This window comes from Phalacrocorax aristotelis, chromosome 1 (genome assembly GCF_949628215.1).
Source record: "Phalacrocorax aristotelis chromosome 1, bGulAri2.1, whole genome shotgun sequence".
NCBI lineage: Eukaryota > Metazoa > Chordata > Aves > Suliformes > Phalacrocoracidae > Phalacrocorax > Phalacrocorax aristotelis.
This window is the reverse complement of record NC_134276.1, coordinates 124,065,111-124,204,998: the sequence shown is the minus strand read 5'-3', so window position 1 is coordinate 124,204,998 and position 139,888 is coordinate 124,065,111. Positions and strand designations below refer to the sequence as shown.

Genomic DNA, 139,888 nt, shown 5'->3' with positions numbered 1-139,888 from the left:
GGGCATGACACGAAGCTGTCTGGCAAAGGCCAGGGAGCCTTTGACTTTCACACCACCAGTGATTCATGCTGCCGAGAGGAAAAAGGCAGTGTGGGCAGAAAGCATGCTCCTGTTGACTGCATGGCTGAGCTTTAGAAAAGTGAATGGACCTTATGTGACAAGGAGAACTGGAAAATGCTTGCACTAAATTGTATGTTCCACAGTTAATATCAGAGCTTTGTAGTATTCAGGCAGGCATGACCCCTTAGTAGCATCAAACCTGAGATTAAAAAGTGGATTTAGCTGTCCTGTGCTTCTGCACATGTAGTGATTAATAACAGGTTTTATGCTGGCTGACTCATAGCTCCTAAATGACCAGTATATTGTGGACTTGGTTATTTTTTCTAGTATCTTACCCATGCCTAGGATCTCCAAGCAGTAGTGTGGGAGCACAGCTGGCCTCTCAGTATTATGCTTCTTCGGGCAGTTTTCTTGCAATTGGGATTTCTTATGGGCTAGAAAAAAAAAAATGTCATATTTGTAATGATTTTAGGCCTCGGTGTTTGGCAGGGTTATATACCCTTTCTCATTCATGTCCATGTTCAGCTCTGGACTTTGTCAGTGATGAGTGTGTATCCCACAATGCTGTCATCATCCAGTACTTCTAACACCAACACACACACACAAACACACATATTAGCAGTTGAGCTTCTAAAACTTTGAGACTTATTTGAAAATAGATGTTTTTACACAGTCAGGTTTCACTTGCCTTTGATTTTGATTCTTAAAAGATACCTGCTTTGAAGCTCTTCTGAGCTCCAGGAACTTAATTTTGTTTTAATGGGAGTCCAGATTGTCTTAATTGCATGATACTTGGCAGTGTTAAGAAAAATATAAAAATCATGAGACCTTTGATACTTGCCAGAGGTGTACCAGAACCTGTGGGTAATTTTGTATGTCTTATTCTCCAGCCCAGTTTTCAGGTGTGGCTGACTGTTAATGCTTTCCAGTTAGTGGACATGAGCTTTAGTGATGAGTACTTTGTTTTCTACATCTGATATGACACACAGTGCCTGAAATCTCTGTTTACTTTTTAAGGAAGATATGAAAAACTGCTTTGTCATAGCTGATTGCCGTGGTATTTATCATTATGATGCTAAGCCCTGTCAGTTCATTTAATGGGTGTGCTTGAGCACGTGAGTTTGTGGGTACACATCACTGCTAGCAGATTTCTCCTTCCCAAGCCACACTAACTACTCTGACTATTAATTCAAAGCCCCTGTGATGGGAGAAGGCAGAAATGATAGTTAATCATGGACTGGAGAGCTTGTACTGTTTAGATTATAACAGTATGTGTTAAGAAACATGCTAATTTTTGGTTATACTCCCTTGGAGCTAGATTCTGTTGTCCACTGGAGTCAAGAAGCTTGGTTTTGTTGATGCCAGCAAAACAGGATACAGCTTGTGGAGGCTGACCCACCTCCAGCTCAGACAAAACAGCACCATCTTTAATAGCATGAGATTTTTCTGGAGGACTAAGTCTTTCCAGGCTCTTATTCCACTGTTATTCCCATTTGCTAGCAAGTCATCAGTAAACCTTGCTGCTTCTTTAAATGAAGTGGGGGAAATGATGCCAAGTGGACCAGCTGGGATTCATTGGAAGGGGGTGGTAGCAGTGGGACTGAGGAGGAGGGATAAGCTTGTGGGTATTTGCATGAATGTGCTGCAGAAGGGAGAATCACCTGTAAGGAAGAGCTAAGGGGGCTCTGACATGCTTCATTTGGCGTATAAAAGGCCTGGAAAGCCTTGTCTCATTTTTTGCTTTTTGTGTCTTGAAGGGTAGAACAGAGGCAGAAAGCTGTGATGGAACCTGTTGGCTCTGGCCTAGAGGGTGTTTATATGTTGATTCTCTCCTTGGCTCTGAAAGTAGATGGTAACAAAAGCAATGAAACCAAAAGGTATGGTTATTCCTTGGTTTTACAAGTGTTCTTCAGGAAGTAAGTGCATTTTCTTGAGCTGATGCTGTGTTTGCTGATGTGTGCAATGATTTGGTGAGATTTTGTTTCATTTTTTTCCTGTGTTTTTGTGAATCATTTGAGTCAACTGTGATTTCTTTAATGCCCTTGTTTTTTTTTTTGAAGCCATCCCTGCAGAGGTAAATGAATTTATATTACTGTGGTTTCTAAAGGAATATTTGTTAATTAATTTGAGCTGTCTCAATTGTTTGCCTGTATCCATTGAACTGGTAGTAGCTATGGGTAGAGATTACTGCTGTCACTGGGAAGTTATGGTTTTATTTCCTTCTGACAAAAAGTCCTGCTTTAAGAGCTGTTTAGAGCCCAGGCCCTGTTTTGCTACAAAAAAAAGATACTCCTGATATGACTTAGCTAACACTTGGTAGGAGCCTAGGGAAGATAAAGCTTCAATACAGTGAGGTGACCGATCTTGAGTGAGTTGATCCTGTTAACTTACGGAGAGAAACATGAATGGGACTGACCCCCCAAATGCCTTTGATTTGAGGCTTATTAGGTCCACAGATCTGTAAATAAATATTTCAGGTCGAGGCACTGAATATCTGTGTAAGATAAGCATGTTTGCTGAGTGCTGCTTGGCTACAGTTAGGAAGAAATTCTACGCCTCTCTTGTGAGGGGAAGAGGATTGATTTGCCTTTGTATTACCCTGTCTCTCATCAAATGCATGTAACCCTAGTATGCAGGACTTGCGTAGCTTAAGAGAACAATTTTTTGGTGTCTGTGCTTGCAAAGGTGACTGTTCTTTCCTGTCTCCCAGGTGTTCTTCCTCCCTTCTCTAGTATAAACTCTCCTGCTGCTGTTTTTTTGCCTGAGGCTTTCTACATTATCCTATGAATATGATCTCAGCCTAAAATCCAAACAAAGATATAAACACAACAGCTAGCAGCAGAGCTGCTGGGTTTTTTTTTGCCTGTGTTGTCTGTTTCTGGAGAAATCACCCTTGTGTTTAGCATCTTGTTTAACTTGCTGAGGTGTTTCCATGCTTTTGAAGGGTTACTCTGTGCTTGCCTGTGGTGTGCTCCTCCTAATCACCTCCATTTATTGCTGATGCGTACTTGGCTCACTTTACCTGTCTGTGATCTGGAGATGGGGCAGAAGGAGGAAACATCTTACTTAACCTGGGACTGCAGATAGCAGTGCAGAGCCCTGGCCATGTCAGGCACTGACCTGCCAGGGTGGGGTAGCACTGTGACAGAGGGGAAGAATAGGGTTGCTAACCATAGCTCTCCTGTTAAAGCCCCTCTTGGGAGTAACTGTGTACTGGCAGAAGGGTCTGGATATGTACGTATGCTGCTACTGCTCAGCAGTGGGGACAGGATGCTTTAAAGCAAGGTGTGTTGGTGCCCTGAGCCAGCGCTGGAAGGAAGGTTTCCCCTGTGTCTGGTGCCTGATGTTGGTGCCAGTATGAGTGCAGTGGCTGTGCTCCTCTGGGAGCCCCTTGGTCCCCTTTTGTTCCTGTCAGCCCTCCCTCCTCTCCTTTTCATGGAGCCCAAGCTGGACTTTGGTTGTACCACCCACTGACCGATACTAGCGAAAGAGTTGCCATGGTGTGTACAGGAGCTGCTTGGGAGCGAGGGCAAGCCTGGGGCATTGAAATGAGTATGCTTGTTGTTGCAACGCCTCCTGTGTGGCTGTGGTTTCAGTTCTTGCACTCCTCCCCTCTCTGATGAATGTTATAGGAATGCACCAAGCTGAAGTCTCTGGGTTTCTGTTTAAACTTTTGCTTGTCTTGACTCTTTGAATAAAAGAAGCTAAAGAGAGGCACAACATTCTGGGCTCCAAAATAAGGTGCTGCTGTGCTGCTGGAGCATTTTCAAAACAGACCCATGGGCTTTTAGGTCTTCCCAAGAGTCCAGTTAGAGGGAGCTCCTTCTTAGAAAGCAGGTACTTGCCTCCTACAACTTGTGTCCCTCTAAGATAGATTCAGGAGAGCAGATAAATCACTAGCTGCTCCCAAAACCTTAGCCTAAAAATTTAAGATATGCTGTCCTAGAGGATATGAAAATTGAAAATACAACTATATTGTGGTTCCTGATGAGGTCCACTAGGCAGAACAGCAATACAACAACATATATTAGTGGAAGCTCACTTAAAAACACAGGTGCAATTTACCTGGTATGCTCATCTTTCTGGTGATATCTTCCAAAATTATTCCAGTGTTAGCCTTACTTGTTACTAAGTTTTCAAAGTAGTAACATGAAATGCTACTGTGGGTTTTCTTCCTGCCTTACAACTGGCTGATCAGTGATTTAAAGTCCAGTGAAGGCTGGGATTTTGAAATCTGAAAGGTATTTTTGTGCTTGGGAATGTCTTCAGCCATCCCTTTTAACTTAAATATTTGTATTCTATAACTTAGCTTGTAATGTTTTCTTGACTCAGTCAACAGCATCATTGAAGTAATGGCGTTAAATTAGTCATAATCCTGTAATTTGCAGCAGGCTTTGTTCCCAAATGGGATGCTGTGTCAGCACAGAACGCTGTGTGTTGTAGGTAGCAGGGTTGGAGTCTCCACACTCACTTTCTTTTTACTTCTTAAAACTAAATAGCAAAAGTTGGGATGCTTTCTAAAACTAACAAAAATAGAGAAAGCAAACTTGATTATTTTTAGGGTTCCAGCTCAATGGGGTGAAGGTCAAAATCCTGCGACTGAGCAAAGTTATTAATTAACAACTAGTTACCGGATTCTTCCTAACTTATGACTTCATGTATCACAACTCTTTCAGTAAAACATCCTTGCTGGTTATAAACATGCCCATTGAGTAATCACATAGTATGTACAGACAAAAAAAAAAAGCAAGAACTCAGCAGCTACAAATTAGTAGAGCCTGTTCCTGACTGGAGCAGGTCAGAAAAGTTACTCAGCAAAAGAGTTTATTGAAATAAAGGCTTCTCAGTAGTTTCAATAAAATAGAGAGGAAGCCTCCTCTGTGCTGGAAAGGAGCCAGCTCTGCTAGAGTGTGCTGCCCATTCTGGGAGCAGGGGCTGGTTGCAGTGCTGGGGGCTGAAGGCCAGCCCTGCAGTTAGGTCAGAACTGCATCTTTAGGGACACTTCTTGCCTGTCACTGAAAAGCAGTGCCCTCTGTGACTAAGCTCCAGGTTTTGGTGAGGGTTGTGGTGCCATAGCTGTGCTGAAACAACTATGAAATACTCTGGAGGGTCCAGAGGCTGCTGGGCAAGGTGGGGACCTTCATGAAAGACCCCCAAGAGACTTGTAACAAAAGAGCCGCTTCTCTGTTTTTTGGTGTTTTCTTTTTTGTTTTGTTTTTTTTGTTTGTTTTTTTTTTAAACAATGCTGTGCAGTTTGAGCAGAAGATTAAACCTGAAAATGGCTTGGAGAACATCTGCTTCCCTACTAGCTTTCAGATTTTAATGTTTAACCACTCTTTATAATCAGGACATCATGGATGTTTGCCTTCATTCTAGCAGGAAGGCAAATGAAGAGAGGCAGGTGTACAAAACGAGTGTGGAGTCAGGAAGGTGAAGACCAAAGAGCTGGACAAGGCCTTTTCTCTCCCTGGCAGCTGGAGAACTTTTTTTGTGTAGGGAGGAACCTACCGTCCATCATATTCTGATTTAACCATATTCCAATAATAAATGCAATTTCAGTGTGAGGGGCTGAAACATCACTAGAAATCAGTGCTAATTGGACAGTGACCATTTTACTTAGGGGTGGTTTGATCTCAGACAAAATCCCCATGGGATCAGGATCCTGCAGAAGGCGGATATCCCTATCTCCCTGATCACCTGTCTGCCTCCCATCATCCTGGCTATTTGCAGTCACTAATAACCTCCTAATTTGCCTGTAAGGCATTGTCTTTGCCTTATGGATTAGAAGCTGAAGTGCAGCACAGACTAAAAGACTTGCCCAAGGTTATGCAGGAAATCAGTGTCTGAGCCAAGAACTTCAAAACCAGTATTTCTGAATCATGACTGACATCTTTCTACCAGCTTTGATTTGGTTAGGATGAGTCCCTGGGCAGAAGGAAAGAGTTAAAAAAACCCTACCCCCAGAACTGCATGTTGACCTTCTTTAGTGAGAAACAGTGCCTCCAATTCAAGTGTTTATCTCATGATCTGACCCTTCATATCTCCCAGCTGTCAATTATGCTAAGAAGACTTTCCCAGTGTTTACTTTGTCACACTCCGTATGAGTGGACCGTCAGGGTCACAAAGTTGTCTTGCTTTCTGCCTCTTGGGTTTTTCTTTTTTTCCTTTCAGTCATGTTTTTTCCTTTTTGTGTTGGAGGGCAGGCGAAGGGAGGAACCTCAGAGGCAGCCAGCCAAGGGTGTGAGTGGTGCAGAGTTAAGTAATGGTGTTGCTGACATGGATTCCCATAACTGCTGCCTACTCCTGCCCTGCCAGGAACAGCCCATCAGATGGCAAGTTTTGAAAGTCAAAACAGTCCAGGACAGTAATCTATTGACCTGTACAGGGCTGCAGGAGAAAGCTTGTGCATATGTGTGTGTTTCCTCAGAAAACTTATTTATGTAGTAATATTTAATTATTTAAGTGGCTGGGAGCTACAGGAGTCTGATGAAGCGCATGTGAGAGGCTGAGGAGGCTGGTGTGCTCAGGGTGCAGGAAGCAGAGAGGACCCTGCAGGATGAGCTCTGTGGGGCTGCAAGGGAGCTGCTGCCAGGGATGCCTGGCCCTGAGGGCAGGATGCTGGTGATTACTGTTAAGCACTGCCTCAATCCTGTCATATCTGCTCAGTAAAATTTCTGCCCTTATCTTTTGTCTACATCCCCTTTTATTTATTCCAGGTCCAGCAGAGATGGGCTACAGGGGTTGAGTTATAGGTTGCTGTAATGACCAAGCAAATCCTCTGTATTTGTTGGAGCTCTAAAGCAATCTGAACAGACTGAATACAATCCTTTCTAATGTTCATGGGCTCACTTTCTCTGATTTTTTTCAGTAATAGCTTAAAAAATGGATGTAACTCTCTAAATTTGTTTCACCAAACCCTGCCAGGTCTACCTCTGTAACCAACCAATGAAGCAAACCATGAGACTTGATTTCTCCACTGGTTATTTTCTGCCCACCTTGGGTTCATGAATTTATCCATGCCTCCTTGTCACAATGTCAGAGAAGCAATTCAAAGCCTACTGCTCTGAAGGTGACTGTTCAAAGCAACAGCTTGATGGACGAACTGATGTTTAGATATGTTTTGAAATCTTCTACCAAAAAAACCACATTAGGCTGTCAAGAATGCTCTCTTCATCGGAGGAAGCATTGCTTTATCTCAAGTGTGTTATTGCTGTGTGTTGCTTCATCTTGTTCAAAAGGAGCTGTTGTCCTGGAAATCTGCTAACAAGAGGTGACAGAGATATGAAACATCAGCAGAGAGGGGCTGAGGGATGATGTGAGAGGGAAGTGCAGGTTATCCAGAATCACAGCACAGTGAAGGTCTGCCTGACCTGTGTCATATTGCCTGTCTTCTGCAACCAGGCAATAAAACTATAACTTTTATCAGCTCTTCAGAAGGTAGAAACCATTTAACCTCTTTCTTTGAACAAAGCTTAAAGCTGTCTTGACTCTACTTGTTGACTGGAATCCAAATGCTTTCCTTCTCCCACTTTTCATTAAACAGACTATGACCTATTTATTCATGTTGTTTAACTCTTCTTTGACCCAAGACACTATACAGGTATAGTACTATTGCTTTTCCTGTGGTGTGGGTATGGGAACTGTAGCCTAAATGTGCTCTTTCCTCAACAGCATATTTTCAAAAACAAAACTAACACCCTTCTGTCTCCTCTTTATTACTTAAAAGATCTGGATACCAAGGTATCATTACAGAAAGATTTTGGAGAAAAGTAAAATCTTGCCCATGGACTTATTTTTGAATCATCAGATCTGTTGCAATTTGTAGCATTTGTATTTGTGACAGAGTTGTAGTGATTGTTTTCCCTGACTAGGTTTGTTGGGTTTTCTGGTTTTTTTGGGGGGGGGATTTTTTTTCTTCTTCAGAGAATTTAGCAGGCAGTGTGTCTGTGTGCATTTTTGCATGCTGTTGCTTTGCTTTAGGAAACTTGTGCTTTCAGCTTTTGGGCTGTAAAATGTGGCCACTTTCATAGGGCTGATGTGAAGAGTGGGTGATGGCTTGTGAAGTGCTCTTGACCTATCCTTTGCTAGAGCATGGGCCTTTGTGCATAATGTGGAGCAGGGCTGGGAGAAAGAGGGGACAGAGTGGAGGTGCTCAGGGAGGCTCTTGGAGCTCCTTCCTCTGCTGAGGCAGACATGAACCGCTGTGTCTCTACTGAAGAGGAGGGGTTCATCTGGGTACTTGGTGTTTCACGTAGTTATACTGTTGACACATGGGTGAAGGAGCTTTGCTTGATTGTTCTATTTGAGGTGACACTTCACCTTGTAGGGAATGTCTCTGAAATGACACCATGGTTTTAAACATCTGTTTTGCCTTTATGTGGGCTGTGTGCATAGGCATATTTTTCCATTCCTCCTTCATATGAAAGAATACAAGTTTGCCAGAATCCATCCTTCTACAGATACTAAACACATTGCTATGTAACACTTGTAGAGAGTATCACAGACCTTCATTTTTGCAGACTGATGTCAACCAACTGGTACCAATAACACCAGCAAGAATGATTGCCATTCTTGAGAACTGTTTTTTACTTAATCCATTTTAAAAAGTTAAATTTTCTCTAATTAAGATTTTGATATTTCTCAGAGCAGGTAATAGAAAGGGGAGGGGCAAAATAAATACTTGGCACAAAAGATAAATGAGTTATACTCTTGGTTCAAACACCAGCTGGAGCTTTAGTTATGTAGAAAGAGCTCCACTCAATGGCAGAGCAAATTCCTAGACTATTATTTGTGATGCCTTGCTCTTGGGCTAAAAAGAAGTCAACAGGAGCAGCTGTTACAAAAGACAATGTGACCACCCTAGTGGAAATTTTGTGTTCAGTTCAGAACCACTTATTTACTAAAACTCAAATATTTAATGGCTTACTAATTTCATGCATGGAAGCTAGTGTATATATTGTGTTAGAAAAAGTGTATTTTGATGGATGTGAATGGAGTAGGTTTAGAAGTTCTTCAGAAGAGCTCACTAAACACGTGTGGCTGATATGGCTGACACACATAGCGGGAACAAAGCATGCTGTGCTATGATTAAAAAAAATTATGTCTTTGACTAAGCAGTGACCAACATATATATATTTTTTTTTCTTTTCCTGACCAAGTCATTGCTTCTACTTCCTCCTTTGGTGTCCACAAGGAGCAGGCTCCTCTGCAAATGTCATAGAACCATAAAACGGTTTGGAAGGGACATTAAAGATCACCTAGTTCCAACCCTCCTGCCATGGGCAGGGACACCTTCCAGTAGACCAGGTTGCACAAAGCCCCATCCAACCTGGCTTTGCATCCACAACATCTCTGGGCAACCTGTGCCAGTGCCTTGCCACTCTTACAGTAAATAATTTATTCCTAATATCTAATCTAAATCTACCCTCTTCTAGTTTAAAACCATTACCCCTTATCCTATTGCTACACTCCCTGATAGACACCCTCCCTGTCTTTTCTGTAGGCCCCCTTTAAGTACTGGAAGGCTGCTGTAAGGTTTCCCTGTAGCCTTCTCCAGGCTAAACAACCCCAACTCTCTGACTGTCCTCACAGGGAAGGTGCTCAAGCCCTCTGATCATCATCATGGTCTTCCTTTGGACCTGATCAAGCAGGTCCATATCTTTGTTATGCTGTGGGCCCCAGATCTGAACACAGTACTCCAGGTGCGGTCTCATGAGGGTGAAGTAGGGGGGGTGAATGACCTCCCTCAACCTGCTGGCCACACTTTTAATGCAGCCCAGGATATGATTGGCTTTCTGGGCTGCAAATGCACATTGCTGGCTCATGTGAACACCTGGTGGTGTGCTGTGTAGCTGGCTACATAATGGGGAGCTCTTGGGAGTTTGCTGTTCCAATAGGCACCAACTAACCTTTTAACAAAAGGTTTAACAATGTTTAGGAAGCTCTCCTAACAGTTAAATATTGTAGACTTATCCTTGACCACGTCCTTCAGAGAGAGATCACAATTCATGAATTGCTGTGTCTTACATCTATTGCAGAACAAGGCGTGCCTAGTTACAGGCATAAAGGGGCTACATGTGCAACAAGTCTTGGCTGGATTTGCATGACCATCCTTGGCCTGGAGGCACTATTGTTGCATCAGCAAGACACTGCTCGGGTGTGGGTCTATACACATGAGGCTGGATGGCTTTCAGATCCCAGCCAGGCATGAGCTGCATGGATACCTGGGGCTGTCTTGGCTCAGGGGTCTCTTTGTGCTCCTCCTAACCAAGCAGTGTCAGGCCTATTTCTAGAAACAGGAGAAGTTTGTGCTCGCATAAAATGGTTACAGCTTGATGTGTTATCCTTGTTACATCACCAGGGCTACTCCCCTGCCATTGATGAACAAAGTCCTTGGTTGTCTCAGTCTCTGAGTCTCTGCCTGCTGCCTGGTTAGTGGGTTGGAGGGTGTACAAGCATGTAATGTGCATATATGTGGCAGTATGGCCCCAGGGTATCTTCGTCCTTTTTGGGGCACTTGGGACAGCAACTCTGGCTAGGTGGTGTTGTGGTTTAACCCAGCAGGCAGCTAAACACCACACAGCAGTTTGCTCACTCCCCACAGTGGGATGGGAGAGAGAATTGGAAGAAAGGTAAAACTCATGGGTTAACAGAAAGACAATTTAATAGGACAGAAAAGGAAGCAAACATAATAATAAAATACATTAAAAAGTGATGCCCAGTGCAATTGCTGCCTGATGCCCAGCCAGTTCCTGAGCAGAGGCTGTGCCCCGCTGGCCAACTCCCCTCAGTTCTTTTGTTCAGCACGATGTCATATGGTATGGAATATCCCTTTGGCCAGTTTGGGTCAGCTGTCCTGGCTGTGTCTCCTCCCAGCTTCTTCTGTACCTCCAGCCTCCTCATTGGCAGGGCAGTATGAGAAGCTGAAAAGTCCTTCACTTAGTGTAAACACTGCTTAGCAACAACTAAAATATCACTGTGTTATCAACATCATTCTCATCCTAAATCCAAAACACAGCACTACAGGAAGAAAGTAAACTTTATCCAAGCTAAGACCAGGACAATATCCACCCTTTATTCAATACCACCTATATCATGCCTGGGTCCCACACTTTCCAATACATCTTAATTAATCACAGAACCACAAAGAATCAGAGAGATTTGGTTGGAGGGACCTCTGGAGCTCATCTAGGCCTATGTCTTCCTCAAAGATTGCCAGCACTAAACCAGGCCAGCCTTGGCTTTGATTCATCATGGTCTAGAGGCCTGAAAGGATGAAGATTCTACAATCTCTGAGCAACCTGTTCCAGTGCTGTGCTAGTCTCCTAGGGTGTTTCCGGAAAGTTTAAAGTAGTCAACATATTTGAAGTTGTAGAAGCTCAGTTCACCACCAGCTTTCCTGTTTTTTGGTGTATTCACACAGATATCACTCCCTAAGTCTAAGGGCTATCCTTCTAAAATGTCTGAGCTCATTTAGTCCATGACTTTGGGATCTATCTGTCATAACAGTGCTTCAGGGCAGGAAAGACGTGTGTGGTGTTCAATTGTTGCATGCTGAAGCCAATTCTGGTTCTATCACTGGTGCACTTGTCTGGTTCTATCATTGTACTTTGCTTGGTTTCATCAAAATTCATTTTTCATTAATTTGGGTGAGTCAATCTAATATTGTTGATATGGCGTACAGCAACTATACTAGTGATGACATACAGTATTGTATAGCAATTAACACAGTACAATTCAAAACATTGGCTCTTCTCACCCAAAATCAAATCCCCTTGAGGTACACACTGGAATTCCCCATCTTTCTGCATCGTCCACCAAGTGCACCCAGGCTCTTGAGCAAAAGCAGTCCCAGTGATGGGTTTACCTTTGCCTGAGGCAGGAATAGCCCCAGACTGTCTTCCCCAGCATATTTTTTGCATGCACTACAGGAACTTTATCCCCTTCCACAGTGCATAAGTTTTGACTGGGAAGGGCCAGCTTGATTGGCAGATCCCCTAGTGTTGACTAAAAAGGTGGCTTTTGTTAAATGTGTATGACAGTGTTTGAATGTCCCAGGCATCTATGAGGTTGTTTTGGAAATGAGCCTTGTTGTCTGACTCAATTCTTTCTGGGGTGCCCAGTTGCCATAATAGCGGTCTGGGTGGTGGCATGGGGGATGGGATATGTTTCCAGCCACCTGGTGGTCGCTTCCTCTATGGTGAGCACATGGTGCTTGCCTTTGCAGATTTGTGGGAGTGTGATATAATCAATCTGCTGGGCCTCTGCATACTTATATTTCAGCCATTGTGTCTCATACCAGAAAGGCTTTACCTGCTTGGCTTGCTTGATTGCAGCATGTTTCACATTCATGGATAACCTGTGCAATTATGTCCATGGTCAAGCCCACCCCTTGATCATGAGCCCATCTATATGTTGCATCTCTTCCTTGGTGGGCCCATGACACTTCAGGCCATTCAGCTGTACGTAATTCACCCTTATGCTGCCAGTCCAGATCCAACTGAGCCACTTCAGTCTCAGCAGCCTGATCCACCTCCTGGTTGTTCTGATGGTCTTCAGTGGCCCGACTCTTGGGTACGTGAACATCTACATGATGTACTTTCACAACCAGGTTCTCAGGCATCAACATCTTGCCACAATGTGGCAGCCCAATGGCTTTGCCTCTGCTCTGCCAGTTGCTCTGCTTTTACTGCTGTAACCACCCCCACAGGGCATTTGCCACCATCCAGGGGTCAGTATAGAGATAGAGTACTAGCCTTTTTTTTCAGTCAGCAATGTCTAAAGCGAGCTGGATGGCTTTTACCTCTGCAAACTGACTTGATTCACCTTCTCCCTCAGGAAGCTCTGTGGCTTGTATGGGTCTCTACACAGCAGCCTTCCACCTCTGATTCTTTCCCACAAGGCGACAGGACCCATCAGTGAACAGGGCATACTGCTTCTCATTTACTGGAAGCTAGTTATACGTTTGGGCCTCTTCAGCGTGTGTCATCACCTCCTCTGGTGATATTCTGAAGTCTTTGCCTTCTGGCCAGTCCATGATCACTTCCAAGATTCCTGGGCGACTGGGGTTTCCTATTCGAGCCTGTTGGGTGATCAGTGTGGCCCACTTACTCCAGGTAGCATCAGTTGCATGATGAGTAGAGGGGACCCTCCCTTTGAACATTCAGCCCAGCACCGGCAGTTGCAGTGCCAGAGGCAGCTGTGTTTCAGTACCAACCACATCTGAAGCAGCTTGAACCTCTTCATGTGCTTCCAATATCTCTGTTTCAGTTGGAGTATAGCAGGCCTTGGACCCTCTGTATCCCTGCCTCCAAAACCCTAGGGGTCAACCTTGAGTTCTCCCCTGGTGCTTTCTGCCAGAGGCTGCAGGTAGGGCCATTCTCCCTGGCTGAGGTGTAGAGCACATTTTTTACATCTTGCCCTGCCTGAACTGGCCCAAGGGCTGTCGCATGAACTCTCCTGTTTAATTTGTTCAAAGGCTTATTGTTGCTCAGGGCCCCATTTGAAAGCATTCTTCTGGGTCACTTGATAGAGAGGGCTTACAATCAGATTGTAATTTGGTATATGCATTCTCCAAAACCCCACAGTGCCTAAGAAAGCTTGTGTGTCCTTCTTGCTAGTTGTTTTGTTGTTCATGTCCATTGGGATCTGATGATGTCCATATTGTCATTTTATTCCTAAAAGCTAGATCTCCTATGCAGGTCCCTTAACCTTACTTTGTCTTATGGCAAAGTCAACTTTCAGCAGGACTTGGACTATTTTCTTCCCTTTCTCAAATAACCTCTTTGAATAATGTAGTGTTTCCCACTTCCCTTCTCCCTCACTTTTGTGACCCCCAACCCTTAGAGCTGGGCTGGCTGTGGCAGAGGAGGTTCAGATCCTGGCTCTGATACAGGGTGGTCAGCAGCCTCACAAGTGGCTCAGTCAAGCCTCCTGTTGCTTTACAAATGGTGTGCAGTGCAACCAGATGGGCTTTGGGCAGGATAAAGTGGAAACCTCTACTCTTAGACCCTGCTACTACTCTGCACTATGGATCTGGGACCTCACTCTGCTAAGTGATGTACGAATAAAACATGGTCCCAGCTTTTGGCATCCTGTAAGCTAAATGAATGCTGACATTAACTCTCACAGGAATCCAAATGGACATATCTACATTCCTCTGGCCTTACTAGCATAGATTCGCCAAGTCGCTGAAGCAAGCAAGGTAGTTTCCAGAGACTCTGCAAAGCTGCTTTGGCAGATGATATTTTATCAGGTATGTTTGCCAGGAAACTGAAGCAATCCATGATATGGTAAGGGATACTTAACTCTCTTCCAGTGCCAATGTAGTCATGTTTTATGAACAAATAGCCAGCTGACACAAAGCTGTATGAAAACATACACATTAATAAATGCTTGTGTGTAACAGATGACACATACTTGCCATAACCTTAAGGATAACAATGTGTAGCTATCTGGACCAGAATAATTGTTAGAAAAACACTTCAATTTCAAGTGTTGTCCATTTCAAGACATAGTGTAGCCAAGATACAAATATTTGAAATAATTAAGTTCTATAGATGAGAAATCTGTTTTAAACTGAGACTTCTGTTATTTTTCTCCAATTTCTTCTTGAAGTAAGAATGAACTGCTTAGTACTGAAGATCATCATTTCTTCAGTTTGTGCAGTCTTATCCAGCAGCCAGTGAAGACGGAAATTCTGCATTTAGCTCCCTTTTCAAGGAATAGATTGGTGAACTAAGAAAAAAGAGGTGCAGAGCTATATCTGCTTTGACACTTGAGGTTAAGTATGTTGAACAAAAAAATTACCTGAAATTTCTTGCACTACTTTGCTTTCTGGGGTTCTTGGAGTAATCAAATATTCATCATAAGGTATAACTGAATTTCAGTTCCTGCAAAGAATGGGAGTGTTATGTACTCTTTTGTGTTGTGACTTTTAATAAAGATTTTGTCATAAAAAAGTACATGACTTCTCAAAGACTTTCACATTAAGATAGCTTCTCTGTTCTCTTCATTGCACGAATAAAAGGCAGACACTGACACTTGTGTATCATAGAATCATTATGGTTGGAAAAGGCCTCTAGGATCATCAGGTCTCCTGAACCATGCCCTGAAGTGCCACATCTACAGGTTTTTTTGAATACCTCCAGGGATGGTGACTCTACCACCTCTCTGGGCAGCCTGTTCCAGTGCCTGACCACTCTTGCAGTAAAGACATTTTTCCTAATATCCAATCTACACCTCCCCTGATGCAGCATGAAGCTCTTTTCTCCTAAGTTACTAGCAATAGAATGTGAGGAAAGATCAACACTCGCCTTGCTACAGCCTCCTTTCAGGTAGTTCTGGAGAGCGATAAGGTCTCCCCTCAGCCTCTTCTTCTCCAGGCCAAACAACCCCAGCTCCCTCAACCTCTCCTCAGAAGACCCGCTCTCCAGACCTTTCACCAGCTTCATTGCCCTTCTCTGGACGCTCTCTAGCACCTCAGTGTCCCTCTTGTAGTGAGGGGCCCAAATTTGCATACAGTATTCAAGGTGCGGCCTCACCAGTGTCGAGTACAGGGGCACGATCACTTCCCTACTCCTGCTGGCCATGCTATTCCTGATTACAAGCCAGGGTGCCATTGGCCTTCTTGGCCACCTGGGCACACTGCTGGCTCATGTTCAGCTGGCTGTCAACCAGCACCCCCAGGTCCTTCTCAGCTGGGCAGCTCTCCAGCCACTCTTCCCCAAGCCTGTAGTGTTGCATCGGGTTGTTGTGATGATCTATACACTGGTGCAACTTCTGATGCAAAGCCCCTTTCTTTCCCTACTTAACGGCAACTTTCTTCATGTAGTACTGAGTGCTAGACAATGAGCTCCAAGTGACTGTAATATTCTTCAGACACTTCAATTTTGTCCTGTTTTTCATATTTCTTATGTGGAACAGGATCATCTAGCCTGCTTGAACACCCCTCCTCTTCCCTTTGACAACACTTTAAAAGTTTTCTTAAAAGATTAAGTTGTTTCAGATCCTCTAAATCTTGAACGAAGGATGTCCGGGTAAATCGAATAGCAGAGATACTTTATTTGTAGTGGACTGAAAAAAGTTGTGATGGATTCTTGTATTGTGAACAAACTGATGGTCTTCCCATAATTGCCTGGAAGTGCCCTGATTTCACACATACACTTCTGGGACAGAAGTCATTTAGCATGTTAAAGCTGAGTTTTCAATTAAAAAAAAATTAAAAGAGGTAATGTGTGTACTTTAGTATGAAGGGATGATGAACAGAAACCAAGGAACATGGAGGTGCTTTGGCTTCGGTGCTTGGTTCTTTGGCATAATTTTATATTGGGGCTCTCCTGGAGATGTGGGATCTGCCTCCAGGACAGATACAGCTCATCTATAGGAAAGCATACTTGCCTGTTGCAGCACTGTGGAAATTAGGCATGCTTGCTTGGTTTTTTGTTTTTGGGTTTGTTGAGGGATGGTGGGGCTGGAGAGAAATAATGAGCTGAAGTCAACAGGTAGTCTGGCACTTTGGCAACCAGGACCTCCAAGGACTGTGACTCAGCCCCTGCTGCAAGCTGGAGCCTGTGGGGTGATGGTCAGGGCATTGACATCACTCTTGCTCTCATCAGTCTGGCTGATGAGGTAGGGGTAGGAGCAGCTGTGATGTCATACGCCACCAATGGCAGTGGGATGGCTAGGGAAGGGCCCTGGTGGTGAGCAGTACCCAGGCTTGGCCCTCTCCTGCCTCATGTCACTTAACTTAGCTCTTCCACTTTGTTATATGCTTAACTTGTGGAATGGACTCTACCCAAAGAGCTCTGACCATCTGCATGGCAAGGTTTGGCAGTAGGGAGGTTATAAGGGTGACTTCTGTAAGAAGTTGCTAGAAGCTTCTCCATGTTCAACAGAGCCGGTGCCAGCTGGCTCCAATACGGACCTACTGGTCAAGGCTGAGCCCATCAGTGATGGTGGTAGTATCTCTGGGATAACATATTTAAGAAGGGAGAAAAACTGCTGCACAACAGTAGCTGGAAGAGAAGAGTGAGAATGCAGGGTTGTGCCTCTCAGACATCAAGGTCCGTGAAGGAGGGGGAGGAGGTGCTTCAGGCATCTGAGCAGAGATTCCCCTGCAGCCTGTGGTGAAGACCATGGTGAGGCAAGCTGTGCCCCTGCAGCCCATGGGGGTTACTGCTGGAGCACAGATCCACCTGCAGCCTGTAGAGGACCCCATGCTGGAGCAGGTGGATGCACCCAGAGGAGGCTGTGACCCCATGGGAAGCTCATGCTGGAGCCGGGTCCAGGCTCCTGGCAGGACCTGTGGCCCTATGGAGAGAGGAACCCACACTGGAGCAGGTTTTCTGTCAGGACTTGTGACCCTGTGGAGGACCCATGCTGGAGCAGTCTGTCCTGAAGGATTACACTCCATGGAAGAGACCCATGCTGGAGCAGTGTTTGAAGAACCACATGTTTCTTCACAAGTAGCTCTTCCCATGGAAGAGAATTTCAGAAACCACATGCAGCCCATGGGAAGGACTTTTGTTGGAGAATCTTATGGAGGACTGTACCCTGTGGGATGGACCCTATGCTGGAGCAGGGGAAGAGTGTTGAGGAGTCCTTCCCTCTGAGGAGGAAGGAGTGGCAGATGCAAAATGCGATGAAATGACCACAACCCCCATTGCCCATCCCTCGGCACCACTGGAGGGGAGGAGGTAGAGAAAATCAGGAGTAAAGTTGAGCTTGCGAAGAAGGGAGGGATGGGGGGAAGGTGTTTTAAGATTTTATTTTATTTCTCATTATCCTACTCTGATATGACTGGTAATAAAATAATTTCTGCAAGTTGAGTCTGTTTTGCCTGTGATGGTAATTGGTGAACGATCTCTTCCTGTCCTGATCTTGTCCCATGAGCCTTTTATATTTTCTCTCTCCTGTCCAGCTGAGGAGGGGGAGTAATAGAGTGGCTTTGGGGAACACCTGGTGTCCAGCGAGGGTCAACCCACCACACCATCTGCAGAGGTCCTATCTGAATTCATATTGGTAATGTCCTAATATGGGCTTATCCCACTGTGTAGAAAGAATAGGTTTTTTAATTCAGGAAATTAAAAATAATGTGCTGCTTGCATTTTCAAAGGTGTAGTAAACATGGGTTGTGATATTATGGCCATCAGTGTTGCAGCTGGTCATTATTGGTGGCAACACTGAACGAGAATCAGCTGCCTTGAGGATCTGCCTCTTTTACCAAGGCAGGTGCCTTTTGCACTTGCCTGATGAGCTAACAGATTGGGAGCGTTAGAGCAGGCCAACAGCAGTCTCCATCTAGCATCTTCCTCTTTGAAACAGCCTCTTCTGTAATGGCACTAGGGCATATACTGAGGAAATGAAGCAGAAGTAAATATACCTCATGTAGCTGTACGCTCATCCTCCTGTTGCTGTGATGGGAATTCAAATGCATGTTTGAAATCTACATTGACGCAATTACCCAGAGTTTTAAGCCACAGGAATCAACTTCTGTTATGCCAGGCTGTGAGGCATGAGATCAGCATGGCTGTAAGCAATTGAAAATATTTTGCTTGATACAAGGAGATGAACACTGGGGTTATATGGCAGGTCCAACTGAATGAGCACTCCAGCTAATCTCTGCCGAAGATTTTCAGAGGGAAATATTTCTCCTTGTGCAAGATGGCTGGTACTTGATATGTCAGACCTCAGTGTTGTATATTTATCCTCTTAAAAAATGTGACATTTGAAATGTTGCTGTTCTTTGATTACAGATTTACCAGTGTTTCTTCCTGGAAAGAGCAGGTGTTGATGGACTGCTGCTCTGTTTCAGCATGCCACGGTCAGAAGTGAAGGTAGGTGAAGCAAGACTGTGTTGGGGGATGAAGAAGGGAAGACAAGTGTGGTTCTGTCTGGAGTTCAAATGACAGCTCAGATCCTGGAGGGAGGTTTTATTTGAAAAGGGCAAGCTGGTCTGCCAATCAACAGGTATCTAAAATGCAGTTATACAAAAACATAAGATAGAACTCTTCTACCTGGAAAATAGTATGTATAAAAGTGTGGGCATATGCACATACAAATACAATGCTTTTGGGGGGAAAAAAGTCTTTCTTAACTGCTGGGTATAACTGTAAAAGACAGGTAAGTTTTCTTTTTCATTTTTATAAAAGAAAAAAGACCTTAAGTAAGTTTAACAACCCTTCCTGAATTCTTCAGTACACAGTCTCAGAACAGGGAGACTAAAATGCTGGTGCTGAAAGACTGAGCTTTGCTAGAAGCTGAGACTGTGGTGGCCCAGCCAGTGAGCTAGTTAAGCAGAACATCGTGCTGATTGTTATGCAGGCAGCCCACTGATTCCTCAAAAAACCTTCTGCATATGCAATTGCATCTGTTGAGTTGTGAATTGAAGGCCTGTAGACCACATTTTCCACCTGGTTTTTCTAAATGCTTTGAGCATGGTTGGAGCTTTTCCTAATGTTTTGTCACTACTTCCCTTGCTCTTTCTGAAGTGTTTCAACACTGAAAGGAACAGTATGGAAATGTGTGTACATCTTAAAGATGAATGTATGATCTCATGGAAGGAAGCAAGAATATATCTTGGGTATTCTTGCAAAGATAGTTTTGAAGTGACAAATACAGTGGTGGGGAGTGACTCTGTATTTTGGAAGAATAAACATCCTTATTCTCTCCTGTGATCTAGGTCGAAACTTGTAACGGCCTGCAGTAACGTGCTGAACAATCAATCAGACCTACACTAAAAGCAAACTCAGCAACAAGGTGGCGATGCCACCACTCTGGTCTTTCCTTGTATGTAGAAGCAGAAAGTTTGAGCTGATCCTTTTTTTGTATAGGAGAAACAAGCTGTGGAGTGGGTGGGAGCTGCAATATGGCTAAGCGTAGGCTTGCTGAAATGTGAGGTCTTGCAGTGTAAAACAGGGGCTTCATGCTTTTTATGGGGTGGACTAAGAAGGCTGCAAAAAGCTGTATGAAAAGGTTGCAGCAAAGTGAAAAGTGGGAGGGTGGATGTGTGCGCACTAAAGAAAATATGCAAACGCAAGGCCTTTCAGAATGAAAATAAAACTAATGCACACTCAATTAGCTTGGTACTGGAGTGTTCTATTTCCCAGACAATGCTGGCATCATGTGGCCACTTTATTTAGCTTGTCTTGTACTAAAATATTGCTGAAAAATCTTTGCTCTTTCTCAGCATCTTTCTGATTGGAATCCCCAAAGAAGCTCACAAACACCACTAAACTCAGCTGCTTCACTTGGCTGGATACCCTGGGATACTATCTCCACTTTACAGAAGACATAAGGAGTCTTAAGTGGTGGTTTGGGGTCTCTTACTTTCTGACCAAACATCACTAATAACATTTTTCAAATGATCAGACTGCCTCTTCCACATGCAGAAGTGTTTTTAGCTGTGTGTTGCTTCTGTATCTAAATGAGGAAGAAATTGCCATCGGCATGGCAGGCCGTGGTAAGGAGGGGGAGTAATGTTAGGTGACAGTGGGTTTGCAGGGAGGGAAAAGAAACTCTAAGGCAGCAATTCTTCCTAGAAAGGAAGAGCATGGACTGTAAGAGGAGAGGCGAAGCTCACTTTGGAAAAAGCTGAAGAGGGAAAGATCTTGCTGTGGCCAGGAGATAGGCACCCAGGGAACAGGAGTGGAACAAGGAGGAAAGGGAGCTCTAATGCTTTTCATGTGTACCCTGCAAAGGAGCAGCACCCTGTAGAAGGTCTTAGTAAAGCAGACTTCAGTGACTCCTAAGCTATGGAGAAGTGTATCATTCTGAATTTAGCTGATTAGTTTAATTATCCAGGCTATAGAAAATGAGGGTAACTTCACAGCGATACTACTGGTATTCTGGAAGAATGAAATCCTGTGTAGAGATAGTATCTAACACTAGTTGAATTGGGATCCTGTTAGACCAGACTTATAGAATTTTGCAGAAATGCCCCTGAAGCTCAAGTAAATAAAGCCTAGGTAGTGTAGCTTTAATCAATGACACTAATAGCTTACTAACCTCCATCCAAAATAACCTGCCAAGAACAGAATCTGTTCAGGGGAGTTCTTCTTTGAAGTTCTGTACATCCAGATAAAATGGAAATCTTGGCAAGAAACATAAAACAGTCAAAAAGAGGGTATTTCTCCAAGCTATGTTTCAGATTGTGGAAGAGATGATACAGCATTCTTAAACATTAAGACAGAGCATGTGCATAATTGCACACTTGCACAAATGTACAGAAGAGCTGTGCATAGTTGTATACATTTCTGTACATAAGAACACTCATGTCTATGTAGACGTGTGGCTTTCTGCAAAGGCTCTCTATAGTTTAAGAAACCTCATACAGGTGCAAAAGGCGTGAAAGTATAAAATGGAAAAGGAACGGTAAAACTATTAAACCTTCTTCAGACTTTGTACAAGCCCAGTAAGTCTCAGGTTTCCGGATACCTGGTATCAGCAAGCAGGAAGTAAATTAAAGGGAAACACATGCCTCATTCTAAAGTATACAGTGCTAGCTGTATAAATGCAGACATGTGTCTTGGGTAAATATTGATAATTATGGCTCTGATTTTATAGCTTTTATGTACTTTTTGTTATGTGTTTGGCTGAGGGAACCTTTAATCCAACTGCCTTGCTTAAATTGGTTGCACTTTGTTAAAATTTCTAGCTTGGATCAAAGCTTTGGCAGAGAATAAAATACAAAATACAAAAATTCTGTAATAAAGAGGTATCCGCATTGCATAGTAGAAAATAGATATTTAACTGTTTTTCTATCTAGGTGATAATGCAAAGCAGATAAATAAATCACTTCTCCATTATCACTGAGATTCCAAGTGCAGTGTCCTGCAGATAAGTGAAATACAGGCCCTTTGCCTTCCTATGGTAAACTCTGAAAGAGCTTCTGTCCAAAAAGGAGATACTTTTATTTCTCTGGCTATATATGATTAAATGCAAAGTTTAATATATGCACATACTTACTGTGTGAGGTCTGCTAGACTATTTGTTCCCAAAGACTACTCTTTTCACACTGGTTCTTAGAGGTGCATTGATAAAAGGAAGTGAAAGCACTGTGTGTGCTCTTTATGTTTCTTCCAGTGTAGCTTTAAACAGAAGGCTACCTGCATCATTAAAAGTTGTTGGGCTGGATACACGTTGACCTCGCATTGCCATTATCTAGAGTTCACTGTTGGCATAGGACTTGATAAAAGCTATTAAATAGTTATTTCTTCTCCTGAGTATTTTGGAAGGGGGTGAATGGAAAGGAGTGGAAAAGGAAAATGAGAAAGTGGATAATGTGACTGAGGGGAAGAGAAGAGGTTCTTCTGCTTAACTGAGGAGCTAGGGAAAAGGTGAGACTTTTGGTAGGTTACTCTCTCTCAACTGTAGTTCTGCCTCTCATTTCTCCTGGCTGGAAGAATGAGAAGTTTTAATACATATTCTTAGAGGCTTTTGCATAGCTTTGAGTGAAGGATGGGGCCTGTTATTAGTGATGATATTAGTAATTTTGGGCCATAATGGCAGGTAATCTTCCTGATGCCTATGTACCTTTACCAGAGCCATAGAGAGCAAGCATTTACAGATAGAAATGAAGTACATCTTTACAAGGCAAACATGGTCTACATCTCTTGCTGCCACAGGACAAAACCTACTTGGGATATGAAAGAAAAATAATGAGCTGGTTGAGGTTTTTTTCCTAAACGGTTACTTCAGCCTTTCACTCTGGTTTCTCAATGGAGTCAGTTATAGCAAGTAACAGTTACCACTAAACATCCCTGCAAGGCACGCTTCATGCTCACTGGAACATTGTCTATCAATCTGACGCATTGCAGGAAGGACTGGGATATTAAATGCAATGTAAGAGACATTTAAAATGTGAAGAAATAAGCATACGCTGGAAGTTGAAGATACTGAAGTGTTTATTGTAGTCCAGCTCAGACCTAAATCTCTTCTCAAGGAAAGAATAAAACATGTTAAATACCCTTTTTTTTAAGGGGGAGGAAGGAGGAGGCCTTTTTAGACAATTCAGATCTTGGTTTCCTACCTAGTTTATTAAAGATTAAAAGCTTTAGAGTGCATGTCTCCAAGTATTTTTGGTGACAGACCTCATATTTAGGGAAGTTTCAGCTCTGTTTTTGGGGATGAGAGACAGAAGTAGAGTACAGACTGAATAATCAGCTCAAATACCCCAGGGAAAAACTTATGACTTAATTGAAAATTATGTCAAATTCCCCTTTCAAATAAACTAGTCTTTCCTTAAACTTTTATAGGGGACAGTATTCTGGTAATGGTAGAAAAGTGAAGTTCCTCTTGCTACAAAAAAAACCCCATACAAACAAAAAACAACAAACAAACCCAAAGAGATCAGGACTGGCAAGACTGCACGGCTACAGGAATTGGTGGGTTTTACTTTATGGGGAAGAATGGTTAAAGTATTAGAGCTTCAAGATCAAAGCACTTTTTAAAGATACCTTTGAAGCTATTAAATTCAGGATGATATCCCTACTTCCCTGGGCTGTACCAGCTGCAACCCTGTTCTAGGATAGACGGGGAGGAATGTAATGTTTGGATCAGGGCTGTTATATTCACACTTAACTAATACATACCAGGATCAACAGGAAGGAGGATTGCACTCAACTCAGGTGGCATTATGCTGGAAGAAGACGGGATATGGTGGGATACTGCCTCAGCTCTTCAATGTGGGGAAGGAAAGGAGCATTGAGGGAACTGTGTGATCTTCAGCAGTCATTTAGACAGGTTGTAGGTTTTATATCTTATATGGGAGATAGAGACTGGCAGAGCCATAGTGCCTGTCCATTCATCGTGTGGGTCCAGAGCAGAAGGACAAGCAGATGTTGGGGCTTGGGTTGGCTGCTTTCTGGTAGTCCCTCTGGCTGCCTTGCTACAGGAGCAATTCTGGCCTCACCAGATGGATCTGGTCTGTGGGACTGGAGACTGAAGGAAAAGCTTGCAGGGCTGCACTGTAAAATGTAAAATATGTACCTGAGGGAAAGACCATGGGAACCATGCCTTGATGGTATGCCTTGAGAATAAGTGAAAACAGGTAATACCACAAAGGGTAACAGGTGTCTTACGGATCCTGGGTTTGGACTGACTTAGTGCTGTTGAAAAGCAGTTGGAGGGAGAGTTTAGTATTTAAAAAAACAAACCAAACCAAAAAACCCTACCTGAAGCCAAACTGGTTTGCTGGTAGAGGCACACAGAATTCTGTCTGCTTAAGACATTCTTTCTGCTCTTTCCCCAACCACTAGCTGCATTTCTAACTCATTCCTACCTGATTTTTTTCTCCTTTATTCTCCTTCAGTAGGCTTTATTCTCCTTTAGTACCATTTCCATGCTAGATGAGAGGCTGTCTTCATGGCAGGCGCTCTCTTGAGAAAATCACCATGAGCTTTGTAAGCAGTGTTCCTTGTTCCTGTCACAATTTCTCTGCTGCAGTATAGCTTGTAAAACTGAATTTGATTTTGCTGCTGTTTTTTCTTTCTTCCAAATATATATCTTAAGGTATATAGAGGCTGTCATGGCTTTTTAAACTTATGAGGTGGAGTGGGTAATTGTATTAAACGAAGGCATGAGACACGAAACTCTTTCAGCATCCCTAAAAGAAATCTGGAAATTTTGCATCTCTAACATTTCCTTGGTGTGCTTGAGTTCTTTATAATTTATAGATTAATCAGTTCAACCCTTCCAACTTTTTTAATGAGAAAACTACCCATAATCTATAGCAATAGCTTCAATATAGTATATCTTACGCTGGCAATAAAAACATGCTACAAGATTTTAATCTAGTATTGTGGAATACTCTTGGGTATTTTTTTAAATTAACATAAGGGCCGACTGCTGGAAGATACTCCATGAAAACAAATTATATTATTAATCAAACGAAAGCACAGAATTCTCCACATAGTGGTTTTAAAATGCCCAAGATGGTCTTTAATTGAAATGTTACAGAAAATAACAGGATGAGAAACTGTGTACTTGGTGCTTAATTAACTTTACAATGTATGTTCAGCAGTTTGTATTAAATGGTGGGACCAAAATGCAACTATGTAAGATGTTGTCAACACACTGAGTCCATCTATCTATTGACTAATAATAAATTTCAACTTAGATTAATAAGCACCTTCTTAATTAAAGAGTGTCATTCCTTGTTGCACGCTGAACTGGCTGATGCTAAATGCCATTTCCATGCATTGTCTTCCATTAACTTCAGCACTTGCCTTTCCTTATGAGGATTATCTGTCACGTAAAGAAACCAGGTTTTAACGACACTTTTTTCTCTCAGCATCTGTCATGTAGTTGATTGTGGCTTTTTTGCATACTTTTATTTAAATACAGGGTGTGTTTTAGCCTTCTGTGGTTGTGAAAAGGATACAGGAGATCTAAAGAACTCTATTTTGTACAGAAGGCCTTGGCTGCTGGTCCTTCATGGGGTTTCTGTTTGCTCCGGGGGCCAGGCATAGAGATGACTGCCCCCCTGAAGGTATGGGCCTTGTCAACTTTGTGCTTTTGCTCTGGAGCCTGCTCAAAATAGCTAGAGGAAGAGACATCTAGATTTCAACAGAAGATCCAGACAGTCTTGCAGCAGTGATGGATAGTGGATGACTGGGGAGGGGTACGAGGACAGGACAAACATATGATCATGCATTCCTGTTATACTCTGCCCAAGCCACACTGCTGTGACTTTGTTCTGTCTGTGGATCTTCATGCTACAAAAAGCTACTTTCAAACCTGGTCAGCGCTGGAGCCCTCAGGATTTTCTCCCTGTACCTGCTGTCCTCTTGGGTTAGCAGATGTGTGCTCCTTTTATACCAGCACAGCAGCTCCAACCCTGCTGAGCCTTAGCTGTGCCCTGACACTGCCGTCTTTGGTCTTGTTCTCACCACCTCAGCGCTGGCTGGTGAAGCCCCTGGTTATGGCTGGTGTGGTGGGCCTACAGGATCAGTCAAATATAAATAGTTTTTCTGTACCTGGCAAGAGACTCATCTCTCCTTTTTTTTTTTTTTTTTTTTTGTAACTTTATAGCAGGTTGTACAGGATGGATTGTAGTACAGTGTGACACCCCTCTTTAAATATCCAAGCAGGACACTGGGCTTGAGCATACTGCCAAAAAAGCAGGGGAAGATGGTAAGCAATAATCTTGGTACTATTAAGTACCTCTTGATGTCTGAAGCAACTGTTCAGGACCTGTTCCCTTCTGCTTTATTGGAGAAGGGCTCTTCTCTGGAAGGAAGGAATGTCACCTACAGGAACCCCTGCTATGGGCAGTGGATGGCTGGGGCTAGGGACAGGATACCTCTGGGGTTTGAGCTGGGGGAAGTGGGATGACATCAGGATGACATGGTAGGCTAGGGCCTGGGGTGGGATGATAGCAGTGAGAGCAAGCAAAGGTTTTCCTCTGTGGTCAGCTGAGCTTTCAGCCACCTGACCCAGGTGAGTGTCAGTGATATCTTGTAATATCCAGAGCTGACTCTGCTTTTTAACTTGTGCTGGTCAATAAATCTTGCCTGTAGTGGGAAGGATCTTGTGTCTCTTGGTGCAAAGGTACCAAGTAAGCTGAGTGTGTCCTCTAGTGGCCTGTTAGTATCAGCTACTGAAGAGTTGGGGCTTGCTGGGCTTTTAATCTGCTGGGATCCTTGATGTTCCTTGTTAATTAAGACCTGCAAATCTGTGAAAGAAAAGAAAATGACCACCAGAGAGCAGGGATATCTACGTTGCTTGCTATCAAGCACCTGCTCAGCACTGCAGGCATCTGTATTGCACTAGAAGGACTGCCATTATAAGACATGTGCAAACTCTTTAAAATGGTGCCACAACTGGATCTCGCTGCCAAAGCATTCGTACTTTTGTTAAATATACAGTAGAAGCTTTCAGTAAACTAAAAGCTCTAATAGATGTGATATTTTGAACAAGGACAAAGTAAATATTAGATCACAGTAGCCTTAATTTATTAATATTTACTTCTGTAATTTGCAATGCTGTGTTGTAGGGTAACACAAAGCTCTGTGTTGTCCCCCTATGCATCTGAGATGTCTCCTATAATCTGGGTTTTGTAGTTTCTTAGCAGCAGGCACCCAGGCTGGGTGTCAGAGGATGCAGTTTCAAAACCTCCAGTCCATCTGACTTGGATTATAGCAGGATCTACTGCCTTCCACAAGCGAACTGCAGAAGCAGAGTTGCTCATCCCAAGCATGTTAGTGTGAAAGCAAGCCCTGGCCCAATAGAGCCTATGTATCCTGAAGAAAGTCCATTCCCTGAAGTACAGACTTAAGTGACAAGCAGTAACAGTACTAACAATCAGTTTATCTATATATCTGCAATCTTTCATTTTTAATCCCAAGCAGTATAAGCATCTAGCAGGTAAGATTGAACAAGTGTCATTTTTGTCTTGTTTTTAGTTTCTGGGGAATGTGTGCATGAGCAACGTTGCTTCTCATCTTCCACAGCATCCTTCCATAGATGTGTTCACATTTGTGCTTTCCTGCAGCTCTGAGGTGCTTATATACCTTGATGTCATTGAAGAAAGTTATTACTAATGGTCACTAAGGGCAAAACATTCTCTGCAATAAGAAACTTTCATAATTTTGTACTTCAGATTTGTGGTGCTAGCTCACAGACATGAGTAAATTGTAAAATTCTGCTGGTGCAGTGTGTGTTTTCCACAGCCTTCCATTGTGCCCCTGACTCAGAGGTTATTTCCCTCTGAGGTATCTGGCCCTGCTTCAGCAGTGACTCAACTGTTTGTGGCGTTGAACACCACGAATGACAGTCTGGCATATTGAGGAAAGCTGAAACTGGCACTGATTATATATTAATATGCTGTAGCTAAGCAGCTACTTTATGAGCATCTGAGTCATGCCTGCAGCTTGCATGAGTCATGAGGTCTGCATGCCTGCAGACCAGGCCCAGAAAAGTCTGAGGTAATTTGGAATAAGGCCTACTGCTTATGCTCTTCCTTTCTCCAACCAGAGCCCTGTGTCATTTAGGTACCTTGGCAGCTAGGGAGAGCTGCTGTTACCCTGGAAGAAAGAGAAACCTGGAAAATAGGACTTAACTCCCCTTCTGTCTCTGCCTAGTGTCTGACATGGAGACAGCCTTGAGCATGCATGAAGCTCCTGGTTTTCTTCTTGTGGTGGTTTCTCTCGTGACTGTGTTCAACAACGTATGCCTGCAAAAGGATCAGTTAGGGCACATTTGGGTTTTCAGAAGTATATGAAACACACTCCACAACACTTGGTGTTTCTAAAAATTGCCTCTTCAGTAGCTGTCTCCCAGGCTTTTTTCTCAGGTCAATTGACTTTTTTCTTCATAAAACAAATGCTTGAATTTTTAATCAGTTTTTTGTCCTTGTCTAATATGGACATGGATGCTTTCTGTGGTGCGGTTAGTCACCCTTGGAGAAAGATGATTTGAGAATGCTCTGAGATAGGAGGGAAGATGAAAAAGCATACCTGTTGCTCTTTTGTTATTCCTTGCTGTTTAAGGGCACAGGAAAGACTTCAACAGCTGCTTTCTCTTTAGACTGAAGCACCCTCATACCTGCTTTTAAAGTTTTGCTGGGATGAGTGCTGAAAAAAAGAAATAAGTCTTTGACTTTTGCCTGTACAGTAGAAACTATTTTAATGTTAACATTTTTTTGTAATGAGACTGGGAAATGGCGATGTCTCAGATATGAGCTACCCTCCCCCCTCACCCTGCCCCAGCCAAAAAAGCTGTGACTAGCAAAAGCTGGCTTGGTTGAAATTACTAAAATGCATTTTAGCCCCAAAAATATTCCCTAGCTGATTCCTAGAGAGTTTAGGATGTTGCCTGGAAAGAAGCAGGCTCTCTTCACCTGTGGAAAAAGCAACAGCTTTTGGAACAAAAAAGTATTCAAATGGCAGACTGAAAAGTGATGGTAACTGGCAAATGGGGAAAACTGCCTCCCGGTCTGGGCTCCTTGAGGGAGCTGCTTTTCCTGGTGAATAGCTAATGTGCTCTCACCACCTTTTGTGTGCAGACCGATGCTCAGGAGAGGCAGGATGGAGACAGCTTTGCTGGTGTAACGTGCGTGATAACGCCTATCAGTCTGGGGCTAGGAAAAGGATCTGTGCTGGGGAAAGGATAGGGGAAATAGGATACAAGATACGAAAGTAGAACCGTGTCTGAACAGTGTTTTCTAGCGTATCTGTTCTTTACAGGCACAAACTCACTATCCAATTTATTTTATAGCAAGAAACTAGTACCTTTGAAGTCCTTTAACTGAACAAAGATTTGTTATATTTGCCTTTTCTCGACTAGCTCTGATCTCTTTGCTCTCATTCGGTGTTCTGATTTCTGTATTAGCTGATGCTTCAGGGAAAGGCAAAGAAACAAAATGAGTGCCTTAAAATGTAGTACACCTATATAAGCTGTGGAGAGCTACGTGTGAGAAATGCTTCCTTGTCTGCAAGGGTGATCTGTCTGTGCAGTGAGGCCTGAAATTTGACTATTATCTTTTTCCAACCTTTATTGTAGCTTGTGGAGCTGAAAACATTATTAATGTAAATAAAATTACTCAAACTTTCCTAGGTAATTTAATCCTCCTCTAATTTTCAGAGGCAGTGAGTCCCTCAGGTTGGTTTGCAGTCCAAGCTGGCAGCTGTTCTTTGCCCCAGAGCTTGTTTTTGCTGGAGCTGTGGGATGAGGAACTAACAAAGTCTTCGCATTCTGACCCAATGCACTGTACAGCTGAGCACTTTGCAAGGACTCAGATTTGTGTTGTGTGCTGGTATATTTTAAAATCAAAATCCCTTGTCAGGTCAGAAACATCCCCGTTACCAAGACAGGTCAGGAGCACATGGTGTGACTGTTGGCATATTTTGGCACATGCCTCAGGTCCAAGCTAGCCCTTATCCTGGGCTGGCCCTGCTGGGTGCCAGGAGGAATGAGTGAAAACAGAGAGCTGCAGCCGAGCCAGGCCCTGCAGATGGCAGCAGAACAGCACTGAAGGCAGAGCCTGGTTCACACGGCACAGCAGCATCCCCAGCTCTGCCTCAGCTGGAAAGCTTCGGACATCTTCCACGGAACCCTTCTCTGAGGCTGAAGGGTGAGGGCAGTGAATTCAGATATCCAAAGCGTGTGCCAAGGTCCCATGTTGGAGTTCAACACCTTGCATTCAGGCACGGCAAAAGAATAATGCTTTGGAAAAAAGTGAACCATAAAGAGGGGAAAATAAAATGCCTCAAACACAGTACATACTATAAGGTGATGTTATCTCTCTGCCCTGTTATAGCCCTACTGTGTAAATACTGGTGAAGGAACTCAAATTAGGGTGGTGTTTCCCACGAGTGGGTCTTAACTACAGTTATGATGAATGCTCTTTGTTCTCGGCCTGAGCCGAGGGATGCTTTCTGCAAAGCAAAACAGGTTCAGTGATACAGACTGGGAGAAACCTGCTCCCAAAGTAGCTCTTAACCGCATGGTTAGCACTTTCTCCCTTGAGACATTGGTTCAGAAGCCTTTGGACAGGAAAGGAGCTGAAGTAACGACGAGTGGTTCTCTGACTATTAAGTAGCAGAGTCTGTTGCTGCTGGGGCTAAAGGATGAATTGCAAGAGCTGTAGGGCTCCCAATGTACCTTGTCCTGATCACTGTCCTCCCACATGGGTTGGTTGTAAGGTGGGAGGCAGGCATCAGCTCTGAATTTCTATCACTTCCAGAGTACTCGGTTTATTCTGAGAAAATCTTCAGCCAGCTGCCGAAGCTGGTTACGAGCCTGTTTTGCACGGTTAGCTTATGTGCCAGGATCTAGCTCTGGGTGTCTGTTATGATTATTTATTATTGTGGGTGAATGTAATCATTACAGCAGGCTGAAGAGGCCATTTACTGTATATAATAACTGCTGATTTTATTTGTTGGTATATTTTACTGTTAGTAAAAGCCCCCGCAGCAATGGATCTGGTGTTCTGATATCAATCAAAATAAGACTGCTATGAGAAAAGGCTATCACCCATGCAAAACAGCTCCTCTTCAGCAGCATTTTTATTATGTATTTTTAATACACATGCAGGTGGTAGTACATAACCTCTGGAAGACATGCAATTAAACAGTGTACCTGCACTCTTTTCAGAACTCATGCCAGTATACCAATTTTATGTCTGCAGTCATGTTTCTGCTAGTGGTTTCTCACAATGGCCATAAAAATTAAACAAAAGGCAGTGTTCTCTATAATGTGGTTTATTAGGCATATTGAGCAGTAATACACAAATCAATGAACCTGTGTGTAGCCAAATGCTTCTAAGTCATGACTGTGGTACTCACTGGCTTGAAAATGAGCTCAAAATTGAGTTTGCTTTTAACAATAAGGGTCAGCAGGATGAGTGCTTTGCTTTATGCTTACCAGCCCCATTGTTGACCTCTAGAACACTAGATGGTCAGCTGGGGGGGTTGTTCCCCTATTTATTTATTTTAAATAACAAAAAGCTTCATCTGGCTCATAATAACTTGCAGCACTGTCAAGTCAAAATAGTCGAGTACTTACAGCAAAACGAAAAATGGTGAATCTCAGAAGTGCCATTGTGTTATCAATTTCCTGACCTAAGTTGGTTAGATATTAAGGGCTGCCACAGTAGTGGGGTGTAGGAGTAAGAGGAGCAGATCATAATCCAAAACTTCAGCTGCGATAGAAGAAATACAGAGTTTAAATATCTAGGTTTGACTCGGGTAGAGTCTGGAAAAAAAGGACTCTGTCTCAGAACATACCAGTTGGTTAAAAGACACTGCAAGATGTTGCCTGTGGTTTTGTATGGTTGGTCTTGGTCTGTTTTGCTAAAATACTTAAGGATTTGAGAGAATGACTGTCTTCAGTGGTGACAGCACTTCTTGGCACAAGTACCTGAATTTGAATCACATTTCTGTTAAAAGAATCTATAGTTTTGTATTTAAGGAAACAGGTCAGCGAAAAAAGACAGAAGGCAGATCGCACTTAGCAGTATACATTAGCTGGCAGTTGGGCACTTCTCTTGGAAGATGATCCAGTCATGAGGATCCTTCTGCAGAGGAAGCTTGGCTGTGCTTTGTATCCAATGATTGTCCCAAGCACTGGGCCATCCTAGGCTATGCAAGTGGAATCACACTGAAACTGTTGCTTAGTCACAAAAATATTAAGATTTTAATTCTTTGAGCTCAGCCCTTTGCCTCTGTTAAGTGGCCATCAGCTGGGGAGGGGGAGGAAGCAGATGACTTGCCATAGATTGAATGGACCACTGAGTTTTCAGTGACCAACTTTGAAAGATTGTTTTGGAAGCATTGTCTGAAACAACATTCCGATCTTGCTTCCCCTCATTTTAGTCACTGGCCTTGAAATGCATTCCTTGCATGCTGTTAGAAGTTTAACTAGTTTTCATATTGGAACCCTGGGGCTTGTGGAGTCTGCTTGGGTTCTGCCCACGTGGTGAGCTGTGTGCCTGTGCTGCTCATGTGCTGCGTTAGTTTGACTCAAGCTACTTCTCATCCAGAAACCATTTTCCATGTTAGCTAATGGGCACACCTAGCATTACCCACATCTTTGCAAGATGCCGTAGTACACACAAACATACAGATAAATACCTGTAGCCTGCCACCATTTCTAGAAGACCTCAGGGTAACTCCTTTGTATCACCTCCCCCTGAACAGCACTTATGTATTTGACTGTTGTAAAATTGTAGGCTATGCAGGGTGGACAAGGACTTCAAGAGATCGTGTAGACCATCTCTGAGTCAAGACAGTAAACTCTGAGTCAGAGAAGTGTCTTAGACAAAGACAGCAACACAACAGGTGCAGAGACAGACAGAAATGGAACTCAGAATATTTGTCAGTGGTCTGCTGCCAAAATGAGAGGACTTCTGGAGGGTGTGTTCTGGAACCTGTACTGCTAAGAAGGTAGAGAAGGTGGTTATTAAATCTACTGCTGCTGAATGTTAAATTCCCTGAGCTCGAAAGAACTGGAGGTAGCTTAGCAATGAAAAATAGCTTGAGAAATCAGGAAAATCGCGTGTGTAATAGAGAGAAATAGCATAGGATGGAAGGAAAGAAGTAAAATAAACTCAGCAGAACAAGTATGAGGTACTTGACTTGAGCAGGAACAATGAATTGCACAGAAGCAGGACGGGGGAATAACTCAGCAGGTATAACTCAGAGATGGGAATAACTCTAGTCTTCTCTACAAAAGAGGATGTAGGGGATGGTAATGTATCACAAGCAGCATATGAGTCAGTGCCATGACACTAGGGAAAGAGGCAAATACATTACTAGAATGTATAGTAGAAGGGATTACAGTCCATCAGACGCATGAAGCGGTATGTCTGCTCAGTATCGCTCTGTTCTGGTGCTGCTGGAATGCTGGAGCTGTTCTGCACAGAGCTCTCCAGTAAAGATGTGACCTCCTGGGAAGAGCTCAGCTGAGAGCACCAAGGAAGGCTCAGAGATCTGGAAAATGCAAACTGTGGCTGGACGGAGCAAACTGATATGGTGTTTAGCTTAGAAAACAGAATTCCTCTGTCTGGGCATGTCTCTAAATCTGCAAGAGGAGGGAAATTGTGTTGCCTGTCTCTGTGGTGGGTAAGATGAGACCTGATGGACCTGAATTGCTGCAGCAGAGATTTAGGGTAAGGTGTTAGGAGAAATCTGCAGTGATTAAGATGGAAAGGATGGGAAGAGGGACTCTCTGCACTCTGAGCAATTGCTCTCTGCAATTGGAGGTCTTAAAGAACAGACTAAACACCTGTCAAGAGTGACACCAGCAACCTATGATCCTTCTGTTACAGTGTTTCTGTGAGCTGCCTGCATTTTTTTTGAGCACTATCTCCAGCCTTCCTCATTTTTTAAACCTTGTGGGATTCTTTTTCCCTCCATTTCCCTCCATTTGCAAGTACACCTTTGCACTAGTGCAATCCATGCCTGTCTGCCAGAGTCTCCCATGCAGCTGCCTAGTGCTGCTCGCTGAATTTCCTCAGCTGTTCAGCCTGGGAATGCTTCTGTCAGGGAGTCCTCGTGCCCTAGGACTCGGGGTCACTTGGTTCCCCCGCCAGCCCTATTCAGAACGATCCTGGGGGTGTCTAGACCCTTCTGCGCACCGATGGGTGGTGTTGAGCGGGGCTCCTGATGTGTGTCCTGCGGCCCCGGCCCTGTGGCGCTGACTGGAAGCGGGGGGCGGGGCAGCGGCCCACCGAAACCAACGCCTGCGGCGCGGCGGGAAAACGCGGGCAGTGTGAGGCGGCGGTGGGCGGGGCGCCCGCCAGGGGGCGCTGCCCGACAAGGAACGTGGCCGTGCCCCTGGTCGCCGTTAGAGCCCCCTCTGCGTGGGGTGCGGGCGGGGCGGGGCGGCCAGGGGAGGTGGCGTCCGGGGGGTGGAAGGAGAGGCGGCTGGAGCAGCAGCCCTCCCGCCGGACGGGGCGGCCTCTGGTGTCGGCTGAGACCGCGGCGGCGAGGCGTATGGCTGTGGCTGTAGGCGCCTCCGCACCAGGCACTGCCGTGCCCCCGCCGCTTTGTTGCCAGCCGAGGCTAGCGGCGCTCTTGCCTGCTAAAACAGGAAAGGTTGTTAAAGCAGGCGGTCGGAGCGAGCCAGGGCCGTTCAGTTTCGGGGGAGGAAGGTGGGATGAGTTCTCAAGAGGCCTCTTGAAGAGGAAGGGAATAATGGGGAACAGGAGGCTGGAGAGCAGCTCTGCAGAGAGGGACCTGGGGGTTCTGGTCGACGGCAAGTGGAACATGAGCCAACAGTGTGCCCTGGCAGCCAAGAGGGCCAACCGTGTCCTGGGGTGCATCAAGCCCTGCATTGCAGCCGGTCGGGGGAGGTGGTTGTCCCGCTCTGCTCTGCCCTGGTGCGGCCTCACCTCCAGTGCTGTGTGCAGCTTTGCGTGCCACAGACATTAAGGATACAAAGCTACTAGAGAGTGTCCAGAGGAGGGCCACAAAGTTGGTGAAGGGTTTAGAGGAGAAACAGTATGAGGAGTGTAAAGTCACTTGGTTTACTCTGCCTGGAGAAGTGGAGACTGAGGGCAGACCTCATCATGGTCTGCAGCTTCCTCACAAGGGGAGGAGGAGGGGCAGGCGCTGATGTCTTCTCTCTGGTGACCAACAACAGGACCCGAGGGAATGGCAGGAAGATGTGCCAGGGGAGGTTTAGGTTGGATATCAGGAAACGGTTCTTCACCCGGAGGGTGGTGGAGCACTGGAACAGGCTCCCCAGGGAGGCAGTCACGCCACCAAACCTGACAATATTCAAGAAGCACCTGGACAATGCCTTGAGACACATGGTGTGGTTTTTGGCGTTGTCCTGTGCAGGGACAGGAGTTGGACTCGATGGTCCTTGTGGGTCCTTTCCAACTCAGGATATTCTATGACTCTGAGATTCTATGATCTGCTGTCTGTGCTTGGGGTGGTGGGGCAAGGAGCAGTTGCTCAGGTTGCAGCAGAGGGTACGTAGGGAGTGTGTGGTAAAACGTTTCGGTGCCTGAGAAAAGCGAAGTGCTAGAAGCTGCGCAAGGCAGGGGGGTGGATGCTGTAACCACAGGTCTATTTAATAAGAGATTTGCTATTTTTTTTCAGGATGTGCACAGTAATTGCTGGTTCCACCCTGGAAAGGGGGAGCTGGGGGGGACCTAAATGATCCTCTCGTGGTTCCTTCCAGCCCTATTACTTTTTTTTCCTTCTCTTGAACCTCGAGTTCCTTACAAATGCTAGTCCCACTTTTCTAATTAGCTGTCCAGACTTCCAGAGAGCTTATTACACAGCTGTCACTCTAGGTGCTTGAGTACCTTTGTATGCCTTTAGGTTCTAGACACTTTCTATCTACTTTGGAATAAGATTTAGAGCATCCCATAGGTGAATTTGAAAACTTGGTCATCAATAGAGTGAACCTGCTCTGGTTACCTGTCACCTCTGCTCTAAATTCTTACTGAGCCCTTTAGTAGCTTAACATGTGACAATCTCAAAAGCAATGTGACATGGTTAACTCTATCATTCACTATTAAGAGAAGATGTAATCTCTTCTTGCATGAGCCCTTTCAACTATTTTCATCTTCTCAGGGGCTGGGAGCAAAGCCTCAAGGTTTTTGTTGTTTTGCTTTGTTAGATTGTGTTGTCTTAGGAAAAATATTTGGGATTTACTGCATGTCTTTTAGAGCAGGATTCTGCAGGTCTGGAAGACCTTTTGATTTGCCTGCAAGCTGGTCCCAAACTGCAAACTTATCTGCAAACCGTGTCTTGCCTCTTGTTCCCTGGAAATGAAAGGAAGCGTTTTGCTATTAATGTATTTTCAACTATACTTAATATGAATAATAATGATCTCATTAAGGGCTGACAAACCTGTCCTTTTTAGAAACTTTATTTTAACATGGGATGATTTGAATTTCCATAGATAAATTAAGTGTTAGCCTTGAGTAAGTACAAATTTGTAGATAATTAAAATCAGGATTAGTGAGAGAGGAGGTGAAGAATGGGGGTCAGATGCAAACCACTGTGGGTCAGGCACCATCAGTTTTGCTTTTGCATTTTTGTGCTGTTCAGAATAAAGTTTTTGATTTTGCTGGTTAGAACAAGGTTTTTAATAGTTTGGTGTACTGAGTCCTTCACTTCTAAACTCAGCCTTATCTCAGTGCCAGTGATAAGCTCTCTTACTTAACTAAAAGGTTTGAATATATACTTAGTGTCCTGCTAACTTTATGGGAGTGTTCTACAGACACCTAAACAGGTGCAAAGGGTTCAATTTAGTTGGGAAAACTTACTGCTTGTGTTTTGTTGTCAGGGATATATATTCTTCTAAATTTATTTGGGATTTCCTTACAGATAGCGTTTTAAGTATTTATTTTTATGTCTGTTTCTTCTCTTGCTCATTGCCTATCTAGTCTTCTGGCAGCTCTTTTGTATGGGTGATTAAAAGGGGATTCAGCCCTTATGGTCAAATTATGCATGTGGCTTTGAGACCTTGGCTCTTGACCAACTTGGTATTCATTTGGTCCCCATAATGGTAGCATCTATGTGCTGCCAGTAACTCTTCTGGTAATAGAAGATCAGTGAAATGAAAAGCCATCTTGGCTGTTTCCCCCCGCCTTTGTTTTAGCTGTCCCAGAGATGCAGAAAGATGTTTATCATAAAAGTCACAGCATCGTCTTGTGCCACTGAAGAGCTCAGGAATCCTGCTGGAATCTGGCTATTCTGTGAGGTTTCTTTTGTCATTTTTAGAAACAGGACATCCACCTCCCAAGGTGCTGATGCTTCACCCTGTAACTTGAAGGGAGGAGGGGGCACGTTAGGCTCCAGCAGGGTTCATAAACCCCCAGGGGACTGAAAAATATTAAACTACTAGTTTTCTTTGTTTCTGATAGCTACAGTTCCTGTGAAGAAGCTGAACCTTTCCTCTAACTGACAGTAAAAAAAAAACACCCCCAAAACCCAACCAAACAAAAAAACTCCAAAACAAAACAACCCCTGCCCCAAACCCTACCCCAAACAAAACAAAACCTTCCCCCCAACAGTCAAACCCCCCAAAATGGAAATGTATTATGCCACTGTGGTAACTTGCAGTAGGTTGAAGATAATTGGGACAGACGGGGAAAAAAGAAATCCAACCCTGCAGAGCTTCTTCCAACTACCTGCAATTTTTTGATATTTTTTCTTTTAGTACGAAGTGAAAAGACTCCTAGATAAGGTATAGAGGGACGTAAGCAGAAGTCAGCACTCCACTGCACATTTCCCAGATGTGTCAGTGGACTGGTTCCTATCTCCTGCATTACATCAGAGCCTCATGGTGGGAATCTTCTCTGAATCTCCTTCAGTTTCCATTCTGTCAGGATAATGTCTATTGTAGCTGCCAAGTTTCTGCCCTGATCTGTCATCATTATTTGGCTGTTCAGAAAAGGGGAGAACTCCTAAGTACTACTGGGTGGCAGTTTTGCAGGCATGAGCTGAGTTCCCCTCCTTCTCCAAAAGTCAGGAGCAGAAGCTGGCAGGTAGTGGGTATATACTGACGGACCTGAAGCTTGAGAGGCATCGTGTCAGGATAGAGCAAGACGAGCAATTGAAAGTGGGTAGTTGCCATTATTGTAGCGCTGTGTGTGTGAGCGTAGCCAGTTTCCATGTCTTGCCCTCTGAGAATGAGAAGGCTGCAGGGATGGTGGGAAGAGTAGAGGAACTGCTCTGACGGGAGTGGTGCTTCAAGGAGGACAGGCTTTTTAGAAGGTATATAAATTCCCTCTGGCTTGGCAGGTTTTTAAGTCTGCCTCCCATTGATGTTATGTAGAGGTATTCTGCAGAAGCTGGATTCTTCTGGATTAGCTGTGCATTTATGCCCTTGTGATGACTTCCATATTTATATCTGTGGTGGAAAGCAAGTAATTATGATTAGGTGTTTTATGTATTTAGAATTATTGGACATCATATGTGGATATTGGCCTTCTAAGATGCAGCTGAAATGAAGCCAGGGTATAAAAACAGCGAAGCAGGACACTTACTTTTCATAGCTTGTCTGGAGTTTCCATGTATTGTGCTGTTTACAGCAGTGTGTGGTTCCGACTTTTGAGAAAATGAGATTTAGAAACTAAAGATATTTCTCTGTGGTGATATAGTTTGCAATAATTCCAGCACAGCCAAAGTTCCCTGCAAATAAAGAAAAGGTTGAGCCCTATGAATTTACTTCTTTTATTTTAAAATTGCTGCTGCAATTGTTGTAAGTGCTTGGAAAGCAAGATTAGAACGTTATTAGAAACTTGTCCCTTGGGGCATGTTTTTTATGGCATTACCAGTGGGAAAGAGGTGGTTGGGGAGGGAAGCATTTATACTGAAACAGCAAGGTCGGAAAATATTTTTTTAAGTAATACACTACTGAATGTACGACCTGGTGCCCCTTCACTGTCACAGGAAATGAATGGCACTGCCTTATTTGTGCAGTGGCAGTGTTTTTTGCCTCTAATAATTCTTAAGGTATTAGGCATAATAGAGTCTCCAGCTGAACCTATTCAAACATGGCAAATATTTATGGATGTTCTGGTGAACTGGGATGTACTTTTTGGCTTTTCAGCATTCTCTCCCCTGGCAGTTTATTGACACATAGCACCTCCAGAGAACTTTCTTCATCTTACTGACAGTCCACACAAAACAGACATTTCTTTCTCTTAGTTTTTAACTGCCATAAAGTGAGTTCCCAGCAGCACTCCAGCTGTGAAATTCTCTAATAGGCTGTAGAATTGAAGAAGAAACCAGGAAAAGAGGATGGGGGGAGGAAAGGAAGAAGAAGGTGCTGACACCTGTCCTGTGATCTCTGTGGTTCTTTAACTGAGTTTGGTCTTGTAACTATTTTTGACTGTCGACATTACGTGAAATCTACACAAGAAGTGACTGCAGTCCCGCAGAGCTAGCGTCATTGCCTGCCTGTGGATATGGGTATGGCGATCTGCCTTCTGGCCCAAAGTGGGTTTTGTTAGGTGCCTGAGTAAAGCCTTTTAAGAGCTATGTGCTAGCTTGTGATGGAAGGTGTAATCCTCGTTCCTTGTTTTCCAAGATGAAAACCTTTCCTGCCACCTTATTTTGGTTTAAGTCTGTTTCTATGTAATCTCTAATTTTCTTTCATGAGGACTGGAAATTCTGTTTAAAGAAATGTTCGATTACTTTGCTCATTTAGTTTACTAAATCTGCAGGCCTAGTCTAAGTGCTCTGCAGAAAGAGGTATGCTCTCATCAGGTTTTTTTTTAAGTCTTCGATCTGTGAGGAAATGTTTTTTTCATACCCTTTCCTTTGAAAAGGTGACCTTCCTGATACTGAGATGGTAGAACAGGCCAGCACCCCAGAAATCTGAAAATAGATGCAGACTGGCTGGGATGGCTCTGGGTTTTTTCTTCCCTCTTCTCAGTGAAAAGGTTTGCCAGTTTTAATTATGAGCCTTGGATGTGCATCTTGAGATTTGCAGCATCTGGAGCATGGTGCAATGATTTCTGTTCTGTGCAAGGCATGCAAATAAGTAGCAGCTTGAGCTTGCTTTCTATTCCTAATGGTATCTGTCTCTCTTCTGCATGCACACAGCCTCATCAGCCCTTGCATATATGTGCCTCCTCGTCTCAATGTGATGGCCACGTTTTCAGACTCCCTTAGCTTTTAAGGCAGGGGGATGGATTCTCTTAGGGGCAAACCTTACGTGGCTTCAGTGATTGACTTTTTGAATTAAATCAATATGTTCTAATTGGATAAACCCAAGTGAGTCAGGCAGCTACATACTATAGGGGAGAGAAGATTGGAGGTGAAATGGTTTGTTTATTGCTAATATCCATGGATGATGTTCTTCACAGTACCAAGTTTTCCCTCCCTCTTCCCTGTCCTGTCCATCACTTCATATATTGCTGAGGATAGCTCTCTAAATGGAACAGCTGTGCCATCTGCCTCCAATATTATTTCAGTCCTCACTGTTTTGGGATAAATTCCATAAAGTGTATTGCACATACAAACATTTAATTGAACAAATGGGAAGCCTCTCCAGTTAAGAAAACTGTGCAAATGACAAGTAGTGTCCAATTTCCATTCTAATGGTTACTCCGGGGCTTTAAAATACGTGTGAATTCATCTTGCAGGGGCTGATGGTATATTTGAGGCAGATGGCTTGGTTCTGCAAAGAAGAAATGTAAGTGGCTTTTACTATAAATCTTATTTTTTTGGCAGAGGCTTGACATAATAAAGATGTGAGTATTACTGAGAGTGCTGTTTAATAATTATACTACCTTATGTTTTCCCTCAAGAATATGGTTAACTGACTAGAAAAATCTATTCTGAATTTTTATGCTTAACTATAACAAACACTTTAGAAGCAGCCCTTTCTTGCTCTAGTAAAAAGATTGAAGAGTGGGCAGGTTATTAAACAAAAAGGCAAACATCAGTCCTTAGAGAAACACTGCAACCTCTGGAAGGGTGTTGGACCTCATGAGAAATGCAGATCAGCCACACACAACGTCCTTGCTTATCAGAGGACCTTAAGACTAAGCATAAACCTAACCTCCCCTATAAATTCTCAAATTTTTAAGGCAGATAGGAAGTAGGCAACTGGAAGATATTTGAAATGTTTCTCTCAAAGCTATGCTGGTGACTGTCTCAAAGCTTCGATGCCTTATCTTAGTGCTCATGAAAGCTCAGCTGTGAAGCAGAGTATTTCTGAGTCATTTGACTGAGAGCCATTACCACAAACAGTGGGCAAACAGGCAAGTGTTTCTAAAGGCACTGGAGATGAATGTGCCTATGGGACCAGTAAGGTGGGAAGGGCTTCAGAATTTTGATAGTGGTCATCTGAATTTGCATTCAACCAATGCATGGAAGTAGGATGTCTAACGTAAGTTTAGCTTTTGTCTATGGCTTTGAGACACTTGTATCTTACCTAGTGGAATAAAACATGAACATGTATAAATTTGCCAGTGAGCTTTATCTGCACAATGAGGACAGATCTTGCTAGTAAGAGCAGTAAAGATGTGTAACTGAGAATGTCTGCTTGTTTGCCACAAATTTGATCAAAGTTGCATGCTCATCACACTTTTCTTCTCAGGGTTTACTGAGCTATACTCCTTTCCTGATGCTTTCCCTCCACGATATGCTCTTACGATTTTCTTTCCCCCTTCTCAGAATTTGGATGTATGGATGGATTTTGTGAATTCTGGTGTTCTTAGGACTGAAAAGATGTTACCTTGATAGTGTTCTGGGTTCTCTAATTGGAAACTTATGAGCAACTGGGGTCTGGAGATAATTTTTTAGTCTGTCATAAAAACAAAGTTAAACAGGAACAGAGGACTAAATATACTGCCTAACTTGGGGACCAGCTCTTGAGATTTGAATTAAGCCCCCAAAGTTGCAATAACTATTAAAACCCACAACAATTATGCTCCATGCTCCTGCCGAAAACAAGAGTAAGCTGAAAAAAAATTCTGGGCTTATGCGCTTGAATTTATGTACTTCTGAATACTTGCATATGTCTTAAATCTTAAAATACGTTTGTCAGAACTCATAAGAACAGACGTGATTATTGAGTCTTCAAATGGCTTTTTTGTTTTTACTTGGGACAAATTTTACTAAAAAGAAGACAGACGTGATGGAAACCTTAACATACACTTTAACTGTGGTAGTGTTCGCAGGCACCAACCTAGTGTTCATAACCCTTCTCAGTAATTCTTATTCTAACTGTAATAAGCAGCTATTGACTTCTGTTGTATTCAGCATCAAGATTCATTGACCTTAGAGGTAAATATTGGTGAGAGCAAAGCCAGGGTCAATATAACCCGCAGGGAAATGTTAATCTTCTGTAGACTGAAAAGGAAGTCAATATCAGTATTATTTCATGATTCCAGCGTAGAAATTTCTATTATGTGCACACACAAAGGAAAAGAGAAAAAAGCTAGCAAAAATATAATGTAGCTGTTTCTCTGGGCCCTGTGTGTAGTCAAGTCATAAAAGTTGATTATTTTTATAAAAAAGTTCTGAAAGTAATATTCTCTCGTGATGCAGTCTGGGTTTGGATCAAAAGCAAAGGAAGGCTGTGAGATCTGGTGAGAGGGAAATGGCACTTCTGAAGCATTGTTTTTTCCACCTGGTGGGCATAACCCTGCCAAGTGCTAAATGTCTTGTTCTTAATGCTGGAGAGCATGGGAGTCGCTGTCGTTGCTTGCATCAGAATAAATAAGTGATACTGCTTTGCAGGCTCAAAGGCTGCAGTGCTCACAAGAAGGCAGGATCCTGCCTTAAATGTAGCTGGTAAACTGGTCTGTGCAGTGTCTCCCAGTCAGCCTTCGTGACAGTTCCCTGAATTTTAATTGAATCCTAGTTTTGAACAGTGCGTGTTCATTGTGTCACCTTGCTCCCTTCTTGTCCTTCCTGAGGCCTCCACTCTGATTGCTCTCTATCTCAGCTTGGGTAGAAATCTTAGAAACTAGCTTATAGAATCATAGAATCATTGAGGTTGGAAAAGACCAACCTCTAAGATCAAGTCCAACCGACAACCCAACACTAGCATGACCAGAAGTGCCATGTCTACATGATTATTTTAACACCTCCAGGGATGGTGACTCCACCACCTCTCTGGGCAGCCTGCTCCAATGCCTGACCACTCTTTCAGTAAAGACATTTTTCCTAATACCCAATTTAAACCTCCCCTGCTGCAGCTTGAGGCCATTTCCTCTTGTGCTATCACAAGTTACTTGGGAGAAGAGACCAACCCCCACCTCACTACAACCTCCTTTCAGGTAGCTGTAGAGAGCGATAAGGTCTCCCCTCAGCCTCCTCTTCTCCAGGCCAAACAACCCCAGCTCCCTCAACTTCTTCTCATAAGACCTGCTCTCCAGACCTTTCACCAGCTTCATTGCCCTTCTCTGGACGCTCTCTAGCACCTCAATGTCCCTCTTGTAGTGAGGGGCCCAAATTTGCATACAGTATTCAAGGTGCGGCCTCACCAGTGCCGAATACAGGGGCATGATCACTTCCCTACTCCTGCTGGCCACGCTATTTCTGATTACAAGTCAGGATGCTGTTGGCCTTCTTGGCCACCTGGGCATACTGCTGGCTCATGTTCAGCTTACTTTCTGAATATTGCATAGTTCTGAATGCAATGCCTCTTGAAAAGTGATGAGCTTTTGGAGAATATGATGCACTTATTTTGAATGGGCTCCTCTGATTCATGATCTGTACAGCAGTAATATAACACAAAAGAACTGTGGGGTCACAGTAATACCCAATAACTGCTTAATGATTATATGCAAAGTATGTAGTCTTGCCATTGCCATAGAGAGGTGGTCTGGAAGGTGCTTCTGGGCTTCGGAAATCAAAGAAAAGCTATTTAGAGAGCCTCATGTAGTATTGTTCCTGCAGTGTGTGTCTGAAATGGGATTTGCCTTTTGATGAAGCACACTGCTAGCCCTACTGCTGTGGTTAGTGAGTTTGGTCACACTCCTTGATGTGCTTTCTGAGGGAATATTGTCAGCTCCTAAACAGCTAGGCAAAGATTGCTTTTTAGTAGGAAACAAAATTAGCTGTTCCTGATTCATGATTTGTTATTCCTCTTGTATGGATATAGCAGCTTAAAGTTTCACTCGTTCACTTAGGGAGTGGAAATAATGTTGTGTGACTTGAGTCTGCTCAAACATATTGGATGATAGGTAGGGAACAGTAAAAGCAAACAAGCTTCAGACAAACCCTTAGGGTGAATTTCCTTCATATAAATTATTCTGTGAATAATTTGCAAACAGCAAATGTATTGAGAAAGAATGGGTTTGGTTTGTGAATGCCTCACAAAGGAAAAATAGGTTTGAAATCCAGACCATTTACTCACAAAAAGTGATTGGACTGACTTTTGTTCTCCGTTAGGGTTATCTGTAACTTTAAAATCACATGTGTTAAAGGTACCTAAAACTCTACTTTTTACAGTTGGTAACATCTACTTATCTACCCATCAGTCTCAACGCATGCATGCTCTGTGATTGCTGTTTGCATCAGAATTTCTAATTCAACTCATAAAATAGTAATATGACACTTAAATGATGTGGATATTGATATTTTACAGGTGCTGGTATTCAGAAACATGCAATCATACAACACAAAATATTGAGGTCATTGCGTAAAATATATCTTTAAAAGTGCCTGGTGATAATAAAAAATTAAATAATCTCTTTTCCACTGTTAGTTGTATTTGCAGTTCATCTTCAAATAGACTTTGTGTAGGCATAATGTCCTAGAAAGAAATACTTTGAAAAGTCAAGTTTGGATCTTATTTGGTATTATTTCAGATTTACCATGGTATGGCAATGGAATCAAGTCAATATGAAAGTAGTTTAACATGGTGGTGCTGTGGTTCCTAGCCATTGTAAGCTTTCGCAGCTTCTCCTGCCCCTTTTATCCCACCCCGGTCTGTGTCTCTAGCTATCTGATTTTTCAAGAGAGAACTTTTACCTAGAAAAACTTGTTTTATTGGCTCTTTAGATGTTAAACCGATATTTTTTTGTGCAATACCTTGCAAACCCTCTGTATTGTATTCCATGAAATATGAATTGGACTACCAAGAGGTGATTTTCCATGATTGCCTACAAATTAATTTCCTTACCTGAATGTTCAGCTCCAGACTTCAGGGTAGTTTTCCTGTACAGGAAATTATTTTCAACCCAGCCTTCTTATCAGATGTTGGTTAGAGCCCAGAAAGACAAACAGGCTGTTTTGCCTCTTTAATGATGTCCCAACACAAAGAGCTTCCTAGAATAAAACGCTACATTCAATATAGAGGAATGCAAAGAGGGTGCTACTGTCTGTCTGGAGGTGTGTTAGAAACAACTGTGGATGGTTAGAAAACAAGAAACACTTGAGCATTTTCTGTCTGGAATTACTAGAGCTGAAAAATAGAAGTTACGTAATTGTGGCCAATTTTATTAAAGCCTGAGTTTTAACAAGTCAGTGTTTTGTGGAAGTTTTGGTGGAGGAATTATACTTCTGTAGAAATACTCCTATGTTGAGTGTTTTTTGGAGAGGGGAGCGGATTGCTTGTTTTCACCTAGCTCTTTCAAGTACTTTCCTGACACTCTGTAGTCATGGGATTATGTCCCAAAATGCAAAAAATATGGGTATGCATTCTTTCTACTATTGTGGCAGGGTTTCTACTGACATCCCTATTTAACAGTAATAACAAAGTCAGTTGCAATTTTTACAGGATTAGGGAAATTCTTTTTTCTGAGTTAAAATTGCTGGTATTTTAGGCAAGGAAAACTTGAGCATAATGGTGACCAGCCGAAACATCCACTTTTAGATCAATCCTACCTTAAGGAGGTAGACATATTAATGACAAGAAAATAGTTGAAAAGGCTTTTGTATAAAAGCTTCCTAGGCAGGAAATGCTACCCCAAGTGTTTATTGCTATGTATGCATTTGCATGTGTCTTTCAGTGCAATGAATTTGTGAAATGTATGCCTTGTTAATCTGTCATGAGAATATCAGTCTGTCAAAAGTTGATCACCAGCCTATTACAGATTCATGCATTTACCTTTCACTGCTGAATGGTAGCACAGTTTTGTTTTGAAAGATTGTTGCACAATCCAGGTTTCTTTCTTCTTAAATACAAATGAGACTGAGATACAAATAACCTGGTAAAAGGGAAGAAGTGCTTTTTCTAAAAGCCTAATATTTCAGGGCAAAGTGTTCATTTGTCCCAGGAGCTTCTTGCTGGAAATGTTGTTGCTGTTAGCGCTAAATGGATGTTCAATTTCCAGGCTCACAGCAATGGAGCTAAAGAATGTTGCATCAGTATGACAGTGAGTCAGACATGCAGCACTGGGCTAACAAATTCATGTGCCGAGCTCAATGTTAATCAGCTTCTACCCCGTGGATTCCTCAGATTTGCTTTTAAAGTACATACTATCCATTCTGTGTAAAGAGCAGATGTGCATTTCCAGCATATGGTGCAATCAGGAAAGACCAGAAGATAGTACAGTAGACGGTGCCCATATTTTATTAGGGTTTGCAGCATACTGATAGCACATACAGTGACTCTCTCCACTTTTCTGTCTGTTGCTTTAGAATGCCCCATCTCTTCTCTTGCACATTACAGTGAGCAGTCTGTAGCTGTTTCATTTTGCTTCCATTTTTCAGAAACTCTGTTCCTTTCAGTTTTTCACCTTCTTGTGTTGTTCGTGGCACTAGTTCAGAAGCTATAGGTATGTCTATGCCTGTTTCATATCCCTTGTTTTAACTTGAAACAACATAAGGTCTTTTTCTGTTCTTACTTGAAAGCCAGAAATAGCTTTATTCTGTTAAGGTTGCTTGGAAGGATGGACTTGCCTCACTGAGTACGCTCTAGGGACTGGCAGGGAGGCTGAGGGTATCATCAGTCTCTTAAGAGCCCTGTTGTGTGAATTCGGTTTACTTGTACTTTGACAGCAGTCAGTAGCAAGGTTGGTAAGACACCTTGCCCATGTGATAGGCTGTGTTTTTATAGCATGTGTTAAATCTAGGTCTGGATCCTTTGGCCATATAAAGCCTCCTGTTCTGCCTGCAGAAGCTGCAACCTCAGGCTAAAATGTTATCAAGTAGTTAATTATCAAATGTTATCAAGCCAATGTTATCTAGGTCTTCTCTAGCACCCAGAGCAGAGCTTGCCAGGGCGGTGTCAGGCTAAACAGAAGATAAGCCGAGTTGCAGCTGCATCATGCCATTCACTAGTTCTTGAGCTCAGAACAGAAAGTAGAAGGCAGCGTTTCCCTTTTCTTCCTCGCAATGCCCAGCTCCACTATTGACTTGGAAGGGATGCACGGGATAAAAGCAGTTACAGCCCTTGAGGTTAGTTTATGCAGCAGGTAATTCTTTTTTTCAAGTACTTGTTTTGGCTGGCTGTCTGAGTATTCTGTCTGCTGGGAATGAGGAGAGCTGATAGAGAGCGGTCTGCCAGCTCTGAGCAGCCTGATTCAAGACATACAGCTGTGAGTAGCTGGGATGGTTGTGCTATGGGTGCTCTGCCCATGTGTTCTGAGATCAAGGTTTTGCCTTTTGTTACTTTCATGGAAGATGAACAAAGAATGGTACCTTATCCCCTTGCTGTCATGAATGTGTCTTTTGGTATCTGTGCAGGAAGGAGCTTGCCTTCTTGCCCTTGCTCTGATGCCTTTTTCTGTGCTTTCCTCAGAGATGTGGAGTTATGAATAGAAAGCATGTGAGCTAGGTTTTGCTTTTATTCACTTAATGCTTTTGGAGGGCCCAAGAATCTGTACTACTGACTTGAAAATTAGCAATGCTATTAATCATAACGCAGTAAGCTTTGAGTTGTGCCACATGAATTTGCAGGCCTTGAATGAGCAAAGCTTCTCCTTGGCTTCAAAAATACTGGATGCTACTGTGCTTGCCAGACTGGTGGCTGTCAGCCAAAGGAATGAGAAAGGAAATGAGATAGCTGTGGCAGGCTAACTTCCTTCTCCCAGTGGCAAGAGGAGGGAATACTAGATTAGCATCAATCTAAGGTGACGTGACTTTGACATGAAACTTCTGTTGGATATAACACATATATAATCTTTCCACATTTCCTCCAGAAGACTCTTGGTGTAGCTCCTTTCAACACATCAGAGACTGATTGGGCTTTTGCCCTTGGTATGCTATCTTTGTGGCTTCCTTCTGTGCACTGTCTGCCCTAGACATGGAAAAAAGCAGTATAAGTTTGTGCACATCCTGAGATTACATTTAGCTGGGTACCCCTCTCTTCTGATCCAAGATCTTGGAATAAGGCTTAAGAAGTCCCCATTAAGACGCTGGGGTTGGAGAAGATTTCTCATTGCCAGAGCTTCCTCATTGTTCAATAAAAGGAAGTGGTCCGAAGTCAGAAAAAGCTTAGCTGATGTTGAAAAGTCATCCTTATTTCTGTAGCTCTTTGATTATTCCTTGTATCTGTTATTCATGGATACCAAGCATTCCAAATACTGTTGGCAAATAATGTAACCTCTAATGCTCTCTGACCAGAAATCTTCCGAATAATGAGCCAGTAACACATGGAGACACTGAGTGAAAAGATTATTTCCGCAGCCTTACATGTGGGCATTGCCAAATTATGGGGTTAAATGGGAATCACTGGCAGTTGCATGCAGAGTTTTTTCCTCATCATAAAGCTGTGAACAGAGTTCCCAGAGGAGAGCTTCATAGGGCTTGAGATCACCTTAATGACTTCTACCTCGAAAGTGGATCTGGTTGGGCTTCTCTGCCCCTCTCTCCTACTTTGGTTCCCATTTGTCTTTGCATGTTAAGCTGAGGGGACCAGAGAACTGAAGTGTCATGACTTGCTGCCCTTTTGGTGTGACTGTAGGAGGTAAAGGAGATACGACCTCCTGCAAAGCTCCTTCTGCTTTGTGCACTGCTGTCCATGCTCTGTGTGCTTCTGCACTCATGCAAGCACCTAGCTAGTTGTGCCAGACTGACAAAAATTAGAAGGGTAACCCATGGGCAAATGCTGGTAACTGAACTCCTACCCCGGGGGCTTCTGCTAGTGCAAGATTGGAAAGGGAGGAGTAAGGGCAGAGACTCGGGCGTCTTGTGCCTCCTCCCCCCATGCTTGTTGCATTGTTTCTGACACACTGAAAAGGGAATTCTGGGGCCTTGTCTGAAACATGTTTTCCCTCCTGTCCATCACCCAGGTACTGCTATTACATGTGTATCAATTTTCGTGTCTTTCTCTTTTTTATAAACCCCCTTTTATCATAGGACATTTTTGCCTGTCTCATCTTATAGATGTGTGGTGGGAACCAACTGGCCTTTTGTTCTCTGCAGATGGAAGGAATATGACACCAATGTACTTTTCTGGTTTGTTACCAAAATTAACGTATTTCCTTCCCTGTGCCTCTCCCACAGTGTTAGTGGAGTGATGGGAGTGATTTGCCGTTGTTTTTTAAATCTGCAGCAGGAGGTGTCAGGGAGAAGTATATAACTAGATGCTTCGCAGTGGCACAAAGCTGAGAGAAAAGCTTCAAGGGTAATGTTCTGTCCTTAATCTAATAATGTTCCTTGTTCAGTATTAGTAGAAATGACTCTTTCTGCGTTCCTTCATATTGCTATATAATAAACAACAGCATAATACTGAAAATATGAAGCAATTTAATAAGTTCAGGCTTTGTTATAGATAATGGATAACTGTACACAGGGGTATAGTAAATCTTGAATGACAGTTTTATTTCATTACCAAGCCTGAATGCAATGTTCCACAGCACTGCTTTACCATAATGCTGTGTCATACTGTAGGAAGTCTGATTACCCTCAGATCTGACCAAGAAGTTCTGCTTCTGTGGCGTCCTGTCTCATCAAATCTGACAGACTATGCTTGGTCAGTGCCTGGGTGGAAGACCTACAGAGAAGATTTATGTTTGTTAGGAAGAAGTCCTGGTGACTCATAGCTGTCATTTCCCACCTAGTCCAAACCAAACTGAAGTCTCTGAGGTAGTGCTGAGTATGTTCAGGTTCGGAGTTTCCACTTTCAGATGTGATGTACTGCTGAGGCTCAGGCCAAAAATTGAGTCTTTAAAATAGATTCTGTGGTTTCACTTAATTTTGGTTTTTTGCTCAAGTAAAGTTTTCATCAGGTATTATCACATTGTCCTGTGGCTGCATTTTAATGATCAGTGAAATGTTTTCAAATGGAGTATAAAGACAGCAAAGAGCTTTGCTGTATTACACAAATTACATCTTTCTGTTAGACATGATTAAAGGAAACAGGAGGAGATCAGTTTTTATCAGACTCTGCCAGGCAGATGGAATATGTTTCTTCCTTCCCCTGTATCCATTTTTCCATTCAGCCTCTTACCACCACACTACTTTGGCAGGGTGACTTTGAGCAAAGCAAGAAAAGACATTTGACAGTTTTCTAACGAAGCACTGACATTGTCCTTTAATACTGCCCTGAGAGAGAAGTCATGGTATTTTGTTCTTCCTTGATAGGAGGCAGCCAAATGTTGTGACATTTTGTGATGAGCAGGAGCTAGGAATGAGTTTTTGTCCTTAGGCACTGAATTAGTTAACTGTTAGACCTGTTTCGTACCCAAAAAAGTTCATCCTGGTTTACTGAACACCCAAACCCAAGCCTCATGCTTCTAGTTTGTTTTATTCCTCACAGGCACACCCTATGGGTGTGGAAGGAATTGCACTTCAGGCAGTTTGCAGTTTATTTTTGACAAATGGGGAGGCTGCCAGTTTTAACAAAGATTATGTTGCACTTTGTGCACAATTTACTGGTTTCAATTTTTGGAGGTTTCGGTAGACCGTTTTTCCAATGCCTACATTTCCACATAACTTTAAGGAAGCATAGTGTTAAGTGGGTTTCAAATGAGGTGGTTTGTTGTGTTGTTTGTTTTTTTTTTCATTATCATACATCTTTATCAGAGATCCTGGGACAGGAGGAAGAGGAGCTAATTATCAATTAAAAGGTAAATTGCTGGGATGTATTAAGCTAAAGATTGGGGAGAGATCTAGCAACATATTGTTCCTTTCTTGAGACACCACAAGGACAAATAGGTTCTTTACTAGAGAGAGATTTGAGGCTATAGAGCTCCCTTGGATAGGTTTCCAATACCACTGCTAAGTCATAAGACTGCTATAAGCAGTATTGCATCAGCATCAAGACTTTCAAAGTGTGCTGTAAGTGGTCAAAATCGGAGCTTCTCTATATTCCAACCAGTGGCAGTAATTTATTTTGACTTTCAAAAGGATTTTACTATACACATTCATAAAAGACCGTTGAGGATTCTTGGGTAAAGATTGAGAGGAGCAGCCCTTTGAGAGAGGGAACAAAGGCTGATAATAAATAGCTAATTCTCAGTGTGGAGGGAGGTTAACAGTGGGGCAGGCCAGTGAAGAACTTAAAAGGAATGCTGGTAGAGTGAGGGAGATCAGAGAAGCTGTTTTAGAGAGTCCATCACCTACTCTTTAACATCTTCTTCACCACTGAAGCTAACTTAAACATCTGAGGAAGCTTCTTTTGTCTCCCTAATTAAGACTGAATGTTAAAAGCAGCTAAAACTTCTGCAGCTAAACTGAGGTCAAGTAGATGAGTATTGAGGTGTCAGGCTCTTATGAAGGCGATGTAGAGATATAGTGTGATGAGGGCACTTGTAAGACAGAGCTCCCGTTGTCTTTTAACACTTGTAAAGAGAATGCAAGTTTGCAGTATTTTATTCCATGTTTTGTAATCCTAGATAAGGCACCTAAATAGGGCAAAACCAGCCAAACTTTTTATTTAAAGTAGGTATTTTTGTATTGTTAGGCCTAATAACATCTCTTGACAGAGACCAGCAGAACTTAGACAGCCACCTGTTCCCCACCAATCCATGATATGTTTTACTAGCTGATGTATTTAGATTACTTAAGTGCATGGAACAGCCAGTGAGGGGACCAGTAGTATGCAGCCTGCGGATACAGAACTCAGTTGTGATCATTGCTCTAAGGAGCTGTAAGCCAACCTGAAAAAAGGATGAGTGTCACCTTTTTTTATCCACTTCTGTGGATTTATCTAATGTGGCTCTTTTTATACACAATGAGGCTCATTTTTGCAGAATGCCATAATATTTGGATTAAGCATGTTGTGTGTATGAGGAAAGGAGATAAGGACTGAAACAAGGTAAGGAACGGAATGTGATTTACTTCTGGTCCCATTAGATTTGAATGATACCTCCTTATTAAGTTAAGTATTTAGCCCCAATTCACTTGGCAGAATGAGTACTCTATACTAAAGCTCTGTGCTGTATATACCTCAATGTCCTTATTTGCAACCAGCTATTGTAGTACTAGAGTGGAGTAAATAATGCACAATCAATGATTTATTCTGCAAATAGCATCTTATTTTTCCGCTAGTAGAAAATCCATGAACAACTCTTGATTTCCTGTAGTGGTTGCTCAGTAAGTATTTTGTATTAATAGATTGAACATGGACCTAGTTCCGTTGGCATGTATGTGCTGTTTGAATTGGGAAGGTGAGTTGTGTTTGAGGTGGGTCATTTGGCATGATTTTTGTTATGTGGATGGATGCACATCAAGCTTGAATAATTTTGCACGGTCATCTTGGCACCAAGAACTGTGTTGAAATGTAACACTTGTTTTTAGCAAATAAGCACCTTAAAGTCTTTGTTTCAGGCATTTCTACTAGTGTAACTCGGTGGCATAAACATATTGGAAAGTAAATGCAAAAGAGGTTCTTGTGGTCAAAGCAAATATTCTGCATATTTTCAGGCTTAAAGGGGTGTGTCTGTGTATATATACACAAGTAATATATATAGTTATATAGCATTCAGTCAGACCTTAGCTTATCTTTCTTTAACTCGAGGGAGTTGCAAAAGTTATTGCACATCTGCAAGGTGCTTGGTAAAATGCTGCCTCAATTAAAGCATACTTTTGGAATGGTATATTTTTATCTAACCCATATATTTTGGGTCAGAAAATGTATCCAAAATGTAGCCAATTAGAGACTGCCTTGATGATGTAATGGTTTTCCTTTAAAGTGCCATTGGTTGCCTGGGGAGAAAGTGGGTGGAGGTTGCAGAGCACTGCGGATACTCCTCTATCGCATGCATTTCATCACGGCTTTTAATCAACTCTCTCTCTCCCTTTCCTCACAGCATCAAACTGGTTTTGGAAAGAGGTGTTAAGCTAGGAAGACAGACCCATTCTTCACTCTTGAGAGCGCGGCAGTGAGCACAGGCATCATAAGCTCCTGTGCAGGTAGACTTTCTGACACAGCCAGATTTATCTACAAATAGTCAATAATGTGAGGGGAGTAGGTCATAGCTAAATCTTGCTCATTTCACTTCAGGTGACTGAATTTTGCCCACTGAAACAAACTGCACAACTTTCAAAGGAGGCAGGATATAGTCCTGAGTGATGGAGGAGCTGCAATACTGCACGTGATGAGAACGTCAGCCAGAGAACCACTAGACCTATAAGCGTTGATTTTTACAGATAGATCTAAAGAGTTCAGTCCTGTGTCTGGGAGTTGTGTATGGGCTTCTTTTAATCTTTTGTGTGATGAATGTGTAAGGTAAATGTGTAATATGTGCAAACAGTTGCTAGCACTCGTACAGAGGTAAAGATGGCAGACTTTTATTCATTTAAGTCCATCCTTATGCAAGTGGGTGACATTCCATGGAGAAAAAACTTTCAAGATATTGAGCTAATACTGTATTTACAATTAAGCCATAGGCTGAGCTTTAGCAGTTCTTATGACTGTAGCTTCAAGTCACCCTCTTCTGTTATTTTCCCTTATTTTCTGTTTTTGTTGTATATAGATACAGTATCTAATGCTAGAATGGCTGAGATGAGACTGCTAAAACCATCTGATCTGTCCTATAGAGAGCTGACATGCATCAGAATACTAAGTTGCATCTTCTTTAGTGCCAGTAATCTACACAACTAAACAGGCTGCGACTGCATTAAATTGCTATGATTTTTGACAGAAGAGACCTTGTTTGCATAAATCCCTTGAATACCAATGGGAGTGTGATTACAGCGTTAACAAAGGCAGAGGCTGAATACAAATTTGGGAGGGCCAGAAAGTGTTTAGTGTCTCTTATTGTTTTCATCAGAATTCTAAATCTTATTCATGCAGATGACTCTGATCTTTATATCAATGCACAAAAAGAAAAGAACGGAGCAAAAAGACTCTTCTCTTTTGACTGAAACACTGATTTTGTTATCGTGTTACCAATGAGGGTCCATTTGGGATATTATTCAAGCACAGAGATCAGTGCTGGCCTTTTGTAAGAGCCCTTAAATGTTTGGAATACATTTGCCCTTGAGGGAGATAATCTACTGCAAAAAAGTTGGATTCGGATCAGGAGACAGAGAAGGTGGGATTGTGCTTAGCACATTGATGCTTGCTGGCAGGGCAATTCTGCCTTAAGCTTAACCTGCATTCTTTTGTAACCTTCTATACTTAATACCTGGATTCTGTTTTCTGTGTCAGGTTTTGTTCATGAAACAAATTGGCAATTAGCCACTGGCTGAGGGAACAAAGAATATTTGTTTGGAATAAATGCAGTGATCAGGATGTGTCTTGCTATTTGGTTTCTTCTGAGATCATAAAAACCAGGTATGCGTTTTTTGAACTAAATAAGCTAAACAGACTGCTTGTTATACTTACAATAGACATTAAATTTTATTTTCTATACCCCATATTGTCTCCTGTTGCTTCAAGGCTGGTAGTTTTACACTATGAGTGGACAGTTAAGTTCTGCATGGACTCACAGGGCAGAGAAAAATGATAAGCCATTTTGCTATTTTGTGCCTCATGTAACTTGGCCAACCTTCCACTTGGAAGCAAAGTTGCTTTTCCCTGCTAGTATCCTGGACATCTCCTTTCTGACAGGAGGCATGGTGTTTGAGGCCTGGGCTGAAAAAGCCACTAACATCCCTGAGGCTGGGGGATCTCATCAATGTGTACAAATATCTGAAGGTACAGTGCAAAGAGGATGGACCCAGCTCACTTCAGTGGTGCCCAGTGACAGGACAAGAAGCAATGGGCACAAACTGAAACACGGGGTTCCCTCTGAGCGTCAGAAAAGTCTTTTTTAGCTCTGAGGGTGATGGAGACTGGGAATGAGTCAAAGGTGGAATGAGTAGGGCAATCCTGACTGAATTCAGGACCCTCGGATTCAGGCCTGCAATGATACAGCCACAGCTTTCATAGTGCTGTGAATGTATCAGTTCATTGTAATTGTGAATATCAGACTAGTTCAGGATTGCTTCGGTTTTACATTTATGCCTAAATGGGTGTCCTGACAGACCTGAACATAACTGAGAGAAAGGCCATGTGCTGAGCTTCACACTGGGAGATATCCATGTGAAACCTGAGGTTTGGGCTAGGTTTTACTTATGTATGGCAAGTGAAGTGTGCCTGTGTATTTGTTGTGGCTGAGGATTTGAAAACTAGGCCAGAATGCTCTGACCGAGTCCTAGCTCACTGCAATATTCTGGTCCTGCTGCCCAGTGCCTGGAAGACTGTAATCTAGCACACTGTGAAAGTTTAACCTTCCAGGAATTTCATCTCCCAGTGAAATTTGGAATAATTGGGAATTTTTTAGGCTTTTCAGGAAAATGTAACCAGAAATCTTGTCTTCCTATGGAATTTTAATGGCAGAACTGCGTTGGTGTAATGTTGCTATAGCTATACTAATACAGTTTTTCCCATATAGATACAGGATTTAGAAACCCCTTTCTAGTTCTGATCATTGTTTTTTTAAAGTTAAGAACTGCCCTGATTCCTAGAAGTGGTCAGAATCCAAAATTATGTCCATATAGGCAATGTAATGGTATACTTAATCATATATTGTACTAATGTAGGTTTTTCCGCACAGACTTCCACAAATGGACCAGGTCTATTTTCTGTCTGTTGTTTCCCCTGACTATCTTCCTCCCCCACCTTTCCAAGCTAGAAGAGCTGCCAAAAACGGACATTTCTCCTTCCAGGAATAAGATCAGAATAACTCAAATAACCTTTCTACATGGGTCATTAAATAGCATTGTAGAGAAAATCCACTCTATGGATTTATATGTATATACATATATACATATAATATACATATACACAATAATGTACCAAAAACCTGTGATCTTCTAGTTCTCTCACAGCTGTGCAAGAATTTGGACTGCAGCACTGTGCTGTGACCACTCTTTGTGGTTGTATAGGTTACATGACGGTTATCAGTTTGACATAACAGCAATTACTCTCACTGGTCACAGGGAGATGATAGATTGCTGTCTAAATATTTCACTCTTCTAGTCCAAAGGCACTGCGAGATTTGTTTGTGATAATTTGAGTCTGAATGATCTGTAAAACTTCGTATTCTTCCCTTTTGCTTTGCCAATAACCTGGCGTTCCTAACTAAAGTGGTATTGGTGTCCTTGTTTATATTTTAAAAAAGAGGTTAAAAAGATTAGGAATATTGAAGTAACTCAATATCCTACTGCTCAGTTAGTGCTGGTTTTTATCAGAGTACTTCTGAATGAAGATGATGTTGTTCCTAGGTTAAGTTCTATTTTAGTGGAGTTACTAAAACTGGGGTTTTAGTGACATTTAAGCTGAATACTAGCTATCTTCAAGTTCCTAGTTGTGACTTTCTTGCTATACAATGACATGGATAAAACGGAAATACCTGGGGTTCATTCTGATTCCTAGTGGAGCACTTACGTCCTGAAATACCGTCACCTATTTCACCTGTTTTGGATCTTGTCTGGGGCTCTCTAAGCGATTAAGTAGGAACCATTCAAAGGAAGTCCATGAGAACTTCCCACACTCCTTTAATGTCATATAGATAGGCTTGAGTATTGTCTGTAAGCAGAGTGTAATCAGTGACTAATGTATTTTTCTTGTGCTGAGAGATTGGAACTGCCTGCACATATGGAGGTTAAACACAGGAGATGTTCAGACCTGGGCTATACAAAGAATAGTGTACAATCAACAGCACTGGTTCAGGGAATAGATGGGACAAATGATGTGCTGGATTCTTTAAAATTCAAAATGGCTGATTATTAAATTTAATGACATACATATTTCACCTTGTAATTAGGTTTTATGGAGCAACACTTTTAATATGGAATAAGTATATAGCAGACGTGCCACAGCTTGAATTTGTCCAGTTTTGCTTTGAAATGTTGCTTGTGTAAGTCCCTCTTGGGTAGGCGTGAAGGCTGATATTTGGGGAGGGTGTAGTTTTCTTTGTTTGGTGTGGGCTTTGTTGTTGTTGTTGTGTGGGTTGTTTTTTTTTTTAATGTTTGCTGAAATCAGTGGGCCTGAGGAATGTGCTTCAGGCTGAAGCTTGACCATCATATCTTAGCCAAATGCCAAACATGGGTATGGCTTGAAAATCAGCAGTGGAGTGAAAACGTGGCCAGGGTTTGCCCGCAGGGTCCTTGCTACATTAATCTTGGAGATACAATATTGCTCATTTGTTTACTCTTCTTATTAGGCATGAGAGTTTGCACAGGGGCCCATCTTGCCAGCTTACTTCTTGACAGGGCCTTTGCAGGGAGCCTCTTTGAACTGAAGGTCTGCATCTGGCCTAGGCTTAGCTAATGGGAAACTAGACACAGGTGTGGACCTCAGCCCTGACTGAGTGCCTGTCTGAGAGGAGTGAGCCTAGTAGTTACCTTCCCAGTTCTGATTCTCTCTGAGGCTAGGATCTTCCCACGAAAGCAATATGTTGTCTGCATCTGCTTTGGCATGCTCTCAACTTGCATTGAATTGCAGTGAGACCAGCAGGGAGAGTGGGATAGCTGTGAAAACCTACTTATGGTGGAGCTCTGTGAAGGAAATATTGTCCTCTTTTTGCAAGCATCATTTGCAAAAAAAAAAAAAAAACCAACAAAACAAGGCCTGAAAGGCCTTGTAAGAGTTGGCTTTGCCTTCTGTGTTTTGGAGTAGGGAAAAGGAGAGGAAGGAAGCTGTTCATGGCTCTGACTGTTGTCGGGGAAATGCAGCTTATAAATAGTGAAACACTGAGCACCCAGGTGAGGTGTTACATCAACACTTTTGCTGCCTGTGTTGCAGGCAAATGGTATTGTGGGTTTTTGGTTTTATGCCTAAGGGAGAAAAAGGGGTGGGGGGGAGAAACACCTAGCAGTGCAAATACAATAGTAGCAGCCTTCACACCTGGCAGCAAGTAGTTATGGCTGCAGGCATCTTAGATCACAAAAAGCTTGCTGGCATGTGACACAACTGTCATTTCCCTGCTTGGATAGAGCTGTCTCATCAATCTCAGTGCCTGTGCTGCTTGTCCAGCCTGGGAGAAAGGAACTGTAATAATAATAATAATAACAATCATAGTAAAGGGGCTGTTACAGGAGTATGATGGAGCTTCCTGTTGAGAATGCACTGTAAGCATATTGACATACTGAAATGTACGTCAGTCCATTTAGTGCTTTGTTTCCTTGAATACATTTTGATGATACAGGATTGTCTTTTTTTTTGTGTGTGTGGGGTGGGCAGTTGCTTCGTGTTTTGTTCCATAGCTGTGTGCTGTAATTATGAAGTGGGAATGGAATTTTGAGTTCTCTCACCTGGGACATGAATCTTCTGCTCAGTGCAGCTGAGTGCACACATGCTTGTTTTCGCAGCACCAACAAATAACTACATTAAAAAAGTGTTAAGGCTGTGAAATAAGTGTGGAGAGGCAGAGATGAGGAGACAATCTCCAGCCTCGTGCTGTGGGGCTCAGAGGAATATCAGACTACCGAATGACACTCTCTTCTCCTACTCAGCAGAATTATAATACTTGGGTGTATGTTTCTGTGCTTATTTCACTACTTGAGTGGTATTTTCCCTGTTACTTGAAGTCCTATGTCAGCTGACTCTGGGAGGGTATCCTATACTTCCTTATTAATTGAAATAACAGAAAGCAATAAGTGGCAAGCCTGTGTAAGCAGTGGCTGCCACACATAAGAAACCAAGTAGTATGTAAATTTATTTGTATCAATTTTTACTTAATGTTTATTTACATTGTGTTATTATATGCAACTAACCAACTTATGGAATTAACTATTTACGACTATATTATTGTAAGTTAAGAAATTAAGAAATTCACACTCTTTGACCACAATTTGGTTGTTCTTTTTCAATAAAGTATATTGTGCAAGGAACCAGCGTATGCAGGACTTGGCCTTCCAAATATCTCAGCTGCTTGAAAATGTGGTGATTTTTGTCCAAAAAATTAAAACTTAAAATAATAGGACCTTTCTAGTTAGTGCAGCTGTTAGAATTATGTCCAACGTTGATGCTGGTCATGGCACATGCGGTATTGTGTGTCCAACTCTGATGGTGTTTTGAAGATCCTGTTTTACGAAACTGGATTAAGCATCTGCCCCCTCTTGTGAGGTTACTAGTGCAAACTGCCACATTTCTATTTTATGGAAGTCTTTTAAATCTAGTTTTACAAATGGACAAATGGTATAGCATTGTAAATTAAGCATGTTTCTACAGCTGCTTTTGGGCTTACAGAATTAATTTTGAGGCTTGGAAGGGCTTTGCTTTGTATTGTGGAAATGTATCCTTTTCATGTAGTCTGTCTGGTTGAGAGCACAATTGTTCCTAGAAGTTAATGGAGTTTAAAGAGGAACAAATACAGAAAAATTTTCCTGTTAATTTTTCAAATACTATTGCCTAGATAAAGGAAAGTGTATAAATATTTATTCATAATGTATTGGGTTGTCTGAGCCTCAACTGTCTTTGGTATTCCATAATGAAGTACTAGGTTTTTTGGGTTTTTTAAATCAGATTTCTTCGTCTTGTCTCACTGATCTCTAAGCACCCTGAATTTGCTTTCCTTTTGTATTTATTTCCTTTCTTTTTGTGTCTGAACTCTTATCTCTTCCATGGAGCTGAAGTGTTTAATAGCTGGTGCCTGAAAAAAATTTGGAATAAGTGTATGCTGCTAGTTCCAGCAGATAATGTTTGATCCCCATTGTATTACTGTAAAGGCCAGTCAGTTTTGCAGTCAGTTCTTCAAGTGTTGAAAATTTGATGCTGTGGTTTGCACAGTAAATTTAAATAAAGCTGTACATTAAATGCTGCTTTAATGCTTCTGAGTTAGTCTCAGATTCTAGGAGCAGAAGTGAAAACTGTGGGGAAAGATTCTTCCTTAAGCCTCTTCCCCTTCTCACAGGAAAGCTGGTCCAAACAGTACATGGCATTTTTGGAGTAGTACTTAGTACTAGAGTCTGAGCTTTGCACTAACTTTTACCCTAACATCAAAAAATATCTCCCACTTCTTTACGTTGTATGTTCCTGTCTCCCTCTTACTCAATGCCAACTGATTGTATTTATTTATTTATTTTATTTTTTGGCCAGTGTGATGTTCAATCTCTCCAAAATAGAGAGCTTCTTATGATCAAATATGTTGTGTTCTACCACTTTGGTATCTTCCATTATGCTCAGCATCTCTGCTGCTTTGGTACTCGCACCAGACACATACTTACACCACTAATAAGGTATGACTAAGCGTTGTGTGTTTTTCAGTGTTCATCTAATTGCAAATTGTACATTGATCATGGGAGTATTTGTACCAACCTTGTACTCATTGGGATAGCTATTTTAGGAGACTGTAGTTCTCAAAGCAGATTGTGGAAGATTGTAATCATGTAAGGATATTTGTTTCTGCACACATGCCATATATGTAACGTGAATAAATTCCCAGATGCTACAGGCAATGCATATATCAAAGCCACTCTTGGCTGTTGAGCCAAGGCTCTGATTACTGATTTCCCGTGCCCCCAGCACTAAGATTACTGTTTAGAAATAACCTACGGGTCTCCATGAAATATTTTTCCCCTCTTTCAACCTGCCTTTTAAATGAACTATCTCTTCCAACCACAGAGTACACTTTTTTCTACATTTTTTGTGTTTATATTATTTTACTATCTAGGGCTGGCAATATTCAGTCCTTTGTTACTGACAAGCCAGTTCACAATTGATTGATCAGGGCTAGAAACAGCATTTATTGCTTTCAAATCAAGACCAGATATGATTCTTAAAGGAACAAAAAAAAACCACCTCAAAACCAACAGCTGCTCAAGCAGTAGTTAAAGCCTGATATGGAAAGAGTTGTGGAGGCTTTCTGGTCTGTGCCGTACAGAGGATCTGGCTAGAACATTACAAAAGTCCCTTTGGCCTTCAATATTGATTTGAAGTTAGAACTAAGATTTATGCTGCTCTGAGGCTGAATAGCAGCCTCGAGAGGGAACATACAAATGTTTCTGATTGTGGTGGAGATATCAGTAATTGAATTCATGCTATGGAGCATGATACAGAGAACTCAGAACTTTGTTTCTGGCAGTTGTAAAAATGTATGGTCGTTGTTTTTCCTGCTGCCTCTGCCTTGCTGGTTCTGCCCTTGGGTACTTTGTAGCATTTTGAACAATACCAGTTTTCATGTAAGAGATTTTTGGTGTTTTTTTCCTACCAGTGCCTTTGCTTCACCTGTGTTGACTATCTTTCCTGGAGGTATTTAGTGACTACTCCAGCAAAGCCGTCTCGGCAGGAATGCTTCACACACGCATGGCACAATACCCATGTTTAGCTTGTCCCTGTGAGCACATTTCCAGCGCCCTGGCATTGGTACCTTGTATATGGAAATGAGTGGATGTTGGGGCAGAGAACTCACCTGGAGGCTGGTAACTAGGGCAATTAGTCAGCATGACAAGGGGTCCCTGACATTGACATGTTTAGGTCCTTCTGGTATAAAATAATGACAAGTAAGGATATTTCTGATTACTTAGGAGTCTGTCTTAAGAAATCCAAATAAGAGTAGATAATTCTTAAGCCAAACTTCAGGATAATTGATGAAACCAAACATCAATAACAGTCTCAAAGTGGTGCGTTTTTATGTATCTGCTTGCTGAGAGAATTAAGCTGCTTAATTTCGGGAGCAGGCCAGATGCTGTGCTGTGCTTAGTCTGCAGGGTGGTGGGCTCCTACACCTCCCACATGTGAGCGACAGGCCATGAATTGCAGATATGTGAGGCTGGCTGCCTTTGGGGGAGGCATGGGTAGCAGCTGCTTTGAATAGCAGCAAGAAACTGGTTGTCTTTTCTTGGGTGCTGTTGGAAAGGAAGATCCAGACCTGGGGTTGACGGGAGGAAAACCGCCCACCCAGCCCCACTGCTGCTTGGCTGGGTGAGAACCATGACGTTGCTGCCTGATTCAAAGCAGATGTCCCTCAAAGCTGCTTATTAACAAGTGCCTACCTTTTGTCACACTAGGATGCAGAGTCCTGAATGCTCCAGCCTTGAGGGCAGCACCGGCTCTGATTGTCCCTGCCCAGGCCCTGTTTCAGCCCCCGAGGACTACTGATGCCTGCCCCAGCAGGTCTGCAGAGTGCCTGTCCCCTGTCCTGCTTCTGGCCTGTCTGCTGGCTGGACTTCAGACCTGTGTGATTGGCAGCCCCTCTCCCGATGGACCTTTCAGATGCTGTCAGTGGCTTGCCTCCAGCCCTGCTGGTGGCCCTGTTCCCTGGATGGGCTCTGTGTGGCCCTGCCGGTCTCCCAGCTGGGCTCCCCAGACAGGCCCTGGATCTGGATCCTTGCTTGCCTTGTCCAGGGCTGTTGATGGACTCCATGGGCAAAGTCTGCCTGTTGCCCCCCGACCCTGGGGGACAGCTCCTCTGGTGAGGGTCACCAGGGCTCCTGGCTCACCTTGCCCTGGGCTCCCTGACACCAGGTGACTCAGGTGTCTGAAGATACTGTGTGTCTTTGTCGGTGCTTTCTTGAGGAATCAGGTTTTGAAAACAGTGTTTGACTCGCTAGTTGTCTATCTAGGGTGTTAGCTCTACAGTGGAAATAATGTTAGTATTTATGGTAGGTTGTGACAGAAAATAGCTCTTTAATAGCTCTCTTGTGGAGCGTAACGGAACAATGCCGTGGTGGCCTAAGATGTTTAGAAATGTAATAACTGTGGTTTTCTGCTGGGTGGGGTCTGAAATGTGGGATGCATCTGCCATTCCTTTTAATAGACATGCAGCACCCGTGAGACAAGTCCTGCAAGATTGGCAAACCAGAAGAAGCTGGGATTTCAATTACTGAATGCTTCTTTATAAACCTGAAATGTGCTGGTGGTATGGTAAATCTTGCTACAAATCTTAGTGCAGTATGGTGAATTTGGGTGCCAGCCAGGCCAACCAGCAAGGTATCTGAAACAGTTCTACATATGGAAACCCACAAAGTACATGCAACGCTTTCCTTTGTGACAGGAGGAGGATGAAGGTGGTGGCGTGAAAGCTGAGCTGTAGAGACAGTGGCACCAGTGGTTTGGCTTGGGTTGTCATGTTGCAGGACTGTTTCAGAGGTGCTGGAAGAAGGCTGGGAATGGCTTGGAATTGCTCAGCCAAGTGAAAGTGCAGAGAAACTATGATCTTGCAAAATGTTTCAGCTAGTAAAAAGATTTTAGTTTTCTTTTTTCCATGTCAATTTTAAAATTGGGGAGGAATAGTAGGAATTAATTTTGTTCATGTTGCCCATGTTAACACCACATCTCAGATTTCAGTGAAGTCTCCTGTATGCATCTCCTCAATGGAGCAGAGAAGAAATGGTTACGTGAAGTGTGTTGCAGGAAAAAAGGGAAACTAAATTGATGGAAATCAACTAGTATAAGCTTTTGTGTACGAGGGAAGCATACAAACCATGCATGTTCTGTGAACAGCTGAACTTGATTCCTACCTGGATGTTCTTTAGAGTTTGTGGATTCTTTTTTTTTGTTTTGGGTTGTCTTGTGGAAGAAGGAAGGAAGATGCTTGTTCTGATGGGAGCACAGATTAAAAAGTCAGCAGTATCTAGTGCTGCTGTCTCACATTAGAGCAGGTTAATCTTAGCTGCACTCTTAAGTAAGACTCAGCTTCCCTGCTGTGAATTCTGCAGGGTCTTACCCATGCATTTACCCAGTGCAGAAGTTCATGCTTCTCTCTGAGACATGATACAAATCTGACTAAAAAGCAGAGAGCTGGAGAGGTGCAGTGCTCAGAAAAAAGGGGTATGAGCAGAAGACTTAAAATTGAGGTTTTTAGGGATATGGAGCATAGCAGTAGTGACCTGAGCTGGCCCTGGTTTGTTTAGGAGAGCAGGGAAACTTGTGGTAGTGGTGCAAGAAAAACAAAGGAAGATGGTCAACCTTGGTTTACATATTTAAGTCAAATCCATCATAGATAGGAACAGCACTGAAAACTATGGAAATCCAGTTGAGTGGCTATAGTAGAGGGAGATTACCAAAAAAGAGATAGATGATGCACATCAGGTACATCATAGATTTAGAAGGATTCTGCAATTCTGTAACTGAGAAAGGTGACCATATGGCTTTTACTTTCTCACATAAATTAAAAACAGGTATTTGTTGGCAGGATGTGTATTCTGACTTCCATTTATCCGAGTTTGGTGAGACACTTTCAAGGTATTTGTGAAGTTTGATCTTCCAAAGGAAATTCTTAGGGTGCAAAACACACTAACTATGGAAGGTGTTGAGAAATGTGAATTTTAGGAAAGTAATCAGGATATTGTTTAACTGCTTATACCCTATTTCCTTTCTGCTCCCCACTTTGTCAGAATACTGGATTATGTTGCCAGCTTCTCTGTACCAGTGCTGTGTGTAGATATGAACTTTTTTGTCCCTCTTATGCTTGCTCCCAAACACCCATCCTTCTGTTCTGATATATCCAAGACTGGCATATAGGCATGTATATGCCTATAGGAATATGTGTATAGGAACAACCTACTGTGTTGTTCCTACTTAATGCTTAAAAGGCTTTATGCTGGATCTAAGCTCAGAGGACTTTTCTCCCAGATAAAGAACTTAAAGGTACAGGTGATGAAATACTGTCTAAATATAAGGTACTCTAATCTAGTAGAGCCACCAAGTCTGCTTCATCAGCTAGTTACTAGGAGCTCATGAATGCATATACATGCACAGAATTAGACTGAAGTCTCACCTGAGTCTCTGCCTAAATTTTCCCTAGCATAAATAGGCACAAAACTTGAGTGGCCTGAAGTGCTATGTTGGTTGGTAGGCCTTTTTCTTTAGGGTATGCAAAAATTGTGTGGCCTAATTATTACTCCTATAGGTGTATTTTAGCTCCAGCAGTTCTTAATAAATAAATATACCATGCTAACTTAAGTCAATATATGAACTCACATGAAACTGTTATTGAAAGCTAAACCTGTCTGCATCATTAATTGCATGGTATTTCATATCCTTGGAACAAACATCTTCATTGTAAAAGAATCTGCCCGCAAGGTCAGCTCTCCTTGCAGAGTTATGGTTTATAAATCAGATCCAGCTATTTATGCTGATAGTCAGATTTGTTCTTCTCTTGTTGTGCATAGTTCATAGGTTTTTTCCTGAGTAACACCATTATGGAACCTTGTCTAAGCCCCATATGAGCAGTTGAGGTATTTTCTAGCTGAGAGTTCTTGTCTGGTGCTAATTAATGTAGATTTTTGAAATAAAGTGATTAAATGCTTTGATTTACTGTGTGTAAAGAACCAACAGGAGTATCAGCAGAAATAAGTGAATTCTGGGAGTAACTACTTCCAAACATTTTTATACATACCCAGGTGCATTGATCTGAGTTATGTGATTATCTCCAGGCAGTGTGTAAGTACTGCAGATCCCTTCTGTGAACTCTCTTAAGCCTTTCCTAGCCGTGCAAGCAGATAAGACTGTTCTCCTTGTGCTCAGTGTCTTGTTCCAGAGCTGGGGGCTGCATCACTTTCTGTAGGCTTGCTGAGTGCGTTCATACGCTGCTTGTATTCCTCTAGGTTGCTAAAAGCGTGGTTTTAGCTGGCAGTGCTAGGCTGGGGGTAGAGTGTTGCCTGTTTCTTTATGGACTTGCTGCTGCTTTCTTTTGCACTGATTTCTGTCTGTGCTCCCTGCCAAGGTCCTTCATGGCTTTAGCTTTTGTAGCTCCTTCCTCATTCAGTACTGAGAATGTTGTCTTCTCATTGTAACCAGCGATGTGTCCTGGGTAAATCTTCAAAAAGTGTCTTCGTCCTTTTGCTTTCTCTCATGCCAGGGAAGAAATCCTAGCAAATGTCTCTTAATCTGCTTCCCTGTTCCTCTCCCTATTAACTCTCCTTTGCCTTAAGGCCTGCACAAATCTTGGCTGGACTGCTCATTGTCCAAGAGGTTTTTCTTCTCCCGGAAGAGATGCATCAGCACAACAAGGAAGAGCACAGGAAAGCTGGGAGCAAGACACTGGGGCTGGGGCTAGGGCTGGGGAAGAGAGGAAATTGGCTTATTTCTGCTGCTGCCTCAAGAGAGGGGCCTAAGGAACCACAGCCAAAGGTCACAACTCCTCATGCTGCCTAGTGGGGTCTCATTGTTTTACTGGCTGTCCTGTCTGTACCGCCATGTTCTTGTGTACTGCAAATATAATTACAAAGTCTTTGGGATTGATACTATCATCTTGGAGTTTATGCAGTTGCTGGCACAAATGTAGCATTACTACAATAGAAACAGTATCTAATAATCCATACATTTTTATATAGAGAGCTTTAACTAGATAAAGCTCTTTTTTTTTCTTTCAGCTAAAGCTCTACTTAGAGAAATACAAAGCTGAAAGAGAATTGGAAAGGTTGATATCTATTTAAGAAGCAATGAATTTAAGTGGCTTGTGGTGTGGTTTGTTTTAAAATTGTGCATAATGTTGCATATTCCTTCCATATATTATTTTTTTTCCCCTGCTTACAGTGTTTGGTATTAAACTAGGCAGTATACTCTCCAAAGAACAATTGTTTTCCCAAAAGTATTTATATTGCAAGTAGCAAGCCTTCATCTAGATAGAGGAGCTTTTGCATATAATAAAAAGCAATAGTAATTATTCTTGTTTGGAAGTAAAGCTGAAAATTATTTAGACTGTGGAAAAAGTGTTTTCTTGCATGAAGTGTAAGAACAGCAGGCCTTGTTTATGATCTTCCTTCCTCTGCACTAGTTTAAACTACAGTTATAGCTTTAGTCTTTGAACGTACTGTCTTAAGAGACACAAGATCACATGCTGATGCATTTGTTCGGAGACTATTATAATCATTAGTGATTAGAGTTGCACTTTATCTTAGCAAGATTTTTCATCTCTTTTCTCTGGATTCCCTTTTTTTTGCTATTGGTAATGTTGTTACCATGATCTAACACCTATTTTGACATCAAAAGAGTGATTCTTTATCTTTTATGTGACTCTCAGAGTTTGTACCCAGGTCCTGTTGAGGGAAGAATAATATCAATGTATAAAAATATATATTTATAACTGGAACATATATTATATACAATATATAATATTGTATAAAATATTCTATAAATTATGTCTAATGTATAAATAATATAAATGTATAAAAATATTTATTACACAAGGCTAAAGTTTTATTTTAGAGAGTTTTTATACAGGTGTCTGATGTATTTTCTAAAACATGATCTTCAGTCTCTGTAGCTCTGACAGGAGCTTTCTAGCTGTCTCCAGTATTTCTTTTATGTTCATCATAGGTCTGCAACTCTCCTTTGTTACAGGGACGTTCTTGAAGCTGTAATTGTTTTGTTCAGGAATAACACTGCTAAAGTTCTTCCTACTTCTGTTTTGTGACCCTTGGTTATTCATACATTCTTTTCTCTGTTCTAATTTTAAATCTGTCTGTATTCTAATTTAGCTGGAGTCTTCAATGTATTCCCTTTCACGTTACTTACAAGTTTTTATATCTCTTAGTGGCTTGATTTCAGAGAGAGATCTAGTGGAGCCAGCTGGCTGAGAAATGGATTTCTCCATTTCACAGGAGGAAAAAAAACCCCAACCTTATTTTAGGAAAATGATTTCATTTTCTCTAGCACCCTGGTTTGAAATGGAAATGAAGTTCAAAATTTGCGATTGAATTCAGGTTCTGAAAAAATCTTTCAGATGCATTAAGTTAGAAAAAAACCCCAAACCCTGATGTTGTTTTAATGATTTATTTAATGTTTTACTTGAAATATTCTCGATGACCAATATATTAATGTTTTTGTCCCTTTTTATCTGATTTTATTTTCACTGCTCAAAAAAGTGGAGAGAAAAGAATAGGTACCTTCAGACACAATAAAGTAGAAGAGACTCTCCAGCCACAATGTGAGAACATGTCGAGAAAGAAATAAAACTTCTGCTGAGCATGGGTTTACCAACACTTATTTTTTATTTAAATTTGTTTTGAATAATGCTAAAAATAGCTTGAAAAATGCAGCAAGAACACTTAACCTGACGATATTTCTTTAAGCCAAATAGATTTAAAAACAATCTTGTTGAAATAGCCTGTCATTGACTGTATTTCAGCCTGTCAAAATAATTTCAAACAATGTGTGTCACCTCACTGCTTCTGACATGTTACTTGAGGACATAGCATTCTTTGTGCACTTTATGACAACATGCATAGTTTAACTCAGATATGTTTTATAAGGAATATAGTATTACTCTTTATTGTAGTGTCCAGGCACCTCACAAATCCAAGAGTTTACCTAAAAAGCCTTGTTCTGGGAAGAATTGTTATCCTTGTGTGGCTGGTAATGAAAGTGAGAGTGTGTGGTCAGCCCCGCACTGTGTCAGCAACCGCTGCTCTGCACTCAAAAGCATCACAACACTTGTGCAAATTGTGTAGCCACAACAGAGTAGTGGTGCTTTGTCCATGTTAACTGGCCATGTATTTACCTGATTCTTGGACAGGCTTTCAAAAATGCTTGGGGTCCCCTGCTGCTGCAGCCTGGCTCCCCACAGGCAGGGCTGCATGCTTGAAATGTGCCTAAGTTAAACAGTGTCTTGTCTTGCGAATAAGCCTTCAAACTATGGTTGGTGGTGCAGTGTGGTTGGCGTGGGTCCCAAGGTCGAGCATAAAGGGGAGGGCTGCCTCTCGCATCAGTATTTATTTATTTATTAAAAAAAAAAAAAAATCTCCTTTTCACTCCATAGAATGACTTTCTCGGCTGTAACCCTGTAATATGTCCTCAGTACAGCTAGTTTTTGTGCTGCTGTACATCGCTGTGGGCTGCAAATTGCTGTGATCTGTTACCGCTACATTCAACACTGCATTCTTTTAAATCGAATGACTTCTGAGAGGTTATCTGGATTAAAGCACTTGAATGAATAAATAATGCAGTGTACTTAATAGTGAGGGAAGAGACAGATCAAATGGAGCTGTAATTCTTGAGAGGATACATTTTTCTCATTTTTTTTGATTTTATGGATTATTTAAAAGAAATAGCTCTAATCACAATGGTTTTTTGCTATGTTTTCATGCAGTATAGTAGCTTTTACTTTGGTCTTTTGCTATTGTACTTAAAAGGCAATCCTGATATTTAGCCTACAGTATCCTTCTATGAGGTTCAGAGCAATGAAGATCTGCAAGCATTCATTTCCTCCATGTCTTCTCCAGAAAATGAGCGTGAAGATCAGAACTTCAACTTCGTAGCTCTTTGCACTGGTTTTGCATGGAGGAAAAGACAAAAATCAAGATCTCTAATGCTGTACCACCAGTATGTTTTCAACTTCAGTCCTGAGATGTTTCTTTGCAGTCACTCAGAATGTAACAGCAAAGACGGAACAAAATAAAAATATTTCGGAGAATGGCAGTTCAAAGAGGGGAAGTAGTCATACCAATTCAGACACATCTGCCAAGATCTTGGGGTGGGCATGTTCAGCTAATTAACAAAGGAAGAAAGCTACAGCTTGAGTTCTCTTGATGCAGAACTTGGAGCAGGCTTTCTTGTGTGTGATAAACTGTGCTATTATAAATGCGTATTCAGAAAATACAAGGAAGACTCTGAGTAACCGGAGTTGTTGCAGGTTTGTTTTTTTCCCCCCAGTCATGTAGTCTTCAATCTCTGGTCTTATTTTCCCAGCTACTAAGGCAAGGGTCCTCATCCTTATTCTCCCCTGAAATGAGCAACTTAAAGAATGTCTGACATCGGCAGAGATGTGACAGAATGGATAAAAGGAAGGGTATATGCAAAGTCCAGACCCCCCAACCTTATAAGTCTGTTCCTTTTGCTAGAGGCGTTTTTTAAGTGATAATGAACTTTTGAGTGCAACACTAAATGAAAACAAAAAACAGCCCCCAACCTATACCATTTGTTAATTACTCCCTAGCAGAAGATAAATAACTCCTAAAGATAAACAACTTTTTTTAATTGAATTTTGCCCTGACAAACAAAATAGCTCACTGTGAATGCAACCAGGTCCTGGGATGAGGATAACTCTTAACAAGAGAAAATTCTACCTACTACACAGTAAAGAAGTGAGGTAACAGAACATCAGTTAGTATCCAGTCAGTCTAACTTGCTGACAAGGGCAAGGTGCAACCAAATAAGATGAAAACACTAAAGGGTGAAACAAGTGAGAAGGGGTTAACATTGAATTTTGTACATATCAATATAAACTCTAAATAAGATACCTAGAGGAATGAAAAGAACACCATGCATAGAGGTGCTAAATGGCGGGACTGTTCCCTCAGATTCCAACCTTTCTCCTTCTGAAAGAATCCAGTCAGTCCTGTCAGCATAGGACATTTCTGGATTGGTGATACAGGGTGGGAGGGGGAGCCAAGCCTGATTCACTGTGGCAAGAATGTAGATGTGTATATTGCTTTTGTGTGCTGTCATAAAAGAAATCAAATGTAAACTTGAATGAAAGACCATTTTTTTAACTTCTGTTGTGTCACTCTTGTGATGTAATATGTAACAAATTTTGGATGCCCTGGTAGAAACCTCTCTCTGTAGTAGCTTCTCTCTGTTAGTCCAGTGATCTGGCTACTTGACTAAGATGCTGAAGACCCAGGTTTAATGCCCCTGTAGTCCAAGGCCTTTATTTCAATATTGTCATGTTTCTTGGGACAGTGCTTTAGGCACTGATCTAGAGCATATGCTAAACTGAATTATTATTTCATTTGCCATAACTGATATTAGAGTTTTTGAAGAAACAGTTCAGTGTGAGTTGGTGGGGACAAAAAATGTTGTCACTGACCAGGGAATAGATTTTGTCCTTTGGCCTAATGGAGCAGTCCCCAAGGGGAGATGTGCTCCCTTGATCTTCAGTCTGCTCTCCCATGTACTGGATAAATGCCCTAATAGTTGCTGGCGGGGGGGAGGGTAATGAGGACAGTGACAGTGGGGTTTGTAAAGCCACAGAGGTGGCAGCACAACCAATTTTGTGATAGACTATTATGATTAGCCCTTTGCTATCTCTGTGAAGACGCGCAAGAGAGGAAGCAAAATGTTTATTCAAAAGGGCATGAAAACACTTTCCTTCTCAGCTTTGATAGCGACCATGAAATATCCACCTTGAGTGGATCCAAATTTGTAACCTTTTTAGGTCATGCAGCCATTGAACTGGTAACTTCTCCTTGTGTAGGTGGAGCCTGTTCTGGCACATGTCTCTTCCTGGTGGGGGCCTGGGGCAGAAAAGTGTTCTTGTGCTGGATGCTTGTGAATGATCTGAAGACCAGTGAAATTGGCAAATTATGATTTGGGAGCTCATTATCTCTTTGTGAAACTCATTTTCCAGCCTACTGATTAAGCTTATAAAAGCACAGTTTTAATATGCCTCCTGCTCTGTTTTTAATTCCCTGGCTGACAGTTAAGAAAATTCTGACCAACTCTCAGGACAGTTTATACTCTTCTTTTATCCTGATGGCATATTGATCCTGTTGAACTTTCCTTCTGCAAAATAGTGAATGTGCATCTTAAATCCAGTTCACAGAGGTGGTGTAGTGTGCTTTTGTTTTTTTTCCTAGGGGCAGTTTGCTGCTTTTGTATTCTGATAGCAGGTACAACCCAGGAGAAACAGGTCACGGCTCTTCTGTGGAAAAATCTTTCTCATCTCTGTCACTCTTTCTCCTTGATTAGAGTTTCCTGTCACCTAATGGTCTTACTGTTTTGAAGTTTTAGTCTCACATTAAATTATAGAAAATTGTCCTAGTAACCAGAACAGAAGCTGTATTTACCTAGGAAAAAGCTCATGGAAAGTGGTCTTAGAAACATGTCTGTGGCGTGAATAAATATAGGGAGCTCTGCCTTTGCACTAGCTGTGAACTTGCTTACTTTTTTCCTTAAACAAAAGTAGCTCTAAAAAAACCCCAAATCCCACAAATAAAAGACTTCTAGTGCAATGTATACCAATCTCCAAAAATGAAACCCCCTCTTACACCAAGGGCAGGGGGGAGCCCACTTGGCTTGGGGAACTTCACTGGTGTATGAAAGTACATTAAACTCGTATCCTACCTTATGCAGAAATTTCTTTCCTCCTTGGAGAAGCTCCATGGTGTGGGTGTGCGTGTGGTCTGCAGCAGTGCTTGCTCAGGCAGCCCCTTTGCTTCAGTTCCCTTTGGGCTCTTGCTGAGTGTGAGCAGCAGCTGGGACTATCTGCATGCAATTTTTTTGCCATTGTGAGCAGGGCCTGAGTCTCTGAAAAGGAAGCCAAGGCCTCAGGATTTGTCCCTGGAATAATGGCAAATTCAAACACAATTCTTTGCAATGCAAGCTAAACTACCTGTATTTTTCAAACAAATAATTATTGCCTCACTCACCCTACACTCTGGAGGCAAACAGGCTCCCAATCATATGAATGAGGTAATCTTTCAGCAACTTAACACTAAACTTGAGAACAGATGAAATAAGGAAACCACTTAGAGGAAAATAACCTCTCTGTGATGGCCCTTTCTCAGAAATACAAGGTTTGCTGTTCAGCCCCAGCAAGTGTGTATGGAACCAGCTGAATGGGAGAATCTGTCCACTCCTCTAAGTACTTAATGGGACACTTATTTCCTTTTGCTAAAGAAAGGCTGGTGACATCTGCATTTAGTTGAAGAAGCTAATGGTGCAGGGAGACAAGGAAAGGTTCTGCTGTAAAGCAAGAGAATAAGATTAATGTGGCTTTCAGGCTGAAAACATCCTGTCTTTCTCATCTGAAAATCTGCAGGCCTCAGTAGAAGAAAAATGCTTGAAGTACTTGAAGGTTTTTAAGTATAATCTAGGGACTGTGGTTTTGAGGAGGTGGGAATGGGTTCAAAAAGGAATGTATCTCATTAAAGATAGGAGTGTGTAATGTTTATGGTTCATCTAATGCTAATAAAGTGTATGTATATTTGGAATTGGGGGTCTTAAACTTTGCATATTGTGTTTGGACAGTAACTTTCTATGACTGAAGATAAGATGGCAAGTGGTAACAAAGTGATTTTTACTTTTTTTAGATTGGGGGAAAACCAAAAATTCTCTGTATAATCCAAAAGGATTCTGCTAGTAGGGGCTTAAACATCTAAGACAAAAAAGCAGACAAACTATGAAATGGAAAACATTTAAAGCAAGAAATGAACTGTTTTTAATGGTGTTCTAAAGCACTGGGAGAATATTTGTTGTTACCAATCAGGCAGGTTTCCATAAAGCCAGAGAAGCTGAAGGAGTCTTGTGTGTGTGTTTGTGGTTTGTTTTTTTTTTTAATCCAAGTCACAATTTGTTACCACAGCCATTTCTCATTCAAGTTTACCTCTGCTAATACTGAAACACCTTGGTCCTTTGATGTATGGTGTTGTGTGCTAATGTGACTAACAGGGATCTATATATCCCAGTTCTGTGGTCTGTACCCAGATGAAACTGATGCTAGGGTTATTTACAACCTGTTTGGGTCATATTTTTGCCTTTGGTAAAATTCTGCATAAACTGGATTTGGGGACTGTGTGATGTTTCCGTGCAAGTATAATTTCATGATCATTCTTCTCACTTGTGCTCCCTGTTCTGCTAACAGTTTGCATTAGAGAGATTTAAATTACAATTGCTTTGGCAAAATAGAAAGTGAACTAGGTTCTGAGGTTGAATACTGGTTAGTTATTTAAAACTGGTGCACACTCTCCAGATGCCAATAATGTAAATAGCCATGACAATTTCTAAGGCATGTGTTTGTGTGAGTATATTTGATTATAACTGGGGAGGAATTTCTCAAGCAGTATTGATTTTGAAAATTTTTTCTTCCTTGTGGCTACAGCACACATTAACTAGGTTTAGTAAGAATGATATAAATTGCTAATCTACATTAGCTGGGTTCTGAATTAAATCTGATTTTTCAGAAAAGAAACCTGGGTAGTAGCGTGGGTTGTTTATACCAAGGGGCTTAATGTGGGCTTAATACTGAGAAATGACCAGAAAAGCAAAAGAGTGGGGTTTTTTAAATGCAGGTGAATAAAGGTATGAGAAACACAAAGCAACTGGAGAAGGGGTGGGAAGTGTTTGGTGGCTTCCAGATTTTCATTGTAAGAAGAACTGACAGGACTAGTGTAAACCCAGTTGGAAAAGAGGCAGGTGAGAGGGGACGTAATGGCTGTATATGGATGATGGTAATGTCTAGAGAGGAAGTCCATGAGACCACCCCCAAATATAAACCTATATGTGCCAATATATATCCCAAATATAAGTGACTTCTGTCAGGTTATTATGTGGGAAAGGTTTGCTTCTTTGTGTTTTGTCAGCTGAGGTTGTGCTTATAAGCATTCCCCCCCCCCCCCCAAACTTTTTGGAAACATTTGGTGTTGGGGTATATTCTAGACAAGGCATATGGCTAGATAAAGTACTTGTCTAATCACTTATTAGGCTTCCTCTGTTCCTAAACAATGGAAAAGCACTTTCATTGAATTGTTCCCTTAGAAGGCCGTTTAGGCTGCAGAATTCATTTCACAGGCCCTCTGGCAATCACTGTGCACCTTCAGAACTCATTCCCAGAAAGGCAGCGTCCCTCTTAAGAGAGCAAAGCGTTTCACTTTTGAATGAGCATGGTAATTTCATGTGACTTATAAAATTGAAGAAAATTTTGTTTTGAAATAGCTTTATCTCTCATCTGTGCTTAAAAAAGCTAGCAATATTAATAGTCATATTAATGGTGGAGTTCTGATATTGGCTTAAATTTGGTAAAATCAATTCTAGGATATCTACAGAACTCTATACAAGAAGATAATAGTGATAAAACCATAAGGAAAAATTCCTTTTATTTTCTGGTTAATAATGAATTACCTTGTATGTCTATTCTTATTAAGAGAAACGCAAATATGGAAAAATGTGAAGTTATATCATTGGCAAATCAGCAGTAGAATTTGGCTTGCATACGGACTGCTTAATAATCTTTGGATTTGCCCTTTTATTTGGAATTTGTTCTCTTCTATTTAGTTTTTTGGTCCTGTTGCAGCTATCCTTTCTCTGCCACAGGTAAATATCAGCTGCAAATTGTGGGTGAGTGGGGCTTTCCAAAACTTGGAGAAGGGGGGAGGAGAAATGGTTTTGCTTATGCATTGTGTCTTTATGAAAAGAGAAGTCTCCTTAGATGCTAATGTTAAAACTTGTAATCAGACTGTATCCAAAACTCCTCTAAAATTAGTGTTTAGAAGAATCAGCTTGTCTGAACTGAAATAATATAGAAGATAGTGAGACAGGCAGAGGGATTTTGGGATGGAGACAGATTTTTGTATTTGGAAATGAGCAAGATGTCTTTTAGTCATAATGAGGTAGAGTTGGGAAGCTCTTTATGTGATATATTCATAGCACTGTGGTCTCATATTTGTTCTGGCCAGAATAACTCTTTGAAATCATCCTGGAAAGCCTGCAAAACTATTGACTATTACACAGAGTGAAAATAATTTCTTTACAAATAAACTATGTAAGATTAGTGAATCAAATAGTTGGGGGCACATTCATTCAAGGATTAATGGTGAAATACTCAGGTTTGTTTTGTTTTTCCATGTTAACGAATTCAGGGATTTCTTTTTTGTTTTAGATGTAAAGAGTAGATAAATAACACATTATATCTCAGGGGAATTAATGAGTTCTCTGTTATTTATAGAGAACTTGAAAGAGAACCTTGGATTTTATGGGTGCATGCAGCATATCCTTCAGGTCAATTATAAGCACAGTGTGATAGCAATGAAGTGCCTGTTTCTACTAAGTAAAGAGGTTTGCTGATTGATTGCTTTCTATAAATAAGAGCAGTTAATTACTGATAGAACATAGTCCCTTGCCTGTGGAGTTTTAATAGATTGAGGGGGTACAGCCACCACTCCTCTGTGTGTAGCTGTTGAGATGGCCAGCTTCTTGGGTGAGTCTCATGTTATAAGAACCTGTCCTGCAGCCTAGTGCTTTGACTCTTATTTAATGAAAAACGTAGTCTGCAGCAGGAGAAAGATGGGATGACAGCTGGGATGCTGGGCCAGGACTTTACTGTGTGTATATTCCTATGGAGGGAAGAAACCCAAATGTTGCACAAGCTGTACTTGCCATGAGTGGAAATGGAGAGAGAAATTGCATGCAGTGGCTTATGATGATTTGATGTTTTTAATTATCTGAAGACCAAAAGGCAATGGATGGCTTCTGATATCATAAGTGTCTTTAAAAAGTAAGAAAATAAATCGAGATTCCTATTTTGGAAACCCACTCAAGGGTGGAGTGTGCTTTAAACACTCTTGCTTGTGAAACTGATATTACACTGAGATATTTCATTGTGGATTTGTATGAGGAGGTATCAAACCTGTCTAAACACTGACCGTGAAGTAAGAGACTGTAATGTCATTGCTGCATATATCTTGGTTTATCTTTTTATTAGTTCAAGGATGCTCTAGTCTAGACTGTATTACATTATTCATATTATAAGGTTGGATTTAGTTTTTGAGTCCTTACCCAGTCAAAGCAGCATTAATATTATAGAGTATGTGCCTGAATAAAGGGCTAGGAATTTGCAGACGTAAGGAGCCCTTTGGTGCCTGGTAACTTCAAGGTATGACTCTTACACTGGATCCTTTCTAAAGCAAAACTCCTGCTGGGAACACCAAAAGCTCTGGCTGCTGGAGCAGAGGGTCGGTGCTGGGCTCTTTGCTGCGTCTGGAGTGGCCAGGTGGGGTCTGCCATTCCCCCATTCCCGGGTGCAGAGCACAAGGCTTGTGTGTGCAGGGGCAGCACATGCAAACTGAGAGGACTAGGAGAAAGGCGAAACGAATCTTCAGTTCTGCTGGAGCTGTATGCAGTGCCGCTGGGCAACAAGGGTGCTCATCTCCCATGAGTGGAGGTGACTGGCTGGGGGTAGCTCAGGATGAAAGGGCGGGGAGCATCCCACTGCCTCTGGAGAAACAGAACAGGCAGGAGACATGCAGACCCATGAGGCCTCTGGGGTTCCTCTAGGAACTCCTTGATCAAGGCCTGTGCCTCTGCAGGGTGCTTCAGTGTTAAAAGGGAAATCTGCTTTCTTCTGTCAGTGCTAGAACTGTCAGTGTCAGTAGAACCATGAGGAGGAGGAGGAGGAGGGGGTGGTCAGTGCATCGTGTCGCTACCAGTTCTGCCATGGCTGTTCTTCGGGGCCTGCCCGGGTTACCATGAATGTGCACAGTGTGCTCTGCAGCACTTTGATGTTTAAGAGGAGCTGGCTGAAGTGAAGGCATGGCAGAAGCAGGGCTTTTCAGTTCTAAAAACTGCCCTAAACCCGAACAAATCCAGGCACCTCAAAGCTTTCTCTGTGGTGCCAAAGCCTATAAACTACTTTTTTCCCTGGCCAAAGACATAATGAAAACTTCCAGGCGTAGATGGTTGCACTAGAAACTGAAAGGAGGGGCTGAAAGGAGGCAGGAGGAAGAAAAACCTATGCAACAAAAGGGAGTTAAACACCTCCCCTTCCCCCCCACCCCCCTTCAAATACCAGAGATAGGGGAGTAGATATTATGAAGCAGGTCTGGTTTCTAGCAGCTTGATCTTTGCCTTTTGTGTCCATTTGGCTTTGTGTGCATTGATGTCCTGTTGGTAATTATCATTCTGTTGACACCTGTGTTCATGATGACACCCCTATATCACATTTTCATCACAGCGTGAAATGTTGCTCTTTTTCCTTTTGTTTTGTTTAGTACTATGATTTTAGCCCAGAATTGAAAAAAAATAGACACTTCTCACAACACACAATGGGACATTGATAACTTTGCAGCTTAGTTACTGATCCTATCTCAGTGCTTCCATCTCTCTCCTTCCTCCCACCCCTCTTTTTAAGCAGACAAGGTTTTCCCTCAACAAGCTGATGACAGAATAATTTCTCCAGGTTAATTGTTTGCTCCACATGGTCCTCTGGAGATCTTCATACAAGTGGAGAGAAGCAGATCAAAAGGCTGCAAGAAAAAGAGGCAGAGGATTGAAAAAAGCCACCATAAAGATCCTGCTCAGGTTTCAGTCTGATGATGAACAGACTTGTAAAGTATTCTGAGACCTGTCAAATTTTCCCATCTAAAATCCAGACCTATTTTAAAAAGAATTTTCATAATGAGTGTTTCTTTTCCCCCATCCACAGGCTCAGAGTATTTTCTGAAAAAGTTCTGCAGGGCAGAGGAGTGGAACACTTGATCATATGCAGGAGCACAGGATAGATGGAGTACAGCTGACTCAACAGCTACAGGGGATTTGGGTAAGTGCCCACCATGTCAGCCACTAGAACTTATTAAAATATTGGTAAATGTCAAATTATTCATTACTTTTTAAAGAAAATTCTCATTTTATCACCTGCCAGACAAACTTAACCTCATTGGGAAATCTCAGTGGGAGTTTGTCAGGGAAGAAGTATGCGGGAGTGGCTAATGAAAACAGGAAGGCAAATTAGCATCCAACTATGAAAAGAGGTGATTGGTTTTTTTGCAACTTAGCTGTTACCTAAAGGTACCTAGGCCAGACTCGTCCTATTAATGTGGGGAAAGGAAGGTTACAAAGCCGTTGCAGTGCCGAGGCTATCAATGTATGTCAAACCCACTCATGTTGCTTTCGGGAAGGAAACAATCAATTGCTTGAAGGAGACAATGTTATCCAACTTGTGGTGTCAGTCAGCCTGTTCCCACAATCATTGCATTGATGGAGAAAAATTTTGATAAGCGAGACTTATCTGGCTCCACTGCAATCGAATGACATGGGTTTGCTGACTGGAAATTACATTGTCTCTGGTCACAAAGGTGACTGGACATGATAATTGCACTACCTTTGTTTATTTTTAAAGTAATAATAATGACAATATATTCTTGAATGAAGATAGCGGGGATTTGAAATCAAGTCTGGTTAAGCTGATGAACTGATACAGTCCAAATTGACATAGTTACTGTAATTGTTTTGTGTACTGAGAGAGGAAACTTTATCATGGTTTAAAAGCAGCAGAAGATAAGCGTTGGCCCTGCTTGCATGCTCTTGATCAAAGAATATTTTTATCAATGCATGACATTTTGTTTTCTTTCAGCTAGGTCTTGAACAGTACGCCACAGGTTTGTTGTAGAGGTTAGCTTAAATATAGCGTCAAACCTTGTTTTAAGTCCAAAATGGCTATGAAAAGGACTTGAAACATGGTGAAAGAAATATTCATAAGTGAATGTTTTCTATTTCACAATGAAAATAATTATTCTTTTTCTTTTTAAATATAAATCTGGGAGCAATGTAAGTGCCTCTCTGATTTAACAGCATTTATGAAATATGTGGTATTACATACTTTCTTAGACCAAGATATTAGCAGCATTATTTACTGTAAATTTGTTTAACTTTTAAGGATTAAATAAGGCTGTATCTACTGCAGCAGTATTCTACAACTTTACTGCTTTATTTCTGTTCCTAAAAGTAAAGAAATTGAAGTCATCATGATGGCATAAACTGTTGCTGCTTTTTGTCAGGGAAGTCTTATTGGTAACTTTTCAAGTTGCGAACAGATGGCTGCAGTATAATCTACTTGCCAGTGAGATCAAGCATTATTTACTAAAGATTTATATTTACATTGCTCTCTTCAAAAGTGTAAAAAGAGTAATTAAGTAGAATGATACTCATTTAGCTCTTTATCTGCCCATGTGACTGCAGGGCTTTGGGGCAGGCAATAGGATTAAGAGTGTCTCATCAGGTCAGTGTGTTTGAATCCAGGCTATGTTCAGAGGCAACCGAAGGCTGCTTGCATGCGATGACTCCTCAGTGGCCTATATCAAATGATTTGATAGTCACTGTAAATTTGCTAGTTGATAGAACCCCCATAATGATCAGTGGTCTGGGAAGGAAGACTGAATGGGCTGTGTTGCAAATGTATTTCAGCCTAGGAACAACGTCTTCGTTCCAGGATTTAGGGACACTCTTTGTACACTCCCTGTACTGGGGACTCGACGCGGCTGTTGCTTTCATGTTTCAGTCCAAGATGATCCTGGACTTGCTTTAGTCTCAGTGATTTTGAAATTGCAGTGTTTCCACTAAAAGTGAAAGAGGAACACAATGTAGAACAGGTGCAAGTGAGCAAAATCAGCCCATTTTTTCCTCAGTGTTGGCTTAATTAGCCAGTGTCTTAAAAATACCGTAGTAGAATTCATTACAGATACTTCTATATGTAACAGCCAGTCTGTAGCTGGGTGCAGCATGGCTGGTGATTACCTGATAGTCCTTGTTTTGTAATTGGGCAGTTTCAACTGTTAACTACAGGATTTTTTTCTTGTTTGTAATATTTTGTAGCTGAAGTAAGAATTTGAAAATCCAAAATTATTTTTATTTTAGTTTTATGATGCGAGACAGATATGCAGTGGCTTTAATAGGAAAACCTATCTGTTTTCAGTAGGTTTATATTCTTGGCATTTCATGCTGAATCCACCAAGGTTGCGTTAAAAAATCTGATTTCTAACAGATAAGAGTAAAGAAATATAGACCTACGTGCAAAAAGACAAACTATGTGAGTTTTAATGATTAAAAAGAGGTCTTGCTTTGTCAAGAACCTCCAAATTTGGGCTGAAATTATCTTTTCAGGTCACTGCAGTGGTCTCCAAATCTCACACTGAACTTCCTTTCTTTTTTCTCAGGTCTCTTGCTGATGTCAGTTTTTCTGATGCAGTAGACAATATGAAGAGTGTGAGAGGAGAATTTGTCCAAAATTCTTTAGTTCAGACCATTTTCCCCTCAAATCTGCTCTCACTGACAATATTCTGTACTTCATATCTGTGTGAATGTTCTGTGGGAAACAGTGGTTAATTCATGCAGATTGGAAGAACAGAATAGAAATCTGTTTCCTATGAGGCTCAGGAGATGTGATTTTGTGCATTTTTATATCTGGAACTTTAAGCTCGTTTGTGTTTTAATGTTTTATAGAGGTATCTGTGAACCATGGAGTCAGAAACATCATTTCAAACATAAACAAGTTTTTAGGCTACCTATCAGTTACATATTTAGGTACTTTCATTGTATGATATGACAGGCATGATTTAGAAAACACTAGCATTTTCTTAGGTTGTTCAAATAAAGGTCTGGAACAGTTTTAGCAATATTTTATGTGACATGCAGGAAGAAAGATCTAAATATTATACTGAAGTAATCTTTGTGGGACAAGCAAGTATTCTGGCAATATTTTGAGTAAAATCCAACTGTTCCATCACTAAGCATAACTACAGTAAAAATAATATGAACAGGGTTGGGGGGGAAGGTAACATGTTTGAAAAACATTAGTATTTCACTAGTGGAAAAGCTAGATTAACTCTGATATTTAGGACAGAATAGCAGGTAAACAGTTTATTCCATGACTTCAACAGGCTTAAGTGAGTAAGTTGAAATAGATCTAGTAAGTCAAGATCTCTGGCTTGTTCAGCAAATAGTTGTTCAGGGGTTTTTTTATGCTTTAATAACTGTATTTCCCTAATAGTCTGTCTCCTTGAAAGAAGGTATTATGCTACTTTGTATAAATCTCTTGGAAATATTTTGTATGGTCATATTCTTCATTTGATCACTTTCTTTTTACCTTATAAATATGCAGTTAACTTGGTTTCTTTTCAGAGCAGATTAAAAAAATCCCAGTGCATCCAAGGATTTATTGTAACAATGAAGAAAGGCATGTATACTAAAGTACAATGTTTAAAAGATTATTATGAATGCTTTTAAGTGTTAAAATTTAGATTTTTTTTTTTACAGCTTATTGGCAGTATGGTACACTGATTAAATTTCCCTAGTTGTTAGGCAGGCAAAGAACAGTCTCAGCTGGAGTTTTGCCTATCCAAAGCTATGAGATGAAGCTCCAGATGGACCTATGCTAGTGCGTAACTCTTTAAGCACACCTTTTGCTGATTTTATAGGATGAAGAGCACTGCGTGGCTCTAAGGCTTCTATTATTTACTCAACATACACATTTAATTGTCACTACCAGTAATAAGATTCACAAAAAAAAAAAAAAAAAAAAAAAAAAGACCAAGCTGTGTCTTTGGGAACCATATCTAGGTTTTCAGCTCCTTGGTGTTCAGCAGGGTTTTGAATGGTTATTTTGTTTCAATTCAGAAGCAAGCTATGGATTGCTTTCATTTAAATATTTTATGGTCTTGAATTTCAGTTGCCCATGTACTGTGCTAGTCAAAATTGAAGCCTTTCAGATTAAAGTCTAATGATTTGGTGTGGTTTCCTTTTGTGGAAAATTAATGTCTCTTTCTCAGCCCCTTTTGGCTTTTTTTTATCCTGTGGAAGAGATTATTGTAAAAGGACTGGAAAATAAAGCAGAAGTTTTAAAACTTAAGAACCAAAGCAAAAGCTTTTTGTGTATTGTTTTTTAAAAGACTGTGCAGAATTTTGCTCCTCAGTCTCATTTTCCTTGGACACTGTAGGCACCTGCTTGATTCACAAAACATTTTGGCATTTGAGACTAGCTATGATTTAGCCTTCATCAGGTAAAGCTCCTATTTGGTTCTGGTGCAGGAGGGGCTCCAAGTTTTAACCTGACATTTAATTACAAAGCTGATGTAGTATGGAGCTAATCCAGGACTCTTGTTTTCAAATCTTAAGAACCGAGAGGAAATACAGGACTAGTGAATAAACACGGATCATTCTAGAACCAAATAATTGATGCTGAAGGCAGCTCTGTGCCTAGCTATGTGTGTGCATTTAATGCATGGTCTTTCCTGCATAGTCTGCAACTGCTCTTTGTGTTCTGAATAGCTACGAAAGAGAGGTTACCTATTTAAACCGGAACTATTTTCCCATTCTTGGGGGGGGGAATCAGCTGGTTTTGTACATTCTAGAGTGCACTGATCTCTGCTGTTCTTAGTTTTAGTATTTCCTCATATGTGTTAAATCATTACATTTGTTGTATTTCTGTGCTGTGTGCCCTCAAATACTGTAATTTTTGGAAATAGTCTGTTTGTGGGTTTAGCTTTGTCATCAGCTTTAGTCGTCTGTTTAAGAAACTTCTGACCTTCGAGAAAATATATTTGTACCTCTGTGTGTATATATTTGTCATGTGTATATGTGTGTCTGCATATATATACTTTCTCAGCTTTGCAAGATTTGCTTGGTGCCAGAAAATGGATGGCACTATGGAGTCTGAAACCAGAGAAAACTGTAACAAAAGAAATGCTGTGTTTCAAAGTCACAACACCAAAGACTATCCGCAAGCAGAGGGAAATTTTATAGTTGAAATGTGTTTTAAAGTTCTCAGCATCTCAGTTGCTCTTTTTCTGTAACAATCCTCCTGAAAAAAGGGGAATTATCACCATTTGGTAGGCTTGTCTTCAAAACAGATACTGTAAAGATCTAAGTCCTATTTTATCTGCATCAGCGGAGCCAAGGAGATAAAGAAGTTGAAGACAATTGTGAAAACATGATCTGGATAATCCATTAAAATGGGATGTACGTGTTAAAAGAGAAGGTTCCGCTGAAGAGCTTGAGGTAGAGAGGTATTCTGTTTTTGTTCACCGGGTTACTTTTAAGTGATGGCAAATGATCTAGTGCATGTCTAGAAGGAAAGCGGTTCTGGAAGACCTGACTGCAGTATAGTTAACACACTTCACAACTTGAGTGCAGGTGCAGAAGCAAGTGTGGCAGTAAGACAAGTGTAAACCAAAGAGACAAGGAACTATCTTGTCATGAGATGACTGAGAAGTACTTGTTGAACTATATAATAATACTTTGACAATATTTTTTATGAGTAAAAGTAGTAATGTTTCTATTTCAGTACTTGTCAAGCCCTAATGTACAATGCTAGAGAGCATTTAGCCAGTTACTAGGTATGTATGAAAACACTTATAAATGTTCCACCAGCTTTATTATGTGCCTATCACATCTATAATTTTCTTTCAGAGGTTTTCATTATTACTGTTAACGGGTTTTTTTGAAAGACTTATCCAGCCAAAAGGCATAAAGATTACCATATTATTTTGCAGAATTGCCACACCCTGTGAATGAAGAATAGAGAACAAGCAGTAGATTATAGGTTGTTCTCATAAAATACAGAATGAATATTTGAAATAAGTAATGTACTTAGAAGTCAGAACTGGCTCACAAATGAATTTCAATAAAAACGTAGGGCTGAATCAGTGAGTGCAATTTTTTTCAGATCTTTTTAGAGAGGATGAGTGAAGAATAGAAATTAACGTTAGGTGATGAGAGAAGAGGGGATCTAGATAGGTCAAACCACTGCTTCTCCATGAGACTAAATTCCTAAATTGACTGCAAAATGCCTTTCGTTTAATTCGTAAGCATCTTTACTTCGAAATTTTCAGCACATTTTCTGCATGTTTCCTGACATGGTGAAGTTTATGAAAGCAGGAGTAAGGGCTTTGTAAAATAGTAAGAATTAAACTGAGGACTGCATATTGCAACTCTTACCTCTTTGTACTCTCCAGTGTTATGCAGCACAGAACAGACAGACCTGCAGTTATGACTGAGCGCTGAATATATAGACAACTCTGGTTCAGCAGAGATTCATACCCTGACTATTTCAGCATCCTGGAAGTTTACTCTAATTTTATTACCTTGATCTGGGTATGTTGGGCTGTTTTTCCTTTGAACTGATTGTTTTAGAAATCTATGTGAACCATGGTCTTTGAAATGACTTAACTAACCATGTTTGGTAGGTCTTTAAATCCCTGACTGCCTCTTTGTCTGTACTTGGCCTTTTGCTTTAGTAATGCTTGAGATAGTTGTTATGCAAACTTCTTTTCATGTTAATGGAGGTCTTGCACAGGGGTTTTTACTTGCACTGCCAAGTCATGTGAGAGAATGGTTCCCTTGCTGAATAGAAAATACCAGATCTTGTCTGGAAGAGATCCTTAGGTGGATGGGTGGAGGCAGAAACATTTGGAAGTAAAATTCTTTAAGTGACTATGGTAGGATTCTTGAGGTGATTTGGGCATTTTAGTTAGACTAAGCACTACACTGTGAATGTTATAAATAAAACATGGTAGTTCATGTAAACAGTAAAAGATCCTTGAAGATGCTCGGCAGAGAAAATGAGAGATGAGGTTTGATGAACGTAGAGAACTCTGGGTACATGAGTGAAACCTGGTATGGGTTTGTCAGTTGAGTTTCATAGATAGAAAGGATCCCATTTCCCTTGCTGTGTGTGTTGGTATCTTTGGAATCATGCAAGTTGTCTTAACAGCCAAATATGTTTGCTACTTGACGAAAGAGAATCACTTTTTTGGAAAGCACCAAGAGCTGTATTCCTTGAAAAAGGCTTAAATAATTGCAAACTAAGTTGAAGGAAAAAAAGCATGTATCTGCCGCATGAATTTTGACTCCTGGATTATAAATCACCCTATTCCTGATACTTGCATATTATCTTCCTTTTTTTGTACATGGAATTTTCATTTTCTATTCACATACAGGCAATAAGATTATGATGTTCCTGTTACTGTTTTGATAAAACTTCTATGATTTCTTCTTTAATTGGATGAAATGTTGAGCAGTGTCAGTGTGGTACATATATTTTGGTTAGGATGCCTTATACATTTGGGGGCTAAAGTTTTAGAAATTTCTGTTGAGAAATAAATAGTCAGAGGCCTTTAAGAACAGGCTAGAAAAGCAGAAATGGCTGCTTTGATTCTAGCTGGTGTGGGCAGATAAGTGAGGTTGACCTCTCAGAGTGCTTTCTAGCCCTGCAATTCTCTCAAGAAATTGAAAATAATGCATGTTCCTAACTTGTTTAACTGAAATCAGCAGTAGTCAGCTCAACTGGTGATATGGATCTTTATGTTGATCCATACACAGATGAGTCAATAGCCAGCAATCAAATAGGGCGTTATTGGTTGTGTTTCAAATCTAACTTGTTCTGAATACAACTACAGAACTAATGCTATAAATAATTAATGTATTAATTCAGCTTTGTTCCTTAGCAATCATCTTTCCTTTCTCTGAAACATAGCAGCAGAAGTTAAGTTTAATAATTAAAATTTCATAATTTATTGTAAGTTCTGCTTTTCATCTAAAATAATAGCTACAGCTTTGTCAGTGTAATCTTTCATTGAATTCTTTTTCAAACAGTTGGGTTTTTTTGCGTAGCAAAAAATACCGTGGCAGTTAGAAGATTGAAGTCAGATTTAGATCTTGGTAAATTGCCCTTATTTATACCATTGTAATGGATGTCAGAAACCAGCTCATATACAACAGAACAGTAATAGCCACTTTATTGATGTAACTGTTGTACAAGCAGAGGTGAGGCTCCACTACGTTGGAGAAATGCCAATTTTTCCAAAGAAAAAAATGTTTCTTTCAAAATAACAGATGAATTTTCATAGTAAACAAAATACCACCTTACTTCTCCATCTGAGAGTAATGGAGAGGGTGAGAAGATCATGAAAATACAGCGGGTTTGTAGCAACCCAGTTAGGAATTTTATTTTCTTTGTTTTCACAGTTCTTCACTGTTAGCTGGAAGTGCTGTCAACCTCCACAGGAATCTAATGGAAAAGGAGTAGAGGGTCAAAGAGTGCTTTCATTTAGAGTTTTGTATCCACTTTAAACTAAAAGGAGGTTGCATTGTTGCAGTAGGTCACGCTTCGAGGAAGTTGTGCAGAACTTGCTAGCAAAGCTACTTTTGTATATGATAACAAAAGTTATGCCTGACTTACAAAATATGCATGCTTAGCAGGAAGCTGGTGTTTCCAATTCTCCAGTTTTATTCTGTGTACTTCTAAGCAGAATTACACGGGGGTGAATGGCTGACATTTGGACTTCCCTTTTACTTTTTAGTAGTTTGGCTGAGTGCTTTGTTGTAGTTGGTTTGTCTGCCAACAAGGAGCACTTAGGAGTGTCCTCTATGGGTCTGCCTTTGTGTACTCAGTGAGGCTGGTTTGAAAGGTAGTGGAAGCCTTCCGATTAACTTGAGCAGACTTCAGCTCTGGCCGCCGTGTAGCCATTAAAGATCCAGTTACAAGTGAGGGTTTGTCCCACATGTTCTCTGTGTGCTGTTGCCAGTTCTTCTCAGCAAAGCACAACAGCCACTTGCTGTGCTAGGTATGGCTGCATTTAGGTGTGCTGCATCTATGGAGTTTACAAATGTTCTTTGATGTCCACTGGGAGAAAGGTTATGATCAGCATCTCTGTATCTACAGACTTGGAGAAAGCAAACCTCCTAAATCTTAGAATTGCTCAGTTCCTGTCTATGCAAATGGAGAACGTTGCTGCATTTGATGTCCACATCAGCAGAGATATTTTCTATGATTACAAAATCTCATAAATAAGTTAAAAAACAAAAACCCAATCTCCTCCCCGCCCCCCCCCCCCCCCAACAGTAACACAGTAACACTTGGATTCATGGGTGAAAATCTCAATATTTTGGTATATTTTTGACAAAAGCATGAATCAGATATTTTTTTTTTGGTTGTGCTAAATACCACAGGTATTACACCTTGGAGTTTTCTGCCAAGAGGAGTAATTACTCAAAACACTAGAGATTCATGTATTCTGATCTCCTGGTCTGGTTGCCAGATACAATTCAAGTAGATGCAATTGTCTGTGCCAACTCTGTACATGAGCTTAATACAGTTGCATGCATGCTTCAAAGAACATATTTTTGGCAAATAGATACGAACTGGTTTTTATTCTAGGACCCTGAGCCTGAGAATAGCTCAGCAAGCCATTTATGTGTATGGTTTTCAAGAACTTGGATAAAATAAAACTATTGTTCTAAGATGTCTTTCTCAAAGAATTTTGACACTAAAATGTCAAAAAAGCTGTTGGAGTTTAAATATTTAAGCAATACTCATCTGTCAATATATTGTAGGGTTTTTTTTCCTTTCCTTTTATACCATCTTTGAGTATCTTTTTTTTTTTTTTTTTGCCACGAGTTATGATTAAAAGCTGTAGAAGTTAATAGAAATTGCACATTACTCAGAAGTAGAGAAATGGGCCCTGCTGCCTGTGGCCTCTTTCCCATAAGCTTGTGAACTTTATCCCCAGTTCCTTTGCTGGAGACCATCACCTCCCGAGCGGTTAAATGTCTGCAGTAAGCATCTTTAACGCAATGAACAGATGTGTGTAATAACCACCTAATGTTTCACTAGGTTTTGCAATGGAACAGGTATGGTTACTGCTCCTGCTGACGATTAAAGTGCTTTCAGTGACTGCTCAGTTCAATGGATACAACTGTGATGCTAACCTCCATAGCAGGTTTCCTGGTAAGTCTTTAATAGACTTTTTTTCTAATGGCTTCTTTATTGTCTTGGTTCAAAGCAGTGCTTATTTTTAAATACAGAGCTTTAAATCTGTCTGAAGCCTGGGGGTAGGACTCCACATTAAGTGAGTGTTAACTATCTTAGTGACAATGAAACTCCTGTAATGTTGCACTTTTCTTTCTTCTTAATTGCACAATGGGTCAAATTCAGCCTAGTAGTAATGAATACAACTCCCCTTGCATCAGTGGGGTTTGACCTGTTTTTGCCAGAGCTCTATCCTGTCCAAGAAATTCAACAGAGGTCATGCTGTTGGAAATGTTCTTTATATTTTTAAGAGTCTGAAACTCCTAACTGGGTTTTCTTTCATGTTTTATCTGGATAGGAGAATATAATTATGTCCTTTTACTTAAATAAAGAAATATATATCTATTTTTGAGCAAAATGGAGTCGATGGCAAAATTCAGTGCCTCACTTGTACATTAAGCACTTGGTTAGTGACAGGTGAAGCAACAGGATGTATCTATGTATGATGTACAGTCATGCCTGTGAGAAAATGCGAATTAAGTTGTTTCGGGAACGTCAGATGTCCAGAGCTGTTAATACAATAACAAATATAAATGAAGTGTCAGTCTTAATGACATGTGTATCAGGGTTTACTCAGATAAATAATATTTTTAGTCTGTTATATTGCTTATCCTTCCTGCCTCAGTTGTTTCTTGAACAGAATAATATTAATAATAAAGGCTGTGAATACTGGCTCACTCATATCTTGTTTTTCTGAGGTAGCAATTGAATTGAACAGTATAGTGATGAACTCTCACTGTAGTATTATGCTGTAATACCTTTCAGTGTTGTTGCTTTCTGAATAATAAGTTTTGATTTATTTTTTTTCAGGAAGGATCAGCTCTTTTATTAAACTTAAGTCAGCAGAAAGCCTACAGTCTGTTTATTGTTTCCTGTGTTGCCACCACACTTGTAGGTGCTTTGTTGACATGGAGACCAGCAGTGGGTTTGATCATTGTTCACTTAATTGATGTGAATATGAAGAGAAATAAGACATGCAAAGAAGATCAAATATGTTGTCTCCATCCCTGACAAAAATCACTGTTTAACTGTGTATTTAACAAACTACTTCTGTATTTCCCTTCTTAGATAGAAGTTTTATGGGCTTGCCTCAAAAGTGTGGGTGAATTTTGCCCACTTGCCTCAGATCTACCTTCACAGTTTTTCATGTAATTGTTTTTCTGTTTCAGGTCTCTTGAGAGGATTGCAACAGCTAGAGGGAAATTTAGATGACTCTTTCTGTGCTTTTTATATATTTCTCTGGCCATTTTTTGCACCAGCCCTGTGCCAAGGTTTTATCTTTGCAATGTGATACCCATGAATTGAATGCAGTTCTGATTGTGGGTATTTTGGGGCCATTTGCAGTTCTGCCTCATAAAAAAAGGGTCATATCAAGTTCCATGTCTGCCAAATCTCAGGGACTTGGGAGAAAATCTGTTTAGGTTACAAGTAAACAGATTATTTTTTTAAGTAAATGCTAATCACCCCTTACTGCCCATAGGAGCCGAGAATTGGGTCCTGCTCTTTCTTGTGTTTGATCTCAGGCAGTAAAGATTCAGAAGTTGGAATTTAACCAACAATCTTAGTGCTGATTTTGAGTGCAAGGAAAGGAAAATAATTCCGCTTGTTATTGTGCATTTGAGATAGAGGTAAAAAAACCAGAAAATCCTTTTGTCCCCAAATTTGATGGGTATTTTCAGTATGCAGAAGGGACTGCCATATAATGGGCTGGGGCTAGTGGAGCTCAGTGAGGCTGTCGGAGCTCTATTTTCTGGGTTGAGGAACCCCAGAAGATGGGTGAGAGCCTCTGTGGGGAGACGGGGCTTGCCCTCGCTATGCTTCCTTCCCCAGCACTCAGATCAGGCTGCGGCTTTGAGGATGCCGGCCCGACTGCCTTCAGAATTCTGATGTAAGGGGGGTGGTGACACAGAGGTCAAAAGAGGGAGTGTTTCAAAACAAGCATCCTCCAGGCTGAGATACTGCTCACAGAGCCTGGTTAGGGATAGGACTTACTTCCCATTCCTTATTTGTTTCACACAAGAAGTCTTCATTGTTGTCAGCTAAAATTCAAAACATGGGGCAAGAATGGACTTTCTTGCTGAGGTCTGTGGTGTACAGATAGCAGAGAAGCCATTGGGTTATGAAGTTGTCTGCTCTTTCTTTAAATCCTGTGGAGACCAGAAGTTGTCTTCAGCAAAGATGTGAAATTAAGCCGCCTTAAAGGAACCTTGGAGCTCATCCACTTTTCATTTGTTTGTGTTTTTATCATTCATTGCTTGGGTGACTCTTGCATAGGAATGGTGCTGCATAAATAGGATGATAAATAATCAGGCAGGACTTTTGTTTCTGCAGTTTGTGGGTTTATTTGAGTGTAGGTATGCAACAGTCAGCAGGGATGAAAAAAAAACCCCCATATTTGGTACCTTGAAAATTGTGACGTTCTGTACTAAAAGTAAGATGTGTTCTAGAGAGCATGTAATCAGGTCAGATCCTACCATCCTTCAGAGAGTTGCCTGGAGAATAAAAGCTTTGGTTCTGCATTGCAGTAAAGTATAGCTTTTGGAAGGCTTTTGGGGGTTGGAGCTATAGCAGTCTGGCTGTATTCAGGTGGGAAACACACAATTTTGGTTCAGAGGGCTTTTGGTAAAAGTACATACTGAGAACTTAGTAGAAGATAAGAAAATATTGCAGCTTTTTCCACATTCCGCATTTTAATTCACTATGAAAGCAGTGATTTGATCAAAAAGGAGGCTCATGCAGAGAAGCTGTTTTTGAACTACAAATGTTTTTGCACACCTCTTCCTGTGGAATTACTTTTGTCGATGGTGTTCTGTGGCAAACGCTTGTCCTCTACAGGTGGTTCTGCTGTCCGCTCTGCGGGGAGTCTTGGCAGCGTGTGGAAGGGTACCAGAGCAGAAGCAGGCAGTGGGGCTGTCGGCATTTGGCTCGTGTTGCCATGAGTTGTCCTTGATTCAGGATGGTCTCTGTTACTGTAGTATCTGTGTACCTCTTGAGCTTTACTCTGTTTTGCATGGGACACCCTATGAGTACTGTTGACTGCAGGTAGTGTGTGTGATTTGAGTCAGAAAGAGGCCAAGTGCTTTGTCTGTATGGAAACTCTGTGACAGAGGACATTATATTTAAGGCCCTATCAGCTAGGTGACATAACCTTCAAACCATTGCTCCTCTCTTACTCAGAAAACCAGAAGCTTTTACTGCAGTAATGCAAATATTTTTTGTTCAAACTTATAGGTATATAGGAATAATATTTACCTTACTAAAATCAAAAGAAATGAGCTAGGTGTTTAGCATCTAAAGGAGCATTAGATCTGTTTGCACCTAGCTTCAGATTAATTTCTGAACAAATAATGTTGTTTTAATTTAAGAATGGACTAATTTGGCAACAATACTTCCTTGCAAAGTAGTGGACAGGTTGTTTATCCTCCTGTATAGCACAAAGGTTGGTTTTGCACTGTATGGTCTCACTTCCTTTAGTGTCAAATGAGAATTTTGCAAGTGGTAATGGTACCTTACCTGTTAAGGCAATATCCTGCTTTTTTAAATGGCTTGGAGTGAGTTATAAAATTAACTGAGGTACTCTATACCACATCCTGCAATTTGTTAAAATCTGTTTGTGCGTTGGTCCAAATCAGTGTAAAGGCAGACTTTGCCATTTGCCTTTTTGTACTGTTCCCTCTACCTTGGGATGAAATGGATCACAACAGTCCTTATGTAGTGAATACCAAGGCATGCTGCTTATTGATCTTTGTACGTTAGATTCGTGGAATTATGTATATGTACAAACCAGGAGAATTTCATGCCAAATAATTTGAACTCCTGTCGTGCCTCCAATACCTTTCTGCCCAAATTTACACCGAATGAGTAACATTTATCACCGCATTAACTCAGGACTGAGTTTAGCCTGTTATTTCCTGCACTTGATTGTTTTGGCTTTAAAGTCACCATTAAAGCTGTCTAAATTAAACTGCTTGTGCTCCTGTACCATGGGGGAAGAGCTCTAGTTCATTGTAGTGGAGATTTCATTTCCTCTCTGTTGTGACAATGCAGTAAAACAATTCATTTCAGCAGGCTTAATGGTATAGTATTGACTGAAGTTGTTCTGCAATTTTTAATACCACTTAATCTTTAAGCAGATGTAATAAATGAGTTGTTATATAAGGGAGTAATGCCTGTGTTTAACACGATGCAGTATGTCTTTTTGTAAAGCACTAGGAGAAAAAAAACAAACACCAAACAAAATACCCCCCAATCATCTACAGATGTAGAAAAGCTACGTTATAGCTCTAAATCAAAACAAACTGTTGCTTATGCCTATATCCCAACCTGATGCTTTTTCATTCGAGTACATAAAATCTTCAGAACTTTTGAATAAAAGGTCAAATTCATCCAAGAAGACTTTTTGCTGTTGTTCAAAAATTGATCAGATGTAACAACTGCTATTTTCTGGATTTTGTATTGTGATAATGTATAGAATGAAAGACTGCAAGATGCTTTTGTAGTATCTATCATTGTCTTTCAAGAGCCAACTGATTTTTCATTAAAGCTAAAGTTGATGGTTCTTGGAAAAAAAAAGCCCCAAAAAACACCAACCAAATTTAAAGATATCATAATAAATTGCTCTGATAAGCTCTTGGTTGTACTTCAAAGTCTGCACAGCCTGAGACTGCGGTCTCATACAAAGTGGACTCTAGACAACCTAAGACAAACACACCCGACTTCCATGCCAGAGTGGGCTGGAAGTCAGAGCTCAGCCTCCTGAGTTTCTCAAAATTGCTGGAAATTTCTGTTCCAGAAGGGGGCTGTTTAATCAGACTCCAAGTATTTAACCACTTGCTGTTTTCCACTCTGTTGTAACGCTTCAGTTTATGAATGTGCTACTGAATGATTTGCTGGGGAATTTTGGAATAATGGCTTTGTTGCATGGTATACTATGTTACCATAATAATTCTTGTTTTCTCTTTAGTGAAGCTGTAGAGTCAAATCTGTTCTTCAAAATAATGCAATTCTGACCTTTATATTCCAGTATTTTGCTGTGACTGGGGTCTAAAAATTGATTTGATCAGAAGTTACAACACTAGGCTAACTGCTACGATAATTATATGGAGATTAGTTGAAATACATCTTACAATGTCTTTCCCTGTATTTTTCTTGCAGCTGAACGAGATATCAATGTTTTCTGTGGAGTACAGACAATTACTATGAAGATAAATTTTTGCACAGTTCTTTTCTCTGGGTATTCTGAGACAGATCTGGCACTGAATGGGAAACATGGGGATGCCCACTGCCGGGGGTTCATCAATAACAACACCTTTCCAGCAGTGGTCATTTTCATCATCAATCTGAGTACTTTGGAATCCTGTGGAAACGCTTTAGTGGTAAGACAAGGTCAAAGTGAAATTGTAACGTTGCTGTTTATGCATAGGGTAAAGTGAATGGCCTTGACAGCATTATATCTTTCACAGATAATGTTTATATTGTCTTGCCCAGCTGGCAATATATTGCATACATCAAAGAAAACCAGAGAAAGTCAGTAATTTATTATCTTGATTATAAAGATAAAATGTGGTGGGACACACATGTATCCTCTGATTAGAAAGCATATTTTTCATTTGAATATTTTTTCAGTGGAAAAATGAGATTTTCCCAAGCCATTTTTAAAACTCCTGCTGAACGTGCTTTAAATTTTGCTGAAACTCTTTGAGTACCCACTTGGAAAATGGAAGTAAAATATTTTTAAGAGTGGGTTAGATAGATGATGGTTACAGTCTGGGTACCTTCTTCTGTGCTCTCATATGAGAGGGGCTTACTGACTGACTGATCTTTTATGTTCTGTGATAAGGCAGTGACTGAGTGTCTCAGGGGAGATGGTCTGGTCAGAGGGCCTAACCCACAGTAAACAGTTCTGCTAGCAGCGCCTTGAGGTCTTGCACCTCCTTGGAAGGTCTCAGCTCAGTATGGAACTGCCTGGCAACAAACTGAAGTTTTCAAGCAAATTTTGAATATTTCTCACACACACAGACTCTCTCAATTCGTGACAAAAACAGTCAAGATGTGGGACTGAAGTTCAGATTTCTATGTTCAGCTCTCATCTCCTGGTGCACAGCCACTCTGTGCTACGGTGTTTTGCCTGGTGGTGTGACTTCAGTGTCTACATTTTTTTGTTGCTGTTTCAGGCATGGATAATGCACATCTTGCGCAGCTATTGACTAAATCTAATCCTCAGATGTGGGTGAGATTTTGGACTCAGAATCCGATCCAGGAGCTGACTTCAAAGTCTGTTTTGTACCAGTATAATTTCATTTTCTTCAATTAAACTAACTCATTCTGAAAGGGGAGAGGAGGGAAGTCAGGTCTCCAACCTTCTAAACCAAAGGAAGAGGGTTGTACAGCCTCTGTGTGAGTGTATATCACGCTGTACAAGCAGTGATGACTTGTATCAAAGTATCTATGAATAACTTACATTTTTACACTTGTTTTTGTATCATTTTTTAGGCTAATGTATTGTATCTGGAATTCATACTTGCACTTGATGATACCTGCCAGTTTTTATAACAAACCCCGTTTTCTGTTGCTGCTAATTTTGCAAAACTGGGCTGAAATGTTCGATGTGCTCTGTGACCTCTTTGCCTCAGGCTGAATTTTCTTTTAAAATTTCAAAAAAACCACCACAGTTTGGCAAGTTCAATCTTCTTGTTTCCCATTTTCCGTGAAAAGCTATAGCACCTCCATGACTTGCAGTAGAAGAGTTTACCAGGAAGCAACTTTGTCCCATTCCCGTGGAGTCGGTCACACTGTAAACCGCCTGGCTTGCTATTTGATTATAATTGTAAAGACCTTGGTGTGGTGGGGTTTTTTTGTGGTTTTGACTTTGTTGGTTTTTTTTAAAAAAAAAAAACAACAACAGTCTGCTAAGCCCAAATAATTGCAGCTCCCCATGAAGCCCCCCACAGGCTGTACAGGATACAAAGAGAAAGTAGCAGCTGCTAAAAATATAACCAAAAATTCCCCTCATCCTCTCTCAGTTTATGCATGCTGTGCCAGGAACAAAGAGGATAAAGGAGCAGGGAGCATTTCTTATCATGTTCCCCACACTGAAGTAGTACAATCCCATGCATTTCTTGGCTGTGTTTCACAGCAAAGACCTTCAAACTCATATTCAATGAAAGTAAAGGAAAGACAACAGTTCAGACAGAATCCAGGCAAAACCAAGGCCTGTCTGTAATATGGCAGGCACAACTTTTTTTTTTTTTGGTGGGGGGGTGGGAGTGGGGTGGTGAGGAAGCTAAACAGAGCTGTACTTGGCTATACTGCCTTAGTGCTCTAGCCTGTGTTTTTAGGCAAGGAATAGATCCTAGGAAATTTGGTTTTCATAATTTTCCTGCCATTTAGCAAATGATTAGGCATGCTATTGGCAAAGTGTGTGGCTGCATCTGTCTTCTAGCTGGCTTTTCTGTAGCCAGAGAAATCAAAATACCTGCTGCGCCTCCTGTACTACTTAGTGCAATATATTACAACTCATACTCACCACAGGATGATTCTTCCATAATGAAATGTCATTTTAAGAAACTCTCTTTTAAAGCTTTAGAAAGCATGTGTTTTGCTGGTGCAGTTGTTCAAAAGAAATGCTACAGTGGAAGTCCAGTGCCATGTTAACTGGCCTTATTGTGTCTATGCCTACTGAGAAAGTAATTTGTGGCACTTTATCTGCTGTTTTCAAACTACCCTGTTATTCAGATCAGTAGCTAAATGTGGAGTGGGGCTGGGCTGCTACCAGGAGGGATGCGTGTTCTTTGGTTTTCTGAAGAGCTGCGTGTTATTGCTGCCTCTGCAGGCTCTGCGAGCCTGAGCAACACAGCAGAGCCTGTGTCCAGGGACTGAATTAAGGTTGCATTGGCATTAAAGTTGTATTACTTTTCAGCTCTTGTGTTTCTGACAGTGTTTCTTTGCACATAGTTTATAATTTAGATGTAGAGATGCATAAACTAGACAAAAACACAGGCTCAGAGTCCAGCTATTTGGATTGTATCTGCTTATAAAGTACATTTGTTTTGATGTGTCAAAAACAAAGCTTGAGCGACAGAGTATTTTTTCTGTTAATGAAATTGCTTGTGTGTTGACTTTATTATTACATATGGAAGCTCATTTTAAGCTAATATTTTTTTAACTGTAACAGAAAACTTCCTTCAGCTTTTCCCAGTAAGTCACGTGAATTCACTGGGCATGCTCAGAAAAAAAAGTACCTACCAAAAAAACTGCTTCCAGGAATCATTAGATTCTTCCAACTGTTGCTCCGGTCTGTGTTTTAAGAACAGGGATGTCGCTCGTGAACTGTATACACATGATTTCGGGGAGGTGAAAAACAGAACACAGGGGACATGTTATTAAACTAAATTAATTTTTGAAGGATTTCCTGAAGATATCTCTAGGTAAATTATGGGCTAAAGCATGAGTGTCCTAAGCTATCTTTTGTTCCACAATTAACTTTCTGATAATAGTTGTTTTCTGTCTCCCTCAAATAGGTATCCTCAGCTCGAGGCATCAATGCTTATGGAAATACCTCAGTGGTACAGATAGGTAATGTTTCAGGCTATATTGATACGCCAGACCCACCAACGATTATCAGCTATTTGCCTGGCCTTCTGTACAAATTTAGCTGTAGCTATCCACTGGAGTACTTGGTTAACAATACCCAGCTTGCTTCGTAAGTGCGCTCTTTACTTCTATGCATTTCATTCCCTTGTTTATGTAAGCCTATATGTATGTGTATTTGTGTGTACACACCTATACATACCATAGTAGTACTGTCAACAAACACAGTGATTTTTCAGTTGTGCAAGAGTAAAGGGAAAGGAAAAAAAAACATTGAAAGAAGAGGTGTTGCAAAGGAAAATAATATTCTGTAGCATCATTTTATGAGATAACAGTTTATGAAGAGCTGCCTTTATGAAGAAGGCCTTAGATAATGTAAAACGTCCCTTAAAATTCAGAAGTTCTAATGACAAAATGGTAGCAGCAAAAAAATGGACATTCTTCATGAAATATTTTGTAAACATGTGAATATAGAGTACAGGAGAAAATATTTCAATGAGTAGACCTTTTACATCATGAAAAGTATGTTCCTTTTTGTCACTTTGCCTCTCTGCTAATTATTTTTCTGATTCATGTTTTCAACAGTATCCATTACTTTCTGCATAGTTAAGGTTCTGTCGGGGTTTCCACTTATAAATTCCTATTTCTGAAGTTTATAATTCAAATGCATAAATTAATTCCTTGTGACATGACTACTTGAGTTTTTTAATGATAAACGCTGAAGTGTGTAAACAGAAAAATAAGATATATTTTTTCATGATGGTTTTTGATTTCTGGTTCTGTTGTAGATCATCAGCAGCTATTTCTGTGAGAGAGAACAATGGTACATTTATCAGCACTTTGAATTTGTTGCTTTACAATGTGAGTATAAAACACAGTAGTATGACCTGGACTCAATCCATCTCTGCACTGTGTGGGTGCAAACCAGAGCAAAATATAGATTCTTCTTCATTATTTGCTGTTCCTTTACCACTCCTCCCATGAAGAACCAGGCCTTCCATCTGGGCATTTTTCGTCTGAGTTCCCTTGTCCTTTTTTGTTTGCACGGACCTGTTGTCTTGTATTTATACGGCTTTGAGGACACACAGTCTTTTTGTCCTGTATTTATACAGTTCCATGATTTACATATCTGGCTTTCAGGTTGTAGTGCCATGTGAATAATCAGTTGCAGTAATAATAATAATAATAATAATCATACTCCAGAGTGCATACTTGTGTTTGCATTTATTACGTATATGTGTATGTGTGTGCATATTTCTATATATATATGTGTGTGAATATGCGTATAGGTACGTTACACTAATACAGAGAGTACTCTGTAGAATTCTATAAAAATATTCTAGACCTGTTCCATTAGCAATAAACTGTAGCACTTTTGCTGGGGTGTTTTTATGTTCAAGCCTCATCAGAGTGTTTTGATCATCTGTAATTGTAGTGAGGGATGTGGGATTTGTTCTGAACCTATAGCCCACGGTACTTGTTGCCTCATTGTGTGGACTTTCTAGATTTTAAGGGTTAATCTGAACAGCTTTCAACTCACACTTCTTTCATATGTTTTAGATAATTTAACTTGAATATGCATTACTGTATAAGCTTTTACTATGTAAATACGGATGGTGACAGTAAAACGTGAAAAATGCACAGACCTCTACTTAACAACATTAATCTCTGAAATGATATTTTCGTGTTGATTAAAATTTTTATTCATACATTTTAAATACCTGATTTAAATATCAATTTTTCAATCTATCTAGCAACGTTTTTGTAAATTATGAATCTGATTTTTTTTTGCATTATTATTCATGCTGTCATGACACAGTTATAATTCATGCAACTGATTTAAAAGTCAATGCTTTATGCTTTGAACATAATGAGCTATAAATATTGTAACAGGACATTTTCCAAAGGCACACTTGAAAAAAAAGAATTCATGTTTGTTTGACAGAGCAGAGCTCCAAATAACAACCTATAATCTGTTAAAATGAGGATTATACTTCTCTCATTTTTAAATAAACCTGTGACCAAAAAGATGGGGCAGGGTGAGGGTAGCCAGAGTTCTCAGTCAGGACAAGCATTAACATGTTTCCTGCCTTTCAGGGCCCAGTTCTGCACACAGTCAGGTATAAATGCTATGGATGCTTGTACTGAGCCTGTTTTTTTCCTCAAATACCACATGCCAAGCTGGGCTTTCATCTTCCCTACCCCAGTTAGTTTACAAGTCGACTGTGAAAAATCGTGTCTTATCCTTCTGATTTCGGTTGTATTACTCTAGCATGAATAATACTGCTAAGGCTGGCAGATTCAGATGATGGACATGCCCTTCTGGTTCACGTCCTAGGGCTGGGTGTGTACACAGGTGGCTTGTGCATTGCCTGCAGTCTGTCTGGTTGGGTGTGCCTCTTGGGACACCCATGGTCTTGTGAGCTTCGATCCTGTGGGCTCACTTAGTCCCTGTTAGAGTCCTGGTTTTGGGAGGGACCTTGAGGCTCCTGTCCACGCTTGATATTGGTGAGAGGTTGTGCACAGATGTGGCTCTTAACTTTCAAACTTTAGCTGTAGTGTTATTTCCTAACATTGACATCTCATCTTCTCAGCCCACCTCCATCTTCCCTCACAAGGCGATGTTTACATTTACTTTGTGGTGTTAGTGTGTGTTATCATTAGAAAAGACAAGAGAGCCATTATGATAGACTCAGAAATAGCTTAATAGCAAAAAATTTAATGGGCTTTCACAGAGTCTAAGTGGCTATATGCTTTTAAGCCTTCCTCTAAATGTCTGTCTAAATGAATAGAAACTACTCTTTAAGAGAACAGCTACTATGGAATGTAAGTGAGGGACTTGCTGTAGACTTCTTTTAATCAGTTTGCAAAATGTGACAGAGCTATGTATTAGAGAAATGTATAACAAATTTTAAAGAAGGCAAACTTACCTGATCTCACTTGAATGTATCTTCAAGGACTTGCTCTGTGTATGTTGCAGAACTGGTCTATATGTACATGTGTACATCCGAAGGCCTCCGATGCTGCAGAGATTTAATATTGGGCATGCTGTGAATTTTCCCTTTGAAAAAGTACTTGATTTATGTGCTTAATCCCTCTTGTTGCTGTCAGCTGCTGATCTTGGTCTTACCTGCCACACTGAACCTGGTCCAATATTCTGTTTACAAAATTTTTCTTAGTATTGAGTGTTTTGACCTCTCACAAGAGGTCTCAACGTGCTGAGTCCCTGTGCTTTCTGGATTAGCAACCTATTTGACATAGGTGACCTTACCAGTAAATGCATTTTGATATGCTGAATTAATGTCTGTCACTCAGATCCCTTTCATGGCACTGTTGCTAAAGAGACATTAATGGTTCAGCCTTTGAACAAGGAACCAATAAAACAACTATATCTACGTAGTGGTATATGGGGAATTCCCAACTTTTTGTTATATACAGCTTTTTTTAAACAGCTTTTTCTAAACATTACAATTTAAATGAAAATGTCTGTTACTTGTAGTCTTCAAGAAGGGAACTTCCGTAGAAACTACATTTTGCATAATATAATGTGTCTGTTCTCCCAAACTGCAGGTTAAAGATATATAAAAGGTGGTGGCATTGCTCTCTCTACTAAATCAAATAACCTTAGCAACCTTTTCTGCAAAAGGGTACACTGTGGCAACCCAGTTAAGCTCCTCCTTTAGAAAATCACAGTAGCTGCGATGTTTGCCTGTAGGTGCTGGGAAGCTTACTGATGTGTCAATGAATGATACCTTTTCTTTAATCACCAATCCAACCACTTTATAAAATCATAAATACGTTCCCTAAAATAGTTGCATAGGCTAAAGCCAGTCAATTGTGTTTGATCTTTACAGACAAACTTGTAGGCGAATGCTCTGGCACTGGTTTTTGCTTCTTTGCTTAAGGAGGACAAAGTAAATGATTGCCCTACATAGAAAGGTCAGAAAAATTAGGTGGGAGTTCAGTCTGTGGATGCAGATAGGTTGTTACAGTGGGATTTCTGGTACACTAAGGCAATGTTTGTTTTTCAGGATTCAACCTACAGTCAGCAGCTCCTTATTCCAAGTACAGGTTTACCTTTGAAAACCAAAATATATGCGGCTGTAAGAGCAACGAACCTTGATGGCAGGTACCATAAAGGATGTTATTTCTTGTCTTGCTTGCTATTCAGCTCTTGGTGTTGCAATTTTTTCTGATTTAGAAGTAACTGTCTTTCCTTATAGCCTTTGGTATGCTAAAATAATGGTTGGTGTTTGATAATAACTGCCCTCAGCTGGAGGGTATCAGGTCCTTGGTGGTGAATGCATATCTTGCTGCTGTCCTCATTTTGAAAGTTTCCCTGAAGTATACTTTAAATTCTATATTGCTCTTATTTAAGAACTGGCCTCAGTAAGATCAAGTGAGAAACTCCAGGCCTTTTGTTGTGGTTTAACCCCAGCTGGCAATGAAGCACCGCACAGCTGCTCGTGCACTCCCCCCTGCCCTGCAGTGGGATGGGGGGAAGAAAATTGGAAGGGTAAAAGTGAGAAAACTCATGGGTTCAGATAAAAACAGTTTAACTAAAATAAAATAATAAAAGAATTAAATTGTAATGAAAAGGAAAATAAGAAAGAGAGAAATAAAACCCAAGACAGACAAGTGATGCAAATGAAAACAATTGCGCACCACCAACTGACCAATGCCCAGCCACTCTGTGAGCCGTCACTTCTATGCCAACCTTCCCTCTAGTTTTATTGCTGAGCATGATGTCATATGGTGTGGAATATCTCTTAGGTCAGTTGGGGTCAGCTGTCCCGACTGTGTCCCCTCACAACTTCTGTTGCACCCCCAGCCTGCTGGGGTGGTGGGGTGGGGTGAGAAACAGAAAAGGCCTTGACTCTGTGTTAGCACTGCTCATCAGTAACTAATTCCTCTGTAACCAACACTTTTCAGCACAAATGCAAACCAGAGCCCCATTCTAGCTACTATGAAGAAAATTAACTCTATCCCAGCCAAAACAACACATTTTCCACCCCTTATTCCCTACTATTTATGTCATGCTCAGGTCTCACACTACCCAATAATCCTCATTACCCATCACCCTCCTTCCGATCCTTTGATATCACACACCCCTGGACCACCCCTGTAAAATGTCCACAAAATATCCACTGAGTTCATTTAGTCCATGACTTTGGGCTCCATCTGTTATGATGCTCATGGAGGACAGGAGAGGTGGTGTGTTACATGGAGTTACTGGGCACTAAAGCCAGTTCAGGTCAGGTCACTGCTGCACTTGCACTGCTTCTTGTAAGGCTTGTCCTCCATTGGTTCATGTGATTCCTGCTTTAGGAATTCCTATAACATGGAACTCAAACCATGGGTTACAACAATTTAAAGGTATTTCCATTACAATCTCCAGCCCTTGTCCCTTTGGGCCACGTTATAGTGTTTAACATTGCAATGAACTCTTCCTCTTGCTCCTAGCCCAGCTAGCAACATGGGGTTCCTGCTATAGTAATTCCCGTAACATGCAACTCAAATAACATATTATTTTCACCCTGGATTAAATCACCTTGAGGTACACATTGGAATCCCCCACCCTTCTGCATTACTCACCAAGGGGAACCATGGCCTTGAGCAAAAACAATCCCATGAATAGGTTTACCTTTCCTGAGGAAGGAACAACCCAGACTGTTTTTCACAAATGCCTTATATATACTATGGGAATCTTACCTCCTTCCACAGTACACAGGGGTTTTTATTGGGCAGGGCCAGGTTGACTGGCAGATCCTCTAGAGTTTAACTAGCCAAGTGGCTTCTGCTAAATGTGTATCCCAGTGCTTGAACGTTCCATCACCCATTGTTCTTAGTGTAGTTTTTAACGGTCCATTGTATTGTTCAATTTTCCTGAAGGCTGGTGCATGATGGGGGATGTGATACACCCAGTCAAAGCCATGCTGCTTGGCCCGGTTGTCTGTGAGGTTGTCTTTGAAATGAGTCCTGTTTTCTGATTCAATTCTTTCAGGGGTGCTGTGTCGCCATCAAACTTGCTTTTCAAGGCCCAAGACCTCAGATTCATAGAATGTCCTGAGTTGGAAAGGACCCATGAAGGTCATCAAGTCCAGCTCCTGTCCTTGCACAGGACAACGCCAAAAATCACACCATGTATCTAAGGGTTTTGTCCAAATGCTTCTTGAATATCACCGGGCTTGGTGCCGTGACTGCCTCCCTGGGGAGCCTGTTCCAGTGCTCCACCACCCTCCGGGTGAAGAACCGTTTCCTGATATCCAACCTAACCCTCCCCTGGCACATCTTCCTGCCATTCCCTTGGGTCCTGTCATTGGTCGCCAGAGAGGAGAGATCAGCACCTGCCCCTCCTCCTCCCCTTGTGAGGAAGCTGCAGACCATGATGAGGTCTGCCCTCAGTCTCCACTTTTCCAGGCAGAGTAAACCAAGTGACTTTAGCCGCTTTTCATACAGTTCTTCACCCTAAACCCTTCACCAACTTTGTGGCCTTTCTCTGGACGCTTTCTCATAGCTTTGTATCCTTAATGTACTGTGGCACCCAAAATTGCACACAGTACTCGAGGTGAGGCCGCACCAGCGCAGAGCAGAGCGGGACAACCACCTCCCCTGACTGGCTGCAATGCAGGGCTTGATGCACCCCAGGACATGGTTGGCCCTCTTGGCTGCCAGGGCACACTGTTGGCTCATGTTCCACTTGCTGTCAACCAGAACTCCCAGATCCCTCTCTGAGCAGCTCCTCTCCAGCCCCTCATTCCCCAGCCTGTATGTACATCCAGGGCTGCCGTGCCCCAGGTGCAGAATCTGGCACTTGCCCTTGTTAAACTTCTTATGGTTGGTGATTGCCCAGCTCTCCAGTCTGTCCAGATCTCTCTGCAGGGCCCCTCTGCCCTCAAGAGTGGCAACAGCTCCTCTCAATTTTGTGTCATCAGCAGACTTAATTAGTATTCCTCCCAGTCCTGCATCCAAGTAATTTATGAAGGCATTAAAGAGTAGAGTACTGGCCCTAAGATGGATCCCTGTGGAACCCTGCTAGTGACTGGCTGCCAGCTCGATGTAACCCCATTTACTATGACCCTTTGAGCCTGACCCATCAGCCAATTGCTCACCCACAGCATTATGTGTTTATCCAGCTGTGTGCTGGACATTTTGCCCAGGAGGATACTGTGAAGAGAGAGTATTGAAAGCTTTACTGAAATCCAGAAAGATTACATCAACTGGCTTCCCTTGGTCAACTAGGTGGGTAACCTTGTCATAGAATGAAATTAAGTTTGTTAAGCATCACCTTCCCCTTGTGAACCTGTGCTGGCTGGGACCAATGAATACACTGTCTTTCAGGTGTTTTTCAGTAACTCCCAGAATAATCTGCATAATTTTGCCAGGCACAGAAGTGAGACTGAGTGGGCGTGTCATTGCCAGGGTCGTCCCTGTTGCCCTTCTTGAAGACTAGGACAAAATTTGCCAGCTTCCAGTCAACTGGGACCTGTCCAGATATTTTGCTATGGCATCAGCCAGCTCTTTACCCTTGGATGAATCCCATCAGACCCCATTGATTTATAGACATCCAGCTGGAGCAGCAAGTCCTGCAGTAGTTGGGGATTGATTGGGAGTTTATCATTCCCACAGTCATGGTTTTCTAGCCTAGGGCTCTGGGGTCCCAGAGTCCATCATTGGTGTTGAAGACTGAGGCAAAGAAAGCCTTAAACATCTCTGCTTTATGTCCCTGTTTGTGAGGTGACCATTCCCATTGAGTGATGGGCCAGTGTTACTTCTGGCCTGCCTTTTTCCATTAACATATTTACAAAAGCCCTTTTTATTGTTCCTCACAGTATTGGCCAGCTTCAACTCTAATTGAGCTTTGGCCATGTGAATGTCCTCCCTGCAGTGGTGAACAGCCTCTCTGTAGTCCTCCCATGTCACCTGATCTTGCTTCCACTGGCCATATACTTTCTTTCTTCTCCTTATTTCTAGAAGAAAATCCCTGCTCAGCCAAGCCAGCCTTCTGCCTCGCCAGCTTGACTTCCTATGCTTTGGGATTGCCTGCACCTGTGGTCTTAGGAGGTGGTGCTTAAAAAGCAATCAGCACTGGTGGACCCCAGCACCTTCAAAAGCTTTTCCCCAGGGGACCTTCCTAAGCAGTTCCCTGAGCAACCTCAAGTCTGCTCTCCTCATGTCCAGAGTTGAGGTCTTGCTGGCAGCTTTCCTCCTGTTACCATAGATTTTAAGCTTGACTGCTTCATGGTCACTGTGGCCAAGGAAGCCACCGATCTCCACTTCTCCCACGAGACCCTCTCTGTTAATAAGAAAGAAATCAAGGAAGGCACCTTCCTGGTCGGTTCCCTCAGTACCTGTACCAAGAAGTTATTGTCCAGATGGTTTAGGAACCTTCTGGACCTGTTTGTCCCAGCTGTGTGGTATTCCCAGTTGACACCTGGCAAGTTGAAGTCCCCGCCAAGGACAAGGGCGGATGACTTAGAGGTATCCCTTAGTTCCTTAAAGAATAACTCATCAGTGTCATCACCCTGGCTGGGTGGTCTATAGTAGACTCTCACAACAACATCTGCTTTATTTGTCTGTCCCTTAATCCTTACCCAGAGGCTCTCAACTGTGTCATTGCCAACTGCAAGCTCCATGTATTCCAGCTCCTGCTTTATATACAGTGTCACCACCACCCCCCCCACCTTGCCTGCCCTGCCTATCCTTCCTGAAGAGCCTGTAACCATCCATCATGGCACACCAGTCACAGGACTCATCCCACCAGGTTTCACTTATGCCACTGATGTCATATCTCTGGGACTGGGCCAAGGCTTCTATTTCTCTTGCTTATTCCTCATGCTGTGCAAATTTGTGTAGAAACACTTTAAGTGCGGTTCATTGTGCCCATCGCCATGTGGAGCAGCCTGAAGAATCTCACTAGCATGCTGCTCCTCCAACTTTGGCGTGCCATCCCATTGCTCGTCACTGACTAGCCTGGTATTGTCCCTTTCTCCTTTCCAATCTAGTTTGAAGCTCTACCAATCAGCCCTGCTAGCTCCTGAGCAAAAGCCCTTTTCCCCTTCTGAGAAAGGTGCATCCCATCGGATTTCAGTAGACCTGGTGATAAATAGACCATCCCATGGTCGAAAAACCCACAGTTCCACCCATGACACCATCCTCAGAGCCACGTGTTGATCAGCTGGGTTTGCCTGTTCTTTCAGTATTCTTCCCTGCTACTGAAAGGATCAAAGAAAATACTACCTGAATGTCTTCATTTAGCCAACCACCTCAAGGCTCTGAAATCCCTTTGGACCTCTTTGGACTTCTTTGCTACCCTTTCTCTGCTGACAGAAGAACCAACAGTGGGTAATAGTCATGACCGTACCAGACTAGGGAGTTTTCTAATGACATCTCATACCTTGGCCCCAGGCATGCAGCAGACTTCCCTGTGAGTTGGGTCCAGTTGGCATATTGGACCCTCCATTCCCCTCAGAAGGGAGTCACATATGACAACTACTCTTCTTTTCTTAACGTGAATGGTTGTGATGTGGGTGTAGACTGCCCTAGTAGTCCGGGCAGTGGCATGGGTCACAGGGTATGTTTCCAACCATCTAGTAGTCTCTTCCACCATTGTGAGCACATGGTGCTTGCCATGGTGGGTTCATTCTAGTGTCATTTAATTTATCTGCTAAGCTTCCCCATATTGATATTCCCCATATTGATATTTCAGCTATCAAAAATGCTTAGCTTGTTTATGGTGCATGTTTGAGATTCATAGATAATCTGTGCAGTGGCATCAATACAATCACAAATCCATTTGTATGTTGCATCCCTTCCTAAATGTCCTGATGTGTCGTGGGCCCATTGAGCTATAAACAGCTTACCCTTATGTTGCCAGTCTAGATCCACCGGAGCTGCTTCAATTAATAGAATCTTAGAATATTTTGGGTTGGAAGGGACCTTTAAAGGTCATCTAGTCCTACTCATTGCGGGGGGTTTGGGACACCTTCAATTAGATAAGGTTGCTCAGACCCCCGTCCAACCTGACCTTGAATGTTTCTAGGGATGGGGCATTACTACCTCTCTGGGCAACCTGTTCCAGTGTCTCACCATCCTCATTGTAAAACATTTTTTTCTTCTATTTAGTCTAAATTTACCCTCTTCTACCCTCTTTTAGTTTAAAGCTATTACTCCTTGTACTATCACAACAGGCCCTGCTGCTAAGCCTGTCTCCATCTTTCTTATAAGCCCACTTTAAGTACTAAAAGGCTGCAATAAGGCCTCCTTGGAACCTTCTTTTCTCCAGGCTGAATAACTCCGAATCTCTCAGCCTTTTTCCATAGGAGAGGTGCCCCAGAGCTCCGATCGTTTTTGTAGCCCTCCTCTGGACCTGCTCCAACGGGTCCACGTCTTTCCTGTGCTGAGCGCTCCAGAGCTGAATGCAGTACTCCATGTGGTGTCTCCCCAGAGTGGAATATTTTAGTAGCCTGGTCTACCTAATCATTGTTTTGATGTTCTTCAGTGGCCTGACTCTTGGGTATGTGAGCATCTCATGATGTGTTTTCACAACCAGGTTCTCTACCTGGGCAGCAATATTTTGCCATGATCCAGCAACCCAGGGTTTACTTCTGTGCTGCCAGTTGCTCTGCTTCAATTGCTGTAGCCATGCACATGGTCATTTTTCTCGTTCAGCAGTATCTAAAGCCAGCTGGATGGCTTTCAGCTCTGCAAACTGACTCTGTTCACCTTCTCCTTCAGTAGTTTCTGTGACTTGTGTAGGGCTTCACACAGTAGCCTTCCATCTCCAATATTTTTCCACAATAGGACAGGATCCAGCTGTAAACAGGGCGTGTTGCTTCTCATTTTCTGGTAATTTTTTATATACAGGGGCCTCTTCAGCATGAGTCACCTCCTCTGGTGACATTCTGAACTCTTTGCCTCTGGGTTAGTCCATGATCAGTTCCAGCATTCCTGGGAGGTCATAGTTTCCAGTTTGAGCCCATTGTGTTATCAGTGTAACCCACTTAATCCATATAGCATTAGTTGCATGATGCGTAGAGGAGACCCTCCCTTTGAACATCCAGCTGAGTACAGGAAATCGAGGTGCCAAGAGGAGCTGTGCTTCAGTCCCAACTACTTCTGAAGTGGCTCAAATTCCTTCATATGCTGCTAATATTCATGTTTCAGTCAGAGTGTAACGGGCTTCAGATCCTCTATATACCTGGCTCCAAAACCTTAGAGGTATACCTTGAGTCTCTCAAGGTGCTTTCTGCCAGAGTCTTCAGGTGGATCCATTATCCCTGGCTGAGGTGTAAAGCATGTTTTTTACATCTTGCCCTGCCTGGACTGGCCCATATGCTGCTGCATGAGCAATCTCCTGTTTAATTTGTTCAAAGGCTTGCTGCTGCTCAGGGCCCCATTCAAAGTTCATCTTCTGTGTCACTTGATAGAGAGGGTTTACAATCAGACTATAACCTGGAATATGCATTTTCCAAAACCACATGGCACCTAAGAAAGCTTCTGTGTCTTTTTTTTGTTAGTTGGTGGAGATATAGTTGTTTATTTTATTGATCACATCCATTGGGACCTGATGATGTTTATCTTGCAATTTTATTCCTAAAACCTGGATCTCCTGTGCAGGTCCCTAGACCTTACTTCGTTTTATGGCAAAACCGGCTTTCAAAAGAATCTGGGTGATTATTCTGCCCTTTTCAAACACTCCCTCCGCTGTGTTGCCTCATGCAATTATATCATGAATACACTGCTGGTGTTCGGGAGCCCCATCTTCTTCCAGTGCAGTCTGTATCAGTCCATGGCAAATGGTAGGACTGTGTTTCCACCCCTGGGGCAGTCGGTTCCAGGTGTACTGGGCACCCCTCCAAGTGAAAGCAAACTGTGGCCTGCACTCTGCTGCCAGAGGGATTGAGAAAAATGTGTTGGCAATATCAGTTGTGGCATACCATTTGGCTGCCTTTGATTCCAGTTCATATTGGAGTTCTAGCATGTCTGGTATGGCAGCACTCGGTGGCAGCGTGACTTTGTTCAGGCCTTGATAGTCCACTGTTAGCCTCCACTCTCCATTAGATTTTTGTAATAGCACAGCTTTTAGAAGTCAGGTAGCTTTGATTTCTAGTTCTATGTGGCCATGACTTCTGAAAGGATGTATGCAACGTGTGTCGGTATAGTGGCTTGCTTGCATGAAACTGTGTAACTTGTTTTATACAATTCTGCTGCTATGCTGCGCTGTTTAGTTTTGTAAGCTGTGGGGAGAAACAGGTGATGTACTGGGAATGTAGGATGACTCATATATGACCGGTTAAATACAGTAACTCAGCTTCAACGTAACAGCCTGCATTATCAGTTTGTATGCTTGCCTGTACTGTCTTCTAAGCTTATCTCACTTGCTGTCCACCCCTACTCTTACATTGCCAGTTCTCCTCATCTATGACTCTGCTCTCCCTGTGCAGGTGGAATGTTTTGATGGACTACTGTTACACCACACCATCTGGTAATCCTAGCGATGATCTTCGATATGATCTTTTTTTCAGGTAGGTCCTGTGCAAACCCAGTGTTTTGTGGGTCCTTCCTTTAAAAAAAAACAGCTATAAATCTCTCCAGTAGTGGTGTTCTAAACTGCATGGAAGGTCTAAGCAATATTATCAGGGAGGACTGAGGGCTGGGCTTACAGATAACGTGTCAGGACTTATCTTGTTTGTGAATATAAACATAGAAGCAAGTGCGAAGTTGTAATTATTATGAAGGTAGAGAAACATATATCTAAAATGGTTCTGCTAGAGATACCATAGACACCCAAACTGAATGGCTAAACCAGCATTTATTTTACCAAAGGTGGCCTTGTGGTAAATTGCAGTGATATAAAATACCATAGCCTCCAGTTCAGGAAAGCAGTTAAGCAAATGATTAAAAATAAATAGATGTTCCTGCTTGTACTCCCAGTAATAACATTTTTTTGAATTGGAACTTGGAAAAACATCTTGGCAGTATCTCAGATTAAATCTTATCAGTGATGGTTGCTGGAGAGATACTGTCTTCATTTGGAGTTACCCATCTATACCGGTTAGCATACCAGACTACATTTTGCTTCAGGTCTCAAGTTTTTTTGGGCACTGAAATTAAATGGTACCTTGGTTATGGCTGTGATTTTGCAAAACAAAACATAATATTTTTGTAGGAATGCATTTCAGCACAGGACTGTGCAGCCTGACAGGCAGATTGTGGCTGCCCATGTTGGACATTAGCTCCTCGGAAAAGAACAGTGTGCTCTAAAGCACTGAACTTGCTGCATAAGTTATCTTATTCTCAGCTAAGAGCTGTAAAGTGTTAATTATACAGCTGCTCATCCTAGTTTTAATCTTCTCTACAAAAACTAGCTGTGACAAGGACCCGCAGACAACTATAATTGAAAATGGCAAGAGCCAAATGGGCCGGTTTTCCTTTGAGGTGTTTCGCTTTGTGAAGCATAAGAACCAGAAGATGTCTACAGTCTTCCTTCACTGCGTGACAAAGCTGTGCAGAGCAGATGACTGTCCCTTTCTTGTGCCAGTAAGTTTCGGTGGACAGAAGTTGCTGTTAATATCTGGATATAAAATAAGCATAGTGGAGTTTTGTGTACAAATGCTATGGAAGTTTGGATCGCATAGAGTGAAGGTGACTTGTAGAGTCTAAAGTAAGAATGTTTGCGCCTGAAGGAATATAAAACTGATGAAGAATAGGGCAGTGAATATTGTCATCTGGAGATAGAATAATACTAGATCTGCAAAACACAGTTTTTTGAACACATGAGAAATGACCTCTTTGCCTTTTGGTCCTTAATTCATTTTTAAAAGGAATAACTCTGAGGCAGCTTCAGAGCTGATATTCTTAGCATAGCATTGAAGAAACAAGGTATCCACAGTCACAGTGGATAAACAGAAGTATCTTACAGTAGAATTTATGGAAAACTTAAAGCTATAGTGAGTGCTGTTATACTGACAAGGAGAATTTGACAGAGTTTCTGGATGGGGAGAATGCTACATCCCCTAGAGTTTATTGCCATCTCCTTTATAATTTGGAAGCTGCTGTTTTGCTGAAGTTCATGAAGTTGTGTCAATTCAAAAATTATTTAATTTTAGGAGTGTCAGGAACAACAAACATGTTTTGGAGATGGAAACATTTAAATAAACATATGAACACAGAATATCCTGTGTTGGTGCTGTCAGAATGCGGTTTCATTTCCTATTGAATGACTTACCATTTAGAATTTTAAAATGCTATCAGTCCAGCATGCTTCTGACATTTTGTATGTTATTTTATACTTTTATGTTACACTTCTAAGTTATTCATTGTTTCTATTGAATTTGTGTTCTGAGGTTTTTGAAGTTCTTTTACAAGAGGTTGAAATTAAAGAAACGCTCTTGGTTGAAGCATACTTGAGTACCCAAGATTAAGGTAGATGATAAACTAGAGATGTTAAAGGTGGATTCCAGATGACAGAGTACTGGGGATTGTTTTAATGTGGGTCAATGCTGTTTAGAACTCTGTGGAAAGTGTGTGAACTTTAACTCGAGAAGCTTGCTAGAAGAGGGATTGTAGCATGTTGTCTGTCTCTAGTCAAGCAAAACACATTTGTTGGGGAAAACTCTCTGTAAACAAAGCTTTGGGAAATTAACTACTGAAAATTTAATATACTATAAGATGGATCTTGTACACAACAGAAAAGTAGTTCTGTAAACGAAGTGAAGAAAAATACAACAGGAAGCCGGGCATTTATAAGATACACTTCTAGGGAATATTGCAGCTGTTTTTATTGCAAAGTAATTTAATGCATACTAAGAAATAAAATCAAAGTTGTAGTATCGCTTATAAGAGTTTACATTAAAGCAGGAAGCACAGAAGGGCAATAATTCCAGTCTACTCTGAAACTGTGATTCTTTTGATTAACCGCTCAGATCTGCAGTAACAGAGAAAGAAGAGACGCTGGTGGGAGGACAACTTGGAGCCCTCAGAGCACCTCTGGCAATGCTGTAATCTCTGCTGGCCCCATCATTACAAGGAGTGGTAGGAATGAGCAAACTTTTTCTATGGACTGTAGGAATTTCAGAAACCTGGGGAAATGTTTTGCAGTTCAATATAAATTTGCAGTGACTTAGAGAAAGGGTGGATTTTCCATGAGTTTGCTGGGTATTTTTTTCTGTACTGTTGAAGTCTTTTGGTAGAAATTTAGAGCTAATATTTGTGTTCGGCTCTCACATACTTCCTCCCTCCCCCAGTAAAATCACTGTGGGATACTCTTATGCATATGAGGCCATTATAAAGCCCAAACTCAGTGGGCTGACCTTTTTTTTTGTCAGATTTCACTGAAGATAATGGAATTTAAGGTACTGTGTTCAGTGTTGCAATTTAATTTGGACAGCTAATGGATATTCACTGTCACTTTCTATTCACCATTTTGTCCAGCTTCACCTGTGGGTTTTTATCTAAGTGTTGCAAAAAATTAATATGTGCTACACTTAGCCTTCAGCTATAAGAAAGAAATAGGACAAACACATTGTAAATTCTAAATAGAGTGGGCCAAAATCTACTCCTTTAAATCCAGGGTGAAATTCTGTGATTTCCATTTCTATTGCCAAAGTTAAAGCTAAAACAAAAAACACCCCAGCTCTAAGTGCAACCTGCAGTCTCTGAAAGTAATTTATGTGACTGCTGTTGACAAAATAATAAAAATAAATTATTTGGAAAAAGTTTGAGAAATTCTGTTTACAGATATTTATAAGTAGTTGCAGTTAAGCAACTGATTTCAGCAGTCTTAGATTCAGGAAGCTGAGAGCGGGACTGAATCCTGTCTATGAAAAATAATTGAAACACCTGAGACTAAAATCCTTCTTTATGTGCAAAGTGGTTGTGCCCACAAATACAAAGAGAACAACTGACCCTCCAGAATAGGGAACTGTCTAGTAAGAGACCAGTTTTAGAACAAATACCCTATGTATTTGTTCTTACTTAAATGATATTTAAATTTATATATAAATTATATATAAATATATATATTTACAAATAAATATATAAAATAATTATACAACAAATATAATAAGCAACATCTCTGCCATAAAAATGAGTATTTTTGTTCTGCATTATACATAGTCCCAATTGAGTTGCTGCTATCTGATTAGTCAAGAAAAAGTGAAAAGAACGAACTTCAAAGTTGCATGCATGAGGACTTATGGGAAAGGAATGACAGACTTGCTCAGACAAACATGTATGCTAGAGAAATGCTGCCTTAGGCAGGGGATGGAAACTAGATAAGGCTTGTTATATGAGCAACCCCTGTTAGGTAATACAGCTTATGATTCAAATGCTGTGAATGTTACTTTTACAATTAAAAAAACAAAAGATACTCATTAATTACCTTTAAATACTGTATAACTTCAAGTGAACAAGGATCTGTCCCCAGGTGTTTAATGACCCCAAAGAAGTGATAAACAATTTCATATTTTCTTGACAACTGTTAGGTGTTTTAATGAAAACATGAGTAAGGCTGAAAAAGGAAAATATTTTCCTTTAGGTGTCTTCTACTTGAGATATGTGGCTAAAGCTTTTTAGATGAGACATATTTCTGCATCTCCATAGTATACTTTTAGAGCATCCCACTCGAGCTGACAGAAGGACAGTTTGATGTGAACTACTCTGAAAAAGAATGGGATTCAGTTCTGAACTCTGCCATGAATTTCCTGAGTGGCACTGGGCAACTCAATCTGACTTACACTTCACTCTTCCTTCTGAAGCAGCAAGAGGAAATTAGTATTTCCTCCCACTGTCCATTCCCATTGTGAAAATAAGTGCATTAAAAATGTGAGGTTCATGAATACTATAGTCCAGGAAAGAAAAGGGGGAACGTCATGAGAGAACTTGAACAGAATTATCTGGTTTTGGATGAGGAGTGCCAGGGTGCGGTGCTGGCTTACTCTGGTGCACTGCTGCATGGAGGTGCTTATACTGTTTCCAAGACCAGGTCTGGTCCAGATTTAGTACAGATACATTTGTACAAAGCCCATCAAACCTGCTGCGCCTGTCTCACCATGGTACATACCCCAGTATTAGGCCTGCAGTTGCATTGATGTGCAACTCCCCCACTTCCCTCATTTAGGCTGGTGCTGCATCTCTCCCGGGGCAGGTCCTGTGCACATTGGTGTCTGCAGAGGTGCCTCGAGTTAGCCAGGTCTCCCCATCACTCTAGTCACCAGCTGTTCTGGTAACAGAGCTGTTTATGCAGTTACCTTGATAGGAACTGAATCACGCTGCTGCAAACGAGTAATGGCCCTTCTCCTGTGTATTTCTGAACTCCTATTTCTAACATTTTGTTCTTTTCAGAGAAACTTTATTCTTGTTTGTTAATCTAAAATAAGTCATTACAGGAGACATACACAGAAGAAAATATTTTGGCCTCTGTGTACAGAATCAAAGCAAGCACCTACATGTAAAGGTGAAATTGTGTAGCTTTTGATTGGTGTCTCACTTAAACTTAAGACAGCTGCTCAAAACAAATGTATACGTGAGCTGTGCTTACAGGTTGCACAGAAAAGCAAAAGCAGTGACAAGAAATGTAGTTCTGAGATGGACAATGGTAAGTAAGTAAAACTGAAGACAAAATAAAAATGTTTCCCTTAACATAATACCACTGTGCAACTGTCAAGAGAAAAGTGAGTGTGGGGAAAGGGCATTTTTGTAATCACTTACGGTCAATGATCTGTTTTTTCCTTTAAAAACTCAGGTTAATTTTTTTTTTTCCTGTACAGATCTTGTAATGTGATTAACAGTGAAGGGACTTGCGTATAATACTGTGCTTATGGTTGCATTTTTATTGAAGGACAGAATAAAACTAGCCACATTTTCAATTAAGAGGTTCCTGTGTTAAGGTGTGGGTGGTTTTGGTGGGGTTTTGGGGTTTGTTGGTGGGTTTTTTGTTTGTTAGTTTGGTTGGTGTTTTTTTTGCTTAGTTTTTTTTTTTTTGCTACAGAATATTAAGTAACTTCATATTGGTGTGCTTGCATTAACAATGGAGCAATGTCATGTAATTAATATTGTTGTCCTTATTTGACCAGAGATATTAAAAGCTACTAGTCAATGTTGCAAGTATAGCTGAGTGTTTTTAAAATAAAGCTAGGACTACTGGCTTTTGTGTTGCAAGGAGGGGAGGAGTTAGGCAGAGGTATTTGTAAAATATAATGCATCCCATTTTTGTTTTATACAGATGAGATGCCAACCAACAATTCACAACTTGGTAAGTTAATCAGAATTTGAAACATAAAAGAGGGTTTATGAGTGAAACAGAACTGAAGAGGTGAACCATTCTGATAAGCTCTATGCACTGAGCTGGAATGTTTTTTCTTTTTGGCTTTTTTTTTTTTGTAATTTAAATGAGTCAATACTGCCATGCTGTAAAGAAAGCAATTCGTGAATCTGGAATGCTCACCTTAATTTGTGTACCCAGCCCCACCAGCACAGCAACTTCTAATTCCTATGATGAAATTGAAATGAAAATCTGCTGCTATGACATATGAGCGTGAAGGAACATTGCAACTGCCAGATACAAAATCAGACTTAAGCAGTGAGATTTGCTCGTGCCACGCAGGAGTAGAGCAGCAAAATGGTTCTTATGGTGCAGTCCAACTCAGTTCACAGCTCAGAGTCAGAAGAGCTCTGCTTCAGCTCCTGTTCTCCTGTCATTTAACCACACAAAGAGCCTATGGAAAAGCTTGGATAGAACTTGTGGCCTGCTAGGGCAATGGAGGAAATAGGCTGCAGGGGAGATCAGGTCTCTAAGTTTTAGGGTGCTTCTCCTCTGGGCACTTGGAAGACTTGTTTTAGCCTGTCTGTTACTGTTCTCTGCTGATAACAAGAGCAGCTTATGACTAATAAAAGATGGTCAAGGTAATCAGGAGGTCCATTGGGCCATTCCACCTCTTACTTGTTCATAACAGGGCTGAGTGGCACAAGCAACCTATCCTGTCCTCTGAACTCCAATACTATTTGTTCCTTCTGTTCTTACTTAGACCATATAAAAGCAGCTACCTTTCTTGCCTGGCATGGAAACAAATTTCTCCCTGTAATGAATTGCTCCCTAGTGTATTCCTATCCATAGGTATCATCAAAATAATAATAATAAAAAGCAAGTTCTCAATTTGCTGCACAGAGTTTGCTGTGTTAATGGCTGCTACCTTTCCTCTCCATCCAATGAAAACAGTAGTCCTCTCTTTCCATCCCAGAGCAACAGTATTCCTGTGCCTGTTGCTGTCCCAGTGGAGAGGGAGGTAGAGCAAGGTGGGATTATTATTGTAGTGGAGGGAAGACAAGTAAGGTCAGAAGGCAGCAGTGTTGAGAATGGGAGGGCAACCTGATCAACAGAGCTGACTTTTTTTCAGCTTTGGTGAAGAGGGAGGGATTGATGATTTTGAGGGCAGGTGGCTGCTTCTGGGAGGAGCAGTCTGGTTTCCTACCGAGAAGCCATGTTGTCATCTCACCTCACTCTTCAGCGCTGGTAATAGCAAACAGCTCTTAGGCAAACGCATAGCAGTGCTTTGGGTAGCACCTACCACTCAAATGTTTTTGTGGTTTGGTGGTTTTTTTTGTTTTGTTTTGTTTTCTCTCTCCCCCCTCCCCCCCCCGGAAAAGATGATACTGGCTGGATGCGTGTGTTCCAGTATCCAGGAATTGGTCCATGAACCAGTGTAGCCTGTTGAGCTACAGTAAATAGTAAATAATATGTTACCTCCTCCCTCTAAGAATTGGTAAACATATTAAGAAGCCTTCTGTGGAGGTGTACAGTCAAGCAAGAGTAGCTCAGGTATCTGGTGCCAGATATGCCTGCTGAGGATTTATATACCCTTTGAATTGAGATGTGGATAATGATATCAGGGAAGAAATCCTTTCATTAACTTGGTTAGGCCACCAATCCTTACATCTCTGCCTTGATAGTTCTTGGACAGTGATAGTCTTGCCTTCAATAGCACAGGTCAAGGTTGGTCACTAGCATATGAGGGATTATGCTGTAGGAGTATCCTTACTGTCTTTATCCCCTAGCATGATGGCTATTGAAAGAACTAGTAGCTATTTTCAAAGTGTGCTTAGATAAGTTTTATCCAAGTAGACAGGTGCTCATTCTGAAGTACAGCTTTAGTCCTTTCATTGTAATTATTCTGTATATAGCACGTTGTAATGGAAAGACAGAAGCATTTGGCACTGCTGAGAGATTCTAACCGTATCTTACCTGTGCATTTTTGTTCTCATTGCAGCTCATTCAAATGGACCTCCTTTCCAACTGAACTTAGTCACCAGTGCACTGATTTCAAGTGTTGTCATCCTAGGAATCACAAGCGTTTTCTTTTTTGTATGTTCCCTAACTCTTCTGCACAGGAAGTGGCCCAACAGTTCAGTTTTGAGTGGCATCCGAAACCCAGTTTTCAACTGAAAGTGATGATATACTTGCACTTTTTCTTTGGGATTGCCTTTCTTGTCCATGAAATATTATTCCATTAAAAGTAATATTAAGGCAACAGTCCAGCTGTATCCAGCTTCTCTTCCAGCTGTTCTATATTTCTAGGTTTGCTAGATGATGTTGTGTAGGTAAGCAGCAGTGACAGTAGTAACAATTGTAGACAATTATGAGAATCTCAATTGTGTTTGTGATCAGACCATATGACATTATGCCCATGGGTGTGATGACAATAGAGCTTGTGTCTCCAGCTTCCCAGTAAGGTTTCAAAGCTGAAGATGCTGAAGGTGAGAACCTTTCCAAGTATGCCATTATCACACACGACACATTCAGAAGCATTCATAAATTTGTAAACACCTACTAAGATATGGATAATTTCTATTTTGTCGTGGTATTTTTCACAAATTTGAAAAAAAATATTATATCTCAGGAGGAACTTCTTTTTGTCTATCCAGGATAAAAATAACCCCAGAGAGACTTAGAATAAATTACTTTTGCTTATTATTCACTTGGAAATATTTTCTTAGATATATCTTCCATTGAATTGTGGTGATAGCATGTGAAGAATGTAATTTGGCTGGCCGTCTTTGAGTCAAATCGTTTAGGGCAAACTGTATTTCATCCCAGGGAACAATGCTGCAGTTGTTGAAATGGCAGAAAAACCCTTTTTCCAGCAAAATCACTGAGTGAGAATCCAAGAGCTTTAAATCTAACTTTAACTAAACTTTTAATCTAACTTTAAATCTAAGGAGAAAGTTAATTCTGCACAGAATTGCCACACCTGCAGCCTTCAGCCAAATTCTAACTCTGGGGACTGCTACAGAGGGAAAAGTATTTCGTTCCCCTGGCTCCTTGAAAAGGCAAGCTAATACAAACATGTAATGCCCAAACTTTCCTCATACGAAACTGGTTTTGGAGCATAATTTGTCAGTTGAGTAAAATCCTTGTATTCTAATTTTTAAGGCCCACTTTTGCCCAATGAGTTTTGCAGTTCTCAGATAAGGCTCTCCTTTCTACATGAAGAGTTGTAAATCAGTGCTTATGTCTTCAGCAGATTTTCCACATGGATTGGACTTCTCCACTGTATGGATGAGGGGAAGAGGGCAACTAGAAGGATAACAGGCCACAAGCAGTACTGTACCATTGACTAGTTCATGTGAGAAACATCAGACTTACCTGAAGTGAGTGTGAGTGACCAGGTACCCTTAAACAGCAGCACAGGGCAGTGGCGTAGCTGTGTAGAATAGACAAAAAATGCTAGTACTGGAGAGGCCACCGTAGACACAACATATGTTAAGCTGCACTGGATAGGCAGTTGATATTTTTGTCACACACACAGCAGTTAAATTTCATTTTTCATGTACTGTGCATATTGGTCTAGAAACACCTCACTGATATTTATCATCATCTGTGTTAACTATGTCTGTCTTCGCTGGTGTGACACAACTGGCTAATGATCAGATCTCTTTGGCTCTCAAGACTAAAGACAAATACAGGTTTGTTCTCAGTTTTCTCTGATCCTGCAAATGCTGTATAAAGGCCTGTTGTTCACAAAGCCCACTGTGCTGTAGCGCGATATCCCTAACAACCAACACTGTGCCTGTTTTCCTCCATTCTTAATACCTCAGAAACATTTTTGCACTTCAGGGGTTAGGTCTGATGACATGTAAAACATGATTGTTTAATAAAATTATTTGAAACATTTCAGAATGGATGCCTTGTCTGAACTGTCTTCCTCCCGCTGTCAGATTGTTAGTGTTTTGTACGTGCTTTCAGTGACCTCATTCTACAAAGATGAAAACTGGATATGCTTTTTTAGTCAGTTTGGTAAGAGCTTTCAATATATAGGATAAATTAATATACATATAGCTGTACTGGTCTTTAAAGGAGGGCAATAAACTCTGGAGATGTATATCCTATTCTGGGGATAAAGAAATTCAGATATTCTATTTTAATTTACTCATAAAGACAACCACAGAGATTCCATTAATGTAATTACGACTTCATAAACAGCAGCTTTAGCCGAAAGTTTCCGGTGATGGAGATAGCCATTATCATCCTTAGTAAGTTGTTCCAACAGTAAATTGCTGTCTTTAGTATTTTTTAAAAGACTATTTCTAATGGGAATGTGCCCAGCTTAACTTGCCAGCCTTTAGAAACTGTTGTGTTTGTCTGCTAGACTGAGCGAGACCCTTTTTCTAACACAAATCTTGCATAATCTGTTTAAGGCCACAGGAAAAAAAAATAGTGAATGGTGCTGAATAAAATAAAAAAGAAAAAACAAAAGCTGCTGATATATCATGCCTATCCTCTTTCAATTTCTTTGTATTTCTGGAAAGACAGTTTGCTTTCATATACAGAAAAGTAGTTTACAGTAGTTTACGGTATTTAACAAAGACTTGTTGACCAAACTTTTTAAGGCTTGGGTAGCCTATTACAAAAATGGAGTTGTTATGCAATAATTTAATATGCAAAATGTTTTTTCTTATGTTAATTAAAATTTCTGGAGTAGTTTGTTATTGTGGAGAACCAGATAAGATGATGTTCTTTGTGTAACTTTTCCTTGTGTGAAAATTATTAGGTAGCAGAGGGTGATCCTACACCAGTTAAGTTAGTGAACAGAGTTGCCACAATCATTTGTAGGAGTTATTACTGAGCTTGGTATGGATTGAATGTATTTGTCTCCATCATTCATTAAATGAGAAATACCTGATCTTCCTTGATAAAGCAATATGGAGAGCCATAGGTGAGAAATGAAGTCTGAAACCAGGCTTGCTCATTGCAGATCTGACGTAGGAATTCTTTACGAATGTTTTTTAGGGGAGGTGAAAACTCGAGCCAGACTGCCCAGATATTTCTAGCAAGGAGAGGACTGGCTGTATTTGTAAAAGCACCCCCATCCCAGTTTGTTGGAAAGAGATACACAGGTATTTAGGAACTTGTGGGAGCCATAACTCATGACCTCACAAGTTTCAAGAAACAGGTTAGGTAGAAGTTGGGTGAATGTGTATGAAGGTTACACCATGCTTTTTGAAGGGCAGGGTGTCAGGTGAGAGGGAAGAGGGAATGACTTGAGAACATAAATTACATACAGTGAGAATGGACTTCTGGCACTTGAGTTACCAAGTTTTAAATGGAGCAGTGAATTAAGAAGATACTTTGTACTTTGGATAAAGGAACTCTAGCCAGATACATAATGGGGGGCTCACAGGTGTTAAGTGAAACTGATTTACTGAAAGAATAGTGGTTCTGCTAATAAAACCACTTCTATTAAGGGTGCCCATTACATGTGTTTAAATGCTGTTTTTGCACAGAGGTCAGATTTCTGCAGGTAATCGCAGTGTAATGAAATGTTCTCAGGTCTGTGACCCAAATTGGGGGGAAGATAGCAAAGAAACTGAGTGAGACTTTAAGCGTAGGTCTAAATCCAGTAGAGTTTAATAAATCTATAGGGAGGTGAAAGCACTTCCTGGGTTCCTATCTTTGGAAGAAATAAATGGCATATCCAACCGGAGCTATGCACACTGGTGCTTGGAAGAAATTCAACTGATATTTGAGAAGCAGGCCTCGGCAAGTGAACTGGGAAGTAAATTACATTTCCCACTTAATTCAGCAGGCAATATTTCTTACTCTTGATATCTTTTAGGCTCTACAAATGTGCCAGAAGCAGCAGCCTTTCCCTGTTAAGCTAGTCATTTCTCCATCTGGAGGAGACACAGGCAAGAGTATTGTGATAAACTAAGAAATGTTCCAAGTGTGGCAGATTGGTCCTTCCTTAGGTTACTCCCAGGTTTTATTTCAGTGCCACTTGGACCTTCCCGTGCCTTTCAGGAAGAAAAGATAGGATGGAGGTGGAAGAAACAACAGAGAGTAGCTCTGCAGGGTTATTGGACAGGCTGGACTGGCTGTTTGACATGCTGGCAGTTTCAGGGTAGTATCGTGGCTCCTTGCCATGAAGTATGTTTTGAAAAGTTTATGTAACTTTTCTGTTATTCACTAGTTAATTAACTCTTCCCTAGTCTTTAAAAGAATGTTTGTACGATTAGGAAGCACATCCTTGAGACAGTGAAGTTGAAAATCTAGTGACTTATATTGTGAAGAAGGTAAACTAATTACTGTTGGCAAACTGAGGAGGGTTGCTGGCCAGCCAGATTTCAAATGCCAATATTACATTTATAACCTCTGCTTTTGGACTTCAAGGTGTAGTGTGAAAAGTACTTGGTGCTAAATCAGGATCCACACCAGTCCTTGTAACCAAGACATACTGTTTAGCAACAGCTCAAATGTTTTGCAGGTTCACTTGCAATCCCCTGCAAAAGGGGAAATCTTCAGTGCTTTGTACTGATAAGGTGGTGGTTGTTATAGACACACAGTGTTCTAGCCCGAGCAGCCATTGCATTCTCTGGCTTGCATATGTTCAGACTCTGAGTCTCTGAGGTGTGTTTGTCAAATTTGCTTGTTTTGCATAAACAAAATAAAAGAAAACCAGGCTTGCTTCAGCATGTTTTCAGCCTGCTTCCCTGGACTGGAGAATGAATCAGGAGAGGCTCTGTGTTCCTGCCAGCAGCCCACTAAATTTCCCATCAGGACGGAGAGGCTGAATGTTGTCCGTTACAGATGCTGTTCAGAGCGGGCGAGGCAATGTCTGCTCTTATGACTGTTTTCCCCTCAGTGCTTGAATCCATTGTTTCTTGATTCAAGCTGAGGTCTGCCTCTATTCAGTCAATCTGATCATTCTTAGCAGGTGGTAACATCTGCCTGCTCAGCAGCTGTTTTGAGGGACAGGCATAGTTTATGAAGGGGAATTAGTGAACTGGATTCATCAGTGCGACCACAGGTTACTTTATATAGCAAATATTCCTGATTTCTTTTTTCCTCTCCAGATTGTAGTGAATAAAAATAATGATCCTGTTAATGCAAATGTTAATGGCAAATGAATGTAAGGTCAAAAGTTCAGTGTGGGATCTGGACTGGATCATTCATTCAGTGCACATGATATCCTGAAGAAAATGGGATTTTTGGAATTTTCTGCTAAGCCATAACAATGAACCATGTGAGCTTGGCAAAACAGAATTTGATGGCTAGAGACAGAAACTGAGAGATAGAGAAGCACTTGTTTTACGACAATATCCTTGAGGAGAGCTGAGAGACTGATCAAAGCAAACATCCAGCCTCAGAAGACACTGAGAAGGGGGTGATAAAGCATGTAGTCAAGGAGTACAACTAATTGGGATGTTGATAACAACTAAAACAAAATGCCCAGAAGATGAACTATCCTCATTATAACACTAACACCCCACTACTCCCACCACGCCCAATAAGCCCCTTACTCTCTGAGTATGCATGGTAAATTAAAAGTGAGCTGTATCTTTACATCAAAGCGAGAAAGAAATTAACCAATTATCAGCTGAGGTGTGTGAATATTAGCTGTGAGTGACATATTTAACTGTATAAATGCCTTGTAGTTTCTTGGTGCGGAGCGCTACCTTTGTGGGTTACCACCTAGCAAAAATCTTTCTGCAAAAATGAAATAAATAAAATACCTCCATTCTGTGTGTAGTTTGGTGTTTTACACACTGGGCAAACGAATCCACTTTTTGGGATAACACCCATGGGTGTGCGTGTTCACCAGGTATGTATTCTTTGCGGGCTTGCATTGAATCCGAAGGTCGTGACTTGTCAGGAGGTAAGTACTTGCCACGTACTCACGGTTAGTGTCTCGCAGGGTCAAACCCTGCTTCTGCATGTCAGGGGCTGCACAGCTGAGTCAATGCCATGAGATGGGGTAACACCTTCCTCTCTCCCCCTGCCCCCCCAAACATGGACCAGTGGGTTGCACGTTGTCATTACAGCACTGTAACTGGTACATCCAGAGCCACGAAATGGGTGCCCAGGCTCCCAGTGAGCCTCATCGATGTTTCCTGGTGCCTTCCAGGCTGTGGGTCCTACTCTGGTAGCACTCTGCACACGCTTTGTAACTTGGCAAAGCAAGAGCATAGCCTTGGCAATGCTTTTGCTGTTGGTTTATATTGCTGCACATGGATATTGCTGAGCAGCTTGTTCTACTACACATGAACTCCACGTAGACTTGCTCTGGTGGGAACGCTGACTAAATACACTAACAGAAGTGTATGAGTTAGTGGAAAATCACTGAGTAACCCCCTTTCTGGAAAATAGTGTTTGCTTCCAGAGGAAGGCAGAGCAGCGAGAGGGGGAGGTGGCAGCGCTATGGCCTCGGGCAGGAGAGTGGCAGCCCCTGCAGGATGAGCTGTCGAGATGTCAAGTTGCAAGGAAGAGGCACAGCTTTATTCCCTGTCTGCATTCACCTGGACTTCAAAGGCTAGTCAATGTGTTATGCGGCAGGAATTGATGATGTTTTATGGTATCTATGGGGCAGCCGCATGTCTATTTTCGGCCTGGTACACTCCAGGGCAGTTAGTGCGCAAGGTAGGCTCTGTAATATAAAGTAGGAAGGACTGTGTCATCCTTGGGAAATCTGCTTTGATACTAAGCCTGCAACAAGATCACAAGCAGCCAGAATGAAAACTTAAGCACTTGCATGCTTTTCTCTTGTACAGATCACTTCTGTAGCAGGAATGGGCTTTTTGTTTCGATGACAGTTTGACATTCTCAGCACAGTCAGCTGGGAAAATCTTTTACCAGTGCTTGCAGAGGACTGCACTGGTACGCTGCTCAGATAAGAGATACTCTCTTGGAACCTTTATTAAATTAATTGCACTTAGTAAAGGTGTTTCTGGTCTGTCAGGCCAAATGTGTGGGTGTGGCTTGTGCCTTGGCTGTTAAATTAGTCAATGTTAAACTTAGGCATGCTTTGAGTATGGTCCTGTTTCAGTCACTACTCTAATTTTAATCCTCTAGAGTAGGAACTGTCATCAGCTCAGGATGGCGCTTTGTCTTTTCTTAGCATTTTTCAGATCTGCAAGGGCTTTAAGTGTATTAGGGTCTCTCCAGGCTCTATTCCCTCAGACTTTCCTCACAGGGCAGGTGCTCCAGCCCCTGACAATATTGGTGGCTCTCCACCAGAGTCATTCCAGTTTGTTGATGTCTTCCTTCTCTTCGGGGACAAAAAAGAACACAGTATCTAGATGCAGTGCAAAAAGTGGTGAGTAGTGGGGGACAGTTGCTTCCCTCAAGCTACTGGCCATGCTTCTGGTTGTACAGCCCAGGACACTGTTGACCGGCCTTGCTGCCAGGGCCCACTGCTGGCTCCTGTGCAGCCTGCTGTCTGCCAAGACCCTCAAGTCCTTTTTAACAGAACTGCTCCTCAACCAGTCGGTCCCCAGCCTGTATCGTTGCAGGGGTTATTCCCACCCAGGTACAGGACTTTGCAGTTTTCCTTATTGAATTTCATGAGGTTCCTGTCAGGCCATTCTTCCAGCCTGTCCTGGTTTGTCTGAACAACAGCCCTGCTCTTGAGCCTATCAACTGATCCCCCTAATTTGCTGTCACCTGCATACTTGTCAAAAGTGCACTCTGTCACCTTCTCCAGGTCATTGATAAAGGTGTTAAAAAGGGACAGGTCTCAAGTAGACTCCAGCAACAAGCAAATGGAGTACTGCAGGTGTCCAGGTAGGCAATGACCCATTAGCCACTACTCTCTGAACTCAATCATTCAACAAAATTTTAACCGCCTAGCTGTTCACCCATCCAGACCATAACGTTCTAACTGGGGTAGAAGAATGCTATGGAGACCATGGGGAAACCTTGCTGAAGTTGAGGTGAATGGTGCATTCTGTGCACTCGATCACTGATTCAGTCATTTTATCAGGTTGGTCAAGCACTATTTTACCCTTGGTAAATCCATGCTTGCTTTTTCTAGTCACTACCACCTCTTCAGAAATGTGTTTCAATACCACTTGCTGCATGATTGTTCCAAATCCTGAAAAACACTTGGGATTCAACCCAGGAAGCTGTGTGTTGCTACCTGAAAGTAGCTGTGAAGCTTGTGGTTGAATTCTGTTTCCCATTCACCAATCATCACCCTGGCCTGTGGCCGCTACCATTCCTTCTTTTGTTTACCTGAAAGAGACTGTTGCTGTCACTTCAAGGTTCATGTTCTGATGATCATGTATTATGGGGGCAATGATGATGCTACACAGAGAAGGTTGTTTCATTAGTTTAGTTTTAATCAGAAAATTACATCAGAAATCCAATCCTGACAGAAGTACAAAGTAAAGCACTAAGAAGCTGTGCTCAAGCATGGTGTGTTTTCTTGGAAAGGCTCTTATTTTCCATGGACCCTCATTTTGCAAGGCACAAGATGAACAATGAACCAGGGTAGTATCGAGCAATGCGTGGAAAGGAGGTTAATGCCCATTGGAGTCCTGTCACCTTTACCAAAAAAGTTACGCTTTCCAGTGAATGAGGCAGGGAAGTGGTTTAAGATATGATGGTCGCGTAATTAAACTAGTTGATTCTGGTCTGCTAATTTAGACAATGTTTCTGAGTCAGTCTCTTGCTGAACATGGCTGAGTTGAATTGACAGACTGAACTGAGGTCATGCTCTGTACCTTAATTCTTAACCTTGTCCCCAAATCCTGTCTACTCAAGCCAAAGCCTTAATCCTTGGTATCATTCCTGGTACAGCTTTCTACCACTGTGTGCGTCTAATGTTATTCTGACTTTGCCTTGCCTGATTCCTTGGCGCTGTAACCTTTGCACTGTCCCATGACCATAATTCTTGCTGCTTCCTGGGTGGGCAGTCACCTGCCTTCTCTTGCTCCTGACCTCAACCTGCCTTGAATACAACTCTCTGGCTTTTGCCCAACCAGCCTGGCTTAACCCTAAGCTGTCACCATGTAGGAGCCATGTCAGTGCTACCCCCACTGTGATTCTGGTTCTGAGTGCCAGTGCCCTCCCTCCTGGGGTGGGGGTGGTTAAACCAAACTTCTCTTAGGTGGCTCTTGCCTTCTCAATTTCTATTTACTTGGGATAGGGCACAGTAATGAAAGGATACAGTGACTAACAGTCTAGAAAATGAGTTCTTGTGTTGGCAAATGTCAAACGTACTCTTCCTCTGGGTAAGTCTTAAGCAAATAAATCTTGATGCTCAATATATTGAGCATACTCTGCTGCTGTCATCATACTGGAGAGACGAGACACGAGCATTAAAAGGAAGCAAAAAATGTTAAGCAACAGCAACACCTTATGCTAATATTTTGGCATTTACTTCATAATTGAAAATAAACTGAAATATATATGCTTCAGTAGCTTTTTTTAGTGTATTCCGTTTTGGACTGGAGCTGTCCAAAAATGTCACCGGTACACTCTGATTTACATGGATGTGGATCCAGCATGAGAGCCCTTCACAGTTACTAAAATAAAGATACTTGCATTCTCAGAGGGCAACCGTCTTATGTACTTCCTCAGCTGTTTGTTCATATGATTTGTACAGGTTTGCTCTGATGCTGCAGAGGCCGTTTGCTATTCTCATTGTTTTATGAGTTTTGCGGTGGAAGAAACCTGGAGAGAGACTTATATACTGCTTCTTTCCTCTGTTTCTATGATTGACTGGGTTAATATTGCTTATAGGTGTGTTGGGGCTGCCAATAATCTCTTTTAAGGTGGGTATGGAGATCACTTGTTTTTGCTTGCCTGCAGACAAAGAAGCTGAGTTTTGCTGCTGTTTGTGCTGTCTGGAAACAGCTTCCCCCAGTGAAAAATACCTCTGTAATGATTACCAAACAGTGAATATACAACAGAATAGCTACGGTATCCATATCTGTTGATTCAATGTGGTAAAAACAGTCCAGTCTCTCAGAGAGTTGCCTCACAAATGAACGGTTCCCATTTGAATTGCTGAAAGAAACATCGAAATGGGTGTATTTTATAGAGGTGTAAATTTTGTGGTGTATGCTGTGTGCTTCCCTTTCCTCATTTGTTTCATTCTTTCCTTTGAAATTTTAGTTTCCTACCTCAGAAGCTCTCTGAAACCTCTCTCCTTCCCTAATATTCACCTTTCAATACCTTCCTCAGTATTGCTGGAACAGAGTCCTTCACCCTCTAACTTCTGCTATAACTCACTGGTGCCTATTATAGTTATAGTGCTTTGGTTTCTTTGCTATTTTTAAAGCTTCTAGGGGCAGTAGGAAAGGTATCTACAGAGAAAAATAATAAACAGCAATTTGAATTTTTTTTTCCTCGTTTGATTTTTGAAAGTTATCCTTGACTACATATCTGCTAAGGTGCAGCAATGAAAGACATGATTAGCAAAGTAGTCTTTGGGTAGGTTTTTCTTTGAAAAAAAAAAAAATCCGTGTATCCTTCCAGCTTGGCTGAAACGTCTCTTCTGTCTTCCTAGACTTTAGAGCATGCTTTATCTGCATTTTATTGTAATCGGGTGACTTGGCTGGTCAGAGTTTCTTCCAGTGAAATACAAACATGAGGTACTAACATATAGAGAACACATAGACTCTGAAGGTTGTAAAGAGAGCTTAGAAAGTAAGTTGTTTGTTCCCATTTTACTCATTCAGTCATTTGAAGAGTTATGCTACTTTAAAATCAGGGAGATGGAGAGAGAGTCCCATGAGTTAAAACACACCTCTCAACATCATGCATCTACTTGTTTTGAAGTGGTAGAGGGTGGGAGAAGCTGTTCAGATGTGGCAGTGGTGTTCAAGTTTGGTTACTGTCCAAACGGGAAGGCTGGGAAGATGAGTCGTTAGCTGAGACTTGCGCATCTCCTCGACAGCAGGATCCGGCATCTCGTTGCTTGCTGAGTCTCACTCAATCGAGACAAGCCTGTGCAGTCCTCAGCTAAAGATTATTTACTGATATGGTAGTATCTGCCTTGAGTAAGTGACTGTGAGAAAAGCTGAGGTACAAATTTGCAGTTTGAACACTACTCTGTGGTAACTGCCTGCCTTCACCTGCTTCCAGGGTTGGGTAAGACACCTGACATGGATAGCTACCAAAAGATCCTCACCCAGCTTAGTGTGTAATTTCCTCCTGGAGCACTGGGAGAATGACCGCCTGCTTTTCGGAGTGCAAAGTACGTTACTCCTGCTACACTAGAGCAATACCAGTGTATCCTGTAGAGCGTCTTCCTTACGGCTTATCCCAAAGGGAGTAAATGTTTAACTTTCTGAGTTGGATAATGACAGCAAAGCAGGAAGGAGTCAGAATTAAGATCAACAAGCAAGAAGGAAAAGAAGTTTTGCAGGTGAAAGCTGAAAATGTGTCAAGCCCAGATAATTTTCCTGAATCCAGACTGCAATTGACTCAAGGGTGTATTGCAGCACCTTCCCTGTATTGACACATCAGCCAGGTAGATCATAGCCCTGGACAACAACTTTCTGAAGTCTGTTTATTTTACTGACTGGGGAGTAAGGTGTAACACCAGTAAACTAGCAAATATTATGATTGATACACAGCCACAATCAGATTTTAAGTCATGCTATTTTCTTTCTGAACCAGCATGTTTCCAAATCAATACAAGCCAACATGAGGGGCTTAAGAGCTGCTGCTGTTAGTTTACGGTAATGTTAGTAGATTTACTGAGGCGTCACATAATGGGAGTCATTCAGGTTAGTATACTTAATGTCATGGTGCCAGCGATGTTGATGCAAGCTCAGAAACTGCTCGTATTAACACTGCTGATACCACTGGCTGTATGAGACAGTTGCTCTGAGTAGTGTTGGGGAAATACTTCTTTTGCAGTTATCACACTTCATAGCTAACAGCAGGGAGAAGACACATAGTGATATTAAAGATCAACATTGAAAAAATAATGTATAGCACATCAGGAATGTACCTAAAGTGATGACCTAAAATTCTTGACCTTCTCTCTCCTGTTAAAAGATGTGAAGCTGCTGTCCTGTGGTTTCTAATGACAGCTCAATACCTCTTTCCTGTTGGGACTGGCTCATCCCACAAATGGTGGGAGGAATCAGAGCCCTGCAACTCATATTCTCCATCTTAGTATTTTATATCACATCTGTCAATCATTAGAGTATTGAACAAGGCCATTTTACATCACCCGGATGAGTTCTGAGAAAATGACATTGTACTGCAGAGTAATATAATGTTTTGCTTTTATAGTGCTGTACATTGTACTGCAATATGATGAGATTCTTTTTACTTATCATATGGCACCATTATTTGCTTTTTCCATTGACAAAGGTCAAGCAGATGCCCTTTGTTGCCTGTGTAATAAACTCCTTGGCGGTGGCAAGGAGGAATAAGTTGCTTTTTCAGGGGTACTGACTGAACAGTTAAAAAGCCAGCAGCAAGTACAAATAGATGTGTTTCCATTTATATACAGTAGTTTTAATCTCTGTGAAAGAGAGGCAAAAAAAAGCTTAGGAAAATTTTGAAGTGAACAGCACCTTTTTTACAAAAAATCCCTATGTGTCTGTACCTAGAAAGCCTTCCTGCTCATGCCTGTCCTTCCAAAATTAGCCCTGGAGTAAACTGCTTCAAGGTGGGGATCCCCCTGGCTTGGAGGAAAGGCAGAAAAGCCACTGCTGGAGTTGGAGCTGCTGAGAGCAACTGTCAAATACCAACAAGTGACAAGAAAATGAAAAAATCACTTTTGCTTCAGTGACCTCCTAGTCTGGGATCCTCAGGGTTTGGCTTCCCTCTGCTTGCAGGCAGGTACGGGTAATAAACCATACATTGCAGTGAATGCTTGTATGGGACTGAGGGTGTACCAAAGCAGTGAGGCCCAAACAGTCTTCTGCACTGTCATCTGAAGGGATGAATTTAAAGGCCGTAATTTCGGACTTCATAATATCCCTGTTAGCCAAGGCAAGCAGGGGTTCCTTGACAGATCTCGCTCAATGAATACAGATTTATGGTTAATTAGATATTTCATTTGGCTTTTTGACCATCTGCTATCCATCATCTGCCAGATACGTGCTTTGTATCTTTATTAATAACGAGTCCTGACTTGTTGACATGCTTGTGTGCAGGACAGGCTGTGGTCTGCCTGGCTTATTTTGTGCCCTCAGTGGCAGACTTGGGAGTTGCTGCTCTTGCACTTGTTCCCCAGTGAAGCAGGTGGGCCCAGGTGCTCTCACAGAGCTCAGGCCTGGCCATGGTTTGTCAGGTCAAGTATCCTGCCTGAGGACAAGTGGGATGTAGCATCGCTGTTAGGTTAGTGTTGTTTTGGAGTTGATGCTGTGCCACAGGTTAAAAGCAAAACTGCTGGAAGTCTAGTAGCTCTGGTAGTTTTTTTGACGATTCTGTTTCAGACTGAATTCCTGTAACTCTCTCTTGTCTCTGCTGGTTTTCTCTGCTTTATGTACTTGTGGCTCATGACCCATGAAGTTATCAAAAGAAGCATAGGAAGTCCTTTCATTCTCAGAAGGCACCTCTGTATCGGTTAGAAAGTTCAGTTAACTGTTTACACATGGAATTTAAGCAGTTTTGCTTTGTGCTGGCCTGATCTTTCAACTGATTCACTGAGCACCCAAGCTCCCCTAACTTTAGAGGAAGCTGGGGAAGGCAACATCTCAACACTGTCAGACTAGTAATCCCTGCGTACTCAGACTAAAGGGATGGTTGCTGATGATGCCCTTCAGGTGCTGAAACATAGACCCCTAGTGACATTTTAGGCACGTTGGAAAGTTCTGCTTGGTGTCTGGTTTCCACTCCATGAAGATGAGTGTCTCCTGTAGGTCATGTGACAGATGTCTTGCTTGAACTAGTGTACAATAAGACTGTGCTGGAGGGCCTGAACTGCTCCCCAGTTCTTTGTTCATATGATTTTTTTCAGTGGCTGAAGGGCAGCATGAGCGGATACTGGGAGCTTCAGTTTAGTGAAGGGTACTGATGCAAGGCTGTAGTGTGTTGCGGAGCACCTCCAGGAGTAAGGAGATACTTAAAGCAGAATGGGAATGAATTTTTGGCCGATAAAATATTACTGCCTGTGCCCTGACACAGACAGTCAACTCTCAGAAATTTCTATGATGTTATCAGGTGGGGTTGTAGCAAGGAAGCTCGCTAGAGTCATCATTGGACTAGACAGAGCAAGTAACTGCTAAACCCTGAGCTCCTTAGAATATAAGCAAAGCACCTCATGGACTTCAGGTAATGACCCCTGGTGTGGTTTGGTTTCTTACATTAGTCTGCCCTACCTTGAAAGGCAGTGGATGACACACATGTGAGCTTACTGTATTTCACATTTTTCTCATATTCTTGGTGTCCTCTGTGAGAATGGCAGGGGGGAAAAACAGTATGATGCAGAGACCAGTTAATATCATCAGGTGTCCTCTGCAAAGCAGGGAGCAACCACACCAGAGGAGATAGGAATATTGTTTTATTTGTAAGATAGTGGGAGGTGAAGGTTTGGAGAACAAAAACCTCAGTGTAGTAGCATGGACTTAATCCATGCTTAGGAATAAAAGCGAGGGTATTGTACAAGGAAAAAGAAAAACACCCTGACTGAAGCCAACAAACCTCCCTGTTGTGGTTTAACCCATCAGGCAGCTAAACACCACACAGCTATTTGCCCACTCCCATCCCCCACAGTGGGATGGGGGAGGGAATCAGGGGGGGAAAAAGGTGAAATTCATGGGTTAAGATAAAGGCAGTTTAATAGGACAGAAAAGGAAGGGAAAATAATAATAATAATGATAAAAGAATATACAAAATAAGTGATGCACAGTGCAATTTCTCACCACCTGCTGACAGATGCCCAGCAGTTCCCAAGCAGTGGTCCCTGGGCCAACTCCCCCAGTTTATATACTGAGCATGACAATGTATGGAATGGAATATCCCTTTGGCCAGTTCGGGTCAGCTGTCTCGGCTGTGCCGCCTCCCAGCTCCTTGTTGGCAGGGCATGAGAAGCTGAAAAGTCCTTGACGAGTGTAAGCACTGCTTAGCAACAACTAAAATATCAGTGTGTTATCAACATTATTCTCACATTAAATCCGAAGCACAGCACTATACCTACCAGCTACTAGGAAGAAAACTAACTGTATCCCAGCTGAAACCAGAACACTCCCTAAACATTAAAAGATATATGAGAAACTCAGAAGTGTTATTTGAAGAAAGGTATCTTCCCAGTTATACTCTTTCTACTTTTAAAAATTATCTAACAGCAGATACCGCAAAGTCAGTACCGCTTTCCTGAGGAGCCATTGATGTTTTAGGAAATTGCTTCTCTCTGGTTTATTTTCCTTTGCTGGAAAGCTGCCTTTTATTAGCTAAGACCTAGCAGTGATTGATTCTTGGAAGGAAGGAGTGACATTTGAATAGCCGGAGCTGCAGTGACCTACTTCTTGTAATAGCTTGATAAGAAGCTCCACAAAGGGTTGTGTTTCTGAACAGCTTGTATCTTTCAAAAACATTTGCTTCATGGGAATTTAAATCTCATCTTTGTCCCTTTGTTGCTAACTAAACGTGTGAAAATATGAATATTTCCCAATGAGTGAGTTTGCAAAACTGCGTTTGAAATGCGTTAAATGGTGCAGAAAGTGGGTCCTAACTGATATGTCAACATGTGAGAAATGCTGTAATGTCACAGTGAGTTAATTCTCATTAGGAGCAGGGTATAGAGGAGGTGGTGGTGTGTGTCTGGGGCTTGACATGCTGTTTTTGCTCAGAGTGTTTACCTTCATCTTCTGCCTCTGTTTTGAAAAAGTTCCTTAGCTGCCGGCACGGCTCCTCCTGCCTTGCCTTCCTTGCTCCTCCCTGAGTTTCCTTCCATCCTCACCCCCTTCTCCCCACCCCAGAGTTTTCTTCCTTTTCCTTCTCTCTTGATCATTATGACCTCCCTGCTTCTTCAAACCCGGAGTAAAAATGGATGTATATACCTTTACCAATAACTTTAAATCATGCCTTAATTTTGAGATTAAAACTGAGTTCTAGCATTTGCTCTGACTGAACACACAACCTAGAGAAATAAAGTATTACTTAGCTTATGGGGAAATTAAAAAAGGAAAAGCTAAGTATGTAAAATCCTGACTTTCCAAACTTCATGATTTTCTTTTTCGGTCGAATAATGCTCGATAGATCTTCCCAGAGTTAACTTTTTAGTACTTTAATATTGAGGCTGTTTATGTCAATAACTTACTGCTATGTAACAAATTTGCAAAAGGTTCAAGACAATGATCTTTTGGCTGCTTTTCAAATCAATAGGAATAAATGAGGCATTTCAACAGTTATTTTTCAATTGAAATAAAACTACATTTCACTCAGGAATAGTTTCATGGAAATAGACTGTTACAATTAGAAGTAACTTAGATTAGTGATGATCCTTTTCACGAAACGTTTTCCCAAAACAGAACAGACAAAAATCCCTCTCCCCAATAAAAATATTCCCACAAAAAAACCCTTTCTGTTTGTACTTGTTCACCTGAATAGAGAAAAAAATCAATTTGGTGTTAAAGGTTTTTTTGTTTAGAAAAAAGTCCACCCCCGACAGAATCAAGTTAACTAATGGAAAAGCTATTTTTCTTCTAAGAGGCTGCATCATTAAACTAGGAATTAGACAAATGAGATCCTAATGCGTTTTAATAAAACCAATATATTTCTCCCCTCACTCGAAAACACTGTGGTCTTGCATATTTTTTGGATGTTGGCTACTGGCTATGCGGAGCTCAGTTATAATTGCTCACCTTATAACTCCTTCTGACACTTATACCTAGAGCAGACTGCATTACACGAATATAGATGTGTTCTGAGTGCATGATATATTTCGTAGCTATTTTTGAACTGAGCTCAGGAGAAATGACGATAACTTTGAATGGTTCTTCAACCACCAAAAATATGAATCTGTTATGCATTTTATGCATATTATGCATATCTTTCTATTCTGCATTGTTCCATTAAAAATATGCTTTTTGAGAAGTAATGGCAATGTGTAGAAATAGCAATTGTCTACATAACAGTTCTGTTCCTTGAGCGTACTGAGACATATTTATTTCCTTTTGTGAATAAAACTGAGCATTACGGCTTTTATTTCTTTTACTTGCTGCTAACTTGCAGAAAAAAAACATTGAATGCTGAGCCAGATTCTTGTCTCATCCCTGCACCGTTCATTTGAGCCATTCCACTGAATTCAGTGTTCAGGATCCTTCCCGACGATGGGACAGCTTGCTTACCTTTGGGCCCTGAGCTGGGTCTGGATGCCTACTGGGGGGCTGTGAAAGGCAGGGGAAACTGGTTAAAAGGGAAACTCTCCCATCTTATGAATAAGCCATATTTAATTTATGAATCGTGTTCAAAAGTGAATGTTTCCTACGTAATTTTTACAAAAGTAATTCTTCAGTTTTCCCATCTGCATGAGAGAGGTGCTAAACCACTCTTCCTAGCTGTGCGAATCCATGTGCACCATCCCTTTCACCTGTTTGAAATTTCCTCCTATTTGTTTTCTGTTGCTTAAGCAAATCAGTTGTTTCATACCCCCGCTGCATTTTTGGCTTCCCTGTTTAATGTGGGGTTTTGTTTGTTTGGGTTTTGGGGTTTGGGTGTTTATTTTTTCCTAAAACACACAGCTCATGTAAACTCCTTGGGATTTGCTTCTTTCTGTAACTTTACTACTGTTTGATGCAAGATGAAATTGGAAGGCTTCCAAGTAGAAAACAAGTCCACGTACTGACAGAGTAACTTCGGTATTAAACGCTGTACAAGAAATACTAGTGATTTTTTTAATTCCTCTGCACGGAGCTGCCTTTACAGTGGGAGGAAAGATTTAAAACGCTGTTGCTGAGTGTGAAGTGAGCAAACGTTGTGTGTGGGAAGCTTTGCCACTGCTGTTTCCCATTTCTTGTTCATCGCTTTCACCTTTAGAGCACTTTACATGCAGTAGATCAAACTTACCACAGCTCCTTGTCCTGTACCTCTCCCTACCGTGTCCACCTCAAGCAGTCCTCCAGCAGAAACTGCAGCCATGAGCTCCTGGCTGTCAGTCCGCTTCTCCAAGCTATGGCAGGGGATACGGATGTGGCCTGCTGCTCCTTTCCTCAGCATGCTTGGTCTTTTCTCATAGTTGCTCTGAGGGAAAGCATGGAGACGGTGCCTTCCAAAACCATCTCCAGCCAAGAGGGCTCTGCTAAAGAAACCCTGGCTGTGCATGGTGGAGCATGCTCTTCCCACTCTTCAAGTGTGCCAGCGGGGAGCATACTGAGCACATTGATTGGTCATGTTGGCAGGCTTTGTCGTGTACAGTCAGGTGGTAAACGTGGTGCTGGTCTTTCAAATATTTGGCTGAGCTTCCTGTTTTTTCATGTGGATGGTTGCATTACTCTACGTGGTGATGAGAGAAGGTGGTGAATTAAAGCTGCGCAGGACTGGAAGGAAAAAGGAAAACCTCAGTGTTCTGTCTGTAGTCTCACCGATAGTGTTCATGGATTTGAGTTCATGTAGTACTGGTAGGCAACAGCATGTATGGAGTCCACTGAAGAGGACTATTTCCTTTTTATTCTTTTGGAGGCAAAACCCAAATATCAAATGTGCACTCAAACCACTCACTGCCTGTCAATGTAACTGAGACATGGAGCGTAGCCTTCAGCTCTGCCTGGGGTGCCTGTGCGAGTGCAGGCAAAATGCAAAGGTCAATTTAAAACATTTTCCCACCCACTTTGCCCTGCTTATGGGGATGGTGAAGGTCAAAACCAAGCTCAGACTTTAGAGTGGGTTGCCACAGCACTGCTCACCTTTTTCTTACGTATCTAGACTACAACTGCTGCAGATTTGGTTGCATCACTGCTAAAATAGGCGAGGCTTTGTGAGCAGTGTGTACCAAAGTCTGTCTCACTGGGTGTTAGTGGGCAGGTGGAGTCCTCTGACAGGATTTGTAGTTTCTGTGGTTTTTTTAGAATCTTTGCTACCTTATTGTCCAAAGCTGTTGAGCTGCTTAAAATATAACAACAAACTTTGCATAGTGAATTGTAGAACTTCTGTCTCTTTTTACACCAAGTTAGACATGAAGCTCTTGACTTGCTTTGTCTGTTATGCTTCATCTATCACAATAGGAACAAAAAATGCTTCATGGTCTTGATTAAAACCAAATATAAGCATGGAAATTGTCCACTAATTACCATCAATGTGAAGTAATTTCTCCTATGCAGTAGTTATATTTGTTTATTATGCATGTTTTTTGCAGTCTTCTGGCCCATGCTCATTCATGATCAATACCCATAAATGAAGAGGATATAGAAAATTCAGGGTCTGACTAGCAGAGCCCAGTCAGAAGTACTATAGTTTAGTTCAGCCAGAGAAATACAACATGATAGTATTGTCAGTTTTGTGATCCTGTCTTAGGTTCTCAAATAGAAGACTGTCTTGAGTATCTGAAGGCCTTTAACTTGTGAAATAGTGTAAGCATATAAAATTGGTGTAGTTCTTAATATAGTGTTGTAATTTCTGTTTCACTTGCTGTCTTCTGTTGCAGCTCTGAACATGAGGCTCCCTCTCCACTTCAGTCTTTACCTGTGGACAGTTTTGCCAGCTCTGTGTTGCTATATGTCCATTGATTCTTGTTACTGTAAAAAAAAAAAAAGTCTAATTTCTGGAGTTGGATGGTTAGGTGAGATTCTTGGGCTTTGTTTAGAAAGGTCATGATCTTTTTTTAGTGGTGGAGAGGATTTTGAAAGTCTAATTCTAAGGGCTCGAAGTCTGAAAGAATGAATGTCAGAGTACTATTTTCAAATTTTATGCATTCTGATATGTGATGTGGCTTTTCATGGCTTGGAGAAGGCATTATAGCCTGACCCAGTTCCCATTATGATGAAAAACCAACTATTTTGCTGCACTAGCAAAAAAGAAAGGTTGGTGCTGGGGCACCTGTATCTGCATTTTTGGTACGAAATGCATGTCTGCTGCTGTCGTGGAACCACACAATCCTGCACCAGTGTGGAATGCTTTTCCTCCCCTCTCTGCTGGTTGCTTTGCAGAAGCTGTGCTGGCTTTGGGAAACAGCGCCTTCACATAGGTGCACCCTAGGACTGAGACAAGGTGCCTTCTGTTCTGCTTACTGCCTCATGCTGTAATAGGTATGGTGTGATATATCCATTTAGTTGTTAGTTTGGTGAATTTTGACTTTGTTTTTCCCATCTCAGTAACCCAACAATTTCGCTTCCCAGTGTCCCCCAAACATTGTCTGGGAAGTGTCCCAGACCAAGCGAAATTCGGACCTTCGGTCACTGAATTGATGAGCAGCTTTTGTGGCAACTGACTGGTGCTAGCAGAAGTGATTCAGGGCTCTGCCTGACCCTTTGGGAGAAGGCTTGATTTGGAGAAAAGGTCAGATGTGGGCTTTGCTTTTTGTTTATCCACATGTGTAATGGAGTCAACAGTATTTCCCCATAGTTCAATGTGTAGTTCATGCTCTTTCCCACGAGGTGGGTCTTCTGTGGCTGGAGTCTGGTTTGTTTAAGATGGCTTCATGTACAAAGCCGTTCACAGCCTCAATTGGTTTAATCTACAATGTTCAGAATAACTTTATTGAAGTCCCCTGAAACTTAAGAGTCTGTGCCCTTACTGAAGGTAGGTGCCTACAGTATTGAGAGCCGGCTAAACTTGCCCCTTGAGGTGGTAGAAAGAGAGATGGTCCAGGAACCACTTAGGCACAGTCGTACAGCAAGTAAAGTTCTGCCTAAGGACTTCTCACTTGGACACAATCACACAACAGAACATCTAAACAGTTTCCAGAGCACAGTGTTGTACCACAGCCTTGGAGCTCAGGCAAAGCCACTCCTGTGCAGCTGCTAAGTATGCCCTCCAGTTCCTTTGAAATCCCAGCTTTCAGCTTTATAAATCCCTTGGCGATCCTTGTAAGAAAATGTCTGTGTCAGAGCAAATTATTATTACTACTGACATGATAATAAAAGGTGAAATCAGACATTGCTTAGAAAATTGAATTCCTGCTATAAAATGCCACTGTGTCAGGGCTGCGCATTACACAGTACCTGCATTTGCTCATTTAAAGTAGTACATCATCTTCATCTCTACAGCTGGCTTTCAGCTCTTCCCTTCCCCCCCCCCCAATAATTGGCAAATGACGGGATGTGATTACATGGCCATTTACAGTACTTATTAGCATTTCATTTATAACATTATCATATAAAACTGACTTAATTGCCCTCTGGGTGTAAACATTTAAATTTTGTAAATGGCAGCTCCATTCACTTCTCTGCCACTGAGGAATACAGTATATTACTTCTCAGAAAAGAAAACACAAATTTGTCACGGATGGCTACATCCACTGTACGTGAAGAAGAAAGAGCTTAAAAGATGCTATGGCTCCTTGGGAGTATAGACAAGGATAACAACATAATTTGCATTCTGATATTTGCATATACGGTACAGTAATTTGGCATGGCTGCTTTGGTTTTTATCTCATAGGAGGGAAGGATTGTCATTTTTTCTATTTAGTATCCTAAATATCACAAAGTCTAGTGCTGAAAAAAAGTCTTTGTAAGAGCATCCATAGCCTTGTCACTCTAGAATTGTTCCCAGCAGGGTATTTATTGGTGCTTTGCCAAATCTGCATTTAAATATGCCAACTGATAGCTCGGCATTCATTTGAGTTAGAGAGTATTCCAGAAGCTAAGCGATGTCTGTCTGGGGATGTTTTTTTTCTTGGTGTTTAGTCCTAGTTTTCATTCCAGTTCTCCCTCTATTCTTACCTGGTCTGTTGTCTATGTGCTTATTCAGCCAAGCTGGACGTAGTTTTAGTCATGCTATCCACATTTAAATCTCCTTGCAAGGGGTGTCTGAACCACTTCAGGGAGCTGTTGCTTTTTAAATTCCCACTGATGATCTCTTCCATAACACTCTGCCCTGCCCTCAAATGTTATTGGACATTTTCTTCTGAACTCATGTTGGATAACAGCTTGCTCAAACCACTGAGCAATGTGCCAGATGCTGCCGTGCCGGGGCTGTGGGTCTGGTCCAGAAGGCACTGCAGCCAGAGGAAAGCCTCCATTGATTTTTGGATCAGGACCATAATGAAGAACCAGGGAATAAGATAGTGGTTCATAACTTAAAATGTGAGCCCGCATCACGATGCAAAGATGGAGAAGTTGAAGGCTAAGGGTCTTTCACAGCCATAACCAAGAGGCAGCAGCGATGAGCTAATAATCCTGAAGAGAAATAAATGACCCGAGTCTTTTTTGCAGCCAGAGGAGGCTGACGGCATTTTGGCAGGGCGGGCAGAGCTCAGCTTGGCAGTGGTGGGCCGGGAGCAGTGCAGCAGGCGCTGCTGCCCCTGGGTTCTGAGGTAAGAGGAGAGCCAGGGAAGGCCGAGAGGCAGGGTGGGGAGCGGGGAGGCTCCTTAGAGGGCTGGGAGGATTTTGTCATGGACTGACAGTGCAGCAACAGTTTGCTTTGAGTTTGGTGGGAGCAAGGGGAGAAGAGGTCCACAGGGCTGGTGG

At 41.5% G+C, this 139,888-nt stretch overlaps 1 protein-coding gene across 1 annotated transcript; it reads left to right on the top strand.

Moving 5' to 3' along the window:
- The first annotated feature begins 18,815 nt into the window (after positions 1-18,815).
- On the top strand, positions 18,816-119,252 carry ZPLD1 (zona pellucida like domain containing 1). The gene is made up of 12 exons (XM_075104595.1): positions 18,816-18,896; positions 78,335-78,448; positions 88,295-88,408; positions 93,644-93,864; positions 97,009-97,190; positions 97,867-97,939; positions 101,110-101,207; positions 109,525-109,605; positions 110,449-110,620; positions 112,006-112,114; positions 115,305-115,334; positions 117,346-119,252. Exons 3-12 carry the CDS (start codon positions 88,303-88,305, stop codon positions 117,519-117,521), a joined length of 1,248 nt encoding a protein of 415 aa, XP_074960696.1. The 5' UTR covers positions 18,816-18,896; positions 78,335-78,448; positions 88,295-88,302; the 3' UTR covers positions 117,522-119,252.
- The last annotated feature ends 20,636 nt before the right edge of the window (positions 119,253-139,888 follow it).

Bases quoted from the DNA above. Each gene is read 5' to 3' on its own strand.
- ZPLD1 (XM_075104595.1), top strand. From the start codon at position 88,303: ATGGAACAGGTATGGTTACTGCTCCTGCTGACGATTAAAGTGCTTTCA. The intron at 93,865-97,008 runs GTAAGACAAGGT...TCCCTCAAATAG, and splicing joins CCTGTGGAAACGCTTTAGTG to GTATCCTCAGCTCGAGGCAT. The intron at 101,208-109,524 runs GTACCATAAAGG...CTCCCTGTGCAG, and splicing joins GCAACGAACCTTGATGGCAG to GTGGAATGTTTTGATGGACT.